This window comes from Dendropsophus ebraccatus, chromosome 1 (genome assembly GCF_027789765.1).
Source record: "Dendropsophus ebraccatus isolate aDenEbr1 chromosome 1, aDenEbr1.pat, whole genome shotgun sequence".
Taxonomy (NCBI): Eukaryota; Metazoa; Chordata; class Amphibia; order Anura; family Hylidae; genus Dendropsophus; species Dendropsophus ebraccatus.
Window position 1 is genome coordinate 224,029,596 of NC_091454.1, and position 144,179 is coordinate 224,173,774.

Consider the following 144,179-nt stretch of genomic DNA (forward strand, 5'->3'; position numbering starts at 1 on the left):
TGCGAGTACATGTAGCTGACAGAAAGTGCCCCTCCCGGCGGTGGCTGCCAGAGTCTGGGTAGGTTTAGCTATGTGCTGCCAATGCCGGTGATTGTTCTTCGTATTAGATGAGTATGTAATTTACATTCCCTCTCTCCACCTGAGCGGCCTTGGGACCTTGTGATTGCTGGATGACACGGAGGAGATTTATGTGCATTCATAACCTGTGAATCACATTGGCTCAAGGTTTCACTTATTATCAGTAACGGGAAAAGAAGTTACTTAAAAAAAAAGAGAAAAAAAAAACAACAAAAAACTAATACGAGAAGATCAGTCAGCTGCCGGGAAATGATCCTCCATGACTCTGAATATAAGTGAAATGATATAACGGGAACCGCCGAGCTTTGGCTACCAGCCCGGGTGACTCTGATACCTTTGTCCTCTTGCTCCTGTTGAAATAGCAATTTTTAGATCAGGAAAAAATTGCTATAAACCACCGATCCCCGATAATCCTCTGGGCGGTGCAGAAACCAGTCCACCCATAACTCCACTACCTGTGGAATTCAATAGAGGCAGGGTGACTGCGCTACCGACGACATAACCAGTCCTCACCAAAGGACACATGACTACTGGTGGGCAGGATTCGGTGGTTTTGGGCTTGGTTCACATCATGTTTTGTGGCTCCGAGACGCGGATAAGTCAGAGAAATCTGAAAATCAGTTGCAGATGTGTTTGTGCTCATACTGATCCCCAAACTGGGTTCATATCGCATTTCATTCCATGGAGAGAAAAAGAAGGCAAGGTAGCACATCCATGAACTTATGACTGACCACTATATGATACTATAGCACAGGGTAAGGTGTCTTTTCTCTATCTGCTCCACCTTGTGTGGTGTTGGTTCCATGCGGCGGCCATTGTTGTGGCGGCACGGTGTCTGTAGGTGGTCTGGCCTGGAGCCCAGGGGGGGCTGTCTGGCAGCGCTGGGGTTGCTGGACACCTGGGCTGCTCCCCCTTCTGGCACTGTTGTTGTGGTGATGGCCCCCACATGATGCTGCTTCATTTTTAAGTTAGGGACACAAACCAATCAGGAGTGTGGGCTTATGCACTTTGATCAAATTGTAACTAACTCCTCATGTTAGTAGTACATAGTGCTGAGAAGCAGATGGTCAGTCAAAAGTTTATGGATGTGCTACCATGTCTTTTTTTTCCTACCTCTAAGGCATGGATAAGTCAGTAAAAGCTGAAAATAGACTGCTGACATATCTGTACTAAGATCCTGTTTAATGACCCCAAGGTAGCCAGCTAGTCACTGCATTCGGGTCATATCCTAAGCAAATTTAGATTTGGTTCGGACTGAAATGCATGCTTTGCATCACTTTTCTATAATTTTCCAAACTCAGCACCTGATCTTAGAAACCTGAGATAGGGAATAACAATCTGATCATTGGGGGTCAATCAATCAACACCTCCATGACTCTAAAGACAGGGTAGCACTCACCCAACAATAAATGGGGTGATCAGCGCACCACCCCAGCCTATACTCCTCTCTATGGGGCAGCTAGACGCTTCTATGATGGGGCAATTCTCCGGATGGATGGGAGTCCTGGCTATTGGTCCTCCAGCGATCAGCTAACTATCCTCTCTGTTATGGACCAGGTATAACATGCTCAGATAGGAATAACCCTTTAAATGGGCCTCTGCCAATCCGAGCATGGACGCATGAGCACCCAGTTTCCAGAGTTGGCTGACGTATCCACGCCTCGGAGGCATAAAACGTGATGTAAATCCAGCCTTAGATGTTTTTGTTTTCATGCTTCCTTTAGAAGAACTTGCAATGGAATCTTTTCTTATAAGTTAATGAATCCCATCGAGCCAAGGCAGCGCCAAATCTTTGGTCAGTATTTTTCCTTCTTCCTCCGCTATTTTCTACGAACCCCTTCTAAATTTGGGAGCATCCCGGACATCTGACCTATGTCCAGCAATCTTCTCTCCAGGACCCAATGTACCCCTAATATAGGGGCGATACACCTAAAGCCCAGAGGCCTCAAAGATGAGAGTCCCCATCCTGTATCTTCTCAGTTTTCCTTACGGTATCACACGCGGCGCCGTCCTCCATGTTTTCTTGTCTTTTCCCTCTTGAAGTCAAAAGGCCACAAGGAATTCTGACCTGGGATCAAAACCAATGTCAAGAATTTCAGCAGATTAGTAGGAAAGTTAATTTCCCTTTGTACTTTGTACCTTATCTTGATGCGTCATCCAAGGTCTCTTCAGCTTCTCTGCCCAACGTTTGCAAGGCGTCCAGATCCGGAGGCAGTAAAGCAGGCCCAAAGCAGGATACCCCCCAACAAAATTAACATTTGGGTAGAAGTTTTGGTAACCCCCGTTTTTCCACTTCCACTTCTGTCCATGAAACATTGTAGCACATCCAGGCGGCGTTACGTCCTTCCATGAACACTGTCATTGTCCAGGGCTTATATGAGGATTATGCGGTTTGTAGCGTCTATTGTAGAGCCTTTAGCTGTTCCTTTTTGCTTTTTAGTTTACACTATTGTGACTTTTGTGCCTTTCAGTCTCATCCCTTTAACCATTTGCCATCTGTATCTTGGAGAAGTTATGAGCACAGAAATTCGCTCACCTTTTCTCCTTGTACTGTGGATGTTTACTCAATGTCCTCAATGAAAGACATGAAGAGCACAATTGTCTGTGTCTTATTAGCTTAGTTACATTGTGTTTCTCTATAATAATCACTGAGAGAACAATCAGATCACATATTCTGAGTAATCTAGGATTCTTTAGGGTTATTTACTTTTCCTGGTAATTTTACATGAACCTCTAAACCTCCATCTAGAAGTGCACAACCCCTTCCATTACAGTGTATGGAGTAACGGGACCCCACCTCACACACACTGATGGGGAAACCAAGGGTCCTATCTTAAAGGGACTGAATAGGCTCTGTGTCATCTTCAGATACCCACAGAGAAGTCACTAGAAGATTAGACCATAGCTGACAGATTCCCTCTAAGTCTATATATATATTAGTGATGAGCGAGTGCTAAAATTCTCGGGTGCTCGTTACTCGAGACGAATATTTCCTGATACTCGGGTGCTCGTTTCGAATAACGAACCACATTAAAGTCAATGGGAAACTCAAGCATTTTTGCAAGGGACCCAAGTTCGGTAGAGGGAAGGTCGTGTGAAAACCTGTCAACCTCAGAAAATGATGGAAACACCACGGAAATGGACAGGAAACAGCAGGGGCAGCATGTGTGCATGCCTCTGAGGCTGCCTAATGGCACCATCATGCCTAATTCTGTGCAACAGCCTGGTTAAAACAGAGGTAGGCATAGGGACCACCCAAAAGTGAGTGAGGATGCAAGTGAGCCTCCCAAAAATTATGCCAGACACAACATGGCAGTGAGGACACAGAGAACCAATAAAAGTGAGTGAGGCAGCAAGTGAGCCTTCCAAAAATTAGGCCTGACACAGCATGGCGATGATGACAGAGTGACTAAGGTAGAAGCGGTACCAGGTGAGCCTCCCAAAAAATTATGGCAGACAGAGCACGGCGGTGATGACAGAGTGACAAAGGTAGAAGCGGTAGCAGGTGAGTCTCCCAAAAATTATGCCAGACACAGCATGGCGGAAAAAGAATTGGCTGTTGGCTGAGAATTGAAGGAGGAGGAGGAAGAGGGGGAGGAGATACCAAGAATCTTCATGTTGAGCAGCTTTCCCCGGGTGGACAGTTGAATTCAGGTGAAATCCAGGCTTTGGTTATTTTAAGAAACGTCAGCCTGTTAGTTGACAGGCGGGTGCGCTTATCAGTGATGATAGCACCAGCTGTGCTGAAGACCCGCTCTGACAACATGCTAGCGGCAGCACAGCACCTCCAAGGCGTAAAGTGCCAGTTCAGGCCACGTATCCAGCTTTGCAACCCAGTAGTTGTATGTAGCAGAGTGCTCGGGAATGGTCAGCAAGGTACTCCCTCACCATCTTTCTGAAGGTCTCCCACCTACTCTGTCTAGACTAGGGACGGGTGACATAGTCTTGCAAACTTTCAAGGGCCTTGGAGAGTGTTCCCCTGCCCCTTGACAAGCTGCCTGCTCCACCGCTCCTCTCCCCCGCTCTTTGGACAACAGAACTACGTCCTCTGGCGCTAGTGGTGTCAGATGGGAAGTACATTTTCAGCTTCTGCACCAGGGCCTGTTGATATTGATTCACTCTCATACTGCGTTCCTCGGCAGGAATGAGAATGGAAAAGTTCTGTTTGTACCGAGGGTCCAGGAGGGTGAACACCCAGTAATCTGTGTTGTCCAAACATTTTTTAACCTGAGGGTCACGGGAAAGACAGCATAACATAAAGTCAGCCATCTGGAAGGTGGAATTCCACCATGTGGGCACGTCGCACAGCAGTCTGTGAGGCGGCAGATGCAAGCGCCTTTGCACTGCCCTAAGGGTGGCAGCATCTGTGGTTGACTTGCGGAAATGTGCACAGATGCGCCGCACCTTGGTGAGCAAGTCAGCCAAATTGGGGTAGGTCTAAAGGAACCGCTGCACCACTAGGTTGAACACATGGGCCAGACATGGTACATGTGTGAGGCTGCCGAGTTGCAGAGCCGCCACCAGGTTCCGTCCGTTGTCACACACAACCATGCATGGTTTGAAGCTCCGTGGCGCGAGCCAAAGATCTGTCTGCGCCATGATGTCCTGCAGCCCCTCCTGGGCCGTGTGCCTCTTGTCGCCAAAGCTCAGCAGTTTCAACACTGCCTATTGGCACTTACTCACCGCACTGCTGATGCTACGAAATGGAGGCAACATGCTCGTGGAGGGTAATAGAAAGGAGGAGTAAGAAGAGGAGGAGAAAGAGGTATACAAATCATGAGAGACCGCGACCGAGGTAGGTCCCCCAATCCTTGGTGTGGGCAGCACATGAGCGGAACCAGGGTCAGACTCTGTCCCAGCTTCCATCAAGTTGACCCAATGTGCCGTCAGGGAGATATAGTGTCCCTGCCCGCCAGCACTTGTCCACATGTCCGTGGTTAGGTGGACCTTGTCGCTGACCGCGTTGGTCAGGGCACGGATGATGTTATCTGACACGTGCTGGTGTAGAGCTGGGACGGCACACCGTGAAATGTAGTGGCGGCTGGGGACAGAGTACCGAGGGACAGCAACCGCCATGAGGTTCCTAAAAGCCTCTGTCTCTACCAGCCGATAGGGCAGCATCTCCAAGCTCAGCAGTTTGCCTATGTGAACATTTAAGGCTTGTGCATACGGGTGAGTGGCAGTGTATTTGTGCTTCCATTCAAAGGTCTGTTGTAGGGACAGTTGAACACTGCGCTTGGACACCTTTCTGGAGGGTGTGGAGCATAGTGGAGGTGAAAGGGTGCGTGAAGGGTGGGAGGCGCTCGTGCCTGGGGCATGGGCAGGGGAACTGACAGAGCCAGCACGTGACATAGGAGAAGCAGCAGGGGTGTGAGTTGCAGTAACTGAACGGCCTTGGTTCCACTGAGTGGGGTGTTTAGCACTCATTTGCCTGCGCATGCTGGTAGTAGTTAGGCTGGTAGTGGTGGCTCCCCTGCTGATCCTGGCGTGGCAAATGTTGCACACTACAGTCCGTCGGTCATCCACACTTTCTTTAAAGAACCTCCAGACTTGCGAACATCTAGGCCTGACCACGGGAGTTTGACTCCGTGAAACAGTTGCTGATCTACTCGCTCTGCCCCTGCCTCTCCCTCTGCCCACCCCTCTTCCTCTTACAACCAGTCCTGCGGGTGAACTTGCCTCCCCCTCAGAAGCACGGTCTTCACTAGGCTTATCCACCCAGCTCGAGTCAGTCACCTCGTCCTCATCCACCAGCTCCTCACTCTCCTCCTCACTTTTAGTTAAATCCATGACAACAACCTCACTGTCTGACAACCGGGTCTCATCGTCATCATCAGACACCTCTTCCAACCCCGCTTGCAAGTCCCCACTCTCATCACCCACTGACTGCGTGAGCTGCATAGTTTGGGCATCAGGACAGATCGACTGCCCCGGTTGCTCCTACTTAGGGAAGGGTCCAGAAAAGAGTTCCTGGGAGCATGGTGGTGGATCTGAATCCCTTCTTTCCCTGGAGGGGCCAGGCTGTGGGGAAGGAGGCTGAGCTAATGGAGCAAGGGTTCCACTCCCTTGGCTAGCGTAGGTGAATTGCGTGGAAGACTGGGTGGTGGATAAGTTACTGGACACATTATCCCCTATCCACGTGATCACCTGTTCACACTGCTGCGGTTTCTTTATCGGTGTATCCCGAGATCCCGTAAGTTGCGCAAAGAAGTCAGGGAGTGAATGTCTGCGGTGTGCCACTGCTACCTCCTCAATGGGTGCTGCTGTGTCACCCTGTCCTGAAACATGGCCTCTGCCCACTGCACCGCTTGGAACCCCATGCCCACGCCCTCTTCCTCGTCTTCAACCCTTACCCCTCGGGTTCACCATTTTATGGACACTGCACAGTCAAGACTGAGATAGCTGCACTAAAGATCACAGCAAGCCAAGAAAATATATTACTCAGACTACTATTGGAGGTAGTCGTATAGAGTCTGGGTGTGCAAGTGCAGCTATATACTGTCTGCCACCCTCTCACACAGGGCAATCAGTAGTGAGCTTGGATATGCCATGAGTAAGAAAGACAGAAATCAGAAAGTATACTGGTGGTCCCACTAGTTCTTTGGAGGCTGTGGTATACAATCTGGTGGTGGCTGCAGCTATACACTGTATGATACCCCCCTTACACAGGGCAATTAGCAGTGAGCGTGGGTATGGCTTCAGTAAGAAAGACAGAAATAAGTAAATATACTGGTGGTCAGTGTCACACTAGTATTTGGAGGCTGTCGTATAGAGTCTGTGTGTAAGTGGTGGTCTATGGTCTATGGCACCTGTTACACAATACAATGAGCAGTGAAGTTCTATGCAGGTGTACTACAAATGACAGCAATACAATCTACGACAGCAGCACCACCAGCCACAAAATCATAAAAGAGTACTGAGCACTTCTTAGGGGTGTGTATGCAACACCTAATGCCCCCTTTCTGCCAGCAGCCGGTCACCACAGTGTGCTGCTGAAATCATGGTAGCTGCACTGCAAGTCCCAGCCAGCAGTCTGGAGTAATACTATTAAAATTGATTAGAAGCCCTTACAAGGGCTGTTTGGTTGTTTCGCTAGTATTCCCTGCCTTCTGGAATGCTAAGAAAAAACGATCGCAATTACGATCATAAGTAACGATTATCGTTCCGTGGAAATGAGTGAACGTTTTCAGGTCTTTCGCAATAGCGGTCGTTTGAGATCGTTAACGATTATGCAAACGATAACCAACCGGTGGAATAGGGCCCTTACACCAGACTACCTACATGTTAATGGAATGTCCCTTTAAGCCTGGATGTTGGTGATCTGGAATCGTTCCCAAACAGGTGAAGCGGACGTCTATGTTATTAGGAAGATAAAGTCATTAGATGTGAAGCTACTTCCTCTATCCGTGTTATACAGGAAGTGAAGTGTGCCAGCAGATCCTTGTGTGCGATAAAGAGAATACTTGTGTAGATAGTGTTACCCAGACAATGGGGCAGTGTGATCCTAATCCACAGATTATACCTGAAAACCGAGCCGCCAGCAGCCCCCGCCCGTCCCAGTATCACTCACACCCCTGCCACATCTCGCTATATTACAGCCGCACTGTATAACGCTGCAGCTCTCCGGGCATCATGGGAAGTGGAGTTTCACAACAGTTTTATTTATGTTTTGCATCATGATCTGTAGTTTTTACTGTTACCTTTTTGGTGTAGATGGGATTTTTTTTTTTTTTTGACAATTTTTTTCAGGTGTATGATGTGAGGAATATATATATATATATATATATAGGTTTTTTTTTTTTTACTATTCTGGCGTTTTTTTAAATATTCTGGACAATTTCATATATTAAAATATTAAGTGTTTTTTAACCTCTTATGTCAGCCATACGCCTCTGTATCTGTTCCTACTGCCGATGCCCCATGCGATAGGAATATATATATAAATGTTCCTGCCGTGAAGGGGATATAATGTATGTGGGGCTGCTTCAGTGGGATCAGCCGAGCACACATCAACATGCCAGGAGCCGAGCACAATTACAGACAGCTGCGACCACACAGCCGCCCGCCATTAACCCATCTGTAGTGATCGCAGAGTTTAGGTATGTAGGTGACAGGAGGAGGACTGTGAGGGTCCCAATGACTTTCCCTGACAAGGTGTAATACTTACCTCCGTCCTGTCAGATCATCAATCTTCTCATACAGTCTGTCTCAGACAGACTCTATGTGCAGAACACCAATAATACTAATCAATGTAATGCAATGGCACAGTATTGATCAGTGTATGCAATCACCCCCTTTTCCCTTTATACAAATATAAAATGTAAAAGGGGTACTCCAGCGGAAAACGTTTTCTTTTAAACCAATTGATTTTAGATAAAAATCTCCAGCCTTCAAGTACTTCTCAGCTACTGTACGTCCTGCAGGAAGTGGTGTATTCTTTCCAGTGTTACACAGTGCTTTCTACTACTACCTCTGTCCATGTCAGGAACTATCCAGAGCAGCAGCAAATCCCCATTTCTGACTTGTTTTGTATATGATATAGCTCAAATATCTTTGATGCAACTTTAAAATGATGTTGTAATTCTGACATTTATTTTATGAAAAATTTAATAAAAAGATTGAAACAGAAAATCTCTCCTGCTCCTGTGCAGAGAGCACTGTGTCAGACTGGAAAGAATACACCACTTCCTGCAGGACATAGAGCAGCTGATAAGTACTGGAGATTTTTACATAGAAGTCATTTACAAATCTATATAACTTTCTGAAACCAGTTGATTTGAAGGAAAAAGATTTTTTTGCCACAGTACCCCTTAAAAAAAAAAAAAAACAAAAACACACACACGCAATCTGGTGTGTAGTTCGCAGAATTGTTCGATCTATTAAAATATAAGAGTTTTGTTCCCATGCGGTGAACAGCATAAACCAAAAAAAAAAAACCACCAGGATTGCAATTTTTTTTTATTATATATCAGAAAAAAATATATAGAAGGATTCCTGAAGAAAAGTGTTCTGGACTAGAGATGAGCGAACCGGGTTTGGGTTCGAGTCCATCCGAACCCGAACGATCGGTATTTGACAGGGATACCCCTCTGAGGTCAGCCCTGGGGAACTAGACCGGATCGGATGGTTGTCTGTTGACTAAGAGGCATCTGCATCATTGCCGCCAAAAAAGTTAGTGCCAACGCATTTTTCGTGTGCTGCGCAAAAATCTATGAACCATGAGCAAAAAAAGAAAAGTAGTAAAAAAGTCAATTGTGTGCAAAAAAAAAAAAAATACAATATACAAGTGATGGGAATACATTTTGTAAACAGTTGAGCTAACAGGTTATTATGTATGAATCATAAATAGTACGAACAATAACACTTTTTTTTTTTTTAAATGTTCAAAAGCTCACTGACAGGTGGCGCTGTAGCTATGTAAAGCACTCTAAAAATGTTGAATATGCCCCCCTTGGTTTTCAACAACCCTTCCCATTTGTAAGATGAGGTATTCCACCAGTGAACGCGGCAAGTCAGCTTTCATCTCTAGAACATGCAGAAGAGTGCCTCCATGGACCTGACGAAGAAAGCCACAAACCACAAAATGCGTCTGGATGGACACTCACTTCCAATACAGAAGACCTCGATTAGAGAGCACCTTTTTCCTACGGGCAGTGCCTGACCTCTGCGTACTCTGTAGACACAGTTCCCCTTTGGGTTCTCCGTGGTTAGGTGCAAATGACAACCCCCTCATGTATGAATACAAAGCACATCATCATCAGGTATTCTGTGAATTACTGGGTTACCATATTGCACCTTGTCTTCTTGTTCTCCTTGCCTCTGGCTAATACAGGCTGTCATGGTTGATCCGATCCATCAAAAAACCCAATAACCAGAAATCACACAGGATGGAATCAGGTGAATGAGGACTCCATGCTGTTGGCTGAGCTCCCTTCCATCTGTGAAAGCCTCAGTGTACTGATACAGCGCCACCTATTGGCAGCATACCAATTTTTCTATGAATTTATGTATGATACAGGAATTTATCGGTACCCTAAAAACTGTGTTTTCTTCTTAAAACGAGGCCTCATACATCTACATTACGGTTATCGCTGATATAATATGAAAAGTATAGAACTGAGGAGTTGTTTTTTAACCAGGATTGAGTGGAGGAGGGGCAGGAGGTGTGGGCCGTAACAGCCTTGCACTACCTGACATGCATTCGGTGACATTTCCAACCCTTTGATCTACAACTGTGGTTTGGCCTCCGTCCAGCCATAACATTACCAGATCCTGTTGAGGTGGAAAGCTGGGTATCGAATGACACCAGGAAGAATGTGAAACAGGCAGGTCAGATCCGTGGTCGTAAATCGTATGGTTGTGATCTGTGTTTTCCATTTACATAGAGATCTGTCCGGAAACCCAATTGTGCGGCATTTGATTACTGGTGGTGGAAGTGGTTGGATGCAGCCCTAAGGGTTCCTGGAAAACATGGATACTGCCATAGGCCATAGCCACGTTTCCAAGGACTCCCTAGAGATGCATCCAACTTCTTCAGCCAGCGGTAATCAAATGCTGTTCGTTTGGGTTCAGACAGAGAAGAGCATGCTCAAGGTTGGTTCATCTCTAGAGAGGAACTCAATGTTATTATTCTACTCGGTCGGCGCTGGACGGTACTAAGTGCAAACTCGTATATTAAGAAATAATTTATTGTCTCAAAAACAACGCGTTTCGAGGTGTAGTTCCTCTTTATCAAGTTAAAAGAGACATATTGGAACATACAGAGTAGTCTCAGATAAATAGGCAAATTATTACAGCTTGGCCGGAGGTCGGCACACCAGTACCGCCCCTGACCCGATGACGCTATTGGGTTAAAAGGAAATATTCTTATACATATTACACAATCAATTAATACAATAAAATGACTAATAGAAAATATTGTTAATACTGTTAAATACATCATAAAAAAACAGGATTATAGTTATCCAGAATTTCACTGTGAGTCCGATCATGTGATCGGCTTTTTTTCACAATAAGAGAAAACTTTATTAGGCAATCAGACCATCGGCAGCAGGGAGACGTTCTGCTGACGTGAAATGAGTGTCTATGGGGAATAAGTAGAAACATTTCGCTACTACTGAAGACCGGGCCGCTGTGACATAGCTCATGCATCACGGGTTTTGTTTGCACAGAAGAGAAGGACTGGGGGTACGCCGTAGTGTATTTATGATCGTGCAGCAGCGGGATTATGAACTAATGTATAGCAATTAGGAAAGAAGTAATAATAAATCAATAGAAAATCTATAAAAAATAATAAATAATAATGAATAAATAATTAAATAAAGGTTATATGATACTAAACTGTAGAAATATAATCAATTCGATTATTACTCAAGGAATGAAGAAGTAGGTCCGTTTGCGGAGTACATAGTGATACTTTTAGAGTGTAAATTCATGGGTTGGCTCCAAGTGGTTGTGGTAAAGGATACTAAATATATATATAAATTTATAGTCATAATGAAATAGATCAGTGGGAAATAACCAATAAGTAAATAGAATAGAATAAAATGAATAACAATTATAATAGATCAATTGTGAATAATCAGCACGTTGGATGGGTATGTCCTAGTTTCTTATCTTTAGTAGTTGTTACATAGTGATCTCAAATGCCTCATTCAGACCACCAGGGGACAGTGTATGAAGTTTATAGATCCAAAACATTTCACGTCGTTTAAGTGTTTGGAAGCGATTTTGGGTATTAAGAGGTATATGATTAGAGATGAGCGAACCTGGAGCAGCTGGAGTCGATCCGAACCTGAACGTTCAGCATTTGATTAGCAGTGGCTGCTGAAGTTGGATAAAGCCCTAAGGCTATGTGGAAATCATGGATATAGTCATTGGCTGTATCCATGTTTTCCAGACAACCTTGGAGCTTTATCCACGTTCAGCAGCCGCCACTAATCAAATACGTTCGGGTTCGGATCGACTCGAACCCGGTTCGCTCACCTCTACATATGATCAATGGGACAAACCGAGAATCCTTTAAAACTGTTCTGATGATGTAGTGTGGAACGTCTAGATACACTGTGTTTCATGAAGCCAGTAGTGACATTATGTCTGTGCTTATTCATTCTCAGGGTCATGGTGGTTCTCCCTATATACTGTAATCCGCATGGGCAAGTAAGTAGATATATGACGTATTCACTCCCACGGGTCATTTGTTGTTTGATGCAGAATTTTTCTTTTGTTGTTCTGCTATTGAAGCTGTTGTTACAGATAAGTTCTCACAACATTTACATTTGTTACTCTCACATCTGGAAGATCCACCTGCGGTCTTGTTTCTTGGGGCAATGCTGTTTGTTTCTTTTTCTTCAGGTCTTAACCTGCTGGGGGCTAGGCGGCTTTTCAGAGTTCTCGCTCTTCTGTAGATGCACTTGGAATAGTCGGAATAGCGTTAGGGTCTGAGTTTATGGAGTGGAGCATTGGGGTCTAGGTTTGAGGAACAAGATGGAGAAGCTGGTGGAGACGGAATAGATGAATTGGGAATAGGTGAATGGGAGATACATGAAGTGGGGATACATAGAGTTTGGAACAGATTGCGTATGATTGGACAAAAGAGTCACTGTGAGTTCTGGAGGTACTGAAAGTGGTGTAGTCGACACTGGAGGGTCGATTGTGGAACCTAAATCAATATTGATGGAAGCCGCATGTGGAGTTACCAGACGATCTAGGGGGGAATATACAGTGGGAGGTTTGGGGTGTCTCCTGGTTTGTTCTCTATGCGTAGTGATTCTTCTGTTTGTGTTGACAAACACATTTCTATTATGATTGTTTGCCATATATTTAGTCGTAACTCTTTGTTGTTGTGTTTTGGTAGGTTTTGTAATAGCATTTTTCGGTGCAAGTGATTTTGTAATAGCATTTTTTGGTAGTCGGACCTCTTTGTTGTTGTACTCTTCAGTACTACGGAAATGTTTCTACTTATTCCCCATAGACACTCATCGTGAATCTCGTGGCTTAAAGATCCCCGACAGCATACCCTGGGACTGGCTGCTGCGGACATCCTTACTATCTTCACTGATAGCGCTACAAGGTGTTGTACTCTTCGTGAGCATAACCATATGTGCTCCCCTTTTCTCATCTATTTTTGATGTTATTACCCTATGGCGCCTCTCTCTTCTTTTTAGCCTATTACCCTACTCGGTGTCATTAACCAGTGGAGCTCCCATCTCTAGAGTAAGAAGCAGCATCTGGTAAGATACCAAGCCATGGCCCCACGGCTGTACAGAACCAATGACAGCTTCTGACAGTATCTAGTGTGACCTCCTTGTGTGCCAGGAACTTCATCTAAACGTTTCTGGTAATTGTTGCACATCAATTTTGAGGATTTTTAGCCCGTTCCTCCATACAAAACAACTTCATGTCCATGTTGGTTGTTTCCCCGCCGATGAGCGTCTCCCTTCAGGTCCTTCCCCAACATTTCTACTGGATTAAGGTCAGGACTGTGACTCAGCTATTCCAAAACTTTATTCTTCTTTAACTGTTCTCTGGTAGAAGGACTTGTACGCTCGGGGTTGTTGTTGTCTCACCGTATGTTTTCCTGTCATTTTCCTTTAGAATTAGTTGGTATAATTTCTAATGATGCAGCAAGTCAGGCCCAAGCCAAAATGGTAAGACCTTCTAGAATTCAGGGGCTGTGAAACATAATTACGCCTTAGACCTTATGTTAAAGAGGCCTTCATAATCTGAAATGACTGGTACAGAACTTCAGCTCCAGGATCGACCACACTGGCCAAGTACCGCCATGCTTCTGTTCTGAGAATTATTGAAGGTCCTGGTTTGTGAGCTAGCCCCCCAAGGTTATGCTCTCTCCTTTTCTTGTTATTCCTCTATTTATGGACAGCATCACTACGGTGCTTTCAGTTCGGGTATCCCCCCAAAATCCAGGCTTGCTCTCATGTGAACTGGAAAATTAAAAATATGTATGGAAACCTCCAACTCCACAGTTTAGGTTGAATGTTATTTATTCACATTATAGACAACTGCTTAAAGGGGGTTGTTCAGTTAGGTAAAATATATGTTGAATCATTCCCCCTCCTGGCGACTAACAAGTCTTGTCATTACCTTTTCAGTCTCCTTCCCCCAGTGCCGAGTTGCTGATTTTGCGGAGGACACAAAAAAATGGTGTGTGAGCTGTTCTTTCCATCTCCCCCTCCTCCCTTGCAAGAGGGCCTGTGTAAACAGTGTCCCTGGCCGGCTGTGTCTGCACTCTGTAATTATGGAAGGATTGATCTGAGGTCAAGTCACTGATGACCTCACTGGGATTATCCCTCCTGGCATTATAGAAAGCAGAGACAGCCAGCCAGGGAAGAAAGAGAGAACGGCGCATACACAGTTTTCAGTGTCTTCAGCAAGAGCAGAAGGATCAGAACTGGGGGAATGAGACTGAAAAGGTAATAAGTATGGAATGGATTCTTAGTCTCCAGGAGGGGGAATGATTCCATATGTATTCTACCTAACCGGATAAGCCCTTTAAAAGGTCACAAAACCTGCAAAAAAATAAAACCCTCATTGCCCTTCAATCTCCCCAAAAAGAAACGATGCTCTTTTATTTATTTTTTTTAAATATAATTTTATTTACACGAGCTGTGAATCCAATCTCCTAGAAATACAATCTAAGCATTAGAACAGGCCTGCAGCCGGAAAACCGGTTATTCCACCAGGTGAAAAAGTTGCAGTTACATAAAAGTCCCTTTATTGAAGATTTAAAAAAAAACAAAAAAAAAAACACACACAAAATCTGGTATCTCATCCGTGGCCTGTAGAGGGCTGCTACATCTATATCAAATAATTGCCCTATATCCATTGACTCATCATACTACCGCTGCAGTGTACGGCTTATATAGGACTTTAGCGCTAACATTTATAGTCTTCACACTGAACACATCACTGAGACGGGGGAGAAGGGGGTCAGGTCTCTGGGACTGGACAGCACAGGAACATCTGCTGGATCATGAATGCCCAGTAATATAGAAGACGCTATCTACGGCAGAACGGTGCCCCCATCCATGGATGGGACGTGGGACTATACTAAGTTTCCCTAGCACAGTGTACGGCTATGAAGGACACAGGCGTATAAGTCATATGACCGTCCATGGGAAGCCATCTATGAAAGCCTCCAGTTCCTCCACACACAAGGGCAGGACACGGATAGGGGAACAGAGTGGCATAACGCAGCGTTTCTAGGCAGAATAGTTGCTGTGTAGAGTATAAACAGTTACTGATACAGTGTTTTTCTGAAAGAAACTGAAAGGCGGCCAAACCCTTTAAAGCGATAACATCTGAACATGCCTTCATGGCAGTCGGCCATATACTCATTTCATCGACACCTATTCCTCCTGTTCCCTCCCTTTCCATTCGGTCTGGCAATGTGCACGTGTTCCCAATAGGGAGAGAGACGACTAAGATGCTGTCAGACCCTTCTGGCGGTTTATCACCCTTAATCGTATTAATTCAACACCCGCAATCCTTCTGTCCCCTGACAACATGCCAGGGTACCTCCCTACACGTAACATAGGTAGCGGATTCTCGTCAACTTTGCTTATGTATATGGCCACCACTGGTCACATCATGGGGCACAATTGACTATTAACAAGCTTTAGGAAATAAGCTTCGCTTATTGGACATGTTCTGTAAAAAATTTTAATAGGGTTTTATAGGAAAGACTCAATAAGTGCCATGGTATAATACAGAACATACGACTGGCAGAAATATCAAAGGGCGGGGTTGCCATGTTTTGGGTACAACCTGCTAATCCGCAAGACGTAGGTAGCATCATATCTTTGTGGGAGCCCCTTTAAGATCACAGTTAGTCAGCACTGATGACACAAAAAGTTGCTGCCAGTCTCAAACGTTGATGTGGCTCATCGAACAAAACAGTCTTTGATCATGACAGGTTTACGATCTTCATCAACAGACGCTCATCGATTTCTCAGCCAAAATGATCTCACTGAACAAACAAAATACCTCGGTTGTGCTCGTCATTGTCTTCCAACACAATACCACCGGGTCCCTTAACAACAAGTCTCAAAATATTTATCCGGGGTCTGGTGACTCGATAAATATTTGGGACGAAACCAATTGTCTAGAACATCATAAGGGATTAATGGCGGGGACAACTGATAAAAAGGACTGCGCAATCACCTCCCGAACACAAAGAGATACAAAAATTCTTACAAAATTGTTGCGAAAAGAGTGGCACACTTCTCACGAGGGTTGTGCGGCGAAGGTGTAAACACGAGAGGAACGCAAAACATGGCAGCGTAGGAAAACAGGTCATGTCATGAAAGGTGTTAAGGACTGTGAGACGACAAAAACCAAAACGTGAATAAAAAAAAAAAAATTATTGGCAAATAGATTTTGGTAGCTTAAGCTAGTCACACGCGGCTGGATCGGTCATCCTCCAACACTGAAGAAAAAATAAATGTAAATCCTATTTATTCAGCAAGTGCAATGTAAACGGTGGAGAGCGGCGCTAGTAGCCATTAATGGGGTTAGATACCAGTCGGGTTGGATATCGATGCAGCTTCAGAGTCATTGATGTTAGATAATAAATTAACTTCTGCCAGTCCGATCACCGGACCTGGACTTGGGAGGCCATAAACTCCAGTATAACTATATGTATGATTAGTGACCAAGGTACTTGTGCCAAACGTAATAAAAACAAGCCTGGGTCCGCCATTTTTTCCCTTTATTTGGACTTGGAAATAGCCAAACCGATGAGGCCTGCAAGGCCGGCAACTCCCACAGCCAGTCCGCCAACAATCGCCATGCCGACTAGGCCCTCTAGGAAAAAAGAGAAAGAAAAGAGATGAGACAGTTCCTTAACTTTCCTCGTAGAGATGAGTTTTGTTTACCTGAACTTACGGTATTTTCGCTCATCTCTGCTTGCATCCTCTCTCTACACTAATACACAAACTTCTCTTACTCCTCCATGTCCCAGACATATTACTATCAACCCCCTGCTTGGAAAGGGCAACAGAGGCGGAGGCGGCCAGTGAGGGAACGACAGAGGCGGAGGCGGCCAGCGAGGGAGCGACAGAGGCGGAGGCGGCCAGCGAGGGAGCGACAGAGGCGGAGGCGGCCAGCGAGGGAGCGACAGAGGCGGAGGTGGCCAGCGAGGGAGCGACAGAGGCGGAGGCGGCCAGCGAGGGAGCGACAGAGGCGGAGGCGGCCAGCGAGGGAGCGACAGAGGCGGAGGCGGCCAGCGAGGGAGCGACAGAGGCGGAGGCGGCCAGCGAGGGAGCGACAGAGGCGGAGGCAGCCAGCGAGGGAGCGACAGAGGCGGAGGCGGCCAGTGAGGGAGCGACAGAGGCGGACACAGCTGGAAAGTAGGACAGAGAAAGCTGAATAGGGGCAAGGAGAGGCAATTAGAAGGGGGGACAGCAGAGGAGGTAGCCAAAAAGGGGGACAGAGGAGGAGGCAACAGAAAAGGGAGACAGGGGAGGAGGCAGCATGAAAGGCGACAGGAAGAGGAATCAGCCAGAACAGGAGAAGGCAAAGAAGGAGGCAGCAGGAAAGGGGGATTGAGGAGGAGGTTGCAGGGAAGTAGAACAGAGGAGAAGTAAATGAAAGGAAACAGGAGGAGAACAGAAAGGGAGGCAGAGGAGCAGGAGGGATAAATATAGAGACTGAGGAGTAGTTTGAAAAGGAGGACATACAGCAAGTATCTAGCAGAGGCTTATTCCTCTCTCCACATAGAAAACACATAAAAACATTTGTTCATGACTATGAGGGGAATTTAATAGCACAGGCAGCGAGAAGTACACAAGGAAGAATTGAGCGCTGGACTAAGAAGTCTGTGCTCGCTTCCCCCGGGATTATGGTGCCATGTACGACAGCCTTAAAGTGTCACTGTCGTGAATTTTTTTTTTGCAGAAATCAATAGTCCAGGCGATTTTAAGAAACTTTGTAATTGGGTTTATTATCCGAAAAATTCATTTTTATCATGAAAAAGCAGTTTGAAGCTCTCCCCCTGTCTTCATTGTTCTCCTATGGAGAGAGCTAAAGAAAAGACCAAAACAGGACAACAAAGAGTTAATCTACAAATCCCTCACGGGATATCTCCTGTGACAGTCACCAGTGACCTGTCTGAGCTCAGATTACAGCTGTCACCCAGCTCCGTGCCTGTAATCCTCTGTTATCTGCTTTCTGCTGCCGGCTAACTCCCTCCTTCCTCCTCCCCCCTCCCCTCTCCCTAGAACAGACAGGGGAAGTCTCCTGCAACAAGTCACAATTTTCAGATTTTTCAGAGTGGATGAAAAAGAGGAAGGAGGGGGGGACCTGGGAAAAGGCTTTTTACATGCAGATAATGGCAGATTTGGCTAATAAACCCAATTACAAAGTTTCTTAAAATCGCCTGGACTATTGATTTCTGCAAAAAAAAAAAAAATACGACAGTGACTCTTTAACTCCGATTTACCTTTTTGCATCTTTTTCTCTATAACTTTCTCCAGCTCCAGAGCTTGTGTGTTCTTTGGTTCTTTATTGAGGAGAGTCCTCACGTACTTCAGAGCTTTCTCATATTCCTGAGAATAGAACCACAATCATCATGTATCGGACATTGCTCCACCAATCGCTGATGGTAACACCTCAGAATAGCCCCCAGACTCCTAAGCTGAGGAAGAGGCTGACACTCACCTTTAATCTGTGGTGGGCTACGGCCAAATAAAACAGATAGTCCCGCTGCTCGTCTTTACTGCCTTTTGGTAAAAGATCTATAAAAACAAAAATAAAGGTAAATTCCCCAATTACTGACCTATTATATGACGGCACAAAGCAAATTTGGGAATGTTTGTAAATAACGGGGGGAAACAATGTTCCCCATCATTCTGCACTTGGCTATGAGGCCACAAGGGTTACACCTGGATTTGGGGATGTTCGGCCGTTCTTCTCTGCAGGTTCGGCTCTGTCAGGTTGGATGGAGGCCGGTGGTGGACGCCATTGTCAGGTCTCCCTACATGTTTCATTGGGGTCATGTCAGGGCTCTCACTCACAGAGTTGTCCCTAATCCGCTCCTGTGTTGTCCTGGCTGTGTGCTTGGGGTCATTGACTTTTTGGAAGATGAACCTTCACCTATCTCTCACTTTTACTCTATTCAGCGTTCACTGTATCCTGACCAGTCGCCCTGTTTTGCTGTAATATACATTGTCAGCTGCCAAACTTCATACACAAAGGGGCGGAGTCTCTCCAGATCCCGTCCAATAAGCTGAATTTACCACCGATCACTCTAATCCAGGTGCAGAAACATTTCAAAGACGATCAACAACGAGAGGAGCCGGAGCTGAATTTCCAGGGTTGGCGCGAAGCAGCTGAATCCTTCTATTCATGTGAAATGTCGGTTTTTGCTTTTTAATACATTTGCAAAAAATTCTGAAATTCTCGTTTCCCATTCCATTCACATTACGAAGTCATTGAGCGCAGAATGATAGGAGGCGGACAAAATGCAGAAACCGTAAAGGGTTAACAAATGTACCACACAAAACCCAGATGTTCTGGAGTATTTGTTGCTTAAAGGGGTACTCCGGGAGGGATTGGTGAAAGCAACGGCGTCCACTTACCTCCCCGGTTGGGTCCCGCAGTGTGCTGCTCCGGTCTCAGACTGCTTCTTGGTCTATGACGTGGCTTGAGATGTGACGCTTCAAGCCCACCCAGTCATTCAGCGGCTATAGTGGGGTCCCGCCTCTGCCGCTGAACGGCTGAGTGGGCTTGAAATGTCACGTCACGACCAGGAAGTGGGGGAAGCGCAATGCGGGACCCAGCCCAGGAAACGGGGAGGTAAGTGGACATTGCTTAAATCCACCCCTTCCATAATGAAAAAAGCCCTCCCTTTCCCCCAGAGTTCCCCTTTAAAATAAACCGAAAGCATCAGCTATAGCGCTCACCTTCCAGGAGTACTGCCCCCTTCTGGATGTCGGCAGTGTACTTGCTGCGGATCAGGCACCAGGCGTACTCAAACTGGGTGCTCTTGCTTAGTGATCCGGCGGACAGCTCGGCCAGATACTTCTTCTCAAATCTCTGTAAATGCAAAGACAATGGAGAACGTCAGGAGGGAATCTTCTAGCTGACCAGATTCAAGAAATCGGCACTTATCCTGTAGAATGGCCGTGAACAGATCAGAGGTCGAAGTTCGTCTTACTGGAGGCACCACCAACATGGACGTGCCTGGAGTGGTGGCGTCTACCTAAGGTCTGGATTCTTACTTCTTGGTTACAGGTTTCTCAGTCTATTGATCTTATTGCTGTATAAATCTTACAAACTAGGAACGAGAAGAGAATTTCCAGAGAAGGTGACTCAGGGGCCACGACCGGACGGCCGGTCACACACATACTCAGTGCCAGTGTGTGAACAGCATCTCTGTCACATGGCGTCACCTCTCCGAGTGTCGTTCTGCAAACACAGTGACTCAATGGATAAACACCAAGAGAGAAAACCGTGTCGTGTGTCTCCTTCCTGGTGGGCTGACTCCAGAAGCGGGGGTGGACGGCAGCCAAGGGGGGCAAGGCAGGATTTTTGGAAGGAAGTGCCAGGAGAGGGTCACGGGGTCATCCGCAGAGTAAGCCAGGCGTTTTACCTATTCGGGAAGGGCTGAGGAACAACTGTTCTGCTGAACTCTGATTAAACATTACGTATACCCCATCCCTGACTGGGCAAAATTCAGTTTTACACACCGGCAATAGCAAATCCTTTGTTTGTTTTTTTTAATAAAAAAAAACAAAACAAAAAAAAAACAGTGATTATTTCTAGAAACAACTCCTCTTAGGAGGAACCAGATCTAAGCAGCCACAGTGGAGTTCACAAGGCCTCTGACTGGCATAACAATTGATGAAAATGACGTGAAATAACCGTAGTTCCCTACTTGACCCATTAAAGGGGTACTCCAGGCCAGCTGTTTAATCCGTATCTGGCCGGGGAGGGGGTAAAATAGAAGGCTCTGGTGACTTAGCTGCCTGGTTCCAGCGCCGGCTCCCGGATTGTGCCGCCCCGTACTCCTGTCCCGCGGCCGCTAAGACCGCTGAATGGCTGAGCTGCCTTGAGACGTCACGTCTCAAGCCGCAGCTCAGTCCAGGAAACGGCCACGGGACGGGAGTACGTGGCGGCGCGATGCGGGAGCCAATGCTGGAACCAGTCAGGTAAGACATTGGAGCCTTCTATTTCCACCCCCTCCCCTGCCAGATACGGATTATACAGCGGGCCCGGATAACCCCTTTAATCAGGAACAGGTAAAAGTTGTTGTGCTGAAATGGCAACTTGCTACCAGGTCAGAGCATTGGCAATACTACAGCTTAAAGGGAATCTGTCACCAGGTTTATTTCATCTTAAATGAGGCCAGTATAAACTAGTGACAGAAATGCTGAACAGATCGGTGTATTACTTACATCATTTTGTTCAGCCGTTCTCCTAATATGCAGGAGAATAGGATTCTTGCCGCACTGCTCACTCCAGATACTGATTGACAGGTGACTGCCTATACACAGCATGGATAGATAACTGCCAATCAGCAGCTAGTGGGCGGAGTTTTCTGCTTCTCATGAATATCCAGGACTACTGGGCTCATGCACATAATGGAGAGGACTACTCATTGTCCATGTTATTCAGGAGGAGATCTCTGGATCAGCTGCACAGAACAATGTCAGTGATCCATCATTCTGTTCAGCTTCTCTGTCACTATTTTATGCCACCCTGAGATAGGACAGCAGAAACCTGCTGACAGGGTCCCTTTAAAAGGAATGGCAGTGCACAAGAGGACTGCAGATAGGAGATAAGGGGGTGCCGGTGTACCAGGAGCCAGCCACATTCTGTACCCACTTCCTTTGGCACCAAGAAGCCTTTGCCCACCACGTGCTATTAGGGATGCACGATGCACCGAAAAAGCGATACTACTATCGATATTTCGGGGAAAAAAACGGTTCGGTACCAGGATTTCCTGGTATCGATACTTTATGTTAAGCTGCCTAATAACGCAGGTTAACATAAGGTATAGCGCAGAGAACACGGCTGGCGGCCAGCTGAGCGCCGGCCATGTTCTCTGAGTGCTGCCCCCTGCCCCCTGGCGTCACCTCCTTGACCCGGCCCTCCTCCCTCCGCTCACTGCAGGGATAAGTTATAGCCGGCACACAGCCATCGCTTGTGCCGGCTAGCTTTGTAGATGCCGCTGTCACACCTGACAGCGGCATCTGACCTCTCCTGATCCGTTCCAGAAGCAGTGGGGCCGGCTACTATTAAAGGGAGATTTCTCATTGCAAGTAAGTCCCTTGAAGTTTAAATAGAAAAATAATAAATAAACTAATATTCTCACTAATGGAAATTTACTGTTTACTGCTGGTTATGTTGGCACATTGTCACCATAATGATGCCATGTGACTGTGGCACAACACTATATCCTTTATATAGCACCAACATATTTTTTGTTACTGTACAGGGATTGATTATCACTCACAGCGATCCTCCTGGAGTTTACAATACTGTGTGTGAACATGCACCTAAACACGCGCACACATCCTGGCTGTAAATCTATCAGATGCAATTTAGGTGCATAGAAAGATGCTTTAATGGGCCGAACGCAGTCAGATAATGATTGGCTAATTTCCCATATGTGCACGTTTGAGTCCAAGTCAAAACAACCTGAATATAGTCACTACCCCCAGCATAGCCTGATGAATTATTACTAGACTACAGCCCCAGCATAGCCTGATGAATTATTACTACACTACAGCCCCAGCATAGCTTGATAGCTGAAATATTACTAGACTACAGCCCCAGCATAGCCTGATAGCTGAAATATTACTAGACTACAGCCCCAGCATAGCCTGATAGCTGAAATATTACTAGACTACAGCCCCAGCATAGCCTGATAGCTGAAATATTACTAGACTACAGCCCCAGCATAGCCTGATAGCTGAATTATTACAAGACTACAGCCCTAGCATAGCCTGATAGCTGAATTATTACAAGACTACAGCCCCCAGCATAGCCTGATAGCTAAAATATAACTAGACTACAGCCCCAGCATAGCCTGATAGCTGAAATATAACTAGACTACAGCCCCAGCATAGCCTGATAGCTGAAATATAACTAGACTACAGCCCCAGCATAGCCTGATAGCTGAAATATTACTAGACTACAGCCCCAGCATAGCCTGATAGCTGAAACATAACTAGACTACAGCCCCCAGCATAGCCTGATAGCTGAATTACTAGACTACAACCCCCAGCATAGCCTGATAGCTGAAATATAACTAGACTACAGCCCCCAGCATAGCCTGATAGCTGAATTACTAGACTACAACCCCCAGCATAGCCTGATAGCTGAAATATAACTAGACTACAGCCCCCAGCATAGCCTGATAGCTGAAACATAACTAGACTACAGCCCCCAGCATAGCCTGATAGCTGAATTACTAGACTACAACCCCCAGCATAGCCTGATAGCTGAAATATAACTAGACTACAGCCCCCAGCATAGCCTGATAGCTGAATTACTAGACTACAACCCCCAGCATAGCCTGATAGCTGAAATATAACTAGACTACAGCCCCCAGCATAGCCTGATAGCTGAATTACTAGACTACAACCCCCAGCATAGCCTGATAGCTGAAATATAACTAGACTACAGCCCCCAGCATAGCCTGATAGCTGAAATATTACTAGACTACAGCCCCAGCATAGCCTGATAGCTGAAATATTACTAGACTACAGCCCCAGCATAGCCTGATAGCTGAAATGTTACTAGACTACAGCCCCAGCATAGCCTGATAGCTGAAATATTACTAGACTACAACCCCCAGCATAGCCTGATAGCTGAAATATTACTAGACTACAGCCCCAGCATAGCCTGATAGCTGAAATATTACTAGACTACAGCCCCAGCATAGCCTGATAGCTGAAATATTACTAGACTACAGCCCCAGCATAGCCTGATAGCTGAAATATTACTAGACTACAGCCCCAGCATAGCCTGATAGCTGAAATATTACTAGACTACAGCCCCAGCATAGCCTGATAGCTGAAATATTACTAGACTACAGCCCCAGCATAGCCTGATAGCTGAAATATTACTAGACTACAGCCCCAGCATAGCCTGAGAGTTGAAGTGTTATTGCCCAAACTATAAAATGATCACAGTCCTGGTCTCGCACATTAAACAATGTAAGCACAATTAGCTGATTTTTAATCACATCACATCCCCCCAAAAAAATTCATTAAAAAGTGATCAAAAGGGTCACATATATACAAACGTGATACCAAATAAAACTGCAGTAAAAAATGAAATAAAAAAATAAACCGGTATCACCGTAATAGTGCAGACCTGAAGACCTTAACAGCGTCAAAACAGTTGGAGGGTGGGGTTATTATATTCGCTGTCTAGGGGGCATTATATTTCTATCATTGTAGCTTTTTCTCATACTTTATTAAGTATCGAATTGGTATCGAGTATCGAAATAAAAAAATCTAGTATTGGTATTGAAGTCAAAATTCTGGTATCGTGACATCACTACGTGCTATACAAGGCCTAAACACTACATCCCCCACAATGCATGACAACAGGCGGCAGCAGTAAGATGTCACTAGAACTTAGGATAACCGAAGATGCTGAAGCGTCTGACACTAATAACCACGGTGTTCACTGCTTACACAACCTTGTGACGTGCGTGAGCGCCCCGATCCGGCAGGAGATGCCTCCGCGTACACTCCGGGCCGGAGCGCTCAGCCACTGGGCACAAAGTGACACCCCGTACAGGATAACAGGAGCCACAGCAGACAAGCAGTGAGGACCGCCACAGCCCCCGGTCACAACACCCATAACAGAGGGTCCACGCTGTAACACACAAACCGAACACACCCTAATAGGGCGTAGGGACAAGTGACAAGAGTCAGTCCTGTGTGATACTTCCTATACGGCTGATGGTTTGTTACAGTGTATCAGTGCAGCACATGGTGATCTAAACACTTGGCAATGCAAATCTCCCCCATGCTTGATAGCTCCACTAAAACACCAGTAAGGAGTGACGTCTTCCATTCACTGACAGCAAGTGAAGTTCTGAAGAGCAGCTGTACTGTACTGTGAGAGTGGCCGGGGTTACATTGCCACAAGAAGGCGCCAAGCTAAAGTTTTGTGTAAACTCTTTCTCACTATAAGGGTGTGTGCACACTATGGAATCCCGGCAGATCACCAGCCAGATTCCGCCATCTGCCCCAAGAATGAGCCGGTTCATTCTTCGGGCGGACGGTGTAATCTGGCCAACCATAGAATGAAGCCTATGGGACCAGCGGAGATGTGCACGTTCGCTAGCGGGGACGAGCTGTATAATCAGCTCTGATCAGGTTACGTATCATCATCTTCCTCTGTCCTCTGATCCAGTGCCGGCTCTGGGGGTCTACGAACAATATAATAAATGATAACCACAGTATAATCGCACATAAAGATATCACAACTACTTCTAGCAGAAAAAAAAAAAAGAGAAGGTTTTACACAGAGCTTTGGCGCCCCCTGTTGTCACCAGAGAGACAGTGCACTTGCACTGATTTACATGGAGAGCAGCAGCTGTCGCTCTTTGCTCTCTTTCTAAAGGGTTTTTTTTTTTTTTAAGTATTTGAATAGAAGGGATTGTAAATCACACGTCATTTATGTAGGTTGTGTTTTTTTCTTATATTATTATACGTTTTATTAGTCTTGCCACTGGGACACAACAGAAAAGTTTCCCCCCCCCTGCGTCCACATAGAGAGTCACTGTCATAAGTGATAACTTCTGAGGTGTCATCGGGCATCATCATCATAGGGGGTTTTGTGTTTACACCATTCGCCCTATGGTAATACTGACATTCTCTATGTTGCTCCTGTCAGTACGGCTACACTGCTCGGCAACTTGTGTAACTTTTATCAGATTTCACTGCTTTTAAAAATTAAAATGTGTTTATAATGTCTCTATTCCCAGGCTCATAGCGCTGTTATCCTTCGCTCCATGGGGCTTTCTACCGCTACCTAGATAACGTATTCGAGACTTTTTGCCAATTTTTTTATTACAATTTTACTGTATTTGATGTGACAAAAAAAAATCAGCAATTTAGCACTTTGGCGGTGTTTGCACTTACACCATTTACTGTGCAGAATCAGAATATGATCATTTATACCAAATATGTGATCTATAAAACAGGAAAATGTGTGTGTGTGTGTGGGGGGAGGAGGATTTAAATACGGGATGGGATTTTATTTATTTAATCTTTTTAACAGTAATTAGTAGCCCCGCGGAATGGACCCCGGACGTTTATGCCTCTGGGGCGCGGACCCCGGACGTTTATGCCTCTGGGGCGCGGACCCCGGACGTTTATGCCTCTGGGGCGCGGACCCCGGACGTTTATGCCTCTGGGGCGCGGACCCCGGACGTTTATGCCTCTGGGGCGCGGACCCCGGACGTTTATGTCTCTGGGGCGCGGACCCCGGACGTTTATGCCTCTGGGGCGCGGACACCGGACGTTTATGCCTCTGGGGCGCGGACACCGGACGTTTATGTCTCTGGGGCGCGGACACCGGACGTTTATGTCTCTGGGGCGCGGACACCGGACGTTTATGTCTCTGGGGCGCGGACACCGGACGTTTATGTCTCTGGGGCGCGGACACCGGACGTTTATGTCTCTGGGGCGCGGACACCGGACGTTTATGTCTCTGGGGCGCGGACCGGACATTTATGCCTCTGGGATATCAGAGACCTCAATATGCTGTCATGGCAGAGGAGGGTGAAGGGGGCTGTGTCGGCCATCTCGCTCCTCCTAGTATACAGAGACATGCCGCCATATATACACACTATGTCACACAGAGGACGTCATATATACACACTATGTCACACAGAGGACGTCATATATACACACTATGTCACACAGAGGAGGCCATATATACACACTATGTCACACAGAGGAGGCCATATATACACACTATGTCACACAGAGGAGGCCATATATACACACACTATGTCACACAGAGGAGGCCATACACACTATGTCACACAGAGGAGGCCATATATATACACACACTATGTCACACAGAGGAGGCCATATATATACACACACTATGTCACACAGAGGACAGCATATATACACACTATGTCACACAGAGGAGGCCATATATACACACACACTATGTCACACAGAGGAGGTCATATATACACACTATGTCACACAGAGGAGGCCATATATACACACTCCTATGTCACACAGAGGAGGCCATATATACACACTATGTCACACAGAGGACGCCATATATACACACTATGTCACACAGAGGAGGCCATATATACACACACACTATGTCACACAGAGGAGGTCATATATACACACTATGTCACACAGAGGACGTCATATATACAAACTATGTCACACAGAGGAGGCCATATATACACACTATGTCACACAGAGGACGCCATATATACACTATGTCACACAGAGGAGGCCATATATATACACTATGTCACACAGAGGAGGCCATATATATACACACTATGTCACACAGAGGACAGCATATATACACACTATGTCACACAGAGGACAGCATATATACACACTATGTCACACAGAGGAGGCCATATATATATACTATGTCACACAGAGGAGGCCATATATACACACTATGTCACACAGAGGACAGCATATATATACACTATGTCACACAGAGGAGGCCATATATACACACACACTATGTCACACAGAGGAGGCCATATATACACTATGTCACACAGAGGAGGCCATATATACACTATGTCACACAGTGGAGGCCATATATACACACTATGTCACACAGAGGAGGCCATATATATACACACACTATGTCACACAGAGGAGGCCATATATACACACTATGTCACACAGAGGAGGCCATATATACACACTATGTCACACAGAGGAGGCCATATATATACACACACTATGTCACACAGAGGAGGCCATATATACACACTATGTCACACAGAGGAGGCCATATATACACACTATGTCACACAGAGGAGGCCATATATATACACACTATGTCACACAGAGGACGCCATATATACACTATGTCACACAGAGGAGGCCATATATATACACACACACTATGTCACACAGAGGAGGTCATATATACACACTATGTCACACAGAGGACGCCATATATACACTATGTCACACAGAGGAGGCCATATATACACACTATGTCACACAGAAGAGGCCATATATACACACTATGTCACACAGAAGAGGTCATATATACACACTCCTATGTCACACAGAGGAGGCCATATATACACACTATGTCACACAGAGGAGGCCATATATACACACTATGTCACACAGAAGAGGCCATATATACACACTATGTCACACAGAAGAGGCCATATATACACACTATGTCACACAGAGGACAGCATATATACACACTGTCACACAGAGGAGGCCATATATACACACTATGTCACACAGAGGAGGCCATATATATATACACACACACACTATGTCACACAGAGGAGGCCATATATACACACTATGTCACACAGAGGACAGCATATATACACACACTATGTCACACAGAGGAGGCCATATATACACACTCACTATGTCACACAGAGGACAGCATATATACACACTGTCACACAGAGGAGGCCATATATACACACTATGTCACACAGAGGAGGCCATATATACACACTATGTCACACAGAGGAGGCCATATATACACTATGTCACACAGAGGAGGCCATATATATACACACTATGTCACACAGAGGACGCCATATATACACACTATGTCACACAGAGGAGGCCATATATATATACTATGTCACACAAGGGAGGCCATATATACACTATGTCACACAGAGGAGGCCATATATACACACACACACACTATGTCACACAGAGGAGGTCATATATACACACTATGTCACACAGAGGAGGCCATACACACTATGTCACACAGAGGAGGCCATACACACTATGTCACACAGAGGAGGCCATATATACACACTATGTCACACAGAGGAGGCCATATATACACACTATGTCACACAGAGGAGGCCATATATACACACTATGTCACACAGAGGAGGCCATACACACTATGTCACACAGAGGAGGCCATATATACACACTATGTCACACAGAGGAGGCCATATATATACACACACACTATGTCACACAGAGGAGGCCATGTATATACACACACCCTATGTCACACAGAGGAGGCCATATATACACACTATGTCACACAGAGGAGGCCATACACACTATGTCACACAGAGGAGGCCATATATACACACTATGTCACACAGAGGAGGCCATATATACACACTATGTCACACAGAGGAGGCCATATATACACACTATGTCACACAGAGGAGGCCATATATATACACACACACTATGTCACACAGAGGAGGCCATATATATACACACACACACTATGTCACACAGAGGGGGCCATGTATATACACACACTATGTCACACAGAGGAGGCCATATATACACACTATGTCACACAGAGGAGGCCATATATATATACACACACTATGTCACACAGAGGAGGCCATATATACACTATGTCACACAGAGGAGGCCATATATATACACACACACTATGTCACACAGAGGAGGTCATATATACACACTATGTCACACAGAGGACGCCATATATACACTATGTCACACAGAGGAGGCCATATATACACACTATGTCACACAGAGGAGGCCATATACACACTATGTCACACAGAGGACGTCATATATACACACTATGTCACACAGAGGAGGCCATATATATACACTATGTCACACAGAGGAGGCCATATATACACTATGTCACACAGAGGACGTCATATATACACTATGTCACACAGAGGAGGCCATATATATACACACAGAGGAGGCCATATATATACACTATGTCACACAGAGGAGGCCATATATATACACTATGTCACACAGAGGAGGCCATATACACACTATGTCACACAGAGGAGGCCATATATACACTATGTCACACAGAGGAGGCCACATATATATACACACAGAGGAGGCCATATATACACACTATGTCACACAGAGGAGGCCATATATACACACTATGTCACACAGAGGAGGCCATATATATATATATACACACTATGTCACACAGAGGAGGCCATATATACACACTATGTCACACAGAGGAGGCCATATATATACACACACACTATATCACACAGAGGAGGCCATATATACACTATGTCACACAGAGGAGGCCATTTATATACACACAGAGGAGGCCATATATACACACTATGTCACACAGAGGAGGCCATATATACACACTGTCACACAGAGGAGGCCATATATATACACACTATGTCACACAGAGGAGGCCATATATACACACTATGTCACACAGAGGAGGCCATATATACACACTATGTCACACAGAGGAGGCCATATATACACACTATGTCACACAGAGGAGGCCATATATATACACACACACTATGTCACACAGAGGAGGCCATATATACACTATGTCACACAGAGGAGGCCATATATACACTATGTCACACAGAGGAGGCCATATATACACTATGTCACACAGAGGAGGCCATATATACACTATGTCACACAGAGGAGGCCATATATACACTATGTCACACAGAGGAGGCCATATATATATACACACACACTATGTCACACAGAGGAGGCCATATATACACACTATGTCACACAGAGGAGGCCATATATATATACACACAGAGGAGGCCATATATACACACTATGTCACACAGAGGAGGCCATATATACACACTATGTCACACAGAGGAGGCCATATATACACACTATGTCACACAGAGGAGGCCATATATATACACACACACTATATCACACAGAGGAGGCCATATATACACTATGTCACACAGAGGAGGCCATATATATACACTATGTCACACAGAGGAGGCCATTTATATACACACAGAGGAGGCCATATATACACACTATGTCACACAGAGGAGGCCATATATACACACTGTCACACAGAGGAGGCCATATATATACACACTATGTCACACAGAGGACGCCATATATACACACTATGTCACACAGAGGACGCCATATATACACACTATGTCACACAGAGGACGCCATATATATATACTATGTCACACAAGGGAGGCCATATATACACTATGTCACACAGAGGAGGCCATATATACACACACTATGTCACACAGAGGAGGCCATATATATATATACACTATGTCACACAGAGGAGGCCATATATATATACACACACACTATGTCACACAGAGGAGGCCATATATACACACTATGTCACACAGAGGAGGCCATATATATACACACACACTATGTCACACAGAGGAGGCCATATATACACACTATGTCACACAGAGGAGGCCATATATATACACACACACACTATGTCACACAGAGGAGGCCATATATACACACTATGTCACACAGAGGAGGCCATATATACACTATGTCACACAGAGGAGGCCATATATACACTATGTCACACAGAGGAGGCCATATATACACACTATGTCACACAGAGGAGGCCATATATACACTATGTCACACAGAGGAGGCCATATATATACACACACACTATGTCACACAGAGGAGGCCATATATACACACTCCTATGTCACACAGAGGAGGCCATATATACACACTATGTCACACAGAGGAGGCCATATATACACACTATGTCACACAGAGAAGGCCATATATACACACTATGTCACACAGAGGAGGCCATATATATACACACACACTATGTCACACAGAGGAGGCCATATATACACACTCCTATGTCACACAGAGGAGGCCATATATATATATATACACACTATGTCACACAGAGAAGGCCATATATACACACTATGTCACACAGAGGAGGCCATATATACACACTATGTCACACAGAGGACGCCATATATACACACTATGTCACACAGAGGAGGCCATATATACACTATGTCACACAGAGGAGGCCATATATACACACTATGTCACACAGAGGAGGCCATATATACACACTGTCACACAGAGGAGGCCATATATACACTATGTCACACAGAGGAGGCCACATATATATACACACACTATGTCACACAGAGGAGGCCATATATACACACTATGTCACACAGAGGAGGCCATATATACACACTATGTCACACAGAGGAGGCCATATATACACTATGTCACACAGAGGACGTCATATATACACTATGTCACACAGAGGAGGCCATATATACACACTATGTCACACAGAGGACGTCATATATACACACACACTATGTCACACAGAGGAGGCCATATATACACTATGTCACACAGAGGAGGCCATATATACACTATGTCACACAGAGGATGCCATATATACACTATGTCACACAGAGGAGGCCATATATACACTATGTCACACAGAGGCCATATATATATACACACACTATGTCACACAGAGGAGGCCATATATACACTATGTCACACAGAGGCCATATATACACACACTATGTCACACAGAGGAGGCCATATATACACTATGTCACACAGAGGAGGCCATATATACACACTATGTCACACAGAGGAGGCCATATATACACACTATGTCACACAGAGGAGGCCATATATATACACACACACTATGTCACACAGAGGAGGCCATATATATACACACACACTATGTCACACAGAGGGGGCCATGTATATACACACACACTATGTCACACAGAGGAGGCCATATATATACACTATGTCACACAGAGGATGCCATATATACACACCATGTCACACAGAGGAGGCCATATATACACTATGTCACACAGAGGAGGCCATATATATACACACACTATGTCACACAGAGGACGCCATATATACACACTATGTCACACAGAGGAGGCCATATATATATACACACACTATGTCACACAGAGGAGGCCACATATATATACACACACTATGTCACACAGAGGAGGCCATATATACACACTATGTCACACAGAGGAGGCCATATATATACACACACACTATGTCACACAGAGGAGGCCATATATACACACTATGTCACACAGAGGAGGCCATATATATACACACACTATGTCACACAGAGGAGGCCATATATACACACTATGTCACACAGAGGAGGCCATATATACACACTATGTCACACAGAGGAGGCCATATATATACACACACACTATGTCACACAGAGGAGGCCATATATACACACTATGTCACACAGAGGAGGCCATATATACACACTATGTCACACAGAGGAGGCCATATATACACACTATGTCACACAGAGGAGGCCATATATACACACTATGTCACACAGAGGAGGCCATATATATACACACTATGTCACACAGAGGAGGCCATATATACACACTATGTCACACAGAGGAGGCCATATATACACACTATGTCACACAGAGGACGCCATATATACACTATGTCACACAGAGGAGGCCATATATATATACACACTATGTCACACAGAGGAGGCCATATATATATACACACTATGTCACACAGAGGCCATATATATATACACACTATGTCACACAGAGGAGGCCATATATATATATATATATATATATATATATATATATACACACTATGTCACACAGAGGAGGCCATATATATATATATATACACACACTATGTCACACAGAGGAGGCCATATATACACACTATGTCACACAGAGGAGGCCATACACACTATGTCACACAGAGGACGCCATATATACACACTATGTCACACAGAGGACGTCATATATACACACACTGTCACACAGAGAAGGCCATATATATACACACACTATGTCACACAGAGGACATCATATATACACTATGTCACACAGAGGAGGCCATATATATATATACACTATGTCACACAGAGGAGGCCATATATATATATACACACACTATGTCACACAGAGGAGGCCATATATACACTATGTCACACAGAGGAGGCCATATATATATACACACACTATGTCACACAGAGGAGGCCATATATATATATATATACACACTATGTCACACAGAGGCCATATATATATATACACACTATGTCACACAGAGGAGGCCATATATATACACACTATGTCACACAGAGGAGGCCATATATACACACTATGTCACACAGAGGAGGCCATATATATACACACTATGTCACACAGAGGAGACCATATATATATATACACAATATGTCACACAGAGGAGGCCATATATACACACTATGTCACACAGAGGAGGCCATATATATATATACACACTATGTCACACAGAGGCCATATATACACTATGTCACACAGAGGCCATATATATATATATATATACACTATGTCACACAGAGGAGGCCATATATACACTATGTCACACAGAGGAGGCCATATATATACAGGGAATGTTAGGAGAGGAGGGATATCCTCATATATATCACAGGTGACGTCACCCTGCTGCCCCTGACGTCACTACAAATCACCTAACACCCACTAAGGCCTCACATCTGCTCATAACGTCACCTCCCCGCCATGACGTCATAACCCTCCTCCTCCTCACCATAAGATCCTCCACGGCCACCAGGTCATTGAGCACGGCTTCCATCCTGAGCGGAGTGACGCCTCACTGCCCTTACTTCCTGTCACGAGTGTCTTACGTCACAGCTCAGAGGGCGCCGCCATGTTAACTGTGGGCGTCGTCAGGGGAAACGCGATAAAACCTCTCATTATACGGGATAGCGGGATGCCGTGCCGGACGTCTTTCCTGCTGGCAGAACCGGCGCTGCGTCATGACGTCACACAACCACGCCCACTATTCAGAATAGTCACGAGGTGACTAGTCGTGAAGACCTCTCTGCCCACCCCATATATAAAGGAAGCTCATACAGTATGATGAGAATGGGCGGCCATTGTGGTGCCAGGCTGGAGGGCTGCCCCTTCTCTGTCAGACAGCTCCTTACTCCATCTTTGCCACAAAGAGGAATTCTCTGTATGATTTTCCCACTTACCAGCAAAGATGATGAGACTGACCGGGGTCGGGGGGCTTGGATGACCTTTCCCATAGTTTTCGGTACTTTATGGCTTTTTCGTACAGTATGCGTATAGTATGAGAAGCCGGGGCAGAATAACTTTACTATAGGATCACTGACTCCATGCCAGCACCTCTGAGGTGGGCTCACTGACTCCATGCCAGCACCTCTGAGGCGGGCTCACTGACTCCATGCCAGCACTTCTGAGGCGGGCTCACTGACTCCATGCCAGCACCTCTGAGGTGGGCTCACTGACTCCATGCCAGCACCTCTGAGGTGGGCTCACTGACTCCATGCCAGCACCTCTGAGGTGGGCTCACTGACTCCATGCCAGCACCTCTGAGGCGAACTCACTGACTCCATGCCAGTACCTCTGTGGCGGGCTCACTGACTCCATGCCAGCACCTCTGAGGCGGGCTCACTCTATGCCAGCACCTCTGAGGCGGGCTCACTAACTCCATGCCAGCACCTCTGGGGCGAGCGCACTGACTCCATGCCAGCACCTCTGAGGCGGGATCACTGACTCCATGCCAGCACCTCTGAGGTGAGCGCACTGACTCCATGCCAGCACCTCTGAGGTGGGCTCACTGACTCCATGCCAGCACCTCTGAGGCGGGCTCACTGACTCCATGCCAGCACCTCTGAAGCGGGCTCACTGACTCCATGCCAGCACCTCTGAGGTGGGCTCACTGACTCCATGCCAGCACCTCTGAGGCGAACTCACTGACTCCATGCCAGTACCTCTGTGGCGGGCTCACTGACTCCATGCCAGCACCTCTGAGGCGGGCTCACTCTATGCCAGCACCTCTGAGGCGGGCTCACTAACTCCATGCCAGCACCTCTGGGGCGAGCGCACTGACTCCATGCCAGCACCTCTGAGGCGGGATCACTGACTCCATGCCAGCACCTCTGAGGTGAGCGCACTGACTCCATGCCAGCACCTCTGAGGTGGGCTCACTGACTCCATGCCAGCACCTCTGACTCCATGCCAGCACCTCTGAGGCGGGCTCACTTACTCCCTGCCAGCACCTCTGAGGCGGGCTCACTTACTCCCTGCCAGCACCTCTGAGGCGGGCTCACTGACTCCATGCCAGCAGGGTGGGGGGGATGCTCTTTAAGAAAAGGAATATAAAATCTTCCTTAACTTTGTACCAATAAAACATACCAATCTCCTAGCGTCGGTTATGATGAGGACATCGCAGGGAGTCCAAACATGGCCGTTTACCTGTCCTCATCATTACATAAGGGGGATCTCACCTTCTGAGTGCCCAGGGCATATGATGTTTGGTATGCCAGGAATCAGAACGGTGAGATATGAAATATGAATAACGGCCGGGCCTGTACCGTACCTGAGGCGTCGATATGGCGCCTGGGGAAGTATCTTTTTTGATATTTCCAAGTGTGCTCCCTTGATGGCTGAGGGGGGTGGCTGAAGCTCTGCCCAGACAATATATATCACCTTTGGGTTATGTTCTGTAGCATCTATCACTTATAGTAGTATCGGGATATGTGTACGGGATATGGTCATAGCCGTACACTGACACCAAAAAGTTTGTTCTCAACATATAAATATCCCATCATATGTCTTACCAGGAAGTAATAGAATGTAATATTCATAAGGTATGTATCATTAGGATGGGAACACCCGAACAACACGTACATAGAGCTTAGTATTCAGTAAGGTGAATGTCACATGGGGAATCCATTCTATGTCACGTCGGGAGCATTCATAACATGTACGTCTGTCATATGGAAAAAACCATACGTAATGGATCTCACACTGAGAAGAAGAAGAAGAAGAAAGAAACAGCGCCCGGCGCACATAGCGTAATGCTGCAGCAGATTGTGTTATACCGCCTGGAGCTTGATTTCTACAATTCTTTGCCCGCTGCCCGTCCGGGGTCCAAACAATTCGATGGTGAAAATGGAGCAAAATCTCATCGCACGATGTGTGATGTCTCCGGAGTTCAGGCGCAGAGCAGCTTTGCCACGGGTAGTAGTCCGATGAATGGAAGGAGTCGTAGTATAAAAATTATATACACCTTTATTGGAATGACGTAAAAAAACAATATGTTCCGAGGCTGAACCTCTTCATCAGATCCTTACAAACATGTATGCATGTCAGATATTTATGGCAGAGGGTGTAGGAACACCCAGATTTGAATGTCCCAGGAACAGCTGCCATTGAGCACATAATCAGCAGGGCTTGGTATCTCTATTTTTCATTAAAGGGAACCTGTCACTGCGGGCACAGAGCACGCCCGACCCCCCGGTGCAGCACCCAGATACCCCTTCCGGTGAGTCCTGCTCCTGGAGCCGGTCCTGGGACGAAGATATCAGTGCCCGAAGCTGCTGCAGAGATAAGTCCGACGCCCATAGAGAATGACGGCTCTAGTCATTCTCTATGGGCATCGGACTCATCTCAGGTAATTTGCATACAGCGCGCACACGGCTTCGGGCGCTGATATCTTTGTCCCGGGAACGGCTCCAGGAGCGGGACTCGCCGGAAAGGGTAAGTATCTGGGGGCAGCAACGGGGGTCGGGCGGGCTCTGTGCCCGCGTCCCCGGTGACAGGTTCCCTTTAAACTATCAGAACCAATTGCTCTATATCTGTCCATTACAACATTAATGGAGTATCACTAAGATCTTGTTGAACTAAAACGATAAAATGATACGAAATATGTACATAGTTAAAAAAAAATTATATTTATGTTTTTTCTTTACAGAAGCTATATCAAGGTCAATTTCCAGCCTGTTTACATAGAAGGTGCCTATGGCTCAACCAGTAGGTGCTGGGTTTGCAAGGATTGCAGGCTGGGGTTCATATCCCCCTCCAGGTGATATAAGAACTTTTTTTAAATACAATTATACTTATGATTGTTCAAATTAAAATTTTTATAAATACATTCTTGTGACACTCTCCATTGGGAGGGGAAAAGTAGTAAAAGTGTAATAAAATAGCAATAGTATTATGGTATTACTCCTAAAAAATAAGATGGGACATTAAAATTGGAATTAAAATTTACACTCATTGTAATTGTAAAAATAAAAAAGGTTTAAGATTCACTATTACAAACTGCACGTGATATCGCTCCCTTAGGAGCTACTTAAAAGGGTGGTATTACACGGGCCGATGAAGTCCTGATAATAAATGTAAACGAGCACCAATCTGCTAGATCGGCGCTCGTTTACTGGGCCTATTACATGGCCCAATTGTTTAACAAGGGCTGCAGGGACATCGTTACCGATGTCCTTGCAGCCCTTGTTTAAACTTTATACATTACCTGTCCAGCCTGCAGGGCTCCTCTTGCGCTCTGCTTCTCCCCGGGTCCCGCGCGCTCCAGCTTCAGAGCGACCTGTCTCAGCTGACAGACTGCTCAGCCAATCACTGGCCGCTGCAGTTCTGAAGCTGGAGCGCACGGGACCCGGGGAGAAGCAGAGCTCAATAGGAGCCCTGCAGCCTGGACAGGTAATGTACTCTTCTTTGCTAATCGTCAGCGCCGGCCGCGCACCGCTATTACTCGTAGCGGTGCGCGGTCGGCACCCGACAATTATAGGTCAGAACCTATATCAACCATCATCGGCTTATCGTTGTCTTTATTACACGGAACGATAATTGGCCGGATAGGGCCGTTTTGGCCGATTATCGTTCCGTGTAATAGTAGTAGTCAATTTCCTCTTTTTAAAACAAAGCAAATCTGTAGTGCAAAGGTAAGTATACAGCCCATACAGCCTCGAAACGTTTTGTTTTTTTTTACGTCATTTCAATAAAGGTGTATATAATTTTTAATTTACGACTCCTTCCATCCATCGAACTACTACCCGTGGCAAAGCTGCTCTGCACCTGAACTCCGGAGACATCACACATCGTGCCTCAGATGAGAGAGATTTTGCTCTATGAGAGAAGTCATTGCATTACAGTATCTAAATATATCCAAACCTAATGACGACACTCATCGGAGGGAGACAAGGTGGAATTATGTCATCCATTCAGCAAGTTCGCTCATCACTATCGATATACCTTTAGTTGCCCGACGATTCATCGTTACATAAAACTTTCTAGTTTTTGGGGATTGTTCATCAAAAATCTTTTTCTTTCAAATCAGCTGGTGCCAGAGACTTGTAATTTACTTCTATTAAAAAATCTCCAGTCTTCCAGTACTTGTCGGCTGCTGTATGTTCTGCATGAAGTGGTGTATTTTTTCCAATCTGGAGAGCAGGAGAGGTTTTCTATGGGGTTTTGCTATGGCTCTGGGCAGTTCCTTACATGGACAGAGGTGGCAGCAGAGAGCACTGTGTTAGGGTTTATGCACACAGAGTATTTCTGGCGGAAAGCTCAGTTCGGAGTCCGCTGCTCGCTGCCCCGCACTCCCACTTGAAGTTCCACCGATCACTTAGGCTCTATTATAGGCTCGGGCGGATTCCAATGTCTGCCCAAAGAAGCAACATGTCAGTTCTTTGGGCGAACAGCAGAATCCGCCCAACCATAGAATGGAGACAGTGGAGAGGGAAGTGGGAGCGCGTGTGGATGAGCGGTGGATTCGGCACAGAGTTTTCCGAGAGAATTACTCAGTGTACATACACCCTCAGACTGGAAAGAATCCAATCTGTCAGTGCTGCCTTAGGACTTAAACTTGTACCGTACAGGACATGGACAAGATTACAGACACCTTCCCGAATACTTGGTTGCACAACCTGTGGCAACAAAGAGGAGATCCGAATGGTTCAAATATGATAAAATCCAAATGGTCAACAAGGTCTCCAAGGTCTCCAGTCCACAACCCGACCCAACAGAGTCTCCAGGTGTGTTGCATGGTTCGCCAACATCAGAGAAGACAAAATACTGGACCTTCACAAGGCGGATATATATAGCGATATCCTTGCATGGTTGTATGTGCTTGAGGTTTACTTCATTAAGTGTCCTGGTCCAGCTATTGATTTAGTAACCTTCATTATTCCCCCAGATACTCAGTGTAAATGGATTGTGTCCTGTGGCCAATATAACCAAGAAGGGAAATAGATCTTCGGAAGTTGTCTTCCAGTTTCCTATGGACATGGAGGCTACACTGAAAGCTCTTATCCTGGCTGCCTTCCTGTACATGGTGGGGGAGATTTATCAAAGGGTGTAAAATTTAGACTGGTGCAAACTACCCACAGCAACCAATCACAGCTCAGCTTCAGGCAGTGCTGAAAGGAAAGAGGAGCTGTGATTGGTTGCTGTGGGTAGTTTGCACCAGTCTAAATTTTACACCCTTTGATAAATCTCCCCTGGTGAGTTGTAGGAATGGTTCTAGGAAAGAGAAGCTCCAGTATCTGGCAAACATTTGGAGGCATCTTTCATTTCATGATTTATCCTTTCTGCAGATTGCAGTCATATTTCAGATTCTTCTTTTAGCTTTGCACACCCTTGGCATTCTCTCATCGGCTTCAGAAGGTAATCGCCTGGAATGGTTTTCCAACAGACTTGGAGTTTTCAAAGGTGCTGAGCACTTGTTGCTGCCTTTCCTCTCCGTTCCCTGTAGTCCCTGAGACAATCCAGGTTACACAATCCTCAAATTTCCTCCCCGAGCAGGAAATAATAATGAAGACAAATGACTAGGAGGGGAGTGGTGAGAGAAGAACGTAACGCAACATCATCTCTGTGTCTCTTATTCCTGACATAGACCGGGATCCCGGAGCAGCATCTCCATATGGATCCAGGTATGTAGCTGTATCCCTTACATTATCACCACCTGGTTCTTACACTACAGGGGTCATAACTCTCCCTATATGAAGACTTGTCTCTGCATTGCAAACCATAATCTTACTTCAGTTGCTTGATTATATTATAATCCTGCCCTTACTCTTAAAGTGTCACTGTCGTGAATTTTTTTTTGCAGAAATCAATAGTCCAGGCGATTTTAAGAAACTTTGTAATTGGGTTTATTATCCGAAAAATGCATTTTTATCATGAAAAAGCAGTTTGAAGCTCTCCCCCCTGTCTTCATTGTTCTCCTATGGAGAGAGCTAAAGAAAAGACCAAAACAGGACAACAAAGAGTTAATCTACAAATCCCTCACCCGTTATCTGTTCTGACCATCACCAGTGACCTGTCTGAGCTCTGATTACAGCTGTCACCCAGCTCCGTGCCTGTAATCCTCTGTTATCTGCTTTCTGCTGCCGGCTAACTCCCTCCTTCCTCCTCCCCCCTCCCCTCTCCATAGAACAGACAGGGTACGACTCCTGCAACAAGTCACAATTTTCAGATTTTTCAGAGTGGATGAAAAAGAGGAAGGAGGGGGGGACCTGGGAAAAGGCTTTTTACATGCAGATAATGGCAGATTTGACTAATAAACCCAATTACAAAGTTTCTTAAAATCGCCTGGACTATTGATTTCTGCAAAAAAAAAAAATACGACAGTGACTCTTTAAGGAAATGATTTACCAACAGCCGCCCTGCAGCCATTATGGTTGCATGTAACTTTGTAGAATAGAGAGGGGTAATGTTTATCAACCTATTTGTATGGTAACACAGGACCACTTTGGAAAAGAGTAATCTGTCCTAAAACATGAACCCCGGTCTAGCTCCTTAGGAAAGGTGCCAACATTCCAGGAACTTCAGAGAATTTGTTGTACAAGGGCTCCATAGCCAGAATTGTAGTATTCTAGGAGCCATATGGGGGCTTCAGGCCAGGCTTAGAGACCAATGGCTGCCCAGCTACATCCTCGTAATCTGTATGGATCACATTACTTTTACTTTCTAAAAGGCAAATCCTTGTAAGTATCTCTCTAAACCTGGGTACACCACCACTATTGGGAGTTTCAGAGACTTGTATCATTTTAGAAAGATTATAGGACTTCCAGTAAAGTACCACCTACACTCCTTCTACTCTTGTCCCTTAGTCTGGAATCATCTGCACCCACACCATGTTGGTTCTCCACATTCCACTAGTTGGCCAGAGTATCGGGGTGTGCCCCAAGGGACTTGTATTACCACTGGGGTGACCTTCCTTGACAACACTGTAATTGCTCTGGAGATACCTCTGGGGTCCCTGTGTCCACTATTCCTTTGTTGAGCTAACCACGATCACAGGTGACCCTGAAGACCTCCGTGCCCACACTGATATATATAAAGGAAGCTCAGGCAGTATGAATCAGGATCAGAATGGGCGGCCATCATGTAGCCAGGCAGATGGGGTGCTGTTTGCTTCCCCTTGTACACCTTCTCCATGGGCCAGTTCCTCGCTCCATGTTTGCCAAAAGGAGTAATCCTATGAATGATCTTCCCACTTACTAACCGAAAGGATGAGACCAACCAAGGCCGGGTGCCCCTTGGGGTTGGGCAACCTTTTTCAAAGTTCTCGGTAGCTTATGGGTCTTTTATTGGCGTACTGTAACGCACATACACAAAAACACAAAAAATTCAAGATATTAACCAAATACAGGTATGAAAATCACTAAAATCAATCCAAACTGCTAGAGAAAATCTCATTTGTCCCATTATGGTAAGGTTGCCTCATGCCCGGTACGGACCCTACACTGTACTTTGGCCTCTCCTGGGCTAATAATAAGCCTATTCTCTGGGCATGCGGGATCCAACTAATACAGGCAAAAATAATGCCCAAATAATGCCTATGGTGGGATGACTGGAGTGCACGACCAAGTAGAGGCAGCCACTCCTCCCAACTGAAACATGAAGACAAATTTGGTCAGCTCTCCTACGACACCACCCTAGGCAGGAGCACGTTGCTATGGATATTAAGTCTAGAGTATATGCTTATTATATGCCAAGCAGAGGCCAGAACAGAGTGTAGGGTCTATCCCGGCATGAGGCCACCTTATTGTGCTGGGATGGTACACACTACTTACAGATGGTATAGTGTGAGCCTCATTATGTTTGTGGAGATTTTCTTTAGCAGTTGGGGGAGCTTTTTTAGTGCTTTTCATATCTGTATTGGGTCGTGCCATTAGCGGTGAGCGGTTGTGTTGTGTTTTTGTGTGTCTACAATTTCAGCCATAACAACGTGCTCCTGCCTGGTGTGAATGGGGTTGAAGGAGAGCTGACCACATTTGTCTATAGTAATGTCCCGCATACAGTACGAGGAGACATGTAAACATGATGGGTGCCTGGGTTTATTACACAATACAGATATCACTGTAGGGTCATTTTCTGTACCCAGACACACGTAGCATCTTACACAATCCAACAGGGAAATCCACAGCGGCCCCAGAGGCAAATACACACACACATTGTATTGTTGTACAGTCATGTCAGGCTGGTCAGACTGTAGGACATAATGTTCACTGTCATCAATGTGGCTGTGGAAAGGATGAGTGTGGTCTATTGCTCCCTGGTGTCAGTCAGGTCCCCGTTTATGTCTAATGTCAGGATGGGGAGAAGCTGACTGTAGGACATACAAGGTATTGTTCTCTGTTATCATCCAGTCCAGGATGAAGAGGGGCCAGGGCTATGGTGCACAGAATCAGTTCTCTGCCTTTTCCCTACTTATAAATACCTTGACCACATAAAGTGACTCATTGTGACCCATCTAGGGCACATACCTGCCCCCCTACCCCCCCCCCCCATAGTTACCGACCCCCTCCCATAAAATTATTACTTGGTAAACATCAAAGGGAGGAGGCCGCCAGTCTCTTGCCTACAAGACAAGATCAGCTCCGGTATTCTGTATTTTCTGAATAGACCTCTGCTCCCTGTATACCCCATACTCCAGAGACTCTATAAATCATGTTTATCCCAAATAACGTATATGGGGTATTACTCTATGTATTGCTTTACACAGAACATCCCTGGAACAAAATGTCTGCACCTGTCCAAAGCCAACCCCAATGGCAGAACACATACGCAACGCAACGTGACCAACTCTACAACCCCAAGACGGTGGTGCCCCGGGGCTTGAGTGTCTGGTAAAGGTAAGAGATTATAGAATGTGTAAGGATAAAACATAATATATTCACGGCCCATGACAGTGTTTTTCCTTTATCTGTAGGTGGAAGAAGTCAGACTGCAGGAAAGTGGTGAGAACCTATAATCCTAATATCACCACCTCTTATAGGAATCTCCTCCTTTAGGCTATGTTCACACGGCGTATCAGACCGGCCGTTCCGTGACCCCGGACTTAAGTACATCAGCGTGCGCCCGCATCAGAGCTTACCATAGCCCACAGTGAAGCAAGCGGCTGGAGCCGCTCGCTTCACTGTGTGAACTGACAGGTCTTTCTGCGGCCGGAATTCACTGAATTCCGACCGCAGAAAACTGACATGTCAGTTTTTTCCGGCGCCGCATGGGATCCCGGCCGGAGAGTATACAATGTGTGTACGCTCCGGCCAGGATCCCATTGCACATAAGGCTATGGCACACACCGCAAAACTACGGCCGTAGTTCTGCGGCGAGAACTACGGCCATAGTTTTACGTAGTGTGAACATAGCCTTATACACCAAACCTTTCTCACATTGACCCTCTTAAGGTCCTATTACACAAAGCAATTATCGGCCATATTCAGCCAATATCGGCCATTACGGACGATAATCTTCTTGTGTATAATAGAAGACAATGATCAGTCGACATGTTCAATGTCGGCTAATCTTTGTCTTTCAACATGTTGAAAGAGCAACGATGAGGATAGCAGCGATATGTTTAGGCTTTAGTCTTTATTTAGTTTTTCTCACATTTTTTCTTTGTACCATATTGTGCTCATCGTCCATCATTTCCAGTCATGGAAAAAAAGATTTAAAAAAATAATAATAATAATAATATTATTAATAATAATAATAAAAAAAAATGGTGGTGCTTAGAAACCAGACTTTTTGTTTACTCCAGATCTATGGCAGTACCTTTATCCTGACACAGGGATCAGCAGTGCGCAAGGGTGGGGGGATATGTAATAGGCAGCTACTCTCTGGTCACTTTATTGACCCCTTGTATGCCACAATGAAAACGAATTACATTATAATGGCAGAAGGATCCTGGTGACATGATTGGTGCCCATACCCTGTATATAGGACCCCAGGGCTGTGTGGTTATATCACCTGTTATTTAGGGTGGTTGTTTTTCTTTTTTATGTTATGTATAAGTACAAAAGTGTGACTTAACGCCTCCCATCCCAATGGTACTTTGTGATTTATTTATTTTTATATATATATATATATATATATATATATATATATATATGTATTTTTTTCACATCTCTATCACTAACTCATTTTACTGTTTAGCTTTTCTCAACAGATCTGGGCAGACGCTCTTCCACACATGTTGGGAGTGTGAGTGCTGCGGACCGTCCTTTAATATGAAGTTTCAGGATCCTGGAAGGAGAGATGTGGTCTCACTACGTGCAGACTCGGGAGGTTGCTGTGGCGGAGATACCTGCGTAAGCTCCTTACTGCTCTACATACACCAAATGGAGGGGTCCTATTCTTCACCTTTATCTTCTGGTCAAAATGGAGAATAGTTACAAAGAGTGTCTCCTACTCTGACCTGTAATACCCACAGGTGGTTACAGCTGATCGATGGGGATCCCACCAGGGAAGTGATGACCTTACTGCTTGTCCAAAGTGGAAAATCTTTTAGCAGAGAACTCCAGGATCCCCAGAAGCTCCAAAATGATTTATGGAAACAGATGAAATGAGATACTAAAATCTGAACAGATTCTTCTTGTCTTTCAGCTAAAGATCACCGCTCTTCCAGACGACACCATTGGATTCATCACATTTTTTAAGTTTTCTCATAAACCGATGATCACAATCCTGATGACACTCGGAGAGCCGGCATTCACTGCCCGCTGCCCTTATCCAGCTCACAGAACCCCATTGAGGTGAGGTATAGACTTTGAAGCCATCATGGCCCTTAGGCCGTCCCTTTATAGTGATCAGCAGTGTCGCCCATTGGTTATAGTTCTCTTTGGGTGTTGGTTACATACAGTTGTGGTCAACATAAGCACTCTTATTGGATAAATATAAAACAAATGCCTTTAGAAATAAGTGGATATGGGTGTTGATTGAACAGTAAAAATGAGTTCGAGTCGAACCTCGAACAGTAGTGTTGTTTGTTTGGAGGTTTGACTCGATTTTAAACTCCATTAAAGTCAACGGGAGATGTTTGGGTTAATTTTTATTTCAATACAGGTGAGGAGAAGCTGTAATTACCATCCAGAAGAATAAACTGGGTACATGGAACAACTTAGTAAAGAAAATTTAACTCTAAGAATGACAAGAAAAAAAAATTGAAAAAAGTAAAATACTCCATTCCTTTAAATGGATAACTGAGGCAGCAGAGTTAAGATAGTGACATAGCAGAGCTGAGGTAGTAAAGTAGTGATGTAGCAGAGTTGAGCTAGTAAGGTAATTAGGTAGCAGAGTTGAGGTTGTAAGGTAGTGACGTAGCAGAATTGAGGTGGCAGTGATGTAGCAGAGTTGAGGTAGTAAGGTAGTGACAGCAGAATTGAGGTAGTAAGGTAGCGACATAGCAGAGTTGAGGTAGTAAGGTAGTGATGTAGCATAGTGGAGATAGTGTTATAGCAGAGCTGAGGTAATAAAGTAGTGATGTAGCAGAGTTAAGGTAGTAAGGTAGTGACGTAGCAGAATTGAGGTAGTAAGGTAGAGATGTAGCAGAGTTGAGGCGGCATTGATGTAGCAGAGTTGAGGGAGCTGTGACCTTGCACTACTTTTTGCACAACCTTTAGCAACTATGATGAGATTCAAGTGTTTTTGAGCTTCCTTTGAGATCTTATTGCTCTAATAATCCTCTGATGGTCAACGTCTCCAGTCCTCGAGGCAGCAAAGCATGGTGTGGTCCTCCAACATTGAGTGTCCTGGTCCAACCAGATACTCAGTGTGAATGGATCGTGTCCTGTGGCCAGTATAACCAATGAGGGAGAAAAGGAATCTTCTGAAGTCGTCTTCCAGTTTCCTATGGACATGAAGGCTACACTGAAAGCTCTTATCCTGGCTGCCTTCCTGTACATGATGAGTTGTAGGAATGGTTCTAGAAAAGAAAACGAGGAGCTAGAGTATCTGTCAAAACTTTGAGTACCCCTTTTCATTCCTTTGTTGCTATAACCAGACGCATCGGGTTAAACAAACCAGGATATATTTTATATTCTTCTAAGTATCTTCCTTTTGCTTTGCACACTCTGTATTCTTTCAATCACCTTCAGAAGGTAGTCTCCCGGTCCTGAAGGAGTTTCCCGAGGTGCCGAGTACTTGCTGGCTGCTTTTCACTCTGCTGATTATGTTGTGATTGCTGAGGCCATGTCATCTGACGGAGCACTAAATTACTTTCTTTTTTGGCCAATAAGCCTTTAAGTAACCCAGAAGTCTTTTGTGGGTCATTGTCCTGCTGAAAAATATATATAATGGTATGCAGGGCTGTATATATATATATATATATATATATATATAATGGTATGCTGGGCTGTATATATATATATATTATATATAATGGTATGCTGAGCTGTATAGCTAGATGTATAACCAGTAGGAAGAGGAGATTGTGAGCCCGCAGTATAGAGCTCTAGTGACATCACATTTGGAATACTGTGTCCAGGTCTGGAGACCTCACCCACACAAGGACAGGATTTAAGTTTAGATGTGGTAAAGAACATATGACACTGAATTATTAACATTTTTTTCTTATTATGTTGTTTTTCTTTCCTGTTTTTTCCCCCTAGAGATACCAGCTAAATAAACTGTCCAGCAGCAGGAGCTCCTCCTCTTATGACAGTGGGTGGATTACAGCAGGAGGAGGAGACTTTGGTGGTGGTGGGGACGGTGGTGGAGGAGGGGACGGTGGCTGTGGAGGAGGGGATGGTGGTTGTGGAGGAGGGGATGGTGGAGGGTAGTAAGGAGGTGGAGGAGTGAGTGATGGTTGTGAATAGAGGAACAAGAAGGTGGAGGGATCTTACTGTGGCAGTGTAGGAGGGGGCTATATTGGAGGTGGTTGATTGGAGCTCTTGGTGGTTAGGAGACTATATTGGAGATGGCTGATTGGAGCTCTTGGTGGTGAGGAGACTATATTGGAGGTGGTTGCTTATTGCTCTTGGTGGTGAGGAGACTATACTGGAGGTGGCTGCTTGGAGCTCTTGGTGGTGAGGAGACTATACTGGAGGTGTCTGATTGGAGCTCTTGGTGGTGAGGAGACTATATTGGAGGTGGTTGATTGGAGCTCTTGGTGGTGAGGAGACTATATTGGAGGTGGTTGATTATTGCTCTTGGTGGTGAGGAGACTATACTGGAGGGGGTTGATTATTGCTCTTGGTGGTGAGGAGACTATATTGGAGGTGGCTGCTTGGAGCTCTTGGTGGTGAGGAGACTATACTGGAGGTGGCTGATTGGAGCTCTTGGTGGTGAGGAGACTATATTGGAGGTGGCTGCTTGGAGCTCTTGGTGGTGAGGAGACTATATTGGAGGTGGCTGATTGGAGCTCTTGGTGGTGAGGAGACTATACTGGAGGTGTCTGATTGGAGCTCTTGGTGGTGAGGAGACTATATTGGAGGTGGTTGCTTATTGCTCTTGGTGGTGAGGAGACTATATTGGAGGTGGCTGCTTGGAGCTCTTGGTGGTGAGGAGACTATACTGGAGGTGGTTGATTATTGCTCTTGGTGGTGAGGAGACTATATTGGAGGTGGCTGCTTGGAGCTCTTGGTGGTGAGGAGACTATACTGGAGGTGGCTGCTTGGAGCTCTTGGTGGTGAGGAGACTATATTGGAGGTGGCTGATTGGAGCTCTTGGTGGTGAGGAGACTATAGTGGAGGTGGTTGATTATTGCTCTTGGTGATGAGGAGACTATATTGGAGGTGGCTGCTTGGAGCTCTTGGTGGTGAGGAGACTATATTGGAGGTGGTTGCTTATTGCTCTTGGTGGTGAGAAGACTATATTGGAGGTGGCTGCTTGGAGCTCTTGGTGGTGAGGAGACTATACTGGAGGTTGCTGATTGGAGCTCTTGGTGGTGAGGAGACTATATTGGAGGTGGTTGCTTATTGCTCTTGGTGGTGAGGAGACTATATTGGAGGTGGCTGCTTGGAGCTCTTGGTGGTGAGGAGACTATATTGGAGGTGGCTGATTGTAGCTCTTGGTGGTGAGGAGACTATATTGGAGGTGGCTGATTGGAGCTCTTGGTGGTGAGGAGACTATATTGGAGGTGGTTGCTTATTGCTCTTGGTGGTGAGGAGACTATACTGGAGGTGGTTGATTATTTCTCTTAGTGGTGAGGAGACTATATTGGAGGTGGCTGCTTGGAGCTCTTGGTGGTGAGGAGACTATATTGGAGGTGGCTGATTGGAGCTCTTGGTGGTAAGGAGACTATATTGGAGGTGGCTGATTGGAGCTCTTGGTGGTTAGGAGACTATACTGGAGGTGGTTGATTATTTCTCTTGGTGGTGAGGAGACTATATTGGAGGTGGCTGCTTGGAGCTCTTGGTGGTGAGGAGACTATACTGGAGGTGGTTGATTATTGCTCTTGGTGGTGAGGAGACTATATTGGAGGTGGCTGATTGGAGCTCTTGGTGGTGAGAAGACTATATTGGAAGTGGTTGATTATTGCTCTTGATGGTGAGGAGACTATATTGGAGGTGGCTGATTGGAGCTCTTGGTGGTGAGGAGACTATATTGGAGGTGGCTGATTGGAGCTCTTGGTGGTGAGGAGACTATATTGGAGGTGGCTGCTTGGAGCTCTTGGTGGTGAGGAGACTATATTGGAGGTGGCTGATTGGAGCTCTTGGTGGTGAGGAGACTATATTGTAGATGGCTGATTGGAGCTCTTGGTGGTGAGGAGACTATACTGGAGGTGGCTGATTGGAGCTCTTGGTGGTGAGGAGACTATATTGGAAGTGGTTAATTATTGCTCTTGGTGATGAGGAGACTATATTGGAGGTGGCTGCTTGGAGCTCTTGGTGGTGAGGAGACTATATTGGAAGTGGTTGATTATTGCTCTTGGTGGTGAGGAGACTATATTGGAGATGGCTAATTGGAGCGACTGATGGCTAATTGGAGCTCCTGATGAAGTGAGCGAAACGTACGTCGGGCTTTTGTGCCAGGCGGGTGGTAGGATTTCAGTGTGGTGAGTTACTTGTATTATGGATGTAATGTATTGATTTTACTGCTTTGTTTTTCACCAATATTTCCATTGGGATTAGCCTGTGGAGGGGTTGCATTACAGCCCCCCTCTTCTTTAATGTGATTTTTTGTAGCCAATGATTTTTTCAGGCACCTCCCTGGGTTTGTGTATTCGGCTTAGAGCTTCCATACCATTAGGGACCACTAGATGGTGCTGCTGTGATAATAATTACCTCACCCACTAAATTTAATTGGGTTTTCACGGACACGTACCACGCTGATATCTTCCTCCCCGCCTGGTTTTGACCTCTGTGTTTTATCCCATACTATACTCTGTGTAATTTTATTAATTTATAATTTCCAATAAAGATTTTTGTTATATTTTTCTATTCGATTTGTGCAATCTCTTTTGTTGTTTCTAGAATCCAACCAAGACCAACATAATGTGTGATCATTCCTGGCCGTAATACAGAGCTTGTGACTCTTACAAGAGTAGCTGGACGTTCATCTGTGCGCCAATAAACCTTGTGATGTATGATTGTATATACTGTATTTTATTTAACTTTGTATCCATAGTAATTGTTAAAGGTTTTGTTTGTGAATATAGAATAAAGAAATTATTTCTTTCCATTATAAATGTAAATCTGTCAGTGAACGGAAACCCTCTTGTCCACTTCCAGGTCATGGGATTTGTATGAATTCATGGTGGGTGTGTATTAAAGAGGTTGTCCTGGCAAAATTAACTTGTGCCCTATCCACAGGACATATACTATATTTTCAATAGAGTTGCAGGTAAGGCACATGAACCACAGCTCTATTCATTCCTATGGAACTCCCCGACGTAGCCAAGAACCAGATACTTGTACTTGATACTTGATACTCTTACTTGTCCCTTATTCTGTGGATAGGGGACAAGTTAGCTTTGCCTGGACAATCTTTTGAATGTGAGTGTCTGTATGATGTTATACTGATAGTACATGATCAGCAGTGGCGTAGCGGCCCTCCCTTGCCACCACACTGCCCCCCTCCCATTCCCTCTTGTGACCGCAAGCAGTGTTTTGGGAGGGAGGCTGGAACTGGCCCCCGGCTGACCCGCGTCTCCCCGGCTCCTTCCCGTCCCAGCCCCGGCAGCACACCAACCACAAAACTCTGTGTATGTCGGGGAAGTACTCTCGGCACAGGCGCGTCACTAACACGAGCCTCCTGTGTCGGAAGTAACAGCCATGGCGCACACAGAGCTCTGTGGTGCGTGTGCTGCCGGGGCTGGGACGGGAAGGAGCTGGAGAGCCGCGGGTCAGCCTGGGACCAGTTCCAGCCTGCAGGAGAGAAGAGCCACGACGGGGGAGTGAGTTGTCAGGTGAGTTGTTTTTTTTTTGTTTTTTTTATCTGCGTTGCACAGACTAGGGGGCATCTAAAAGGGGGATAACTAAGGGGGGGGCATGTATAAGGGGGATAACCAGGGGGCATCTATAAGGGAGATACAGGGGGGACCATCTATAAGGGGTATAACCAGGGGGCATCTATAAGGGGGATACAGGGGGGACCATCTATAAGGGGGATAACCAGGGGGAAACTATAAGGGGGATACAGGGGGGACCATCTATAAGGGGGATAACCAGGGGGCATCTATAAGGGGGATACAGGGGGGACCATCTATAAGGGGGATAACCAGGGGGGCATCTATAAGGGGGATACAGGGGGGACCATCGATAAGGGGGATAACCAGGGGCCATCTATAAGGGGGATAACCAGGGGGCATCTATAAAGGGGATAACAGTGGGGGGGCATCTATAAGGGGGATAACCAGGGGGCATCTATAAGGGGGATAACTAGGGGGCATCTATAAGGGGGATACAGGGGGGACCATCTATAAATGGGATAACCAGGGGGCATCTATAAGGGGGGTAACCAGGGGGCATCTATAAGGGGGATAACCAGGGGGCATCTATAAGGGGGATAACTAGGGGGCATCTATAAGGGGGATACAGGGGGGACCATCTATAAGGGGGATAACCAGGGGGCATCTATAAAGGGGATAACGGTGGGGGGGCATCTATAAGGGGGATAACTAAGGGGCATGTATAAGGGGGATAACCAGGGGGCATCTATAAGGGGGATACAGGGGGGACCATCTATAAAGGGGATAACCAGGGGGCATCTATAAGGGGGGTAACCAGGGGGCATCTATAAGGGGGATAACCAGGGGTCATCTATAAGGGGGATAACCAGGGGGCATCTATAAGGGGATAACCAGGGGGCATCTATAAGGGGGATAACTAGGGGGCATCTATAAGAGGGATACAGGGGGGCCATCTATAAAGGGGATAACATAGGGGGACCATCTATAAGGGGGATAACATAGGGGGAGCATCTATAAGGGAAATAACATGGGGGGCATCTATAAGGGAGATAACATGGGGGGCATCTATAAGGGGGTCTACATGGAGGGTGTATGCAATAGGGCATGTACTATAGTGCATAAACTATAAGGGTGATCACATAGCGCCAGCCTACCCACCTAATGAGGACACAAAGGGGACAGTACAGATGTACAGTGTGTATAGTGAAGAGGATGGTGACAGAATGAGGAGCCTAATATATCTGTCTGGCAGATTCTGTGGATTTGTGGTTCAGAGAAGTTCTCATAATGGCCCAGGGCAGATGGAGAAGATGAAAAGGGAAGAACTCCGATCAGAGAAGACGTCCCCTGTGAGTCATAACTGCAATGTAATGTATATGGAGTAAAGAACCTGTGTAGATCTGAGGCTACCTCTATATGACTGGATGAGGTGATATTGGTCTTTGTACAGTGGATGTTATTCAGTAGCAGCGGTGGTGTTAGTCAGTATGTGGTGATGTTAGTCAGTAGTAGCGGTGGTATTAGTAGCAGTGGTGGTGTTAGTTAGTATATGGTGGTATAAGTCAGTAGCAGCAGTGGTGTTAGTCAGTATGTGGTGGTATTTGTTACTTGTAATCTGGTACTTTGTTTTATTGGATTTAGTGTACTGGATTTGGTCAGTCACAATATGGTGGTCATAGTGTGGCGGTAATATTTGCCCCGTGTATACTGTTATTATTGGTAATATTGGTCTCAGTATACAGGATTTGGTTAAAAACAGTATGGCGGTAATATGTATGGTGATTATATTTCCTATATACTGGTATTATTGGTAATATCAGTCTTGAGATATATATATATATATATACCAATAGCATAGCTTGGTCGAGGAAGGGGGGGGTGCAAAAAAACCTCTTGCACCATGGCCCAAGAGACATTAGCTACGCCCCTGATGATGAGGATAATATAACGGAGACAGTTCACATCCAGACGTCAGAGGAAGTGCTGTAATTAGCACGAAACAGCTGTCATGATCAGTGGAAGGGGCTGGCGTGCTATGCCATTGTCTGCTATGAAGATATAGAAAACGATTTTAACGGACTCAATAAAGAAAGATTATATGGCGAGTGCGCTCTTGCTCCTTTTTCTACTTCTTTTCTAACCTTAGGTTACTTTAACAAAGCCGACTCCTGGACACTTAAAGGCATTATGGTCTCAGACATATTTAAAATACGCTATGGTCATGGGACTCTCATCACACCGCAGCAGTGAATTGCTGGCCTAAGCCGTATACGACACAAAAAGGCTACAGCCGGGGATTTGCCTGTGTTTTAAGAACTCCTCAAGATTGTCACTCTGTTCCACCTAACTCTTCTAGTAAAGACCTGCATCCAGATGCCACATGGATGGCCGATGACTACTACTCAACAGACGCCAAACGATTGTCTCTTCTTGTCCATCCCTGTCCATATGCTCTATAATAAGGACATAACAGAACGGAGATCGGCTATCCAACCTTCTTGTGGAGAACCTCTACTCTTGCCCCAACCAACCAAGATTCTTGGCAAACCATTCAGTTCTTAGCTCATACTCTGTTCTGGCCAAGTTGTGTTGACTCCTTTTCTTGTCACCCCGTGAAGCATCTTTCATCTTCAGTATTGCTGATTCTACTGTGTTCTACCAAGATGGGGAGGAACCTTGTTTTAAATAAATCTGTCAGCTGCAATTCACATTCCAAACTGCTGACATTATTAGATAGCTGTTTGGGCCAGGAGACACATGGTACCTTTCATATATCTGTCTGTGCTTCTATAACATAGTAAAATGCTTTTATTGTATAGTAGTAAAAGTCAAAGAGGCTTTCCTTAGCTCCTGAAGTGCAGCAAGCTGTAACACCTTCTAACTACCCCCCTCCCATACCTGACCCTGCTTGGGCTTCCATGTGTCAATCAAGCACAGAGGGGTAAAATAAATAGTAAAGCAAAAGTAATGGAAACCTATGAAGCTTCTCTATCCCTCCAATACTCCAATCCCTCCAATTCCACCAATACTCTTCAAGAACTTAGCATTGATCAGTGTCACATCAGTGTCTCTGTTTCTACACGTACACAGACCTCACTAACACCAGTGGAGTGACACATGATGAAAGGAGGATTCCAGTAGAGGCAGAAGAGCCCCTGATGAACCTCTCTCTCAGAGTAGGAAAACAGGTTTCATGTAGATCGCCCTCTGTGTAGACTAGAAGCACTTGAGGTTTTATATTTACTCCACATGGCTCCGTGGTACACCATGAACGACAGGCAGAGTCAGGGTTAACAGCTTTCTGCACAGCAGACTATGCTGATAGGGAGAAACTCAGAAGACGTTCTTCACTGGTCAAGACCAGGACTAAACTGCAACACACTGGCTATGTGGTGTCCCACTAGGGGTGTTACTGCTATTCACACCCTTCGTAAAAGTCTGTAATTTTTGTGGTCCTATTGCAGCCAAAGTATTACTAAAAGATGACCACTAGATGCTGCTGTATTGCATATTGAAGTATAGAAGCTGCACGGCTGAAGTATCTTGAAGGGTTATCGTGTTTGTTTGTACCAGATTCTGTGAACCAGTAGGATCTTTACTTTCTTTTGACCTATCACCTCTTCCATTTTTACTCTTCTGTTGCACTCTTACCACCCAACCACAGCGCACCTTACACGCTGGATAGGAAGTGAGTCCTTTGAGTGAAGGACGAGTCTTAGTTGTGCTTCGGTGGAGAAAGGACGCAGCTCAGATAGCTCTCCACAGTGGTTCTACCCTCTGCCAGGTCCCCTCTACAGAAAAGTCTTAGTCTTAGTCAGTACCCCGCATGGGTAGGACACAGGACAGTCACCTCTTACAAGCTTCTTTCTTGAAGCACCCGCACATTGAGTGATGCAGTGCCAAACCCTTCAGATTGTGGGTACAGAGTCGCTTTAACTTTTCAATAAGATTTTTATTGAGATTTTTTATTTTTTTTAACATGTTTTAAAAGTCAATTCAACATATACATCTTATTAAATGCCGATGTCGGTATTAGTGTGAATAACATGAGATAATATGTTTATATATAGAAAACACTTTAGGAACAATAACAACAAAACTAGAGTGGGAAAACAAACCCACTATCCAAATAAACAATGAATGTACAGGCAATAACCAAGTTTATTATCTTAGCTTGATCAGTTAGTCAGGCATGGTCAGAATCAGTGTGAGTGTGCGGTACATGGAAGTTGTAAAGTCCGGATGTCGGGGTATCTAAGAGATGTTTGGAGGTCAGTATGTGTGACAGAGGAAGTGTGGCCAACATTATGTAACATTTGGAGGAATACGGCTCAGGGGTAGGATAGAACAGATCACCTTAACACATGCCGAGCACAAGGAGTAACCCCAGTGCAGGACAGTATCCACTAAAGAGCCAAAGAGCATAGAACTGATCTGTGTGGAGCAAAGTTACTGGAAAGTCTATGAACTCCATCTCGCAGCACGAGTGTCAGCAGGAAACCCTTAGCACTCTGCTCATCCCAGGTAACAAGGTCTGGGGCCTGTCTCACCCATTAGTACGGTTCAGCCACAGCTAGTGGGAATAAGGTGGTGTGGAGACTATAAGGAAAGTGAAAACACAGGCACAGGTTTACTCATTCTTCTTCTTCTACAAGTATTCTTCTCTACACTCCAACATCCCGGCAGAGCACATTACTACTTGGATTGAGACTCTCACGGGACCCTCCTCTATGCTACACTACCTCAGTACAACTCTACCAACTCTACTACATCCTACTCAGCACTTATCACACTGATCTGGTGGTTCTATGTTCGAGTTTTTATTGGAACTGTATCACGTCTATTTCAAGATTCGTTGTATTACCTGTTGTACATTTGCCAATAGTAAATTAAGTCAACGTTATCCATAGAGTCTGTGATTATTTGCTACCACCTACACAGCACTACACCGCAACCTTGGGACATTTCCCCTTTCTGTGGGTGGCGGGTCCTACTATTAGGGCCCTATTACACGGGATGATTATCGTGCGAAAAATTGTTAAATCGTTCCAATGTAAACAATAATCATTCTGTGTAATTGCAGGCAACGATTGAAAAATCGTTCGTATGTCGTTGATCGTTGATTTAGATCTGAACCTAAAATTATCGTTAATCGTTTGCTAATCGTTCGCTGTAATTCCACATTCGTTCGCTCAAGTTCCGCATTTGTTCACTAATCGTTCAGTGTAATAGCACATTGCCCATTATTTTTCTGGGAGCAGAAGGAATAAACGATCACAGTAACGATCGCAATAACGATCATAGTAACGGTCGTAACTAACGATTATCGTTCTGTGTAATATGGTGAATGATTTCAGGTTAACAATAAATAATCTCGTTTGCGATTGTTAATTGTTAGTCGTTAATCGCTAAAAATCGCTCAGTGTAATAGGACCCTTACTCGGGAGGGTTACTACACCGCTCTGACCACCTGTGACTTCACTATCCCAAGGGACTCTGCAGCAACCCCACAGGACACCGACCACAGGAGAAAAGGGTACAACGGCCTTACACCTTAAAAGCAGGCGTGCCATCACACCTGTGTGCCCACCAGGCACTGGTGTCACGTGACAAACCCTTAAGGTCCGGCTGTATCTCGGCCATCCACCACAGTAGTGGCCTCACACTTCCATCTAGCAAGGGACCGGCCATCCCACCACTACAACATCATCCGGGGGCATACCACAGCCCTTTTTCTTGCCCCTTGATTACAGGGGTCTGGAGAGCAGAATAGAGACATTTTACGGGAGGAGTCTGGAAGAAACAGAGAGGTCTGAAAGGGACAGAGGGGTCTGGAGGGGGTAGAGGAGTCTGGAGGTGAGCAGAGGGGTCTGGAAGGGACAGAGGGGTCTGGAGGGGGTAGAGGAGTCTGGAAGGGACAGAGGGGTCTGGAGGTGAGCAGAGGGGTCTGGAAGGGATAGAGGGGTCTGGAGGTGAGCAGAGGGGTCTGGAGGTGAACAGAGGGGTCTGGAAGGGACAGAGAGGTCTGGAGGTGAGCAGAGGGGTCTGGAAGGGACAGAGGGGTCTGGAGGGGGTAGAGGAGTCTGGAAGAAACAGAGGGGTCTGTAAGGGACAGAGGGGTCTGGAGGGGGTAGAGGAGTCTGGAAGGGACAGAGGGGTCTGGAGGTGAGCAGAGGGGTCTGGAGGTGAGCAGAGGGGTCTGGAGGTGAGCAGAGGGGTCTGGAAGGGACAGAGAGGTCTGGAGGTGAGCAGAGGGGTCTGGAAGGGATAGAGGGGTCTGAAGGTGAGCGGAGGGGTCTGGAAGGGACAGAGGGGTCTGGAGGTGAGCAGAGGGGTCTGGAAGGGACAGAGGGGTCTGGAGGTGAGCAGAGGGGTCTGGAAGGGACAGAGGGGTCTGGAGGTGAGCGGAGGGGTCTGTAAGGGACAGAGGGGTCTGGAGGTGAGCAGAGGGGTCTGGAAGGGATAGAGGGGTCAGCAGGGGGAAGAGCAGTGTGGAAGGGACAGCGAGGTCTGGAGGAAGCAGAGGAGTCTAGAATGGACAGAGGAAAGTAAAGAGGATAGAACGGTCTGGAGAGAGGCAGCACATTGTCCCCCTTCTGAATTAACATTCACAGGATACGGCCAAAGGTGGATATTTATGGTAATGTAAATTACCGTTGTAAAAAAAAGAAAACTTTTCAGAGAGACATATCAAAGGTTTTTATTGGTCAGGATCTGAGTGTTCAGGAGAATAAACTCTTAGAGCATTCTCTCCTGACTCCATGTGACATGATGAGACATCTACATAATGTAAGTCTATGGTGCCGTCTCACTCACCTAGATACAGAGCAAGGAGAGAGGGCTGTGGTTTTCTAAACTCATAACAAACTACCCCAGTCATTAAAGGGTTAGTTCTGGTTATGTAGTCAGGGGGCGGTCTGGTCACCCTGGCTGGAGTCACAAGATAGCTGTAAGGTGCTGACAGGGCAATAATCTGGGTTACAGAGTCCTCTAATTTCCTCTGTGAGCTGGAAATAATCATGAAAAAAAATTACAAGGAGGGGAGTGGTGAAAGAATAACGTAACACAGCAGCAGCAGCATCTCTGTCTCTGCTATTCCTGACATAGACCGGGATCCCGCAGCAACATCTCCATATGGATCCAGGTATGTAGCTGTATTTTTGACATTACTGTGGTGTGAGCCCCTGGTGATGATGTTATATCGGAGCATGAGGTGTTACTTTGTGACGCCAGTGCCGGGTAGACACACAGGTGTGATGGCACGCCTGCTTTTATTTTACAAGGCCGGTTGTACCTTTTTCCCAGTGGTCACTGTCCTGCTGGGCTGCAATGGGGTCCCTTGGGTTAGTGTGATCAGGGATGGCCAGAGTGGTGTAATGACCCTCCGGGACTATTAGAACTGCCACCCACAGAAAGGGGAAGTGTCCCAAGGTTGTGTGGTATACTGTGTCGGTGTAAGGCGAAAGATCACAGAGTCTCTTTATCATAAGTAAGTGTTATGGTCAGTATGGCAAAGGCAGTCTGACAAGACACGGACAGTGAGCCCTGAGCTGACCCCACCCACTGACCCTGCCTAATTGCCACGGACGGCCCTAAACGGCCCGGACAACCACGGAGTCGGTCCCTACACTGAATAGGTGCGACACACAGAGCACGGACAGACAAACAAAACACAATAAGAGGTGTCAGACAAACCAGGTCAGCAACAGTCGAGCGGCGAAGTACAAAAACAGCAAACAGGAGAATAGTCGAGGTCAAAGGCAGAAGGTCCAGAATACAGAGATCAGTGTAACTAAACAGGGAGCTGAGCAGGCGAGTGAACTCTAATAGTCAGCAGGGAAGAGAGAAACTTGCTGCTTTTTATCTGGGATCAGAGACTAAGTCCAGCAGATGATTGGACCAGCCCTGATCCCAGCAGCAAGTTCAGCTGAGAAGATCAAGCAGAGCAGTAACCCCTGCACTGCCAGGAGTCTGCCAGGAAAAGCGGGTGTGGCTGGCAAATACAACACAATTCAGACAGAGTAAAAAGAAAAACACAGACAAACTCAGCGCTTCCTCGACCGCCCGGCACGGACCGAGGAGCGCAAAGTCATATTCCTAACAGTACCCCCCCTCTTAGGAGGGGCCACTGGACCCTCACTCAAAGGACCAGGCTTAGAGGGGTTACGGGCATGAAACTGCCGGATAAGGCGTGAGGCATGTATGTCCTTACTGGCAACCCAAGTATTTTCCTCGGGACCAAATCCTTTCCACTGGACAAGATATTGGATGGAATTTTGAACTTGGCAAGAGTCCAAAATCTTGTCCACCTCAAACTCCAGCTCACCTTGGATGACCAGAGGAGCAGGGAGGACTGCTGGAAGCACAGGAACTACATATTTTTTTAACAATGATTTATGAAAGACATTGTGAATCCTCATATTATTGGGTAACTGTAGGCGGAAGGACACAGGATTAATGATTTCTGTAATTAGATAAGGGCCAATGTATTTAGGTGCTAATTTCCCAGAAGGGACTCTGAGCTTAAGATTTCTCGTGGAGAGCCACACCTTGTCCCCTACCTGATATTCATGGCCAGATATACGTCTTTTATTAGCTTGTATGCTAGACAACCTCTGGGCCTTAGTCAGGCTCACAAGAGCCTGGGCCCAGACTGTGCACAGTCTTTGATAGATAACTTCAGCTGAAGGATTTACAGACTCTGGAGAGTGAGCCGACGAATACCTGGGATTATACCCATAATTGCAAAAGAAAGGCGACATTTTGGTAGACTGACTCTCTCTATTATTAAGCGCGAACTCTGCTAGAGGCAAATAGTTTTTCCATTTATCCTGAGAACATGATACAAAACATCTAAGAAATTGTTCTAAGGATTGGTTTACCCTCTCCGTTTGCCCATTAGACTGGGGGTGAAAGGTAGATGAAAAAGACAACGAAATCCCCAAACGACCACATAGTTCTCTCCAGAATTTGGAGACAAATTGCACTCCCCTATCAGAGACAATGTTTTCAGGAACCCCATGTAACCTTAGGATATGGTTTATGAACAGAGTGGCCAAAGTACAAGCATTGGGGAGTTTTTTCAACGGAATAAGGTGGCACATTTTGGAGAATCTGTCCACCACCACCCAGATCACTGTTTTCCCTTTGGACAATGGCAAATCTGTGATGAAGTCCATAGCGAGGTGGGTCCATGGTCTCCTAGGTATAGGAAGAGGGTGGAGGAGGCCCTCTGGTAACCTACGAGGGACCTTGGACCTAGCACAGACTTCACAAGCTTCAACAAAAAATTTTACATCTTGGGACCAAGAAGGCCACCAATATTGCCTTGAGAGGAGATACTTGGTACCAGCAATTCCCGGGTGACCAGCCAGAACAGAACAATGGGTTTCCTCCAAGACTCTAAGCCGGAGATTGGGGGGTACAAAGAGTTTTCCCTCCGGAGTATTTTCAGGGGCAAGGGACTGAGACTCTACCACCTGAGCGACAAGATCAGGTTGGAGGATGGCAAGGACCACCCCGGGCGCAAGTATATTTTCTGGTTCACCTTTGGGGACATTACTTGCATCAAAACTCCGCGATAGGGCATCAGCTTTGACATTTTTAGAACCTGGACGATAGGTTATCTCAAAATCAAAACGAGTAAAGAACAACGCCCACCTCGCCTGTCGAGGGGTTAGGCGTTTGGCCTTGTCTAGGTACAATAAGTTTTTGTGGTCAGTTAGTACCCTGACCTTGTGTTTAGCTCCTTCAAGGAAATGCCTCCATTCATCGAATGCCCACTTGATGGCAAGCAGTTCCCTGTTACCAATATCATAATTTCCTTCTGCTGGGGAAAATTTCCTGGAGAAGTAAGCTATAGGTCGGAGGTTGGTGAGACTCTCAGGGCCCTGAGAAAGAACCGCACCAACCCCCACCTCTGAAGCATCAACTTCAATAACAAAAGGTTGCTCCAGATCAGGCTGGATGAGTGCCTTGGAGAAACATCTTTTTAACTGTCCAAATGCCTCTATAGCCTTGGGAGTCCAGTTATCTAGGTCAGCCCCTTTTCTGGTCAGGTCAGTAAGGGGTTTAGCAATTATGGAAAATCCCTTAATAAATTTTCTGTAATAGTTGGCAAATCCCAAGAATCTTTGCAATGCCTTAAGGTTAGTGGGACGTTCCCATTTCTCAATGGCTGCCACTTTGACAGGATCCATACTAAAAGAGTTGGGAGAAATTATGTACCCCAGAAAAGAGACCTTCTGGATTCCGAATTGGCATTTGGACAGTTTGGCAAACAAGTTATTATTTCTAAGCAAATGCATAACAGTGCGAACATGGTTTACGTGGGAAGACCAATCCGGCGAAAAAATTAGGATATCATCCAAATACACCACCATGAATTTCCCCAGATGTTCCCTGAATATGTCATTCACAAAATGCTGGAATACTGCAGGGGCATTACTCAGACCAAATGGCATCACCCGATACTCAAAATGTCCCTCAGGGGTATTGAAGGCGGTCTTCCACTCATCCCCCTCCCTTATTCTGATCAGATTGTAGGCCCCACGAAGATCTATCTTGGAGAACCACTGAGCACCCACAATCTGATTAAAGAGATCTGGAATAAGAGGAAGGGGGTGCTGGTTTTTGATAGTGATCTTATTTAGTTCTCGGTAATCAATACACGGTCTAAGACCACCATCCTTTTTACCAACAAAAAAGAACCCTGCACCCATGGGAGAGCTGGAGGGACAAATGTGACCCTTGCGGAGGCTTTCCTGAATGTACTCTCGCATAGCCTCCCTCTCAGGCCTAGACAAATTAAAAATTCTACCTTTAGGGTATTTAGTACCAGGGATCAAATCAATGGAGCAATCATATGGTCTATGAGGTGGCAACACATCAACAGCCTTCTCGTCAAACACATCTGAGAAATCGGAAATAAACTCCGGGATCTCCCCCTCCTTGGGGAAGACATCTGCGGCATTCAGCGAAATACAATGAGGAGAGCACTCAGATCCCCATTTTACCAATTCACGAGTGGACCAATCAAAAACAGGATTATGTTTACTCAACCAAGGTAAACCCAGAATAACATCAGTAGATAAATTGCCCATGATTAAAAAGTCAAGCATTTCTTGGTGAATTGACCCAACCTGCACCTTCATAGTCGGAGTGATATAGCAGATTCTACCCCTGGCCAAAGGGGTAGAATCCGCACCAGTGATGGTCAGCGGATTATTGAGCAAAAGCGGACACGCCTCTAAACGTGACCAAAAACCGGAGCTAATGAAATTGGCGGAGGCCCCAGAATCCACATGAGCAAAACCCGAGACCAATTTGTGCCCCAAACAAAGTGAGATAGGTACCAATAATTTATTTTTATGTTCAAGGGATACCTGTGCACCTGAATGACCCCCTCGATGGTCACTCAGGCGCTGGAGTCTTTCAGCCGGCTGGTCAGGTCTAGCAGGACAGGACCTCACACGATGACCGAGTTTACCACAGTATAGGCAGATGGTTGTGTTGCAGGCGGAAGGCTCGTCGGGTCTTGGTATCTGAGGCTCCAAGCTGCATGGGCTCTTCTTGTGACAGAGGAACAGAAGGAGGAGGCTGAGAAACACAGTCAATAACAGGAAGAGAACTAGAAGACTCAGAAGTTCCTTTCTCCCTATGTCTGTCTCTGAGTCGCCTGTCAACCCTAATCGCCAAAGTCATTGTTTCTTCTAAGGTGTCGGGGGTAGGGTATACCACTAATAGGTCTTTAAGCTGGTCCGACAACCCCATCCGGAACTGGCACCGCAGTGCGGGGTCATTCCAGCCAGATGACACACACCACTGTCTGAATTCCGCACAGTACTCCTCCACAGGTCTCTTTCCCTGTTTCATGGAAGTCAGTTGGCGTTCTGCTTCCGCTGCTAGGTCTGGATCGTCATACAGGAGTCCTAGGGCAGAAAAAAAATTGATCCACGGAGGTCAACTCCATGGATCCAGGGGGTAATGAAAAAGCCCACTCCTGAGGAGGACCCTGCAAGAGGGACATAATAATGCCCACCCTTTGGTCCTCATCTCCAGAGGAGTGGGGGCACAAACGAAAAAAACAACTTGCACCCCTCTCTAAATGTTCGGAAATGCTTCCTGTCTCCCTTAAACTTTTCAGGGAGCTGCACCGGAAGTTCCGGAGGTAGAGGGGTGGTCATGGTCACCTGTCGGGGTGCAGTCTCCTGTTCCTGGACGCGCTCAGCAAGGTTCTGAACCAGCGTGTTCAGACCTTGCATCTGGTTCACCAGAGTCTTCATGGCGTCCATAATGCTAGGTTACCCCAACAAATTATTAGGCTGACTATTCTGTTATGGTCAGTATGGCAAAGGCAGTCTGACAAGACACGGACAGTGAGCCCTGAGCTGACCCCACCCACTGACCCTGCCTAATTGCCACGGACGGCCCTAAACGGCCCGGACAACCACGGAGTCGGTCCCTACACTGAATAGGTGCGACACACAGAGCACGGACAGACAAACAAAACACAATAAGAGGTGTCAGACAAACCAGGTCAGCAACAGTCGAGCGGCGAAGTACAAAAACAGCAAACAGGAGAATAGTCGAGGTCAAAGGCAGAAGGTCCAGAATACAGAGATCAGTGTAACTAAACAGGGAGCTGAGCAGGCGAGTGAACTCTAATAGTCAGCAGGGAAGAGAGAAACTTGCTGCTTTTTATCTGGGATCAGAGACTAAGTCCAGCAGATGATTGGACCAGCCCTGATCCCAGCAGCAAGTTCAGCTGAGAAGATCAAGCAGAGCAGTAACCCCTGCACTGCCAGGAGTCTGCCAGGAAAAGCGGGTGTGGCTGGCAAATACAACACAATTCAGACAGAGTAAAAAGAAAAACACAGACAAACTCAGCGCTTCCTCGACCGCCCGGCACAGACCGAGGAGCGCAAAGTCATATTCCTAACAGTAAGCTTGTTTTACTAAGAAAGTATGTGCTTGAGTCAAGGTTACAGGATTATGAGGTTTCTCTTGATAAAGCACTTGATAATACAGCAACCGAATCTGCAGTAGGAATACAGTGTAGGATACAGTCGTGCCAACTGAGTAGTTTACTGAGTGATGCAGAGTAGCAGAGAGGAGGATGTCGTAAGAGTCTCAAGCCAAGTATTACTGTGCTCGGCCGGGATGTTGGAGTTAGAAGAATACTTAGAAGAAGAAGAATATTTGTTCCTGTGTATTGACCTTTTGTTAGTCTTCACACCACCTAATGCCCACTAGATTTGGATGAACCGTCCTTGAGGGTGACACAAGCCCCAGACCTTGTTACCTGAGATGAGCGGAATGCTGAGGATTTCCTGTTGACAACCGCACTGTGAGACAGAGTTCCTAGGCTTAACACCATCACCACTAAAGTACAATAAGTACAGACTTTTACGAAGGGTGTATATAACAGTAACACCCATGGTAGGACACCACATTACCATCACCTGCTGCTTACCCTACAGGGGTCACCATAGCTCTCCTTTCTTATAAAGACTTGTCACTGCTCTCCAAACCATAATCTTACTTATCATCCTTCCATTACTCGTACAGAAATGATTCACTGACACTGATCATAGCTGTTTCTTAATAAGGAGTGGAGTGAGAAGCATGGAAGGCACGATGGCAGCATGAGAGAGAGTCCATTGAGATAGTGTCTCAGGAACCACCAACAGGTCATGATTTGAGGATATCCCATATGCTTTTTATAGTTGTTTCTGAACTTTGCAGAATGGACCACCTGAGGTCAAAGACTTCTCCAAAAGAGTAAAACTGTCCTAAAACTTTAGGAAAGTCGTCAACAAATGACAGAACTGAAGAGAATTCGTTGTACAAGGTCTCTGTAGCCAGTATTCTAGGACCCATACGGGGACTTCAGGCCAGGCCTAGAGACCAGTAGCCTCTCATTTTTTTTACTTTCCAGAAGGCAAATCCCTGCAAGTTTATTACACAATAACATATATGACTGTTCTGTGTATGCCCAATACTCCTGGGAATCAAGGACTCTATAAATCATGTATATACCATATAATGTATATGGAGGATTTATGCATATATGTATTGCTTTACACAGAACATCCCTGGAACAATAACTCTGAACCTGTTCGAAGCCAACCCCAATGGCAGAACACATCTGCAACCCATCCTGACCAAATCTACAACGCCAAGGCAGTGGTTCCCCCAATGCTTACATGTCTTGTAGAAGTAAGAGTTCTTATGTGTCTTAGAATGTGTAAGGAGGTGAGGGTTGGGGGATTACATGACAACCCATGACAGTGTTTTTCCTTTATCTTTAGGTGGAAGAGGTCAGACTACAGAAAAAAGGTGAGAACCTATAATCCCAATACCCCTTAAAATTCCATTGTATAATAGATTGTTGTGAATATATATATATATATATATATATATATATATATATATATATATATATATATATATATTCTCCACATCTCTATCACTAACTCATTCTACGGTTTAGCTTTCTACAGTAGATCTGGGCGGACGCTCTTCAACATACATCGGGAGTCAGAATGCTGCGGACCGTCCTTTAATGTGAGGTTTCAGGATCCTGGAAGGAAAGATGTGGTCTCACTACGTGCAGACTCGGGAGGTTGCTGTGGCGGAGATACCTGCGTAAGCTCCTTACTGCTCTACATACTCCACATATTGGGAAATTCTGATTTAAGGGAGGGGTCCTCTTCCTTATCTTTATCTATTGGTCAGAATGGAGAATGGTTACAAGCAGCGCCATTCTTGACCTGTAATCCCCACGTTTTCCGGACCGAGGCTCGGTTCCCGTGCACGGCGCCATTCTATGCACCGGAACCGGCCGGTGCTCAAGCACTGGAGGCTGGCCGGCCCGCCCCCAGTGAGAGGGAATTCCCTCCCCTGTATGACGCGGCTCCCTTAGAATGAATGGAGCCGGCCGGTTCCGGTGCATAGAACGGCGCCGTGCACGGGAACAGGGCCTCGGTCCGGAAAACGGACCGCAGCACCAGCTTCCCCGTGCTGGCGCCGTTCGATCCGTGGCTTCAGGTTAAAGAGGATGTACCTGGTGGTACATCCTCTTTTAAGACTGGCCTCCATGACTTTTGAATGGAAGGCTGTTTGGATTGTTGAAGGGATGGAAAAAACAAACCTCCTCTCCCCCCTCCCCCTTTCTTTTTTTTTTCTCTTCTTCTACTGGTTCTTGTTTTCAGTTTATATGGGACTATTTTGTGTGAGAGTTATGTTTGGTAGATATGAATATCGATATTGGTGTGGGAATGGATGGGGGACGCCTACAAGTAAGTTATAAGTTATAGCTGTGTTGTGCTGGTGTCTTGTGATATGCCATGGGTATATAAACATGTTATCCTGTTTCATTTGTGCGAGTATCTAAAGCCTAAATGTTTGTCCTAACCTTCCAGTTTTCATGATCTACGATAACGATGGTTATGTCTGATGCAAAAAATAAAAATAATGTAACCCAAAATTATCTATGAATTCAACAAAGATGTGATGAGAAACTAAAGCTGATCAGAATTTCTTCTTGACTTTCAGCTAAAGATCATCGTTCCTCCGGCCCTCACCATTGGATTCATCACATTTTCGAACATTTCTCATAAAACGATGATCTCAATCCAGATGACGTTCGGAGAGCCTGCGTTCACTGCCGAGCTGCCCTTATCCAGCTCACACAACCCCATTGAGGTGAGATATAAACTCTGGACCTTAGGTGGGCTATCCACAGTCATCAGCAATGTCGGCCATTAGTCATGGTTCTCATTGTGTGTTGGACATCAGGGAGTGCGGAGAGGTATGTATACATTTATTACTTTACTCCTTTACACATTCATCAACCATTGCCTGGACATTGGCAGAAGAACAACATAATTTCTTGTCATTTCTTGTAATCGAATCTTGTTATTAGGACCAATAGCACTAACTAGCGCTCAATAGTGAATTCATGGTTGTTTGTTCTTCTGTAGGGACAACTATAAGGAACTCTGTTGTAATATTATGCACATCATGTCCACTCACATCAGATATATGTTGGCCTTCCGTGTGGTACCCAGTGATGGAGTCTTCTTGGGGTGCTGCCCTCCTCATTGGGGGTGGCCCCCAACTTCAGCTGCCCAGTACAGATTTTTGCTTTACCCTTCACCTTATAATTATCTATGTTTTCTCCAATGTAACCCCCATTGACCTGTGGTCTGGCAGTGTCTCAGAGCTATATCTGTTCCAATGCCCATAGGCCTCTGGTTGTGGGATAGGGAAGCAGCATGTTTTTTCTCCTTCCGATGCTACCGCATGGTTGTCTTCTAGCTTCCAAGATGATGCACCAGATACCGCCTGTAACTCTTCCCTTCCGGGGGAAACTAACTTCCTTTAGTACAATAATTGTCAGGTTCTATTCACATCTGGCCGATACATTAAATGATGTAAAAGTCCATCACAGCAACAAAGGAGCAACAACAACCAGTCGTGATTCCCCATCTTTTCCATAAGGTCCTTATCTGAAGCTGAAGGTTTAGAACCTCCTGACTCGGGTTACAGAAGATATCTTCCTTTTCCACAAAGAAAAAGCAGTGAAGGAGATGGTGGTGGATGAAACCTCATCAGCCGACTTGTCAAAGAGGCAAAGGTTATTCTACTTTCTTAGGACCCTGAGCCATCTGCTTCCAGGTCATCCCCTCTTGGAGGAGTTTATGCAATATGATTGGGACAAATGGTTTGATGCAAGCTGTAGATTCAAAACCATCTATTAACTTAATTCCAACATATCCAGTTTTTGTCAGGTTAGCGATCGCTTACATCGTTCATGTTGGCTGATCGTTGCCTTCTATTAGACGAAAAGATTATCGGCCGTAATGGCAGCAGGAGCAGGTGCTTGTGTCTTGTGTCCTATCCAGAGAAACTAAACTACATCTGCCCACCTAACAGGAAATCCTTCACTTATAAGTGAAGTGTGTGTGTGTGTATCCAGCTAAGAACACTTGGTGTGACTCCTAAACAAACTCGTTTTACCCGGGTGTGCAAACACATTACACATCTCTGAAGGCTTTCCTAGAGAAGAGTGCTGCAGAACATACGTTAGATGAAGTCAGATTCAGATTTTCTAGCAGATTTTCCTTTGGACACTAAATTTTAAGACAATGGCTACATGAGGTAGAGGGGCTATTTGGCTCCAGGAGATGTCAGGATCAGTTCTATTTAAGAAACATTTTCACTCCTTCTCTATTGAGGCAGGAAGTCCCTTTGGTCCACAGTTTCCTAGTGATTCCAAAAGAGTAGCGTTTCCTCAAGCCTCAAGGAAGCCGAGGTTTAGTCCCTTTTCCAAACAATCTAGGAGATTTCAGATTCCTGGAAAGCTGCATCATTTCAAGCCAAGGGAACATCATTCCACCACAAATAACTTCATTGAGTGTCCTGGTCCAACCATTGGTTTAATAACTATCATTATTCCCCCAGATACTCAGTGTAAATGGATCGTGTCCTGTGGCCAGTATAACCAAGGATGGAGAAAAGGAATCTTCTGAAGTCATCTTCAAGTTTCCTATGGACATGAAGGCTACACTGAAAGTTCTCATCCTGGCTGCCTTCCTGTACATGGTGAGTTGTAGGAATTGTTCTAGGAAAGGAAAACGAGGAGCTAGAGTATCTGTCAAAAATGTGGACACTTCTTTTCATTCTATGGTTACTATAACCTGACGCATAGGGTTAAACAAACCAGGATATATTTTATATTCTTCCAAGTAGCTTCCTTTTGCTTTGTACACTTTGCATTCTCTGAATAAGCTTCAGAAGGTAGTCTCCCGGTCCTGGAGGAGTTTCCCGAGGTGCCGAGTACTTGCTGGCTGCTTTTCCTTCACTCTGCTGATTGCTGAGGCCATGTCATCGGACGTAGCACTAAATTACCGTCCTTTTTGGCCAATAATCCCTTACATAACCCATAAGTGTTTTTGGGGTCATTGTCCTGCTGAAAAAATACTGATGGGATGGCAAATTGTTGCAAAATGCTGTGGTAGCCATTATCGTGAAAGGAGGAGTCTGACCAATTTTAAAAGAGGGAGGAAGGCAGGGGGTGCGGGAAAATAATAAACAACCAAAACTCACCCATACCTGTGCCTCTGTAGACCGCGGAAGTAATCCTTGGCTGGAAATCAGGTGCATCATGTACCCAGCTCTTCCAAGTGCAATGTCACATAGCCGTGCCCACACTGCATAGATGAGTCTAATGCCCATAGAGAATGACGGCTCCATTCATTCTCTATGGGCATCAGACTCATCTCAGGTAATTTGCATACAGCGAGCGTACGGCTGATATCTTCGTCCCGGGACCGGCTCCAGGAGCGGGACTCGCTGGAAAGGGTAAGTATCCGGGCGCTGAACCGGGGGGTCGGGCGGGCTCTGTGCCCGCGTCCGGTGACAGGTTCCCTTTAACCGTGCTGTGACGTTGCACCTGGAAGAGCCTGTTACATGATTAACCCGGTTTCCAGCCAAAAATTACTTCCGACGGTGGTCACCAGAGGCCCAGGGATGCTGGGCTGTATAACGGGCTGTATTACTAGAGGTATAACCAGTAGTAAGAGGAGATTGTGATTCCGCTGTATAGAGCTCTAGTGACATCACATCTGGAATACTGTGTCCAGTTCTGGAGACCTCACCTACAGAAAAATACTGATAAAGTAGACCAGGCACAATACATGTGGGGTGCAGGATTTCAGTGTAGATGTGGTAAAGAACATATGGCACTGAGTTATTTTATTTTTTTCTTCCCTGTTTTTTTCCCTAAACAGAGATACCAGCTAAATGAACTGTACCGCACAAGAAGCTTTTCCTCTTATGACGTAGATTACAGTGCGTGGGTGACAGCAGGTGGAGCTTTTATCCCTGGTGTTGATACCGATGGTGGATATTGCCATCATGATGGAGATTGTGGCGGTGGGGACTGTGGTGATGAAGGGGACTGTGGCTGTGGAGACTGGGGTGATGGAGGGGACTGTGTGTGTGCCGACTGCTGTGATGTAGGGGTGTAAGGAAGTGGAGGAGATGGTGGTTGTGGACGAGGGGACAATGGTTCAAAATGGAGGACCAAGAAGGTGGAGAGAGTGGATTGTGGCGGTATGGGAGAAGACTATATTGAAGTTTGTGATTTGTTAGAACTTTTTAACTTTTGACCATGGTTATTACTTCAATACAAAAAAAACCAACAGTCTTTCTTTTTACTTTAGCCAAGACATTACTCTAATTTTTTGGTTCTTTTTCCATGGTGGGGCTGTTGGGCAGTGACTATCATCCAAAAATCCATAAAACATAGGTTTTATCTCATACTATAGTAACATGTAGACATTAAGGCTAAAAGTTATAACATGTCACCTAGTGCGGCTGAGAATAAGCCATGTGGTATAACCTGACAACCAGCACCAATCCAGAAGATAAGAACAAACCCAGCCGACAGTTCTCTTCTATTTCAGGTAATACCTTGTGTATGAGAGTGGCACAACCCAGAGGTGGCACCATTCATTTGCCATAATATATATATTTTTTTTACTTTGGGTCACCACTCTTGAATGCAATATGTTATATGTTATACCATCACAATGTGTGGACCAAGTGGTCTTTGCCATAGTGCCTCCTATGAATACCTTTAATATTAGTGGCTTCCACCATCTTAGTCACTCGTCATTCTTCTCTTCTCACTGAATAGTCTCTAGAGTCCACATGTTCAAAAGAAAGAGCACGGTAGGCACAGCTAACCAACAAAGAAGTGGTGCACCCCAACACATACTATATGAAGTAGTAGGAAAAAGATGTGCGGATGCACGCACAAAATGAGCTATCGAAGTATAAATCTTTATTAGTATACAAAAACCAACACAAAGAAAAATTAAAACCACTTAAAAATGACCACAAAGGGTCAAGTACACAATCTGATGACCCCCCAATGATTGGGGTTAGGGATGAGCGAACTTTTGAAAAGTTTGTTTCGATTCGATCCAGCGAATTTTCGTGAAGTTCGGATTCAACCAAACTTAAAACGAACCTTGCAATAACGGCTGAATAATTGCAGCTACAATAGTGGGAGTGTGATAGGCAAAGTAGGTCAGCACTTCCAATAAAACTTTGTTCTTTATTTCTTTACTCCATTAAAAAATGAACAAAAAGGCAGATACAAAATAAGAAAATACACATCTGACGCGTTTCTGGCTATACGTCCTTAATCATAGATGACGTGTACAAAGGTATGCTGGGATAAATATAGGGGAAATAAACACATACTCCCTCCCACATCACACCTGAATCACATTATTTTCTCATAGACATTTAAAGTGAAAAGACATGAAAAAACGCACATAAAGTGCACAGTGCCATATGACAAAAATACTAAATTACAAAACACACCATACATATTAATAATTCATGATTAAATCCAGTCTATGATTCAGTCCTTTCGGAGATGAAGAATCCAAATGAGGATCCAATATCCTTCACGATTTAAAAGTTTCTGTTTTCTATCACCTCCACGGTCCGGGCGAAATACTCTCTCTATACCCATAATGGAAAGTGACGAAGTGTCCTGCATGGACTAGAGAAAAATGCTTAGCCACATTTGATGGATTTTTAACATTCATATGTGTAGCACCGTAAATATGTTCACGTAAACGGTCTTTTAACCTACGGCTAGTGCAACCTACATAACCCATTTCACATGTAGTACAGAATACATAATAAATTAACCAAGTGGTGTTACAATTCATGTAACTTTTAATTTTATGTTCTGTATTGTCTACTTTGTTTACAACTGTGTTTGTTTGTTTGATGTATTTGCAACAATTGCATCTTGCCCCTCCACATTTAAAATTGCCCCTGGCATTCAACCATGTAGGATTCACAGAATGCTTTGTAACATTAGAAGGTGCCAAAAGGCTACCCAAAGTGGGGGGACGTCTAGTGGAAAAATTGCAACCACCTTGTACTATTTGTTTGAGCCTACAATCCTGATACAGTATTGGTAAAAACCTCTCAACAATATCACGTATCTCAGAGAACTGTCGTGAATAAGTAGTAACAAACGTGGGTTTTTTTGAGAAATTTGTAGACGGCTGTCTTTTATTGTGTAAAAGATCCCTACGATTTCTGGTTTGTGCATTATTATACGCTTTAACAACACTATAATCCCTATAGCCTCGTTTTTTTAACCGTGCACTGAGGCTAGCAGATTCAGCTTCGTAGCTCTGCAGGGAGGAGCAGTTCCTCTCCCACCGGCAGGCTACGGATAGTGTGAGCAGGATGGCAGGAATCTGCCCTAAGTACAGTATTTCCAGCGGTGGGTTTCCTGTAATTGAATGTCTCTATTTTATCCAGATTGGCTGTTAATCTGACATCCAAAAAGGACACACTATTCCGGTCCCACTCATAAGTGAATTTTAGGGATACCGGATTCTTGTTAGAGTAATCCATAAAGTCTGGTATGGCCGCTACATCACCAGCCCAAATGATGATGACGTCATCTATATAGCGGCCATACCAGACAATGGACTCACGGAAGGGATTGGAGGTATCAAAAATGTACATTTCTTCCCACCAGGCTACAAATAAATTTGCCAGCACTGGTGAGAATTTAGCCCCCATTGAGGCACCTCTACATTGGAGGTAGTACACTTGATTAAACATAAAGTAATTATGTCCCAAAAGATACTCAACTGCCATAACAATAAAAGAAATCAAATCTATGTGGTATGTTGAATATTTGTGTAGATGATATAGAAGGGCATCTGGAACAATCCATTGACCATTCTGGTTTTTGCAATGTAAAACATGTTCCGATGACTGTAAAAAATTCCCAGTTCTATCCTATTCATGCTAGATCAGAACCATTAGATCTTTTCCAACAACTAGTACAAGAAGAACTGGTTAAACTACATAAGAAAGTAACTAAACAAAAGAAGCAATATGGTAATCTTACCAAGTCTGAACGGGATGCCATACACAGCATTAGGTGCAATGATGATCTTTTAGTCCGCTCAGCGGACAAGGGAGGAGCTGTGGTACTTATAAATAAAAGTCTCTATATACAGCTTAATGAAACCATGTTGCAAGATACTGATACCTATAGTGTCCTCTCCTCCAATGCTACTGCTGAGTATGGTCTAATCCTTAAAAAAATTGTAGAGGAGGGCTTTGCCCTTGGTGTCCTTACACAAAGGGAGATGGAATATTTGGTTCCGGAAAATCCTGTAGTACCAATATTCCATTCACTCCCAAAAATTCATAAGGGCCGATTCCCCCCACCCATGAGACCCATTGTGGCAGGAATCGGTTCCTTAAATGAAAAATTAAGTGAATGGGTTGACATGACTTTACAACCTTTGGTCACTAGATGCTTTGGATATCTATAGGACACTAAACATGTACTCAAAAGTGTGGATGATTGTCACGGCCGCGGCGGCTTCCCGCGTTCCGGGTCGCCGCCGCGACTGCCTCCTGTCCCATGCAGCCGCCGGGATCCTTGTGTAGGGACCCGGCGCTGCTGCTAGTTCGGCCCCTGGGGCGCCTCACCTCTCCTCCGTTCCTGTCTCGGTCTGTGCCGGCCGGCGCGCGCGTCCCCGCCTCCTAGGGCGCGCGCGCGCCGGCTGTCTCAGATTTAAAGGGCCAGTCCGTCCCTAATTGGTAGTTGCACCCAATCACTCCCTATAAATCCCAGCATGCCCTGTCCCTCGGGTTGGAGTCTCTACATGCTTCCCATAGCGTTTGGCCCAGCCCCCTGTTGTTCCTGTTTCCTATCCGCTACCTGGTCCCAAGTCCCTGTTCCTGATTCCTATCCGCTACCTGGTCCCTAGTCCTTGTTCCTGGTTCCTGTTCCCCTGTGACACCATTGCTCCTGTGTTCAGCCTGTCACGTACGGCCTCGCCTACAGACCACTGCCAGTACCATCTCCTGCCTACTGCTCCTGCCACCCCTCGCCTGCCGTCACCAGCAACCAAGCCAGGGGTAGCGACCTGGGGGTCGCCTGCCGCAGCAAGTCCATCCCGCCTTGCGGCTGGCTCTGGTGAAAACCAGCGGCCCCTTAGACTCCGCTCCCTGGTGAGGTTAGTGCCATCGTTGGTGACGGTCCAGTGGATCCACTACTCCAGGCATTACAGTAGGCTCCAACCATGGATCCCGGCGAGGAGCCTGATCTCCGTGACGTAGCCCGTGTGGTCGCCCAACAGGTGCAGCAGATCCAGCAACTCACGGCCGCCTTACAGCAGCATACTACAGCCCAGCGCACACTACCTCCTGCCGCTTTTCCTACACTTCGACTGTCTCTCCCAAGCAAATACTCTGGTGACTCCAAGTTGTGCAGAGGATTCCTGACCCAATGCACTATGTATATCGAACTTCTAAGCAGTCAGTTTCCCACTGAGCGCTCTAAAGTGGCTTTCATCACCAGCTGGCGCCGGTTTTCCAGAATCCTGACTTTCCGGTGTCCCAGCCCTCTCCTGAGATTCCTATGCAGGTGGAACGGGCTCACCTGACGCCTGATGAAAGAATTCGTCGTCTGGAGCTGAATCTCTGCCTCTACTGCGGTGGTTCGGATCACTTTCGGCTGAGATGTCCCCTACGTCCCCAAACGTCCGGGAAATGCTCGCACCTAGGTCCGGTGGGACAGGTGTCCCTAGGTGTGAATGCTACCTTTCCAAGTTTGTCTATGCCGGTTTCCATCCAGACACCCTCAGGACAAAATCACCAGACTACTGCCTTTCTCGATTCTGCGTCAGCAGGCAGTTTTATTGCGGCAACATTGGTCCAAAGATGGCGGCTACCCGTGATCCAACTAGCCAGGCCCCTGACTATCTCCTCGGTCACGGGCGAGATTGTTACCGACCAGGTATATTATCAAACCGCACCTCTAGCCCTCCAGGTGGGTCCTTTACATCAGGAAAAGATATCCTTCTACGTCCTGCCCCATTCTTCCCCCGCCATCCTCCTGGGACTCCCTTGGCTGCAATTACATGCTCCTAAGCTGGACTGGAGAACCGGGGAGATTATCAGTTGGGGTCAGGACTGTTCCAACCAGTGTCTCAAGTCACCTCAGACCAAGTACTCTATGTCGTCACCTGACCCCGCCAAGCCTCTATCCGGCCTACCGGCAGAAGACCAAGACTTGGCGGATGCCTTCTCTGCCGAGGAGGACTCTGTATCGTCTCGCCGGGCGTACGATTTTCCCACAGACCTCCTTCCTGGTACTCCTTCTCCTCGTGGTCGGGTGTACCCTCTCTCCGTACCCGAGACTGGGGTCACGTCCTCTTACAACCGGGAGAACTTACAGAAGGATCTCATCCACAAACCCACATCCCCTCGCCACAGTATACCTCCTAATCGCCTAGTACCAGTCGTCACCTCTACTCTTCAGAGAATACCCCCCGGAAAGACCCATGTTCACCCTGCGCTTCTAAGAGGGATTTTGAAGTGGGGACATTCCTCATTGGAGGCCGGGCACCCTGGAGTCCGAAAGACCGGGCATTGGATCTCCCGCCACTACTGGTGGCCCAGTTTGTTCCAAGATGTCAAAGACTTTGTGGCTTCCTGTGCCATTTGCAGGCAAGAAAGAGGGGGAGGCCAAAGGGGGGGGGTACTGTCACGGCCGCGGCGGCTTCCCGCGTTCCGGGTCGCCGCCGCGACCACCTCCTGTCCCATGCAGCCGCCAGGATCCTTGTGTAGGGACCCGGCGCTGCTGCTAGTTCGGCCCCTGGGGCGCCTCACCTCTCCTCCGTTCCTGTCTCGGTCTGTGCCGGCCGGCGCGCGCGTCCCCGCCTCCGAGGGCGCGCGCGCGCCGGCTGTCTCAGATTTAAGGGGCCAGTCTGTCCCTAATTGGTAGTTGCACCCAATCACTCCCTATAAATCCCAGCATGCCCTGTCCCTCGGGTTGGAGCCTCTACATGCTTCCCATAGCGTTTGGCCCAGCCCCCTGTTGTTCCTGTTTCCTATCCGCTACCTGGTCCCAAGTCCCTGTTCCTGATTCCTATCCGCTACCTGGTCCCTAGTCCTTGTTCCTGGTTCCTGTTCCCCTGTGACACCATTGCTCCTGTGTTCAGCCTGTCACGTACGGTCTCGCCTACAGACCACTGCCAGTACCATCTCCTGCCTACTGCTCCTGCCACGCCTCGCCTGCCGTCACCAGCAACCAAGCCAGGGGTAGCGACCTGGGGGTCGCCTGCCGCAGCAAGTCCATCCTGCCTTGCGGCTGGCTCTGGTGAAAACCAGCGGCCCCTTAGACTCCGCTCCCTGGTGAGGTTAGTGCCATCGTTGGTGACGGTCCAGTGGATCCACTACTCCAGGCGTTACAATGATATTAGATGGCAGGACAATTATACATGGATTACGAGTGATATCGAGTCCTTGTATACTTGTATACCACATTCGCTGGCCATTGATGCCCTTCTATATCATCTACACAAATATTCAACATACCACATAGATTTGATTTCTTTTATTGTTATGGCAGTTGAATATCTTTTGGGACATAATTACTTTATGTTTAATCAAGTGTACTACCTCCAATGTAGAGGTGCCTCAATGGGGGCTAAATTCTCACCAGTGCTGGCAAATTTATTTGTAGCCTGGTGGGAAGAAATGTACATTTTTGATACCTCCAATCCCTTCCGTGAGTCCATTGTCTGGTATGGCCGCTATATAGATGACGTCATCATCATTTGGGCTGGTGATGTAGGGGCCATACCAGACTTTATGGATTACTGTAACAAGAATCCGGTATCCCTAAAATTCACTTATGAGTGGGACCGGAATAGTGTGTCCTTTTTGGATGTCAGATTAACAGCCAATCTGGATAAAATAGAGACATTCAATTACAGGAAACCCACCGCTGGAAATACTGTACTTAGGGCAGATTCCTGCCATCCTGCTCACACTATCCGTAGCCTGCCGGTGGGAGAGGAACTGCTCCTCCCTGCAGAGCTACGAAGCTGAATCTGCTAGCCTCAGTGCACGGTTAAAAAAACGAGGCTATAGGGATCATAGTGTTGTTAAAGCGTATAATAACGCACAAACCAGAAATCGTAGGGATCTTTTACACAATAAAAGACAGCCGTCTACAAATTTCTCAAAAAAACCCACGTTTGTTACTACTTATTCACGACAGTTCTCTTAGATACGTGATATTGTTGAGAGGTTTTTACCAATACTGTATCAGGATTGTAGGCTCAAACAAATAGTACAGGGTGGTTGCAATTTTTCCACTAGTCGTCCCCCCACTTTGGGTAGCCTTTTGGCACCTTCCCATGTTACAAAACATTCTGTGAATCCTACATGGTTGAATGCCAAGGGCAATTTTAAATGTGGAGGGGCAAGATGCAATTGTTGCAAATACATCAAACAAGCAAACACAGTTGTAAACAAAGTAGACAATACAGAACATAAAATTAAAAGTTACATGAATTGGTTGGTTAATTTATTATGTATTCTGTACTACATGTGAAATAGGTTATGTAGGTTGCACTAGCCGTAGGTTAAAAGACCGTTTACGTGAACATATTTACGGTGCTACACATATGAATGTTAAAAAATCCATCAAATGTGGCTAAGCATTTTTCTCTAGTCCATGCAGGAGATATTTCGTCACTTTCCATTATGGGTATAGAGAGAGTATTTCGCCCGGACCGTGGAGGTGATAGAAAACAGAAACCTTTAAATCGTGAAGGATATTGGATTCTCATGTTGGATTCTTCATCTCCGAAAGGACTGAATCATAGACTGGATTTAATCATGAATTATTAATATGTATGGTGTGTTTTGTAATTTTGTATTTTTGTCATATGGCACTGTGCACTTTATGTGCGTTTTTTCATGTCTTTTCACTTTAAATGTCTATGAGAAAATAATGTGATTCAGGTGTGATGTGGGAGGGAGTATGTGTTTATTTCCCCTATATTTATCCCAGCATACCTTTGTACACGTCATCTATGATTAAGGGCGTATAGCCAGAAACGCGTCAGATGTGTATTTTCTTATTTTGTATCTGCCTTTTTGTTCATTTTTTAATGGAGTAAAGAAATAAAGAACAAAGTTTTATTGGAAGTGCTGACCTACTTTGCCTTTCTCCATATACTTTGATATTTTTGGTCGTGCACTGGCTGGGTGAGCTGAGTCTACTAATTACTTTGATTCTCTACATATAGTTTTGTTTAGTTGCAGTTGCTATTACAATGAAAAAAGTGGGAAAAATCTAAGTGCAAAAATAGTGAAAAAAAATTAGCCAAGGTGTAAGTGATTACATCGGACATAGGACACAAAGTTCCTTGGACCCAGTAGGGTGGAAAACAGACATTTGATAGTGGAACCAGCAGCAGTAATAGTAGTAATAGTACTGTATTGGACCCAGAATCCAGAATACGGACGAGTGGGATGATGTCCTTGATGCCTGCTCACAGAGTCGCGTCCTCAAAAGGAATCAACAATTGGCACGACATGTTCGAAGAAAGCTGAGCACTATGAGGTTTATCACATGTGCCAAACAAAGTGTATGACGCAGCCCTCCCTGCTGCACTGCAGAGACAATGTTCCTCCCTTTGTGGGCTACAACACTTCCCACCGTTAGTTGACCTTGGGTCAGCCATTCATATATCTCCTTCTCCTCCCTGATGGTCCGGAGGAGCTCCTGCCCACTGTGGCTTCGTTCACCCAGGCTCACAAAATGGAGGACAGCCTGAGAGTGCCGGGCCTGACATCGTTGGTAAGACACAGGGGCAGGTTGGACTGCAGTCAAAGCGGTGGATAGTTGCAAGCTGGTGGAGGCAGAACTTGTACAGAACTGGCCCCCTACAGCATCGGGGAGGTGACAGTGGCAAGAATGGGCTAACTTTCTGGTGGTCTTCTGAGGGAATATTGACCCAATGGGCAGTAACAGACATGTACTGCCCTTGCCCATAATTAAAGGACCAGACATCAGCACTGGGGTGCATGGTCTTGGACACCAAGATACCCAATGAGTCGCCAAAATTTTTCTATACAACTGTGCAGTGATGGGACAGCTGGTGGGACTTTTTTTGGACTTTTTTTTGTTTCTGGGACTGTGATGGGACTTTTTTTTGGACTTTTTTTTTTAAACCTTTTTGTTGTTGCGGCTAAACGGGGTTCTTCTATTTTTTGAACCTGATTGTAAAGATATGAACTGATTTTCCCTTAATAAATTCGATAAGCTTGAACACTGAAGTTGCTTTCATGTTTCTTGGTTAATATTCACAGACAGCTGTCACATTACATTTTTGATTAGGCAGCACCCAGGTATATCTGAGGAAACTAATTTAAGGTCTCACCCTAACAGGGGTGATGTCACACATCTTGATATTCACAGAAAACTAGGATACAAGTGTTTCTAGGAGTAATAATCCCTTGTATCCTGGTCTATTCTGTGACAAAAGTACAATTTTGCGTCGACTTTATTTTTACCAGATTCGTAACGAACTTTCTCAAAGTTCGGTTCGGTCCCGAACCAAACTTTTCCCAAAGTTTGTAACGAAACTGGTTTGTAACGGTTCGGTTCGCTCATCCCTAATTAGGGTAACACCATAGTACACCAGAGTGTGAAGATGCGGCCTGTACAAGAGCTGAGGATGGAGACCCTGAGACCCTTCCTCTATGTATACGGCTAAACCTTCTACATCGTCAGCTTGAAGTTCATCTTTGTGGCCATAAATACAATGAAACCTGATTTACTGTAAGGATTGTATATGGGGCAGCGCGTTGGCTCGGTGGTTAGCATTGTTATCTTGTAGCATCGGGATGGTGAGTTGAAATCCAACCAAGAACACCATGATCTGTGATGGTTCCTGGCCATAATACAGAGCTCATGAAGGGTAGAATGACATTCGTATAAACCTTGTGATGTATAATTGTATATACTGTACTGTGAAATTTTTACTTCTTATACATAGTAATATTTAAAGGTTTTGTTTGTGAATAATGAATAAAAAAATAATTTCTCTTCATTTTAAATGTAAATCTCTCAGTGAATGGAAACCCTCTTGTCCACGTCCAGGTCATTCCAGGTTATGGGACATAATAAACAAGAACTACTTAACTCTCCATGTTCCCCCAAAGGGGGAAAATACCTAGCCCGACTGATGCCCCATCGCGTACTTGTTATATGTTCATACCGACAGGTCTGGGGCTGTTTTTGGTAGATGTTTTTCTAATCTTAGGCTACGTTAACAAAGTTGACTCCTGGACACTTAAAGGGAATATGTCCTCCTACATATCCCAAATCCGCTATGGTCATATGGTCATTGGACCCTCATCACACCACAGCAGTGAATTACTGGCCTAAGCCAAACACAACACAAGACTGCGGAAGCCAGGGATTTGCCTGGAAACTGTGTTTCAAGAACTCTTGAAGATTGTTACTCTGTTCCACCTAACCCTTCTAGTCAAAGCCTAGATCCAGATGCCACATGGATTGCCTATGTTTTCTACTCAACAGATGCCAAAAAATTGTCTCTTGTTTTCCATCCATGTCCATATGCTTTATAATAAGGACAAATGGTTGTTACAGAGATGTGTTTCCCCCCTCAGGAACAGAACGGAGATCGGCTATCCAACCTTCTTGTGGAGAACCTCTACTCCGGCCCCATCCTGCCAAGATTCTCCTCAAACCATTCAGTTCTTAGCTCATTCTGTGTTCTGGCCAAGTTGTGTTGACTTTTTTTCTTGCTGCCACGTGAAGCACCTTTCATCTTTGCACAGCAATGTGATCGGAGCGGATCACCGGACCAAAAATCCCCACAGAAAGAATCAGCGCAGGGGTACTGGGTAACTAACATATGTTTGCGGCCAAGGATCATATGGGATGGGATATGGGATGATGCGTATACTGCAATGTGTTTCAGCCTGATGCGTATAATACTGTCCTTTCTCAAGAAACGCGTTGCAATAAAGAGAACATATCCCATTTCCATGGTCCGATGATCCTTGGCCGCAAACATATGTTAGTTGCCCAGTGCCTCTGCGCTGATCCTTTCTGTGGGTATTTTTGGTCCGGTGATCTGCTCCGATCACATTGCTGTGCATTATCTTCCTACAATTGGTGGTGTAACCCCTAGGAGTACACCTATATATGCCTTCAATAGATTTGTGCCTATACATTGCACAACTTACCCAGTTGCATTCCTGTCGCGCCTTGCTAAGACACTCCCTGACTCTTCATACTGCACAAGGAAGCGCCCCTCCTTTTTCTTCTTTACCTTTCTTCTTCAGTATTGCTGATTGTACTGTGTTCTACCAAGAAGAGGAGGAATCTGGTGGGGAAAATTCATGTTAAATTAAATCTGTCATCTGCAATACACATTCCAAACTGCTGACATTATTAGATAGCTGTTTGGTCCAGGAGACTCATGGTACCTTTCATATATCTGTCTGTGCTTCTATAACATAGAAAAATTCTATTATCCTATAGTAGAAAGAGTCATAGAGGCTTTCCAAGCTCCTGAAGTGCATCAAGCTGTAACACCTCCTTAGTACCACCCCTCCCCAACCCCCCATACCTGATCCTACTTGGGACTCAGCTTTCAGGTGTTAATCAAGCACAGAGAGGTAAAATAAATAGTAAAGTAAAAGTAATGGAAACCTATGAAGACCTTTGAAGCTTCTCTACCCCTCTGATACCAGAAAAAGCCACACCTGCCTCCTCAAGAATGAAGCATTGAATGGTGTCACATTAATTTCTCTGGTTCTACACGTACATGGATCTAGATTGATATGTATGATGAAAGGAGGAGTCCAGTAGAGGCAGAAGAGCCCATGATGAACTTCTCTCCTCTGAGTGAAGACAGATCTCTCTCTCAGAGTAGGAATCCAGGTTTCGTGTAGATCGCCCTCTTTGTGGACTGGAGACACTTGTGGGTTTATATTACCTTCGCGAGGCTCTGTGGTTGACCATGAATGACCCAGAGCTGGCTTGAGTAGTAGTGCAACTGGAATGAGATTATCTGGCAAAGATAGGGTTAAACAGCTTTCTGCACAGCAGAAGCAGGTAGAAACTCAGAAGACATTTTTCACTGTCCAAGACCAAACTGCGACACACTGGCTAGACCACACCTAGACCTCTTTGTAGTCCCCTGGACTAGAGGGGTCTGGAGAGCAGAATAGAGACATTTAAATGGAGCAGAGGAGTCTGGAAGGGACAGAGGGGTCTGGGGGTGGACAGAAAGGTCTGGAGGGACAGAGGGGTCTGGGGGTGGACAGAAAGGTCTGGAGGGACAGAGGGGACTGGAAGGGACAGAGGGGACTGGAAGGGACAGAGGGGACTGGAAGGGACAGAGGGGTCTGGAGGGACAGAGGGGACTGGAAGGGACAGAGGGGTCTGGAGGGGGCAGAGGGGACTGGAAGGGACAGAGGAGTGTGAAGAAGAGGTTTGGAGAGGGGCAGCAGCTTGTCTCCTTTCTGAATTAACATTCACAGGATACAGCCAAGCATGGATGTTTATGGCAATGTTAAGTGACCACTATCATGAAAAAAAATGAGTTTGTATTGGTTGGATTCTGAGTGTTTACGAAAATAAAATGGAAAAAGTTTGCATCTAGCACTTTAGCTGTCCAGGCATGATGGGAATTGTAGTTTTGGAGGGCCTGAGTTTAACACCTGTGGCTTAGAGCATTCTCTCCCGACTTCCTGTGACATCTATATAATGTAAGTGTATGGTGCCGTCTCACTCACGTAGACACAGAGCAGGGAGAGAGGTATGTGGTTTTTCTAAGCTCATGACAAACTACTCCAGTTATTAAAGGGTTAATTCCGGGCATGTACTCATGGCTGGAGTCTCAGCATAGTTGTTTACAGACATTGTACTGTAGATCTCAGGTTTTCTGGCAAGCATACAATCCAGGTGGAACAATCCTCTAATTTCCTCCCCGAGCGGGAAATAATCATCAAGGTAAAATGACTAGGAGGGGTGTGGTGAGAGAAGAACGTAACGCAGCAGCATCTCTGTGTCTCTTATTCCTGACATAGACCGGGATCCCACAGTAGCATCTCCATATGGATCCAGGTATGTAGCTGTATCCCTTACATTACCACCACCTGCTGCTTACCCTACAGGGGTCACCATAACTCTACCTTCTTATGAAGACATCTCCGCACTGCAAACCATAATCTCACTTTAGTTGCTTGAAGTTTATTATCATCCTGCCGTTACTCTTACGGAAATGATTCTCTGACACTGATCATAGCTATTTCTTAATGAAGAGGAGTGAAGCATGGAGGGCACAATGGCAGCATGAGAGAGAAGGATTTTGGGCAGAGTCAATTGGGACAGTGTCCCCCAAATCCAGTCCTCAAGAACCACCAACAGGTCATGATTTGAGGATATCCCATATGCTTTTTATAGTTGTTTCAGGGACTTAGTAGAATGGACCAGCTGAGGTCGAAGACTTCTCCAAAATAGTAAAACTGTCCTACAACTTGAACCCTGGTCCAGGAAAGACATCAACATTCGAGAGAACATAAGAGAATTTGTTGTATAAGGACTCCATAGCCAGTATTCTAGGACCCATACAGGGACTTTAGGTCAGGCCTAGAGACCAGTAGCCACCCAGCTATATCCCTGTAATCTGTAAGGGCTAGACCATGTTACTGTGGATGAGGAACTCTTTTACTTTCCAGAAGGAAAATCCCTGTGAGCCTCTCTCACCAGCAGTATCTTTCTAGGTACATCACCAGAATCAGGAGTGTTTGAGATTGTATGGTATCATTTGGGAAGTATTACTCTCAGTAAAGTACCAGTTGCACCTTCTTCTCTTCTCCTTTTGTCTAGGATCATAAGAACCTACGCCATGTTGGGTGCTCTACGTTTCCCCAGTTGGTCATAGTATCGGGATGTGCCCCAAGGGATTTGTATCATCACGGTGTGGCAACACTATAATTGCTCTGGAGATACCTCTAGGGTCCCTGTGCCCACTCTTCCCCATGTGACCTAATTAAGAACCACAACCATGGGTGACCATGAAATTCTTCCTGCCCACCCTTATATATATAAGGGAAGCTTAGACAGTATGAAACAGGATCAGAAAGGGCGACCATCGTGGTGCCAGGCAGCTGTGTTGCTGTTTTCTTCCTCCTCCGCACCTTCTCCATGGGACAATTCCTTACTCCATGCTTGAAAAAAACAGGAATCCTGTGAATGATCTTCCCACTTACTGGCAGAAATGATGAGACCAACCAAAGCCGGGTGCCCCCTGGGGTTGGACAACCTTTCCCATAGTTCTCTGAAGTTTATGGGTCTTTTTATTGGTGTACTGCTCCACATATAGTACGAGGAGACTTGTAAACATGATGGGTGCCTGGGTTTATTACACAATAACAGATATCACTGTAGGGTCATTTTCTTTTTTTTTTTTTAAACGATATTTTATTAGTGGCTTATGTAATATTTGAACATACATATTGAAAATTCATTACATATTCAAAAAGAAAGTCGCTCACAGGCAACAAAGGATTGTATGTTTACAATATCATACAGATACAATGAGCCTTTGTAATAACCTTAAAAGATATATTATCATATACAATACAACGTAGTCTTACCAAAAACATAGGTAGAAAAACAGTAACCTATAATATCACCTTAAAACATGGTATAGATATCAGATATTCAAATATGCTACCAACAGAATGGAGAGAATTGTCTTTAACAGAGAAAGGGAAAAGCTTAAGATATTTGGAGTGCTCCCAGAGTTCCCTTTGGGCGGCCATGCAATACCAATCAGTGTCCTTAAATTGATTAATGACAGAGTCTCTCTCTTCTATAGTAAAATCATGAATTAGAAATTGTGTCCATTTGGACATAAATGTTTTTGTTGATTTTTCTTTGGTGCGCAATACATCCAAAAGTTCCCAATGAAAGATCTCCTTCAGAGCGGAGATTACCTCAGAAATGTCTGGTAGAGTATCCAGTATCCAGTGTCTTAATAAACATTTCAGGGAAACTAATAGAGTTAAATGAATTTCTTTAGAAGTAAGTAATTTAGGAGAGGGAGTGGTAGAGTCTATATCAATAAAATGAAAAAGATAACTAAGAGGGAGAAGTGGTATGGCATGGCCCCAAGTGGATAAAAGATAGAGCCGCACAGCGTCCCAAAATTCCTGCACTCGCGTGCAGGCCCAGGCACAATGGAACAAGTCTGCTTTAGGAAGTGAACATTTCGGGCAACTGTTTATGTGAGAAGTGTGGGAGTTGGAAAAAGGAATATTAAAGGCATGTATAGCCTTGTGTATAAAGCGGAAATGTATTTCACGTAGAACCACATTGGGAGTGGCAGAATGCACTAGTTGAGATCCTCTCAATATTTGTTGGGTCAGATCCTCTGAAAAAATTACGGAGGACCATTTTAAAAAAAAAATTTGTCTAGATAAATTCTTTTGAGAGCGTGATCTAAGTTCTCCATATGTATGTGATAAAGAATTATGTACCGGTGGTGTTGGGAATAGATTATCAAATTCCATATCACTTTCTGCTTCTTCTATGTCCCGTACTCTGGAAGTAAGAAATTCAATTATAGAATCGTATTGAGGTAAATGAAATGAAGACAATTTAAATCGTGTTCTGACGATATCCCATGATAAGAAAGTGTTGGAATTAGTATCCAGCAGATCCCCAACAGAAGAAACATGTGCACTCTGCCACTCCGAGTAGTCCAATTTGTCTGAGTCAGGTGGGTAAAGTGGTGAATGCCACAGAGGAAATCTTTTCGATAGGCAAAAGGGTAAACCGTATAATTTTCGTATCGCCTTCCATGTGGCAATGGTGTCTTTAAAGATAACACTTCTCTTAATTTCTGGGGGGAGTTCTGGTAATTTAGCATGTAGCAGGGTGGGTAAAGGCCAAGGTGCTGCTAAAGCTTTCTCAATTAAAATATTGGAGAAATATGACGTGTCCATAATCCAATCTTTAGCATGGCGAAAGAGAGCGGCTAAATTATATAATCTAATATCTGGGCATTGAGCGCCACCTTTAGAAGTAGGGAGACAGAGAGTGGAATGGGCAATACGAGGTCTCTTTGATTGCCAAATAAATTTAGTGAAATATGATTGGAGTAGGGAAACGTCAGAATGTTTGAGTAAAAGGGGTATTGTTTGCATTGGATATAACAGTTTTCCAAAACACATCATTTAGTGGGTACCCATTAAGTGGGTACGGCCTAGGATTGACAATGGTAGAGATTCGCATCTCTGGAGATCTTGTTTTATTCTCTTAATTATAGGGCGATAGTTCAGGGAATATAGTGAGGAGGGAGTTCTGCCAATCTGGATTCCAAGATAAGTAATATAGGATTTAGCGATGGAGACCCCCGCAGGACCCGAAGTAGACCTCTTATGTGGAGTTAGATAAAGAAGTTGACTTTTATGTATATTGATTCTATACCCAGAGAAGGAACCAAAAAATTTTAAGGCATCTAATACTGCCGGAACATGTAGATCTGGGTTATCTAAATATATTAAAGTATCATCAGCAAAGCATGTAACTTTGATGACTTGGGAACCAACCCGTATGCCTGAGAAAAAGTCAGAAGAAATAAGATATCTAGCCAGAGGCTCCATCGCCAAATTGAACAATAGAGGGGATAGGGGGCAACCCTGTCTGGTACCTTTTTGTAAGGGAAAGCTATCTGAAAGGAAACCCGGGGTATGAATTCTAGCTTTCGGAGATGTGTATATTGTGGAAATAAAATCTTTGAATTGACCTGTAATACCAAATTTTGTTAAGGTCATGTCCAGCCACTCCCAGCTGATATTATCAAAAGCCTTTTCGGTGTCAATTGCCAACATACCTGGAGAGTGGCTGGAACGACCCCCAGATTGGACACCAGACTGGGCCGCTAGTACCGTTCTTATATTAGTGACACCAGAACGTCCTTTTATAAAGCCAACTTGATGGCTGCCTATTAGTGATGGTAGGATGTCTGCCAATCTATTGGTCATAATCTTTGCCAACAATTTTAGGTCCACATTTATTAAAGAGATTGGCCTGTACGAATTAGGAGATGTCGGATCCTTCCCCTGTTTATGTAGTATTTTGATATATGCAGTATCTCCCGAGGGGAGCATGTGATGGTCAGTCAGAATAGTTTGGAAAGTAGAAAGAAGAGTGGGGGAGATGACAGAAGACATAGATTTATAAAATTCCGCACTATAGCCGTCAGGGCCTGGAGCTTTGTTAGTTTTAAGTGTAGAGATAGTGGCAGTAATTTCCTCCAATGTGACTGGGGCGTTGAGAGAATCAAGAGAAGGTGTATCAAGAGAAGGTAGAGTTAATGACTCTAGAAAGTTCTTACCAGCAGCTAGATCAAGCCTATCTTTGGAATATAGTGAGCGGTAAAATTGTTGTAAAAGTTGTGATATGACTTTAGGATCTTTTTGTACATTACCCGCTGTATCTTTGAGAGCAGGGATATGTGTAGTAGGTCTACGTCCTTTAGCAAGGTTAGCTAACATTTTCCCTGATTTATTACCATAGCGGAATAAACGGGATATGTATTGATCTCTATATATAGCATTGAGTTTTTCCTGTGCAATTTCGAAAGCTTGTCTAGCTGCTGTCCATTTAGATTTATTGTCATCTGTAGGGGAAGACAGGAAAAGAGTGTATGTAGAGCGCAGATCTTGGGAAAGTTGGAGATAGTTTGTACGTGCTTCACGTTTCTGGGCAGCCACATAAGAAATGATTTGGCCCCTTAGAACTGCTTTTGCAGTCTCCCAGAAAAGTATTGGGGATTGTGTATGTTCAGCATTGCTAGAATAGAAGTCTGACCACCATTTTTTTAATAGTTTGATAAATGATTCATTATTAGCTAAATGAGAAGGAAATCTCCAAATAATATCGGATCCCTTCTGAAAAATATCTCTTAATTGTAAACTAACAGGGGAGTGATCCGAAATTACTACATCATGAATTTCAGAGTCTTCTACTCTGCCAAGAGAGTCCGGTGACACTAAACAGTAGTCTATTCTTGACCAGGCCGCTTGGGAGTAAGAGTAAAAAGAGTATTCTCTACCATCTGGGTGTAGATGACGCCAAGAATCAGATAGGGAGGTAGAATTAAGGAAGTTGGATAAAATATTATCTGATGAAGTATATACAGTAGGGGTCTTAGTTCTTTTTCTATCTTCAGTTGTATTAAGAACAGTATTTAGGTCTCCACCAACTATTTTAAGATTATTGTCATCTTGCAGAATGAGGTTTTCCAATTTTTTTAAAAAATCAGGTCTCTGAGTGTTGGGACCATAAACGTTATATATGCTATATTTGCCCTCTGGAGTGTCAATAAGAAGATGACATATCCTGCCTTCATCATCTTGATATTGAGATAATACCGTACAGGCTAAATTTTATGTGTAAGAATAACTACCCCGCCTTTACGGTTAATAGCTGGTGAACCATAAACAGCACCCACCCAAAAACGTTTGAGTCTGAAATAATCCGATTCAGTTAAATGTGTTTCTTGCAATAATACTATATCGGCCCTAAGTCTCTTAAGGTGTTTCAGTATAGAAGTCCTCTTAGATGGGGAACGTAGTCCCTTAACATTCCAAGTGATTAATTTCATACAATATTAATAGAAGAGGAGGTGTTAAGAAGAGACCCTGAAAGCACAATAACATAGTGGGTAACCCTTTCAGGCAGAAAAAGAGGATAGCATGTAGCATTTTCAGACAAACTAAAGGTGATATACCTAAGAATAAAACAGTTAACAATATAAACTAAGCGAATAAAGTGAGATGTGGACTTCACTTTTTTCGTATTGTCCAATGTTCGGAGCATTCGCAAACTCCGCATTATCGAGAAGAAATAAAGAGAAAGAAATAACTGGTGGAGAGGTCACATCAACCTCAGCTCCACTAAATGTAGTATATATTAAAATTAAAGACATACACATCCCTACCCTCCTGAGAAATGTGTGAGTTGTCACAGGGAAGCAAATAAATAAAATAAAATAAAAGGAAGAGCCAGTATATAATGATTAGTACTTAAAGAAGTTGTACTTAAACCTAAAACCATACAAGGTGGAATTATATATATACATACATATACATGCACACACACACATATACATATATACATACATAAATGCATACTTACACACAGACACACACACCACCAAATGCATTACTACCTAGACTAAAGAAAATAATAATGTAGCAACAAGGTGTCCCTAATATAGTATTTAGTCAACATATATAGGGCTAAATAGAGAAAAAATACTCAGTTTTAATGAGCAGCATAGCGTCCAACAGAATAGAGATGGAGTTCATAATCATTCTATTTTTTCTACCGTGTCAGTAGGACTATCCAAACGTCGTCTCTTGTGCTTGTCTTGAATAGGTGGAGTGAGACCCTTTACATCTTTAAGGGAAGAAATGGCTTCCTCAGGAGAACTGTAAAGAGAGGCTGAACCATCCGATTTGAAAACTTTCAGTATGGCAGGATAAAGAAGAGCAAATCGTATTTGATTTTTCACCAATGTTGAGCAAATGTGTGCGAAAGCTTTACGTTTTTGAACCACTGCTGCGGAGTAGTCATTAAACATGAGGATTTTGTGGCCACGAATTGCAACATCAACTGTAGATTTTTTAAAGCTTTGTAAAATGTTGTTTTTATCATTATAATTCAGATACTTGACAATCACTTGTCTGGGTTTCTGTCCTTTTTTATTTGCATCTTGCTTTTGTTTCGCTGGTTGGGGTCCCACACGGTGCGCTCTTTCCACAGTAATGTGACCGGGGATACCCAAGGCTTGGGGAATTTCTAGAGAACATATAGCATGTAATTGCATGGGTGGAATGGATTCAGGTAAACCTATAATACGTAAATTGTTGCGCCTAGAGCGGTTCTCTAGATCATCAGTCTTTGTTTGCAATGAAGCTGTGACATTCATATTCTGTTGTAGTTTTATTTTTGTAGAATGTATTTCATCTTCTAACATGCTGACTCTCTCCTGAAGTTCAGTAATCTGTGAGGTGTGCGTTGCTATATCTCCCTGTATGGTTGCTAGGGAGGAAACTATGGCGGCCTCAAGAGAGTATTTTATGTCATTTAATATCATCTTGGACACTTGAATTGCCAGTGCCCTACAGGACATATTTAGTCCTGGTATTATGGTGTCACAGAGGTCCGGCACTGGGGTTTGTGAGGTATGTGTTTCCTCTGTGTGTGCCTCAGCAGCAGCACCTCGTGTCGGCGCCATCTTAGGTGTCCCTGTGACAGAGCTGTGAGGTAAATGAAGGAGGGCTTATTGGGAGGTATATAACTGGTTCCCCGCTTAATGAAGTGGTGCCTCCGACTCCTTGGCACTTAGAGAAGTCAGAGATGTGGTCCGGCAGGGCCGGTAATGTCAGGAGTCAGAGCGGGGAGCGATATTATGAGCGGAGGGTGGAGGAGCTCACTCACACTGCTGCCATCCCATACGCGCCGGAACCGGAAGTCCTAGGGTCATTTTCTGTACCCAGACACACGTAGCATCTTACACAATCCAATAAGGAAAACCATAGCGGCCCCACAGTCTATTGCTCCCTGGTATCAGCCTGGTAAATAAAATCTATTGTCCCCGGTAACATCTTATTTTAGGATGGGGAGAAGCTGACTGTAGGACAGGGTCATATAAGGTATTGTTCTTTATTATCAAACAATCCAAGATGGAGAGGGGCCAGGGCTATGGTGCACAGATTCAGCTCACTACCTTATCCCTGCTTATAAATACCCTGGCCGCTCATCTAGAGGCTGGAGGCTGCCAATCTCTCGCCTAGAAGACTAGATCAGCTCCAGTATTCTTAATTCTCGCTGAAAGCGTCTCTGTTCCATGCAGGGATAGGACTACTGGCTGCTATGGGGCATGCTACATCATGGGGTCCAGTGGCCCCCTTCTGCAATAGACTGGACTCACTGCGCCTGCATCATTTGCAGCACCAGGAGGCTGAGCGGGTCTCCTGGGTACTGTAAATGTACTCGTAACTGCAAGCCCTCCTGACAAGTGCTTGCAATTAAATGCGGCAATGTGATGACAGAGCTAAGAACCAATCAACCCACCAATCACTCTTGTGGCTACAGGCAGCTCTGGACCTCTGGCCACAAATAGACGCTCTCTCTCCCTTAGTTCTTTGGTGTACGAGTGATGTAATTCATGCACTTGCACAGGAGGAAGAGAAAATGCTGAACACTATCTTATGGGGGGAGGGGGGTTTACCGGGGGAGGTGGTTACCATGCGGGACACTATTTACTAAGAAATGGGTACTAAGGGAAATGTCTACCATGGGGGGAAGGGGATACAAGGGGAGATGCCTTGCATGGGTGACACTTTCCCCTCGGGGGATGAGGCGGCTGGGTGTCTATCAGGGAGGGAACTATCTATTCTGAGGGATATGGGAGGGGGTGCCTACCTTGGCGGATACTATCTACTGGTGGGGATAATAGTGGAGATGCCCACTATGGGGTACGCTGTCTACTGGGAGGGGGGATGTCTATCAAAGGGGACACTATCTATTCAAGGGTATACCAGAGGAGATGCCTACCATTGGGGACACTACTGGGAGGGGGGATGTCTACCAGGGGGGACACTAGCTATTAAATGGTATACTAGGAGAGATTACTGGGGGGATACTAGAGAAGATGTTTACCATGGGTGGCACTGGGCCTAAATTAGGTGAGATACCTAACAAATGCTATCTACTGCTAAATATCAGAGGGATGCCTACATTGGGAATACTACGTTCCTGGTGGGGGGATTACCTAAAGCTACTGTAGCTACCAAGGAGGCTACCCTGCAAAGGGGGAGGGGTTTTCTACATGAAGGATACTACCTACTGGGGGCCTACCCATACAGAGAGGTATAACTATAATATAGATGCACAGATATAGGCCTAACTACTATATGGGGGTACTAAATATGTGGAGGAAGACAATAGAGCATGAGTGAGGAGACAATAACTTTTGTCTGGAAGAGTCTGTGGAGATCTTGCTGAAAGAAGCCCTCATGATGGCCCAGGTGGGTGATGAAGAAGAGGAAAAGTGAGCGATGTCTTCTATAATTCATTCAGAGAAGATGCAGCCTGTGAGTTACTGAATGTAACTGCTCTGTTATCACTTATATGGTAACTGTATGGGGTAATATTGGTCTTTGTACGGTGGATTTTATTCAGTAGCAGTGGTAGCAAGGACTCTATAAATCATGTACATACCATATAATGTGTATGAGGTATTTATGTATATATTGCTTTACACAGGACATCCCTGGAACAAAAGCTCTGAACCTGTTCGAAGCCAACCCCAATGGCAGAACACATCTGCAACCCATCCTGACCAAATCTACAACGCCAAGGCGGTGGTGCCCCCGGTGCTTAAGTGTCTTGTAGAAGTAAGAGATCTTATGTGTCATAGAACGTGTAAGGAATAAGGATATAACATAATATGGTTGGGGTTGGGGGATTTAAATTATTGACGGACCATGACAGTGTTTTTCCTTTATCTGTAGGTGGAAGAGGTCAGACTACAGAAAAGAGGTGAGAACATATAATCCTAATATCACCACCTCTTATAGGAATCTCCTCCTTCATATACTAAGCCTCCCCCACATTCTTTTTCTTAGTCTTTATTTAGTTTTTATTAAAATAACTACCAAAGTGGCGATGCTTACAAACTAGACTTGTTCCTGGATGTGATTTACTCCTGGTCTATGACAGTACCTTTATCCTGGTGGGGGTGATGTACGTAATACGCAGCTACTCTCTGGCTGCTTTTATTAACCATGATGAAAGTGAATTACACCATATAATGGCAGAAGTATCGGAGGATCCTAGTGACATGATTGGTGCCCATACCCTGTACATAGGACCTCAGGGATGTTTGGCTATTCATGGTGTTTGTCACTGTTTTTTGTGTTAGGTATAAATACAAAAATAAGGCTCCTTATCCCCCCTCCATCCCATTATATAATAGGATTTCGTGTTTTTTATATATACAGTGGGGAAAAAAGTATTTAGTCAGTCACCAATAGTGCAAGTTCCACCACTTAAAAAGATGAGAGAGGCCTGTAATTGACACCATATGTAGACCTCAACTGTGAGAGACAAAATGAGTAAACAAATCCAGAAAATCACATTGTCTGATTTTGAAAGAATTTATTTGCAAATTATGGTGGAAAATAAGTATTTGGTCACCTACAAACAATCAAGATTTCTGGCTCTCACAGACCTGTAACTTCTTCTTTAAGAGTCTCCTCTTTCTTCCCCTCACTACCTGTAGTAATGGCACCTGTTTAAACTTTTTATCAGTATAAAAAGACTCATGTGCACACCCTCAAACAGTCAGACTCCAAACTCCACTATGGTGAAGACCAAAGAGCTGTCAAAGGACACCAGAAACAAAATTGTAGCACTGCACCAGGCTGGGAAGACTGAATCTGCAATAGGCAACCAGCTTGGAGTGAAGAAATCAACTGTGGGAGCAATAATTAGAAAATGGAAGACATACAAGACCACTGATAATCTCCCTCGATCTGGGGCTCCACGCAAAATCTCACCCCGTGAGGTCAAAATGATCACAAGAACGGTGAGCAAAAATCCCAGAACCACGCGGGGGGACCTAGTGACTGAACTGCAGAGAGCTGGGACCAATGTAACAAAGCCTACCATCAGTAACACACTACGCCTACGGACTCAAATCCTGCAGTGCCAGACGTGTCCCACTGCTTAAGCCAGTACATGTCCGGGCCGTCTGAAGTTTGCTAGAGAGCATTTGGATGATCCAGAAGAGTATTGGGAGAATGTCCTATGGTCTGATGAAACCAAAGTGGAACTGTTTGGTAGAAACACAACTAGTCGTGTTTGGAGGGAAAAGAATACTGAGTTGCATCCATCAAACACCATACCTACTGTAAAGCATGGGGGTGGAAACATCATGCTTTGGGGCTGTTTTTCTGCAAAGGGGCCAGGACGACTGATCCGGGTACATGAAAGAATTAATGGGGTCATGTATCGTGAGATTTTGATTGCAAACCTCCTTCCATCAGCAAGGGCATTGAAGATGAAACGTGGCTGGGTCTTTCAACATGACAATGATCCAAAGTACACCGCCAGGGCAATGAAGGAGCGGCTTGGTAAGAAGCATTTCAAGGTCCTGGAGTGGCCTAGCCAGTCTACAAATCTCAACCCTATAGAAAACCTTTGGAGGGAGTTGAAAGTCCGTGTTGCCAAGCGACAGCTTCAAAACATCACTGTTCTAGAGGAGATCTGCATGGAGGAATGGGCCAACAGACCAACAACAGTGTGTGCCAACCTTGTGAAAACTTACAGAAAAAGTTTGACCTCTGTCATTGCCAACAAAAGATTGAGATGAAATTTTGTTACTGACCAAATACTTATTTTCCACCATAATTTGCAAATAAATTCTTACACAATCAAACAATGTGATTTTCCGAATTTGTTTTCTCATTTTGTCTCCCATAGTTGAGGTCTACATATGGTGTCAATTACAGACGCCTCTCATCTTTTTAAGTGGTGGAACTTGCACTATTGGTGACTGACTAAATACTTTTTTTCCCCATTGTATATTCTTCACATCTCTATCACTAATCCATTCTACTGTTTAGCTTTCTACAGTAGATCTGGGCAGACGTTCTTCAACATACATCGGGAGTCAGAGTGCTGCGGACCGTCCTTGAATTTGAAGTTCCAGGATCCTGAAAGGAGAGATGTGGTCTCTCTGCGTGCAGACCCAGGAGGTTGCTGTGGCGGAGATACTTGCGTAAGCTCCTTACTGCTCTAAATACACCAAACACATATTAAGAAATTCTGATTTAAGGGAGGGGTCTTCTTCTTTTTCTTAATCAACTATTGGTCAGAATGGAGAATGGTTACAGCGTCTTCCAGCTTCCAGCGTCTACTACTCTCGAGGACCAATCCTGACCTGTAATTACCACAGGTTACAGCCGATCGATCGGGATCCCACCAGGAATGTGATGACCTTACTGATTGTCCAAACTGGACAATCTTTTAGAAAAGTACTCCATGATCCCCAGAAGCTCCAAAGCAATCTATGAATTTAATTTGCCTGTCCTGGTGTCCTTCCCATAAAAAAATGCCCAACAATATGGTTCCCACTCCTCTCTTCTTTGCCAGCTATTTGGGATACGGTTTGGTCTTGTTTCAGCTGTAACTTCTGCTGCACCTTTTTTCTCTAACCATGACGTTCCCCCTGGCTCTAGTACTTCTGTATTTAAGTGGTTGACTGATAAGGGATTGTATAGGATCAGAACTAGGGATGGTCCGAACCCGAACGCTCGGCAGCAGATTCCCGCTGTCTGCCCGCTCCGTGGAGCGGGAGGACCGCCTGGAAAACTGGGATACAGCCTATGGCTATGGCTGTATCCCAGTTTTCCAGGCGGTCCTCCCACTGGATCCGCCTGCTCTACGGACCATCCCTAATCAGAACTTCTTCTATAGGTTGGGAATCCGGCTCCAGGAATTTTTATGTACAGTCCATAAGTTGCCGGAAGCAATTTTTTCATTTTTTAAACTCTTCGAAAAGTAAATCTAAGGATGTTACTTTTGAAAATAGGTGTATACAGTTTCCTCTTGGAGCTCATGCATTCTCATTGCTATATACTCACCTGATCTCCCCTACTAGGAAATTAAGTTATATGACACAATGGGAGAAGCATCTATGTAAATGTGTGATGTCACGACTCAACTCCCAGAGCTGTGCGGGCTGTGGCTGCTGAAGAGGATGATGGCAGAAGGACATTGAGGGACACAGGGCACTGGAGGGACACTGAGCATCCCCCTGCCATCATCCTCTTCAGCAGCCACAGCCCGCACAGCTCTGGGAGTCAGGTCGTTTGTTAGATATGAATATCTATATTAGTGTGGGAATGCATGGGGGAAGCCTACACGTAAGTTTAAGTACGTATAGGGTTTTTGTCTAATGCTAAATTAAAAAAAACAATAAAAATAATGTAACCCAAAATGATCCATGAATTCAATAAAGATGTGATGAGAAACTAAAGCTGATCAGAATTTTTTCTTGATTTTCAGGTAAAGATCACCGTTCCTCCGTCCCTCACCATTGGATTCATCACATTTTCAAACATTTCCCGTAAAATGACGATCTCAATTCAGATGACGTTCGGAGAGCCTGCGTTCACTGCCGAGCTGCCCTTATCCAGCTCACACAACCCCATTGAGGTGAGATATAGACTCTGGACCTTAGGTGGCCTTAGCTTTGTTCTAATATTATGCACATCATGCCCACTGACTCCAGATATCCACTTGCTTTACCCTTTACCTTATAATCAACTGTGTTTCCTCCCTTGTGCCCACCATTTACCTGTGGTCTGCCAGTGTCCCTGAGGCCTATCTGTTCCTGTGCCCATAGCCCTCTGGTTGTGGGATAGGGAATCATGGTTGCCTTCTAGCCTCCAAGATGATGCACCAGATACCGCCTGTAACATCTCCGCTCTGTCTCCAGGTGAAACTAACTTTCTATAGTACAAGAATTGTCAGGTTCTATTCACATCAGGCATATACATTCAATGATATGAAAGGAACAAAAACAACCAGACATGATTCTTCTTCTTTACCATAAGACTCTGACGTTGTGTCCCGATGTGAAGGAGAAGATTCAGAACCCAGGTCGTCCCCTCTTCGAGGAGTTAATGCAATATGATTTGGACAAAAGGTCTGATGCAAGCTGTAGATTCCAAGCCACCTAAAAACTTAATCCCAAAATGTCCAGTGTTTGTGAAAATCTTCCCAAGGTTGTTCTGCTGGTGGCCCATCTTTAAAGTCTCACTATCCGGCAGCGGTTTTTGCTTTGCTTAAAGACTCCATGGATAGAAGAGGAGACCCGGCATCTTTCTCTGTAAGGCAGCTATGATGTCAGGGCCGGTTGCCTGTGCCCTTCAAATGTGTCTGAGAGAACTGGCAAAAGACATCTCTGAAGGCTTTCCTGGAGAGTTGCTGCAGAACATACGTAAGATGAAGCTGTGGTATTTAAGAACTATTTTTGCTCCTTCTCCATCCAGGCAGGAAGTCTCTTTGGTCCAAGGAAGCCGAGGTTTGGCCTCATTCCCAAACAATCTAGGAGATTTCAGATTCCTGGAAAGCAGCATCATTTCCAGCCAAGGGAACATCATTCAGCCACAAATAACTTCATTGAGTGTCCTGGTCCAACCATTGGTTTAATAACTATCATTATTCCCCCAGATACTCAGTGTAAATGGATCGTGTCCTGTGGCCAGTATAACCAAGGATGGAGAAAAGGAATCTTCTGAAGTCGTCTTCCAGTTTCCTATGGACATGAAGGCTACACTGAAAGCTCTTATCCTGGCTGCCTTCCTGTACATGGTGAGTTGTAGGAATGGTTCTAGGAAGGGAAAACGAGGAGCTAGAGTATCTCTCAAAAGTTTGGGCACCCCTTTATATTCCATAGTTACTATGACCATATATTTTATATTCTTCCAAGTAGTTTCCTTTTGCTTTGCACACTCTGCATTCTCTCAATCGGCTTCAGAAGGTAGTCTCCCGGTCCTGGAGGAGTTTCCCGAGGTGCCGAGTACTTGCTGGCTGCTTTTTTTCACTCTGCTTTTTATGTTGTGATTGCTGAAACCATGTCATCTGAGGTAGCACTAAATTTCTGTCCTTCTTGGGAAATAAGTCCTTACATTACATAAGTGTTTTTCGGATCATTGTCCTGCTGAAAAAACTGAAGGGGTGTAAAATTGTTGCAAAATGCTATGGTAGCTATTATGGATATGGAGAAGTCCCACCTAATTTAAAAAAGGGAGGAAGGCAGGAGGGTGCGTGAAAATAATAAGCAACCCAAACGCACCCGTACCTGTGCCTCTGTAGAGCGCATAGAGTAAGTCATTTTTGGCAGGAAACTAGGTGCATCATGTACCCAGCTCTTCCAAGTGCAATATCACGTACCTGGCTGTGACGTTGGCTGTGACCTGATCTGCTAATCTGTGACGGAGGCAGGACACCGCCCCAGTCACTTACTGACTGAGTGGGCAATCGCTTAACCATGCTGTGATATTGCATCTGCAAGAGCCGCGTACATGACAAACCCGATTTCCAGCCAAAAATTTGTTCCCGCAGCGGTCAATAGAGGCACAGGTACAGGCTGTTTGCTGGGTTGTATATATAATGGTATGCTGGGCTTTATATATAATGGTATGCCGTGCTGTACATACATAATGGTATGCTGGGCTGTATATATATATATATATATATATATATAAGTATGCTGGGCTGTATATATATATATAATGGTATGCCGGGCTGTATATATATATATATAATGGTATGCTGGACTGTATATATAATGGTATGCTGGGGTGTATCGCTAGAGGTATAACCAGTAGGAAGAGGAGATTGTGATGACGCTGTATAGAGATCTAGTGACATCACACCTGGAATATTGAGTCCTGTTCTGGAGACCTCGCCTACAGAAAGATACTGATAAAATAGACCAGGTACAATACATGTGGGGTGCAGGATTTCAGTATAGATGTGATAAAAAAACATATGACACTGAGTTCTTTTATTTTTTTCTTCCCTGTTTTTTTCCCTAAACAGAGATACCAGCTAAATAAACTCTCGAGCAGCAGCGGCAGCTCCTCCTCTTATGACAGTGCGTGGATGACAGCAGGTGGAGCTTTTTTCCCTGGTGTTGATACCGATGGTGGATATTGGCATCAGGATGGAGATTGTGGCTGTGGGGACTGGGGTGGTGGAGGGGACTGTGGCGGTGGTGACTGGGGGGGTGGAGGGGACTGTGGTGGTGGAGGTGAATAAGGAAGTGGAGGAGATGGTGGTTGTGAGGGAGGGGGCGATGGTTGTAAATAGAAGACCAAGAAGGTGCAGAGAGTAGATTGTAGCAGTGTAGGAGGAGACTATATCAGAGGTTGTGATTGGTTGGAACTCTTGACCATGTAAGTTTTGACCATGGTTATACCTTCAATACAAAAACCCCATCTCTGAAACCCCTGAGTCTTTCATTGTACTTTAACCTATACCTTACTCAGATTTTTTAGTTCTCTTTCCATGGTGGGGCTGTTGGGCAGCGACTATCATCCACGTTATCAATAAGTCCATAATATAAAGGTTTTGTCTCATACTACAATAACAAGTAGACATTCAGGCTGAAAGCTATACAATAGCAACATGTCACCTAGTGCGGCTGAGAATAAGCCATGTGGTATAACCTGACAACCAGCACCGATCCAGAAGATAAGAACAAACCCAGCCGACAGTTCTCTTCTAGTTCCGGTAATACCTTGTGTATGAGAGTGGCACAACCCTGAGGAGGCACCATTCATTCATAGTAATATTTCTTTTCATTTGGGTAACCACTTGTGGCAGCAATATGTAGTATGTTGTACCATCACAATGGGTGGACCAAGTGGTCTTTGCCATAGTGCCTCCTCTCCTCTGACAATGTAGAGTCCTTCCATACTGCAGCCATGTGGACAATGAAGTACAGAACACCTTGAGTATTAGTGGCTTCCACCATCTCAGTCACTCGTCAACCTTCTCTTCTGACTGAAGAGTCTCTAGAGTCCAAATGTTGACTAAAGTTGATCTCCTATCCTCTACAAGAGCTAAGGATGGAGACCCTGAGACCCTTCCTCTACATATACGGATAAACCTTCTACAATGTCAGCTTGAAGTTCATCTTTTTGCCCAGAAATACAATAAAACCTGATTTACTGTAAGGATTGTATATGGGGCGGCGCGTTGGCTCGGTGGTAAGTATTGTTGCCTTGTAGCGTCGGGGTTCTGAGTTAAAATCCAACCAAGAACACTATGATCTGTGATGGTTCCTGGCCATAATAATGTAAGGGTCTGTATGACGTTATACTGAGAGCACATGATGAGTGTAATATAATGGAGACAGTTCACTCCATCATCGCCATTGTTCCTCTCTCTATACTCTTGGTCTCTGTAGTTTAGGTCATCGTCAGTCATAGATACGACCAGCAGGATTCTTACACACTGGGGCAGATTAGTTATACCCAACCCCCATATTTCGGAAGCTCTTGTATCTCATCACGTGGATTGCCATTAAGGAGCGAAGACCTGTAGTCATACTGATTTCCATTCACAGCAGTCAGTCAAATAGAGAAAACCTGCGAAGACCTTCAGAGACGTGACCTCCGATGATGGGAACCATCTTATAATCTCCTAGTTGTACAAGTACATGGATCTCAATCAGACCCTGGTGGGTCTGCAGAGTCTAGTAACACGCACATCACTAGTGCGTAACACGCCCTTACACAGTCCTTAAGCCACTTAAAAGGAAAGGTCCTGCATTTTTAAAAATTTGTCAGCAACCAGAGGCAAAAGGGGAACATAATAGACACTACTTACCTCTCCATGTCCCCTCGGTATAGATCTACACTCTGAATCTGACCGCAGCTCCTGTCATTAACGGTGAGGACCCGTCTGCTGGGGGCTTGAGCACCTGAGCTCCCTTCATAGAGCCCCTGCACATTATGACGTCCTGGGATGTCATTTTGCAGCAAGGTGTTAAAGGGGTATTCCCATCTCAACTAAAATAGTTTTACTTGTAGGACTTGTCACATTAAATATTTTTGCAGATACATTCATTTATCAAACTTACCTCCTTCTCCCACTGTTTTCTTCTTGTTGTTGACACCTCGTTGTCAACAACAGGACACCACTCTGCTCTAAAAGCAGTGGTCTGGCTGGTGTGTGTGTGTGTGGTATCCAGGGGTTGCCAGGTGGTATTGTAGTATGGTTGGGCAAGATGGTGTTGTACCCCCGAGGCACTTGTCACAGTGGCCAGGAGTGGTATGTGCCCACTCCTGGATGTACCAACACACACTTTTTAGTTAGAAGGGGTGCAGGTGTAGTGTGAGGAAAACACAATGTGTTACTTTAGCTTGGCTTAGTTGGATAGGCTGGCTTTAGGAGGAAAGGAATGGGCGGAGGTCTACTTCAGGGTTATTAAGGGCTCTACCTAGACCTTTGGGTACCCTGTGGGGGCTTTTAAATAAAGAGTTCCTATGCCCACGGGTATGAACTTCCGCCTATTGGTGTCTTTGGGCACAGAGTGACATATAAACAGGAACATAGGCCCCACCTTATGTCAGGGGGTACCCCTAAGGAAACCTAGCAATAGCAGTGGAGTATTTACGCTTTTAGCACTTACCTAGCTACTGACTGGAAATCCTGTCTTAGTTATCAGGATGATGAAAGGGAGTAGACAGTTAACCCTGTATAAACAATCTCCTTCAGCTGTGCATACAGTACTTAAAACAGAGTGACATCTGGTGGTGGGAGTGCAGAAGACACCTTCAGTCTCAGGCATACATAAAGTTACCGAGCGACACACACTTGTAGCAGTGGAAGACCCACTCTGGGACACTATATAATGGATTAGGCTTGCACCCCCTGCCCCCCCATCAGGCAAGTGGGGCTTATGTCTGGCATACGTCACTGAAATATGAATCTGGGGTACGCAGATCTGAGGCGCACATTGATAACTTGGCCCATATATCTCTATACATCAAATATTCACCCAGTTTTAGAAAAATTAATCAAAAACAATTACACAAGACAGGGATGTAATCAAATACTTTATATTCCTTATTAGTACATAATTATCAATACCAATCTGTTAAACCATGAAATGACCACACAGATGTGCAGAGAAAAGAAGAAGAAGAACTGGTGAGGTGTACAGTCCTATACAGTCATATCGTATCAATCCAAACAAACCTGGGCACACAAAAAGATATATAGCGCAACAAGTGTGGTTACAGCACCACCTAGTGACCACTGTGTGTATGGCAGTTGGTTAAAACATTAACAGTCTATGGCCGGGTTCACAAAACATGAGATACCTGCCGTTCTAGGACACGGCCATGTCACAGAATGGCTGGTGTCAGTGAAGTTCATCCTGGCCGGAAATTAATTTCTTTTGAATTGGGATACATTTGTGTGTGCCCGTATCCCAATTCACTATTGAACACAATGGAGAGTGCAGCCGAAGCTGCACTTTACATTGTCTGAACTGTCAGTTCTGTGCGGCCGCTAGTCAATGAAGAGCACAAAACTGACGCAAGGAATCCCGGCCGGAGTGTATACTATGGGGGACATTTATTAAGTCCGACGTTTTTTACGCCGGACTTAAAAATGTCCCCGCATCTCCAGCTCCAGCTGAGGACTGGAGTAGGTTTTCGGCGTATCTTTTGCCGGAAAGGATGGTGAATCGCGCGGAGTCTGAGTCCGCACCCTCCGTTCCGCTCCCTTCACACCCCCTCCCCGCCCCCCGGCGTACCCAGCGGAAAGTGCCGATTTGCAAATATTTTATTTGCAAATCGGCCATTTGCGATTAAAATAATGCACAAATTGGCACTTTCTGCTGAAAAACCCCTGTACGCCCGTTGATACATGTCCCCCTATGTGTATACATTCCGGCTGGGATTCCATTGACTTCAATCAATCACGTCCGGTGTCGCAATGGCTGTGATTAATTGAAAATATACGTTGTGCGAACTTAGTCTATAAGTAAAGGTATATATTATTGCAAGATCCAGATATTTTTGACACTTGCACTTTCCCCACAGAGAATCCAGCTATAACAGGTAGGTCACAAAAACCATACATACATAAACAGTAAGTGCTCACCCTGACCTCCACGACCACTTACCCTCCTCTGGAACAAAAAATAGCCCAATGTATGTTTTGCACACTTCATCAGGAGCTCCTGACACATCAAGTTTTTTTCTCTGCATCCATTTAAAGAGTCACTGTCACCCCAGAGTCACTTGAGGTGGACAGCGAGGTCTGAAGGGGGCAGAGGGGTCTGAAGGAGATAGAGAGGTCTGGATGGGGTCAGCAGCTTGTCCCCTATTTAAATACACTTGCACAGGAAAAAGCCAAGTGTGCCCAATGTTTATGGAATGTAAATGATTACACTCACAGTTTTACGAGAGGCATATGTAAAGTTTTTATTGGTTAGGATCTTAGTGTGTGCTTAAAGCAGGGGTGTTCAACCCAGGCCCTCCAGCTGTTGCAAAACCACTACTGTGGTGTCCCACCACGGGTGTTGTGTAGTACACCCCAGTAAGTCGTGCACTCAGATAAAAGTGGTGGATGAAGTACTGTTTTCCCCACTAGGTGTCTCTATTATATATATATATATATATATATATATATATATATATATATTTATATTTATTTCTTGTGTGCACAGCTGTAGTTGATGGGTTAATTGTTTATGTCATGTGCTTATGTGCTGACCACAAGTAGGTGCTCTTTCTCTCTACCCTATCCTGTCTATCTTCTCTTACACACACACACACAGCCCTCTAAGAGGAATGAGCTCTGTGTGGGAGGAAGTACAGGGAGTTAGTTGTTTGAGGTCCCAGGGGACAGATGTGTGAGAAACAACCTCGAGATAGATTTCCTATATCCAAGCTATTATTTCCACGATGCAGTGCTAAGCTACCTTAAGGGGAGAGAAGCCATTTAGAATAGCCTAGCCAACGTCAGAAACGTGTCTAAAGAGTGCAGAACAATCTCCTGAACCAAGAGGAATTGACTCCACTAAGACAAAGCTACCGACACAGGTCTACGTATCTCATTGCGCAGTGAAGGGAAACTGGTAAGTCTTGGGAACTTGCTAAACCCAGATAACTAATGACTGGGGTTCATGCTACCCACCAAGGATGGGTTCAACAACACTAGGGGGCAGAGGGTGGTCAGACTAGGTCTAAATGTGAGTATGAGTATCACTTATCACCTACTACTTATCTACTTCAGTTTCGTCAGAGTACAGAAGTTACACTGGGCAGGGCTCTTCTGGCAGCTTTTCTCCTCTTTTCTCTACCTGTACAAAGCACTTTCTTCTACAAGCACCTACTTCCACAAAACTTACTCTCATCATCGCGACAACAAGGCGGCCCAACAGGTATCACCATCACACCTGTATTGTACCACACAACTCAACTGGCAATACAAGTACCACACTATTCCCATCATGCCTGGACTTCATCATGCTGTCCAGGCATCATGGGAATTGTAGCTTAGAGCATTCTCTCCCGACTCCCTGTGACATGACGAGACATCTACGTAATGTAAGTCTATGGTGCCGTCTCTACAGAGCGGAGAGAGAGGTTTGTGGTTTTTCTAAACACATAACAAGTTACTCCAGGTCTTAAAGGGTTAGTTCAGGGTATGTAGTCAGAGGCGGTCTGATCACCCTGGCTGGAGCATCCAGATAGCTGTAAGGTGCTGGCAGGCAGATAATCTGGGTTGAACAGTCCTCTTATTTTCTCCGCGAGCAGGAGATAATCGTGAAAACAAATGACTAGGAGGGGAGTGGTGAGAGAGGAACGTAACGCTGCAGCATCTCTGTCTCTTATTCCTGACATAGACCGGGATCCTGCAGCAGCATCTCCATATGGATCCAGGTATGTAGCTGTATCCCTTACATTACCATCACCTGCTGCTTATCCTTCAGGGGTCACCATAATTCAACCTTCTTATTAAGACTAGGGCTATGTTCACACACAGTATTTTGGTCAGTATTTTGCAGTCAAAACCAGGAGTGGATTGAAAACACACGAAAGGCTATGTTCACACACCAAATTGATGGCCGTCATGTAATGGCAAATAACAATCGCTATTTGAAAACAATGGCAGTTGTTTTAACCCCTTAGGGACAGAGCCCAAAATGACCCAAAAAGGACCGCCACAATTTTCAGTTTTGTGTTAATTTTTTCCTCCTCGTCTTTTAGGAGCTATAACTCTTTTATTTTTCCACCTACAGGGCCATGTAAGGGCTTGTTTTTCCAAGGAACTGGTGTACTTTGTAATGGCATCTTTTAATCTACCATAACATGTATGATGGAACCCCCAAAATATCATTTATAGGGGGAAATTGGGGAAAAAAAAAACAAAATTCCACCTAGAGACCCACATGAGTCCTTATTTTTTTGCGCCACTAACTGTACTTTGTAATGGCAGGCGTAATTTTTGCCTAAAATAAGCAGAGAAACCAGAAAAAAATTATATGTGTGGTGAAATTGGAGAAAAAATTTAATTTTTTTTTTATTGGGGGGGGGGGGGGCTTTGTTCTTACGATGTTTGCTGTAGGGTAAAACTGACTTGTTATATGTGTTCCTCCAGTCAATACAATTACGACGATATGTAACTTGCGTAACTTTTATTTTATTTGACGGCTTTTAAAAAAATTCAAACCTTTTTTTAAAAATTGTTCCTTAAAATCGCTCCCTTCCCAGGCTTATAGCGCTTTTATCCTTTGGTCTATGGGACTGTGTCAGGTGTCATTTTTTGCGCCATGATGTGTTCTTTCTATCGATACGTAATTGCTTATATGTGACTTTTTGATCGCTTTTTATTACAATTTTTCTAGATTTGATGCAACCAAAAATGTGCAATTTTGGTTGAAATGTGATAGTTTAATAGTTCAGGCGATTACGCACACGGCGATACCGAACATATTTATTTTATTTTTTTTATAAAATGGAAAAAGGGGAGTGATTCAAACTTTTATTAGGGGAGGGTTTTTTGCTTTTTTTTTTACACACTAACTAAAAGCCCCCCTGGGGTTAGGGTTATTCCCCCCTGGGGTTAGGGTTATTCCCCCTGGGGTTAGGGTTATTCCCCCTGGGGTTAGGGTTATTCCCCCCTGTGGTTAGGGCTACTCCCCCTGTGGTTAGGGTTATTCCCCCCTGTGGTTAGGGTTATTGCCCCCTGGGGTTAGGGTTATTCCCCCTGGGGTTAGGGTTATTCCCCCCTGTGGTCAGGGTTACTCCCCCCTGTGGTTAGGGTTACTCCCCCTGAGGTTAGGGTTATTTCCTTCTGGGGTTAGGGTTATTTCCTTCTGGGGTTAGGGTTATTCCGACTGGGGTTAGGGTTATTCCCCCTGGGGTTAGGGTTATTCCGACTGGGGTTAGGGTTATTCCCCCCTGGGGTTAGGGTTATTACCCCCTGGGGTTAGGGTTATTCCGACTGGGGTTAGGGTTACTCCCCCTGTGGTTAGGGTTATTCCTACTGGGGTTAGGGTTATTCCCCCTATGGTTAGGGTTATTCCCCCTGGGGTTAGGGTTATTCCCTTCCTGGGGTTAGGGTTATTCCCCCTGGGGTTAGGGTTATTCCCCCTAGGGTTAGGGTTATTCCCCCCTGGGATTAGGGTTATCCCCCCTGGGGTTAGGGTTATTCCGACTGGGGTTAGGGTTATTCCTACTGGGGTAAGGGTTATTCCCCCTATGGTTAGGGTTATTCCCCCCCTGTGGTTAGGGTTACTCCCCCTGTGTTTAGGGTTATTCCCCCCTGTTGTTAGGGTTATTGCCCCTGGGGTTAGGGTTATTCCCCCCTGGGGTTAGGGTTATTCCCCGATGGGGTTAGGGTTATTCCCCCTGGGGTTAGGGTTATTCCCCCTGGGGTTAGGGTTATTCCCCCCGGGGTTAGGGTTATTCCCCCCTGGGGTTAGGGTTATTCCTCCCAGGGTTAGGGTTATTCCCCCCGGGGTTAGGGTTATTCCCCCCTGGGGTTAGGGTTATTCCCTCTGGGGTTAGGGTTATTCCCCCTGGGGTTAGGGTTATTCCCCCTGGGTTTAGGGTTTTTCCCCCTGGGGTTAGGGTTACTCCCCCTGGGGTTAGGGTTATTCCCCCTGAGGTTAGGGTTATTTCCCCCTGTGGTTAGGGTTATTCTCCCCTGGGGTTAGGGTTATTCCCCCTGGGGTTAGGGTTATTCCTACTGGGGTTAGGGTTATTCCTACTGGGGTTAGGGTTACTCCCCCTGTTGTTAGGGTTATTCCCCCTGGGGTTAGGGTTATTCCCCCTGGGATTAGGGTTATTCCTACTGGGGTTAGGGTTATTCCCCCCGGGATTAGGGTTAATCCCCCCGGGGTTAGGGTTACTCCCCCTGTGGTTAGGGTTATTCCCCCTGGGGTTAGGGTTATTCCTACTGGGGTTAGGGTTATTCCTACTGGGGTTAGGGTTACTCCCCCTGTTGTTAGGGTTATTCCCCCTGGGGTTAGGGTTATTCCCCCTGGGGTTAGGGTTATTCCCCCTGGGGTTAGGGTTGTTCCCCCTGGGGTTAGGGTTTTTCCCCCTGGGGTTAGAGTTATTCCCCCCGGGGTTAGGGTTACTCCCCCTGTGGTTAGGGTTATTCCCCCCTGGGGTTAGGGTTATTCCCCCTGGGGTTAGGGTTATTCCTACTGGGGTTAGGGTTACTCCCCCCGTGGTTAGGGTTATCCCCCCCTGAGGTTAGGGTTATTCCCCCCTGGGGTTAGGGTTATTCACCCCTGTGGTTAAGGTTATTCCCCCCTGGGGTTAGGGTTATTTCCCCGGGGGTTAGGTTTATTCCCCCCTAGGGTTAGGGTTATTCCCCCCTGGGGTTTGGGTTATTCCCCCTGGGGTTAGGGTTATTCCCCCTGGGGTTAGGGTTATTCTCCCCCTGGGGTTAGGGTTATTCCCCCTGGGGTTAGGGTTATTCCCCCCTGTGGTTAGGGTTATTCCCCCCTGGGGTTAGGGTTATTTCCCCCTGGGGTTAGGGTTATTTCCCCCTGGGGTTAGGGTTATTCCCCCCTGGGGTTAGGGTTATTCCCTTCCTGGGGTTAGGGTTATTCCCCCCTGTGGTTAGGGTTATTCCCCCTGGGGTTAGGGTTATTTCCCCCTGGGGTTAGGGTTATTCCCCCTGGGGTTAGGGTTATTCCCCCCTGGGGTTAGGGTTATTTCCCCCTGGGGTTAGCGTTACTCCCCCTGTGGTTAGGGTTATCCCCCCCTGAGGTTAGGGTTATTCCCCCCTGGGATTAGGGTTATTCCCCCCTGCGGTTAAGGTTATTCCCCCCTGGGGTTAGGTTTATTCCCCCCTAGGGTTAGGGTTATTCCCCCCTGGGGTTTGGGTTATTCCCCCTGGGGTTAGGGTTATTCCCCCTGGGGTTAGGGTTATTCTCCCCCTGGGGTTAGGGTTATTCCCCCTGGGGTTAGGGTTATTCCCCCCTGTGGTTAGGGTTATTCCCCCCTGGGGTTAGGGTTATTTCCCCCTGGGGTTAGGGTTATTCCCCCCTGGGGTTAGGGTTATTCCCTTCCTTGGGTTAGGGTTATTCCCCCCTGTGGTTAGGGTTATTCCCTCTGGGGTTAGGGTTATTTCCCCCTGGGGTTAGGGTTATTCCCCCTGGGGTTAGGGTTATTCCCCCCTGGGGTTAGGGTTATTCCCCCCTGGGGTTAGGGTTATTCCCTTCCTGGGGTTAGGGTTATTCCCCCTGGGGAACCTCCATCCCCTCTGAATTCCCCTCACTCCAGGCTACTACATCACTCCTGGATTTGGTTGCAAAAATACTGTGTGTGAACATAGCCTTAGCCTTTAAGTGAATGTATCACCCGCTCCAGTCCACTACTTTCCGGAATCATACACTTCCACGTCAGTGACGGTCACTACTCTGATCTCTCATTGTTACCGGCCTCATGAGAGTATCAGGCAGCCGCTGCACCAATGAGGAAGGGGAACTACTCCAGAAGAGGGGGAAGGAGGAAAGAGAGGAGCGGCCGCCGGGAGAGGAGCACCGAGGGCGCATAGACTGGTATCAGTAAAATGGGGATAACTGAGGCTGAGCAGATGGCAGCTCTCAAGGAAGGGGTTAAGAAACCCTTTTGGAGTCAGACTGCCCCCCACCTATCTTCTGTGCTGAGTGCACAGGAGTGTGTGTGTGTGAGTGTGTGTGTGTGTGTGTATGAGTGTATGTGTGTGTGTGTGTGTGTGAGTGTGTGTGTGTGCGCGTGTGAGTGTGTGTGTATGTGTGAGTGTGTGCGTGAGTGTGTGTGTTTGTATGAGTGTGTGTGAGTGTATGTATGTGTGAGTGTGTATATGAGTGTGTGTGAGTGTGTGTGTGTGTATGAGTGTGTGTGTGTGTGTGCGCGTGTGTGAGTGTGTGTATGAGTGTGTGTGAGTGTATGTGTGTGTGTGTATGAGTGTGTGTGAGTGTATGTGTGTGTGTGTGCGTGTGTGAGTGTGTGTGAGTGTATGTGTGAGTGTGTGCGCGTGTGAGTGTGTGTGTATGTGTGTGTGTGTATCAGTGTGTGTGAGTGTATGTGTGTGTGTATGAGTGTGTGTGTGTGCGCGTGTGTGTGAGTGTGTGTGAGTGTATGTGTGTGAGTGTGTATGAGTGTGTGTGTATGTGTGAGTGTGTGTGAGTGTGTATATGTGAGTGTGTGTATGTGTGAGTGTGTATGTGTGAGTGTGTATGAGTGTGTGAGTGTGTATGTGTGAGTGTGTGTGTGTGTATGTGTGAGTGTGTGAGTGTGTGTGTGTGTGTGAGTGTGTGTATGTGTGAGTGTGTATGAGTGTGTGAGTGTATGTGTGTGTGTGTGTGAGTGTGTATGAGTGTGTGTGTGTATGTGTGAGTGTGTGTGCGCACGTGTGTGAGTGTGTGTATGAGTGTATGTGTGTGTGTGTGTGAGTGTATGTGTGAGTGTGTGTGCGCGTGTGTGAGTGTATGTGTGTGTGTGTGAGTGTGTATGAGTGTGTGAGTGTATGTGTGTGTGTGTGTGTGAGTGTGTATGTGTGTGTGTGTGTGAGTGTGTGTGCGCACGTGTGTCATAAAGGAAAGACTGAGATTTCTCCTGGCTTTGGCTTAAAAAAATCTGTCAGATAAATCTCTCTGTGTAAACGCACTATAAGCTGGGTTCACACTATGTATATTTCAGTCAGTATTGTGGTCCTCATATTGCAACCAAAACCAGGAGTGGATTAAAAACACAGAAAGGATCTGTTCACACAATGTTAAAATTGAGTGGATGGCCGCCATTTAATGGCAAATATTTGCTGTTATTTTAAAACAACGGCTGTTATATTGAAATAATGGCCGTTATTTACCGTTATATGGCGGCCATCCACTCAATTTCACCATTGTGTGGACAGATCCTTTCTTGGTTTTTAATCCACTCCTGGTTTTGGTTGCAATATGAGGACCACAATACTGACTGAAATATACGTAGTGTGAACCCAGCGCAGGTGTGATCAATGAACGCTCCCCTACCTGACAGTGACCGGAGGAACAGTCTAAGTGCCAAGTACCCCTTGTATCTGGCAGTCAGTGTGAACAAAACCCATTCTCTAGGGGAATACTACTACTCCCAGCAGGCTGCCGCATTAGGCTGAGTAGGCCGAGCCAGAACTCAACTTATCAGAATACACACACACATATATTTTACCTTTCAGGGATCCCTGGCCTGTAGTTTGTATGGAAGCCATACAAGTATGTAAGGAGACCGCCCCGTTAACCCCCCGCGAACAGAGCATATACTGTACCTGCTCCAGGGGTTCCCGGCTCAGCCAATCAGTGTGCTGCCCCAACACAGCAAAAACGCCCATTGTTTTTAAATATCGGCAATTAGTTGTTAAATGGCGTCCATCCACTCAATTTCTATAGCCTTTCTGTGCTTTCAATTCACTCCAGGTTTTGGTTGCCAAATACTGAGCAAAAATACTGTGTGTGAACATAGCCTTAAAAATCCTGCCACCACGCTCCCCTGGGCGTGCCCAAGCCAAAGGCCGTATTCTTCTGACAATGGCGTCAGCTGCACCGTATACATTGGCGCTGGCAGAAGTATTCCATCTCTGGCGCACGCGTGCACAACGAGCCTCCAGAGAAAGATGATAGTCACACTTTAAGTTTCAGAAAGATTTTAAAAATAGGCCTCGGTCCTTAAGACCCGAAGTGGGGAGGTAACGGGTAAAGGAGCGCTACGGAAAATGTTGTTCTTGCTTCTATAATGCATACAAACAAAAGGGAAGCGTTTATAGGGAAAATAGGAATATCCTTTATTTATTGTTTTAAAAAATATAAAAAACACACTCACACAGGAACCAACACCGGGGTCTGTGTGATGTCACATGAAAAGAAATATATACTGTATATATATATATATATATATATATATATATATATATATATATACACACACACACACATATATATTTATTTATTTATTTTTTGTTTGTTACAAAAAGGACACTTATGACCACAAAAATGCAAAAAATGGGATCCCAGGACACCCCCAAATGAATATATCTAGTATAGTGATGTTGCCATCATACAATGTTCCCCCCTACACATGGAATAACAATCATTAGGTATATATACAGTTAAAGTGCAAGTGCTTAAACCATGTAACAGGGCTCAAATGGTTAATACAACCAAAAGTCAAAAATACGAGGGGGAAAGAATACACATAAAGTATGCAGCATCACAAGGACAAGGGGAGGGGGGTCTGACAGTAAGGCACCAGTACGCCTATCACACATCCCCTGCCACAAACCTGTGAACCAGCAATGGAGGGCCACCTGCTTTTATTGTACAGCTGCGAGCTACACGCTTTCCCCTGTGGTCGGTGACCTCCCGGGCTCTCAGGGGGTCCCTTGGGTACTTATCACGGTGGTCCGGAGTGGAGTTGAGACCCACCCGGACTATGGGTACTGCCACCCACAGAAAGGGGAGATGACCCAAGGAGGTAGTGTCTGCTATGTAGGTGCATGTGTAATAACCACTGAGTCCTGTTAGCATAAATAGATCTTCTTTACTAGGGAAATACTTTGTACATTAGCTGATAGCAGACTGTAGACCTGACAAGAAGGAGCTGTACTGAGGACCTTTAAAGTAGAAGAGCTGTGAGTGGGTGAGAGCAGTTTGTGCTGAGAGTTCAGAACAGCGGTGGAGAGTTTGTACAGGTTCAGAGTAGTAGAGAGGAGTGTGTGGTGAGAGTCCCAACCCAGGGTAGAAATGTGCTCTGCCAGAACTTTAGAAGAAGAAGTAGAATACTGAAGATTTGAGAGTAGACTTTCACTTGTGCCTGTGGTTCAACCTTTGTCGCAATACCACGTTTTGCCCACCAGTGTTGGGTGACTCGTCCTAGAGGGTGACACAAGCCCCAGACCTTGTTAACTGGGTTGAGCAGAGTGGTCAGAGTTTTCTGGTTACACCTGTGCTGCGAGATAGAGTACTTAGGCTTCTAGCAACTTTGCTCTATCCGGATCAGTTCCTCTTGTTATCAGGATACTGGCCTGCACCTTTAGACTTGTTCTCGGCGTGGGTTGGGGCTTCTCTGACTTGTCCTCTCCCTTTACTAGCTTATAACTGCATAGTGTGTGGAAGTGCTGCTTTCAAGAAAAGGGTGTCTAAGTCTCCTATGTGCATCTGCTCTGCTCAACAACTAGACTAAGACTTCACTAAGGTGGTCGTATGCTTCCTCTCCCCATGTGACAACTACCTACAGGTGATGCAATGTCCCCTGTGAGTGGTGGAGAAGAAAAACATAGAAGAAAGGAGCTCAGAGATAGGTAGAGAGAAAGAGAAGGTCCTTATTGGTGAACAGATCACAATAAACAATAACCATTTGGTTACCTGCACCTGTGCAAAAATAAGTACAATTACATACAATAGTGACATTTTGTGGTAAAACTTAGGTACTGCTTCATTACCACAGTTTATTTAGAGTACAGACTTTTGCGAAGGGTGTAACCATAAGAAACACCCGTGGTGGGACACAACACCTACTGGGGGCCTACCTATACAGAGAGGCATAACTATAATATAGGTGCACAGAGAGAGGCCTAACTACTATATTGGGATACTACATATGTGGAGGAAGACGATGGAGCATGAGTGAGGAACCGATAATTTGTATCTGGAAGAGTCTGTGGAGATTTGGCTGAAAGAAGCCCTCATGACCCAGGTGGATGGAGATAAAATGGAAAAGTGAGCGATGTCGTCTTTAGTTCACTCAGGACAAGACGCAGCCTGTGAGTCACTGGTTGTAACTGCCCTGTTATCACTTATAGGGTCTGCAGAGCCTGTGTACTTCTGGTATCTATCCCTATATGGTGACTGTATGAGGTGATATGTACAGTGGATTAAATTCAGCAGCAGTGGTGGCATTAGTCAGCGTGGTGGTCAATTTCTATAATAATGTATATAGGGTATTTATGTATGTATGTATTGCTTTACACAGGACATCCCTGGAGCAAAAGCTCTGAACCTGTTCGAAGCCAACCCCAATGGCAGAACACATCCGCATATAATCCTGACCAAATCTACAACGCCAAGGCGATAGTCCCCCCGGTGCTTAAGTGTCTTTTAGAAGTAAGAGGTCTTATATGTCATAGAATGTGTAAGGATATAACATAATACAGTGGGGGTTGGGGGTCTTAATTTATTGACGGCCCATGACAGTGTTTTTCCTTTATCTGTAGGTGGAAGAGGTCAGATTGCAGAAAAATGGTGAGAACATATGTGGCGTAGAGGAGCTCGTTGTTTGTTGTGTTAGTGGCAGCTTGGAGAGTTTAGGGTCACTTGGGCAATTCTCACGGTAGTCTTGAGTGGTGATAGTTCCCACCCCCGGCCAAGTATAGCCTGGTGTGTAGGTGCAGAAAAGTCCAGCACCTTAACCACTTTAAATCTTCAGTGCAATACAAAATGATGATAAGATTTAGAATACAGGTGCAGGCAGGAGGTGGTTACAAAAGACTTTGTGAAGTGAGAGTAGAGTGGAGTAGAGGAGCATCTTGAGGGCCCTGTCCAATGTAGTACTGTACTCTTCCGGAATGGCGTAGTGGAAAAGAAGAGAAGTAGAAGATACTCATACTCACGTATAGATCCCATTTTGGTCTGACCATCTTATGCCCTATAGTGTCGGGGTATCTGTCCTATAAAGGATAGTACGAGGTCCCAGGTCCCTGTGCTGGGTTGAGAGGACTTCCCAAGTGGTCCCGGGAAAGCTGTGCATTACGCAGTAAAATACGTAGGCTTAGTTGCAGCTTTGTTCTACTGTGGTCAGTGCCTAACTGGATACGAGTCACTGCCCTGTACTGTGTTGAGAGTATCCCTGGCATGGACAAGGTGATCCTCAGAGGATGTCCTTTCCTCCTGAGAGGTTTAGCACTGCATAGTGATAGTAGCTGGAAGTATACAGGAACCTCTCCTTCTCCCTCTCTCTGTAGCTGTGGTTGTCTCAGTCCCTCCCCACCTCAACTGACAAAAGACCACCCACCAGGAACTAGCTTCTTTGTAACATTTTGTGCTCATCGTTCCATCATTTCCTGTCAAGGATAAAAGATAAAAATAACAAAAAAAATAACACAATAAAATAACGACAAAAATGGCGATGCCTAGAAACCATACCAGAAACCAGACCAGAAACCAGACCAGACAGGATGTGATTTACTCCAGGCCTATGACAGTACCTTTATCCTGGCACTGTGCACAGGGGACCAGCAGTGGGCGAAGGTGGGGTGGGGGGTATGAAACATGCAGCGACTCTCTGGTTGCTTTTATTAACCCCTTGTATGCCACGATGAAAGTGAATTACAGCATATAATGGCAGCAGTATCAGAGGATCCTGGTGACATGATTGGTGCCCATACCCTGTATATAGGACCCCAGGGCTGTTTGGCTATTATTTATGGTGGTTGTTATTGTTTTTTATGTTAGTTATAAGTACAAAATAGGGCTCCTTACCCCCTCCCATCCCACTGTATAATAGGACGTTGTGTTATGTATTCTTCACATCTCAATCACTAACTCATTCTACTGTTTAGCTTTCTACATTAGACCTGAGCAGATGCTCTTCTACACAAGTCCGGAGTTTGAGTGCTGCGGACCGTCCGTTAATATGAAGTTTCAGGATCCTGGAAGGAGAGATGTGGTCTCACTGCGTTCATACCCGGGAGGTTGCTGCGACTTGGACACTTGTGTAAGCTCCTTACTGCTCCAAATACACCAAACACATATTGGGAAATCCTCTGATATAGGGAGGGCTCCTTCTCCTCCTCCTCATTTTCTTTTTGTAACGGCTGAATTAGCCATTGCAACTTTTTGGGAAAAAAACAACAGTTTCCATAGAATTAGTAAGATGTACATTAACCCCTTCACGTCAGCCATATGTATATCTACGTTTCTGACTTCAGGGGCTTTTGATGTGTGCAGGACCGCTGCAGTGAGAACGGTCCCGCACACATCAGTGTGTCCGGGGCTGGAGATAAAGACAGGCAGCTGCGATCCCAATCTATGCGATGGCATAGCATAGATCAGTATATGCAATCTAATGATTGCATGTTTTACAGTTAATAAAAGTGTAATAAAAAAAAAGTTTTTAAAAGCATAAAAAAAAAACTTCTAACCCCCAATAAAAGTTTTAAATACCTTAGTGCTCATTATAAAAATATGTAAAATAAATAAATAAACATATTACATATCATAGCGTGCGGAATTGTCCGATCTATTAAAACATTATTGTTCCCGTACGGTGAACGGCGTAAACAGAAAAACCAAAAAACAAAACAGGATTGCTGATTTTTTTAAATTATATATCAGAAATTTTTTTACAAAAAGCGAATCCAATAAATTCAATAAAGATGTGATGAGAAACTAAAGCTGATCAGAATTTCTTCTTGACTTTCAGGTGAAGGTCAGCGCTCTTCCGGCCCTCACCATTGGATTCATCACATTTTCAAACTTTTCTCATAAAACGATGATCACAATTGAGATGACGTACGGAGAGCCTGCGTTCACTGCCGAGCTGCCATTACCCAGATCACACAACCCCATTGAGGTGAGATATAGACTGGCGCCAGAGATTTGTAATTTACTAATATAAAATTTTTTTAAGTATTCCTGTATTTATCAGCTGCTGTATGTCCTGCAGGAAGTGGTGTATACTCTCCAGTCTGACACAGTGCTCTCTGCTGCCACCTCTGTCCATGTCAGGAGAGGTTTTCTATGGGGATTTGCTGCTGCTCTGGACAGTTCCTGACATGGACAGAGGTGGCAGCAGAGAGCACTGTGTCAGACTGAAGAGAATATTAGAGAGAGAGAGAAAATATAGGAATTGCAGAACGGCACTGTGTGGCTCCAGGCTCAATATGGGGTGCACAGCCTCGTGCTCAGACCCCAGTCCCAGCTTCAACAAACAATAGGATGAGGCGGCACTCCGGAATGAAGTGAATAAAAGTGTTTGTTTTTTGTTTATTCACTCAATGTGCAACGTTTCAATCTTCTCAGTAAGATCTCATTGCTGGTGGCCCATCTTTCCAAGAATGATGCAGACCTCCACTCCTAGAATGGGCAGGTTAGCAGGTGCAGCCAGTGTAAAGTATAAAACAATATATTAAAACAATAAAAGAAACCTGTGTACGGCACAACATGTTTCCAGGTCGATGTGGCTTCTTCATCAGGGAGCATTAAATGGCTAGCTCTCACTTACATATCAGCATAGATACTACTGCCTTTTTAGATTATGTACTTAGTGGTGTCTGTTCTGTATACTGTTTCATTCTCTAAATTTTTACTGCTTGTGTAAGCTGTTGTTTTTTTACATGTCTTATGTTTTTTTTGTAATATGTATTTTGTATTATATGATGTCTGTCTCTTTAAGGTGATGTAACCTTTTCAGATTGGATGTCCCTTCCATTTTGGACATTTAAGTGTTGCCAAATCCTGTTTGTAATTAAGCACCTGATGAAGAGGCTGGTTCAGCCTGGAAACATGTTGTGCTGTACACTATTTATCTTTTATTGTTTTAACCCCTACACGACCCTGGATGTAAATGTACGTCCTGGAAGTCTGTCACCAGACGACCCTTGATGTACATTTAAAGGACAACTCCGGCGGGACCCACCCCCCCCCCCAGAAAAAAACACAGACACACACAGACACCATACTCACCATCCCTCCGGTGACGATCGCCACTCCATTCGCCCGCCGTACGCCTCGCCGTCACCTGCGTCCGCCGTCCAGCGATGCCTCTTACTTGCGCACCGGCAGCCTTTTCATTGGCTGGAGCGCATCACATGGCTTCCAGAAAGCTCAGCCAATCAGGGCTGAGCAAGCTGGAAGCCATGTGATGCACTCCAGCCAATGAAAAGGCTGTTGGTGCGCATGTGCACCAGCAGCCTTTTCTGTCCCATTCACTTTCAATGAAGACGCCGAGGAGGAAGAAGACCCGGACCGCCCCCCGGCTCTGACGTCGTCGTCACCAGATGCCGCCCAGGAGAAGAGGACCGTGACGATTGTAATAGGTAATGTATACATTCTTTAACTTCCGGCGAAAGTGGGGGAAGGGGGCCAGAACGGGCATTTAACCACATTACAAAGTTATATAACTTTGTAATGTGTGTTAAATAAGCCAAAAAAAAATTTCGTGGGAGTTGTCCTTTAAGTCCTTGGTCTCTAGGGAGCTATGAAGTGCGCTTCGGAGTGGGGGGGGGGGGCCCTTCATAGCAGGTGGGGCCAGCTGAAGTGAGCGGCGTTTAAGTGTAAGTGACAGGAGCGGTGTGACTGCGGGGGTCCCGATTGCTTTCACAAGCCGCTGTATGTAATAGTCCCCCAAGGGGACTTAAAAGTGTAAAAAAATAAAAAGTAAAAATGTTTTTTACAATACCCCAAAGACCCTCCCCCAATAAAAGTTAAAATCACCCCCATTCCCATTATATAAACAGAACATATAAAAATAAATAAATAAACATATAATATACCGTAGCGTGCTTAATTTTCCAATCTATTAAAATATAACAATCGCCATCCCGCACGGCGAACGGCGTAGACGAAAAGAGGGAAAAAAGCGCCAGGATTACCGATTTTTTTTTTGTTACATTATGTATAAAAAAAAATTTTTTTAAACTGATCAAAACGTCCGATCTACACAAATATGGTATTAATAAAAACTAGAGATCATGGCGCAAAAAATGACACCCCATACAGCCCCGTAGGTGAAAAAATAAAACCGTTATAAGCGTCACAATAGGCCCATTATATTAATAATTAATTGCAAAAACAAAAGGATTTCAATGATAAAAAAAAAATCATCAGAGAATCTGTGTAACCTGCATATGGTTGTGTTCAGACTGACCTATAGAGTAATAGTATCATGTCACTTTTACCATATAGTTTATTACGTAGACACAGGAACCCCCCAAAAGTTACCATATTGCATTTTTTTTCCAATTTTACCAATTTATATCTTCATAAATAATATTTTGGGGGTTCCATCATACATGTTATGGTAGAATGAAAGACGCCATTACACAGTACAGCAAGCAAAGAGGAATCTTCTGCTGGATAGAGAGACTTCTTGGAAAGACAAAAGACAGACACAGCGCTCCATAGTAGGGATGGTCCAAACCTGCCGAGGTTCGGGTTCGTACGAACCTGATCTCTCGGCAATGATTTCCGCTGTCTGCCCGCCTATGGCTACGGCTGTATCCCAGTTTTCCAGGCGGTCCTCCTGCTGTATCCACCCTCTCCACAGAGCGGGCAGACAACGGGAATCATTGCCGAGAGATCAGGTTCGTACGAACCCGAACCTCGGCAGGTTTGGACCATCCCTACTATGGAGCGCTGTGTCTGTCTTTTGTCTTTCCAAGAAGTCTCTCTATCCAGCAGAAGATTCCTCTTTGCTTAAAGACTCCATGGATAGAAGAGCAGACCCGCCATCTTTCAGCTTTGAGGCAGCTATGATGTCAGTGCCTGTTGCTCGAGCCCTCCAAATTAGGCTGAGAGAACGGGCAAGAGACATCTCTGAAGGCTTTTCTGGAGGGTTGCTACAGAACATAAGATGGAGTCAGATTTTCTATCAGATATTCCCTTAGACACTCTGTCTAAATTCTAAGACAATGGTTCTCACTACATGGCTCTTTGGCTCAAGGAAGCCGAGGTTTGGTCCCATTCCCAAACAATCTAGGAGATTTCAGATTCTTAGAAAGCAGCATCATTTCAAGCCAAGGGAAAATCAATCTGCCACAAATAACTTCATTGGTTCTGGTCCAACCATTGGTTTAATAATAGTGATGAGCGAATACTGTTTGATCGAATAGATATTCAATCGAATAGTGAAATATTCGAGTATCCGATATTCGTACGAATATCCAGCGAATATTCAATAAATATTCGATAAGAGTTCAAATCCCCCAGCTTCCGGTTTCACCCTCCAAATGGTCAAATAGATGTTTTTCACTAATCGAATACCTGTTCCCATAGACTTTAATCGGATTGAATATTCGATCGAATATTCGTGGGATATTAGTACGAATATCGAATATTCGAATATCTCACTATTCGCTCATCACTATTTAATAACTATCATTATTCCCCCAGATACTCAGTGTAAATGGATCGTGTCCTGTGGCCAGTATAACCCAGGAGGGAGAAAAGGAATCTTCTGAAGTCGTCTTCCAGTTTCCTATGGACATGAAGGCTACACTGAAAGTTCTCATCCTGGCTGCCTTCCTGTACATGGTGAGTTGTAGGAATGGTTCTAGGAATGGAAAACGAGGAGCTAGAGTATCTGTCAAAAATGTGGATACAACTTTTCATTCCATGGTTACTATGACCCACGGTGGGGAACCTCCGGACCTCCAGCTGTTGCAAAACTACAATTCCCATCATGCCAAAGCTTCACTTTGGCTGTCCAGGCATGATGGGTATTGTAGTGCAACAGCTGGAGGGCCAAAGGTTCCCCATGGCTGATCCCTTACATAACCCATAAGTATTTTGGGGTCATTACCCAGCTCAAAGAAAAAACTGGTAGGATGGCAATTAGTTGCAAAATGCTGTGGTAGCCATTGTGGTTAAAGGAGAAGGACTGCCCGCTCAGCCAATCAGGGACTGGGACGGGACACGCTCAGCCGGGCTGTGACGGTGCACCTGAAAGAGCTGGGTACATGACGTGACAATCTCAGAACAATGTGGCTACATAGTAGGAGAGCTAATAGTATGCTGGGCTGTATATATATAATGGTATGTCGGGCTGTATATATATATAATGGTATGTCGGGCTGTATATATATATATAATGGTATGCTGGGCTGTATATATATAATGGTATGCCGGGCTGTATATATATAATGGTACGCTGGGCTGTATGTATATATATATATATATATATATATATATATATATATATATTTATATTAGTATGCTGGGCTGTATAGCTAGGTATAACCAGTAGGAAGAGGAGATTGTGATCCCGCTGTATACAGCTCTAGTGACATCACATCTGGAATACTGTGTCCACCTCTGGAGACCTCATCTACAGAAAGATACTGATAAAGTAGACCAGGTCCAATACATGTGGGGTGCAGGATTTCAATGTAGATGTGGTCAAGAACATATGACACCTTTATTTTATCTTTTATTTTTTCCTCCCTGTTTTCTTCCCTAAACAGAGACACAAGCTAAATCAACTGTACCGCTCAGGAAGATTTTCCTCTTGTGACAGTGGGTGGTTAACGGCAGGAGGATTTATTACTGGTGTTGATGCCGTACATTGGAATCATGGTGGAACCTTTGGCGTTGGGGACTGGGGTGGTGTTGGGGACTGGGGTGGTTTTGGGGACTGAAGGTGGAGAGAGTGGATTGTAGTGGTGTAGGAGGAGACTATATTGGTGGTCGTTATTGATTGGAACTCTTTAACTTTTGACCATGGTTATACCTTCAATACAAAACCTCATCTCTGAACCCCATCAGTCTTTCATTGTACTTTAGCCTAGACATTATTCTCATTTTTTCCATGGTGGGGCTGTTGGGCAGTGACTATTAAAAAATCCATAATATATAGGTTTTATCTCATACTATAGTAACGTGTAGACATTCAGCCGCCAGTTCTCTTCTAGTTCAGGTAATTGTGTATGAGAGTGGCACAACCCAGAGGTGGCATTTTATTTTGTTTTGGGTCACCACTTGTTTATGCAATATGTTGTATTGTGTACGATCACAACAGGTGGACCAAGTGGTCTTTGCCATAGTGCCTCCTCTCCTCTGACAATGTAGAGTCCTTCCATACTGCAGCCATGTGGACAATGAAGTAAACAACACCTTGAATATTAGTGGCTCCCACAATCTCAGTCACTCGTCAACCTTCTCTTCTCACTGAAGAATCTCTGGTGGCCACATGTTGACCTATCAGTATGAAGATGCAGCCTCCACATGAGCCGAGGATGGAGGCACTGAGACCCTTCCTTTATGTATACAGCTAAACAGAGCCGTCTTTCTCATTGGGCGGGGTAGGCGGCTGCCTGGAGGCCCATGACTCATAGTGGGGCTGTTTCCCTCGGCCTGTGGCTACACCTCCCTCTGTGTTACTCCACTTGTGTTCCAAGCCAGAGCTGTCACCCCTCTTGGTGAGTGTGTGCACTTCCCTCATTGAGCAGTCATGTGAAGATGGGAGGGCACACTTCACAGTTGTGAGTTGAGCACACATTCTTGGAGCAGCCACAGTCCGGAGCTTGGCAATGGCTAGTGAGGAGCTCGGCTATGGCTAGAGAGGAGCTCGGCTATGGCTGGTGAGGAGATTGGCTATGGCTGGTGAGGAGCTCGGCTATGGCTGGTGAGGAGCTCGGCTATGGCTGGTGAGGAGCTCGGCTATGGCTGGTGAGAAGCTCGGCTATGACTGGTGAGGAGCTCGGCTATGGCTGGTGAGGAGCTCGGCTATGGCTGGTGAGGAGCTCGGCTATGGCTGGTGAGGAGCTCGGCTATGGCTGGTGAGGAGCTCGGCTATGGCTGGTGAGGAGCTCGACTATGACTGGTGAGGAACTCTGCTATGGCTGGTGAGGAGCTCGGCTATGGCTGGTGAGGAGCTCGGCTATGGCTGGTGAGGAGCTCGGCTATGACTGGTGAGGAGCTCGGCTATGACTGGTGAGGAGCTCGGCTATGGCTGGTGAGGAGCTCGGCTATGGCTGCTGAGGAGCTCGGCTATGACTGCTGAGGAGCTCGGCTATAACTGGTGAGGAGCTCGGCTATGGCTGGTGAGGAGCTCGCTGACTGCCGACACCTTGAGGTGCACAGACTCTACTACCTCATATACTTTGCCTCTCTTTGCTGAACCTCTGTGGACTCATCCAGGCATCAGGAGCAGCAGTGTGCCTACAGAGTAGTTCCGGCAGTCACACAGGGACATACTATGATGGGCACTGGGGCGCACACTGAAAGGTGCCAGCTAAGAAGGGTTACTAGTGAGAAGCACCATAGAGGAGGAACAGGCACGCCACGTTACCGGACTGAGGGTCCTTGTCCTGAGTCTGTACTCTGTCTGATCATACTGGGTCTATAGGACTGTAAACAGATACCATGTGCTGTGGTAGGGATGTACTGACTAAGTTACTTATACCTGTAATATCCTTGTATACAGGATATACTAATAGACAGCATATACATATATAAAGGATATATTAATATACAGGATATACTAATATACACAGTATTGTCATATCAGTATGGGGTTATATTGGTGCAGCGCTCACATTAGCTTTGTTTTCATATATTTTGTCCATTTGCTCATGGCTGTTAACCAGCCTGGAAAGGGGTCAATGTGATGGGATTGGGGGGACACCTGCTAAGTGAGGTATACTTTATGGACGTATGTTGAGGGACAGTGTGTTCCTGACACCTGCTAAGCAGCCTGTATGTGGGTTAAGGTGGTTTGTTGGGGAGGGAAGGGAAGGGGGGCCCAGTTCACAGCTCTGCCCAGGGGCCCATAATGCCAAAAAGTGTCTGGCTCATAGAAAAGGGCTGCTGTGTTACTTGTGATGAGATCAGGCGGCCCGGGTGTATGCGGGGGGCACAATAGCTGAATTTTGTCAGTAAAGCACAGGAAAGGGACCAGCTTTTTTTTTTCCCCATGAAATATCTATATATACTGCACCCCCTACTGGACACTTCAGGTACATACACCCGAGTCGTGACATCACCTTTTTTTTTTTAAGAGGAATTGAAGCCTGCCTGATCTACTAAAATGAGGGAAGTAGCAGTATATGTGCATTTCCCATAATTAGTGTATATTAGGAATTTGTCTAACTTTGCTTTGTAATAACATATTAAAAAATTAATTTTGGCCAAGTTCTTCTTTAATTGTTAAAGGTTTTGTTTGTGAATAAAGAAATGACTTCTTTCCATTTTTGCCAGACCTAGCCCCCTTGGCTCTGGGTCACTGCAGACACCGTATTGCTGCAACAATGGCCGCCGCACAGCACAGCACCACACCCAGACCTCAGATGACTGTGTAGTTACGCTGACTTATATGTTATATGTTCATACGGACAGGTCCCCAATCCGCTATGGTCATGGGACCCTCATCACACTGCAGCAGTGAATTACTGGTCCAAGCCATATACGACACAAGGACGCTGAAGCCAGGGATTAGCCTGGAAACTGTGCATCAACAACTCTTGAAGATCGTCACTCTGTTCCACCTAATTCTTCTAGTGAAGGCCTAGATCCTGATGCCACATGGATGGCCTATGATAACTACTCAACAGACGCCATCTTGACAACCATCCATATCTATATGCTCTATAATAAGGCCATATAGATGTTATAGAGATGGCTTTCCCCCCTCAGGAACAGAAAGGAGATCGGCTATCCAACCTTCTTGTGGAGAACCTCTACTCCTGCTCCAAACTACCAAGATTCTTTGCAGACCATTCAGTTCTTAGCTCATTCTCTGTTCTGGCCAAGTTGTGTTGACTCCTTTTCTTGCCGCTACGTGAAGCATCTTTCATCTTCAGTATTGCTGATTCTACTGTGTTCTACCAAGATGAGGAGAAACCTGGTGGGGAAAAATCATGTTAAAGTAAATCTGTCATCTGCAATTCACATTCCAAACTGCTGACATTATTAGATAGCTGTTTGGGCCAGGAGACACATGGTACCTTTCATATATCTGTCTGTGCTTCTATAACATAGAAAAATTCTATTATCCTATAGTAGAACGAGTCATAGAGGCTTTCCCGAGCTGTAACACCTCCTTACTACCCCCCTCCCATGCCTAACCCTGCTTGGGCTTCTAGGTGTCGGTCAAGCACAGAGGGTTGAAAAAAATAGTAATGCAAACCCATGAAGCTTCTCAATCCTTCCAATACCAGAGAAAGCCACATCTGCCTCCTCAAGACTGTAGCATTGATCGGTGTCACATTAGTGTCTCTGGTTCTACACGTACACAGATCTAGATTGATACGTATGATGAAAGGAGGAGTCCAGTAGAGGCAGAAGAGCCCATGATGAACTTCTCTCCACTGATTGAAGACAGATCTCTCTCTCAGAGTAGGAATCCAGGTTTTGTGGAGCTTCCCCACTGTGTGGACTGGAGATGCTTGTGGGTTTATATTTTCTCTAAGTGGCTCTGTGGTTCACCATGAATGACCCAGAGCTGACTTGTGTGGTCTTCTGGCAGAGAAAAGGCTAAATAGGTTTCTACACATCTTCACAGCAGACTACGCTGATAGGGAAAAGCTCAGAAGACGTTCTTCACTGGCCAAGGCCAGGACTAAACTTGGACACACTGGCTGGACCACTCCTAGACCTCTTTCTCATCCCCTGGACTAGAGGGGTCTGGAAGGCAGAATAGAGACATTTAGAAGAGGGGTCTGGAAGGGACAGAGGAGTGTGGAGAAGATAGAGAGGTCTGGAGAGGGGCAGCACATTGTCCCCTTTTTGAATTTACATTCACAGGATACAGCCAAGCATGGATGTTTATGGGAATGTTAAGTGACCACTTTTATGAAAAAAAAAAATGAAAAAAAAAGTTTTCAGAAAGACATATCAAAAGTTCTTATGGGACAGGATCTGAGTGTTCAGAAGAATAAAATGGAAGAAGTTTGCGTCTAGAGCAGGGGTGTCCAACTCAGGCCCTCCAGCTGTTGGAAAACTACGATTCCCAACATGCCTGGACAACCAACGCTTTAGCTTTGGCTGTCCAGGCATGATGGGAATTGTAGTTTTGGAGGGCCTGAGTTTGACACCTGTGGCTTAGAGCATTCTCTCCCGACTTCCTGTGACATCTATATAATGTAAGTCTATGGTGCTGTAGAGACAGAGCACATCCTTGCTGGAGCATCCAGATAGCTGTAAGGTGCTGGCAGGCAGACAATCTGGGTTGAACAATCCTCTAATTTCCTCCCCGAGCAGGAGATAATCGTGAAAACAAATGACTAGGAGGGGAGTGGTGAGAGAGGAACGTAACGCAGCAGCATCTCTGTGTCTCTTATTCCTGACATAGACCGGGATCCCGCAGCAGCATCTCCATATGGATCCAGGTACGTAGCTGTATCCCTTACATTACCACCACCTGCTGCTTACACAGAAAGGCTATGTTCACACACTGTTATAATTGAGTGGATGGCCGCCATTTAATGGGAAATAATTGCCGTTATTTTAAAACAACAGCTGTTGTTTTGAAATAACGGCTCTTATTTGCCATTAAATGGCGGCCATCCACTCAATTTCAGCAGTGAGTGAACATAGCCTTTCTGTGTTTTCAATACGCTCTTGGTTTTGGGTGAAAAATATTGACAAAAATACTGAGCAAATATACTGTGTGTGAACATAGCCTTAAAAATCCTGCCGCCACTCTTCCCTGTGCTTACTCGAGCCAAAGGACGAATTATTTGACAATGCCGTCAATTGCTCTGTATGCAACAGAACTAGCAGAAGTATTGCATTTTGACAGCGTATCCCGTCTCCAGCGAAAGATGATAGTTATACTTTTCTCTCCACAAAGAAAACTTGTTTTCTATTATAAGTACATTAAAAGTTATATAGATGTGTCTATACAATGTATTACTGTATCTGTGTGGTTCTGCCACACTGGGAGCTGATAGAAATCCAGGAACTGAAGAAAAATGGCCTCTGTGTCAAATCCTCATAGTTTCCTGCTCCCACTGCTCTCCCACCTTAGGAGACAAATATTCCATGCCTGTGTCTGACATTGTGTGTGTTTTCTGAGCACAAGCTGATGATGCAGACAGGTTGCAGGGTGTGATGTCACAGGAGGCGGGGCTGGAACCATCTCTGACCAGCCAGAAGCAGCTGCTGCAACTTTGGTGATTGTGCAAAAGTCTGCTGTAATATTAGGGCTGCGTTCACACATGCTGGAGTTTCATTGCAGTACTGCAGCATATTCACAAAAATGATGCAGTAACACCATTAAATGATGCTAAACAGCAGGCCGGCACTGATAATCCCACCTGGAGAAAAAACAAGACATGAACAGTATATCCCATATAAGATAATATGGGATAAAGTCCTTATTGTGCGCCTCAACTTCACAGATAAAAGATCACAATATGTGCGTGGAGATGAAAAGAATTTTTAAAGTTCTTTATTCTTATATCGGCGTTACAGGTAGAGAATACAGCGTGCTATGTGGTGTTACAGGTAGAGGATACAGCGTGCTGTGTGGTGTTACAGGTAGAGAATACAGTGTGCTGTGTGGTGTTACAGGTAGAGAATACAGCGTGCTGTGTGGTATTACAGGTAGAGAATACAGTGTGCTGTCAGTGTGCTGTGCGGTGTTACAGGTAGAGAATACAGTGTGCTGTGTGGTGTTACAGGTAGAGAATACAGTGTGCTGTGTGGTGTTACAGGTAGAGAAAACAGTCTGCTGTGTGGTGTTACAGGTAGAGAATACAGCATGCTGTGTGATGTTACAGGTAGAGAATACAGTGTGCTGTGTGGTGTTACAGGTAGACAATACAGTGTGGTGTGTGGTGTTACAGGTAGAGACTACAGTGTGCTGTGTGGTGTTACAGGTAGAGAATACAGCGCTGTGTGGTGTTACAGGTAGAGAATACAGCGTGCTGTGTGGTGTTACAGGTAGAGAATACAGTGCTGTGTGGTATTACAGGTAGAGAATACGGCGTGCTGTGTGGTATTACAGGTAGAGAATACAGTGTGCTGTGTGGTGTTACAGATAGAGAATACAGCGTGCTGTGTGGTGTTACAGGTAGAGAATACAGTGTGGTGTGTGGTATTACAGGTAGAGAATACAGCGCTGTGTGGTGTTACAGGTAGGGAATACAGTGTGCTGTGTGGTGTTACAGGTAGAGAATAGAGCGTGCTGTATGGTGTTACAGGTAGAGAATACAGCATGCTGTGTGGTGTTACAGGTAGAGAATAGAGCGTGCTGTATGGTGTTACAGGTAGAGAATACAGTGTGCTGTGTGGTGTTACAGGTAGAGAATACAGCGTGCTGTGTGGTGTTACAGGTAGAGAATACAGTGTGCTGTGTGGTGTTACAGGTAGAGAATACAGCGTGCTGTGTGGTGTTACAGGTAGAGAATACAGTGCTGTGCGGTGTTACAGGTAGAGAATACAGCGTGCTGTGCGGTGTTACAGGTAGAGAATACAGCGTGCTGTGTGGTGTTACAGGTAGAGAATACAGTGTGCTGTGTGGTGTTACAGGTAGAGAATACAGTGCTGTGTGGTGTTACAGGTAGAGAATATAGAGCACTGTGTGGTGTTACAGGTAGAGAATACAGTGTGCTGTGTGGTGTTACAGGTAGAGAATACAGTGTGCTGTGTGGTGTTACAGGTAGAGAATACAGTGCTGTGTGGTGTTACAGGTAGAGAATACAGTGTGCTGTGTGGTGTTACAGATAGAGAATACAGCGTTCTGTGTGGTGTTACAGGTAGAGAATACAGCGTGCTGTGTGATGTTACACGTAGAGAATATAGCGCTGTGTGGTGTTACAGGTAGAGAATACAGCGTGGTGTTACAGGTAGAGAATACAGTGTGGTGTGTGGTGTTACAGGTAGAGAATACAGCGCTGTGTGGTGTTACAGGTAGAGAATACAGGGTGCTGTGTGGTGTTACAGGTAGAGAATACAGTGTGCTGTGTGGTGTTACAGGTAGAGAATACAGTGCTGTGTGGTGTTACAGGTAGAGAATACAGTGTGCTGTGTGGTGTTACAGGTAGAGAATACAGCGTGCTGTGTGGTGTTACAGGTAGAGAATACAGTGCTGTGTGGTGTTACAGGTAGAGAATACAGTGTGCTGTGTGGTGTTACAGGTAGAGAATACAGTGTGCTGTGTGGTGTTACAGGTAGAGAATACAGTGCTGTGTGGTGTTACAGGTAGAGAATACAGTGCTGTGTGGTGTTACAGGTAGAGAATACAGCGAGCTGTGTGGTGTTACAGGTAGAGACTACAGTGTGCTGTGTGGTGTTACAGGTAGAGAATACAGTGCTGTGTGGTGTTACAGGTAGAGAATACAGCGAGCTGTGTGGTGTTACAGGTAGAGAATACAGTGCTGTGTGGTATTACAGGTAGAGAATACAGCGTGCTGTGTGGTGTTACAGGTAGAGAATACAGTGTGCTGTGTGGTGTTACAGGGAGAGGATACAGCGTGCTGTGTGGTGTTACAGGTAGAGAATACAGTGCTGTGTGGTATTACAGGTAGAGAATAGAGCGTGCTGTATGGTGTTACAGGTAGAGAATACAGTGTACTGTGTGGTGTTACAGGTAGAGAATACAGTGTGCTGTGTGGTGTTACAGGTAGAGAATACAGTGCTGCGTGGTGTTACAGGTAGAGAATACAGCGTGCTGTGTGGTGTTACAGGTAGAGAATACAGCACTGTGTGGTGTTACAGGTAGAGAATACAGCGTGCTGTGTGGTGTTACAGGTAGAGAATACAGTGTGCTGTCAGTGTGCTGTGCGGTGTTACTGGTAGAGAATACAGCGTGCTGTGTGGTGTTACAGGTAGAGAATACAGCGTGCTGTGCGGTGTTACAGGTAGAGAATACAGCGTGCTGTGTGGTGTTACAGGTAGAGAATACAGTGTGCTGTGCGGTGTTACAGGTAGAAAATACAGCGTGCTGTGTGGTGTTACAGGTAGAAAATACAGTGTGCTGTGTGGTGTTACAGGTAGAGACTACAGTGCTGTGTGGTGTTACAGGTAGAGAATACAGTGCTGTGTGGTGTTACAGGTAGAGAATACAGCGTGCTGTGTGGTGTTACAGGTAGAGAATACAGCGCTGTGTGGTGTTACAGGTAGAGAATACAGCGCTGTGTGGTGTTACAGGTAGAGAATACAGTGTACTGTGTGGTGTTACAGGTAGAGAATACAGTGTGCTATGTGGTGTTACAGGTAGAGAATACAGCGTGCTGTGTGGTGTTACAGATAGAGAATACAGCGTGCTGTGTGGTGTTACAGGTAGAGAATACAGCGTGCTGTGTGATGTTACAGGTAGAGAATACAGCGCTGTGTGGTGTTACAGGTAGAGAATACAGCGTGCTGTGTGGTGTTACAGGTAGAGAATACAGCGTGCTGTGTGGGTGTTACAGGTAGAGAATACAGCGTGCTGTGTGGTGTTACAGGTAGAGAATACAGCGTGCTGTGTGGGTGTTACAGGTAGAGAATACAGTGCTGTGTGGTGTTACAGGTAGAGAATACAGTGCTGTGTGGTGTTACAGGTAGAGAATACAGCGTGCTGTGTGGTGTTACAGGTAGAGAATACAGCACTGTGTGGTGTTACAGGTAGAGAATACAGCATGCTCTGTGGTGTTACAGGTAAAGAATACAGCGTGCTGTGTGGGTGTTACAGGTAGAGAATACAGTGTGCTGTGTGGTGTTACAGGTAGAGAATACAGCGTGCTGTGTGGGTGTTACAGGTAGAGAATACAATGTGCTGTGTGGTGTTACAGGTAGAGAATACAGTGCTCTGTGGTGTTACAGGTAGAGAATACAGTGCTGTGTGGTATTACAGGTAGAGAATACAGCGCTGTGTGGTGTTACAGGTAGAGAATACAGCGTGCTGTGTGGTGTTACAGGTAGAGAATACAGCGCTGTGTGGTGTTACAGGTAGAGAATACAGCGCTGTGTGGTGTTACAGGTAGAGAATACAGCGTGCTGTGTGGTGTTACAGGTAGAGAATACAGTGCTGTGTGGTGTTACAGGTAGAGAATACAGCATGCTGTGTGGTGTTACAGGTAGAGAATACAGTGTGCTGTGTGGTGTTACAGATAGAGAATACAGCGTACTGTGTGATGTTACAGGTAGAGAATACAGCGTGCTGTGTGGTGTTACAGGTAGAGAATACAGTGTGCTATGTGGTGTTACAGGTAGAGAATACAGCGTGCTGTGTGGTGTTACAGATAGAGAATACAGCGTACTGTGTGATGTTACAGGTAGAGAATACAGCGTGCTGTGTGGTGTTACAGGTAGAGAATACAGCGTGCTGTGTGGTGTTACAGGTAGAGAATACAGCGCTGTGTGGTGTTACAGGTAGAGAATACAGCGTGCTGTGTGGTGTTACAGGTAGAGAATACAGCGCTGTGTGGTGTTACAGGTAGAGAATACAGCATGCTGTGTGGTGTTACAGGTAGAGAATACAGCGTGCTGTGTGGTGTTACAGATAGAGAATACAGCGTACTGTGTGATGTTACAGGTAGAGAATACAGCATGCTGTGTGGTGTTACAGGTAGAGAATACAGTGTGCTGTGTGGTGTTACAGGTAGAGAATACAGCGTGCTCCGTGGTGTTACAGGTAGAGAATACAGCGTGCTCCGTGGTGTTACAGGTAGAGAATACAGCGCTGTGTGGTGTTACAGGTAGAGAATACAGCGTGCTGTGTGGTGTTACAGGTAGAGAATACAGTGTGCTGTGTGGTGTTACAGGTAGAGAATACAGCGCTGTGTGGTGTTACAGGTAGAGAATACAGTGTGCTGTGTGGTGTTACAGGTAGAGAATACAGTGCTGTGTGGTGTTACAGGTAGAGAATACAGTGTGCTGTGTGGTGTTACAGGTAGAGAATACAGTGTGCTGTGTGGTGTTACAGGTAGAGAATACAGGGTGCTGTGTGGTGTTACAGGTAGAGAATACAGTGTGCTGTGTGGTGTTACAGGTAGAGAATACAGCGCTGTGTGGTGTTACAGGTAGAGAATACAGGGTGCTGTGTGGTGTTACAGGTAGAGAATATAGAGTGCTGTGTGGTGTTACAGGTAGAGAATACAGGGTGCTGTGTGGTGTTACAGGTAGAGAATACAGCGTGCTCCGTGGTGTTACAGGTAGAGAATACAGCGTGCTCCGTGGTGTTACAGGTAGAGAATACAGCGCTGTGTGGTGTTACAGGTAGAGAATACAGCGTGCTGTGTGGTGTTACAGGTAGAGAATACAGGGTGCTGTGTGGTGTTACAGGTAGAGAATACAGCGCTGTGTGGTGTTACAGGTAGAGAATACAGTGTGCTGTGTGGTGTTACAGGTAGAGAATACAGTGCTGTGTGGTGTTACAGGTAGAGAATACAGGGTGCTGTGTGGTGTTACAGGTAGAGAATACAGTGTGCTGTGTGGTGTTACAGGTAGAGAATACAGCGCTGTGTGGTGTTACAGGTAGAGAATACAGGGTGCTGTGTGGTGTTACAGGTAGAGAATATAGAGTGCTGTGTGGTGTTACAGGTAGAGAATACAGGGTGCTGTGTGGTGTTACAGGTAGAGAATACAGCGTGCTCCGTGGTGTTACAGGTAGAGAATACAGCGTGCTCCGTGGTGTTACAGGTAGAGAATACAGCGCTGTGTGGTGTTACAGGTAGAGAATACAGCGTGCTGTGTGGTGTTACAGGTAGAGAATACAGGGTGCTGTGTGGTGTTACAGGTAGAGAATACAGCGCTGTGTGGTGTTACAGGTAGAGAATACAGTGTGCTGTGTGGTGTTACAGGTAGAGAATACAGTGCTGTGTGGTGTTACAGGTAGAGAATACAGTGTGCTGTGTGGTGTTACAGGTAGAGAATACAGGGTGCTGTGTGGTGTTACAGGTAGAGAATACAGTGTGCTGTGTGGTGTTACAGGTAGAGAATACAGCGCTGTGTGGTGTTACAGGTAGAGAATACAGGGTGCTGTGTGGTGTTACAGGTAGAGAATGCAGCGCTGTGTGGGTGGGACCACAGTGAAATGACAAAGCACAGCAAATAATTAAGTTTGAACGTGTGAACACAGCCTAGATGTTCTGCAACAGCTTGGGCTGGTTGGAGGACTGTGATGAACAGCTGACGGAAAGCAATGCATTCTGGTTGTACTGTGTACAACTGCTCAACCAAGAAGTACAGAAACACAATACAGAACAACCCCCCCCCCCCCCCCCCCCAAAAAAAAATAAAAAAAAATAAAAATGGATTTTTGTTAGTTTCAAAACAGGGATAGATAGGTAAGTAATGCTATATGCTTCTGCAGAAGTTTCATTCCCCCCCTCTACCTGGAGTTTCCCTTTAAGGCCAAAAGTGGGGTGTTAAAAGGTTAAACCAGCACTACAGAATTTTTTTTTATTGCTTCTATAATGCAGCATAGACAATGACTAGGCATTAATTGCTAGGAGCTTGTGTTATCCTGTATTGTACAGTTAGTCTACAGAGGTGGCATGTAGTTACTGTATTGTTCCATTATTTAGTGATATATATTGGTGATAGTCAGTTCCTCTGCTAATAATGATAATTGTTGTGTTCAAATGGGGCGTATTCAGGCTAGGGCAGCTCACGCTCCAAATACAGCCCTGACTACAGTCATTAAAGGGTTAGTTGTGGGCATGTAGTCAGGGGGCGGTCTGGTTATCCTGGCTGGAGAATCGAGATAGCTGTAAGGTGCTGGCAGGCAGGCAGGCAGGCAATCCGGGCTGAACACTCCTCTAATTTCCTCCCCGAGCAGGGTCGAGGGGGTACTAAGTCTCCTTAAGGAGTTTATCATAAAGATGTGTGGAGACTAAGAGGCCATTGCTTGCATTTCCTTTCCTCCCCGAGCAGGAGATAATCGTGAAAACAAAGAACTAGGAGGGGAGTGGTGAGAGAAGAACGTAACGCAGCAGCATCTCTGTCTCTGCTATTCCTGACATAGACCGGGATCCCGCAGCAGCATCTCCATATGGATCCAGGTATGTAGCTGTCTCCCTTACATTACCACCACCTGCTGCTTACCCTATGGGGGTCACTATCTGAGTGTCAATTAATCTTATAGATATAGTCCTCCTTCAAATTTATAGATTCACTGATTTCAATAGGAGTATAAAATTTAACCTTTATTACTGTGCGTTAGAAATATTTTATTACGTACACTGTATACTTACGCGGCCATCACCAGAACACCCTAGGAACCAACCACCAATAAGTACAAAAGTTCGTGTCAGTTCATAATGCCAATATTGCACATATTTTAGTGCATAGAATCCTCAGTAGTCCATTTACTGTAAACCTGGATATCATGAAGCTGTTCACATCACACTTTGTGGATATTTTGTAAACTGAGTTTAGGTGTCTATTCACATTAACACATGTGTTTTTTCTCTTGTCCCATGCGTTTTTTTATTTATTCCATTTGTTAAGATACATAATGGATTTTATATTAGTCTTTACTTGCACATGTCCCATAAAAGTGTATTACTGCACTTGGTATAGCAGCACGTTTGTTATTGCACTTTATGCTTTTCACAATAATACTGGTAATTCCAATGTAAACAATGAGGTACTCAACCGTCTCTCAACCGTGATAGAACAACGGCCCTACGCGTTTCACATGCAGTAATCTTCAGGGGCCACTCCGCATTCTTTATCCTCCTGGGACTTGTTTGGCATGAGACTTTGTACAGCTTCCTGGTGTCTGGCTCGGATGATGGCCGCACGCCCTAGAGACCAGTAGCCGCCCAGCTACATATTGGTAAAGGGCTGGACCACTGTGGATGAGGAACTCTCTTTTACTTTCTAGAAGGCAAATCTCCTCTAACCTCTCTCACCAGCAGTATCTTTTTGGGTACATCACCAGATTCAGGAGTTTCAGAGATTGTATTGTATCATTCTGGAAGTATTATAAGACTCACAGTAAAGTACCAGTTGCACTCCCCTCCCCCCCCCCCCCCCTCTTCTTCTCCCTTTGTCTAGAATCATCTGCACCTATCTACTGGGGAGGGGGTACTAAGGAAAATGCCTACCATGGGTGACACTATCTACTGGGGGGATAGAAGGGGAGATGTCTAGTATGTTTGACCCCTCCCCCATCTAATGGGGGGGAGGGGTCTACCAGGGAGGGGACTATTTATTCAGGGGATACTAGGGGAGTTGCCTACCATGCGAGACACTACTGAGAGGGAGTATGTCTACTGGGGGGACACTATCTATTTATGGGTATACAGGAGGAGATGCCTACCATGGGGGGCGCTATATACTGGGGGATAATAGGGGATATACCTAACAAATGCTATCTACTGCGAAATATCAGGGGGATGCCTACATGTGAAATACTACATATCTGGCAGGGGGATTACCTAAAGCTACTGTAGCTACCAAGGAGGCTACATTGCAGGGGACAGGGGTTTTCTACATGAAGGATACTACCTACTGGGGGCCTACCCATACAGAGAGGCATAACTATAATATAGATGCACAAAGAGAGGCCTAACTACTATATGGGGATACTACATATGTGGAGGCAGACAATGGTGCATAAGTGAGGAGCCAATATATATATTTTTAATTCTTTATTTATAAGATTTTATAATAACAAAATAAAACATACAGGCTACAAACAGTGTAGTGAGTAATTCAAGAACCCGAAGCGGGTTACAGCAATAGGCAGGTAGAGGAGCCAATAATTTTTATCTGGAAGAGTCTGTGGAGATCAGGCTTAAAAAAAAAAAGCACTTAAAGCCCAGGCAGATATGTTATTATTTTATTCATTCAGAGAAGATTCAGCCTGTGAGTCACTGGATGTAACTGCCCTGTAATCACTTACATGGTCTGCAGAGCCTGTGGTGGTTATACTAGTGGTCATGGTTTAACAGTGGAAGGGGGGGCACCCAAAAGTTTGCTATGGGGCCAAGTCATTATTGGTTACACCCCTGGTATAAATCATGTATAAACCAAATAATTTATATGGGGTATTTATGTATGTATGTATTGCTTTACACAGGACATCCCCTGAACAAAAGCTCGGAACCTGTTCAAAGCCAACCCCAATGGCAGAACACATCCGCATATAATCCTGACCAAATCTACAACGCCAAGGCGATAGTCCCCCCGGTGCTTAAGTGTCTTTTAGAAGTAAGAGATCTTATGTGTCATAGAATGTGTAAGGATATAAAATAATATGGTGGGGGTTGGGGCGGATTTTTTAAAAGCCAACAGCCTGCTGGGGTACTAACTTACCTCTCCCCGTGCCCGTGGTGAGGGGCGGGAGCAGCCTAGGAACCCCTGTCAGGCTCTGGGATCTTCGGGTGTCCACGTCACAATGCGGCTGATGAACTGGCTGCTCACCCAGTCAGTGACTGAGACGAGGCGCCACTCCAGTCACTGTTTGGCTTAACGGCCAGCCTATCAGCCGGGACAGGCATCTGATGAAGTCAAAACTCGGAGGGGGGGGGGGGGGGAGAGGACTTCCAGTGGGGATCCTGTAGCCGTTCTCGCCGTTCACCGTGGGCACGGGGAGAGGTAAGTGCCTACTTGTAATAAATTCCCCCCCTGCCCCAGCAGGCTGCTGCCTTTTAGAAAATTCCAGAATTATCCTTTAAATTGACAGTGTCCCATGACAGTGTTTTTTCTGTATCTTTAGGTGGAAGAGGTCAGACTAAAGGAAAAAGGTGAGAAATCTTACTATCACCACTTCTTATAGGAATCTCCTCCTTTTTACACCAAGCCACCCCCCCCCCCCCCCCCACACACACACACACATTCACTTTTTTAGTCTTTATTTATTTTTTTCTCACATTTTTTTTCTCTGTAACATATTGTGCTCATCGTCCATCATTTCCAGTCATGGATAAAAGGCAAAAAAAATAAAAAATTATAAAATTATAAATGGCGACGCTTAGAAACCTGGAAGTGGTTTTCTCCAGGTCTATGACAGTACCTTTGTCCTGGCACTGTGACCAGGGTATCAGCAGCGGGCAAGGGGGGGGGGGTGTATGTAATACGCAGCTACTCTCTGGGCTCTTTTATTAACCCCTTGTATGCCATGATGAAAGTGAAATACACCATGTGATGGCAGAAGTATATATATATGGCCCATACCCTGTATATAGGACCCCGGGGCTGTTTAGTTATTATTTAGGGTGGTTGTTATTTTTTTTACATTAGGTATAAGTACAAAAATAGGGCTCCTTACCCCCTCCCATCCCATTGTATAATAGGAGGTTATATATATTTTCTTCACATCCCCATCACTAACTCATTCTCCTGTTTAGCTTTCTACACTGGACCTGGGCAGGCGCTCTTCTACTTAAGTCCGGAGTTTGAGTGTTGCGGACCGTCCTATAATATGAAGTTGCAGGATTCTGGATGGAGAGATGTGGTCTCAATGCGTTTAGAACCGGCAGGTTGCTGCAAAACAGATAATTGCGTAAGCTCCTTACTGCTCTAAATACTCCACATATTGGGAAATTCTGATTAAGGGAAGGGTCCTCTTCTTCATCTTTATCTCATCGTCAGAATGGAGAATGGTTTCATAGAGGGTCTCCTACTCTGGAGGACCAGTCCTGACCTGTAATCCCCACAGGTGGTTAGAGCGGATTGGGATCCCACCAGGGAAGTGATGGCCCTACTGATTGTCTAAACTGGAAAATAAAAGTACTTTATGGTCCCCAATAGCTCCAAAATGATCTATGAATGCCCAATATCGACTTATTGCCTTGGATACCCATGAAAAAATGCCCAACAAATTGTGCCCACCCCTCTCTCCTTCTCATTTGGGATGTTTAAAATTCTGTTTGGTCTTGTTTCAGATCATACTTGTTACGTGGATCTGCCGTACCGCCGCTTCCAATGACAAAGCCATACCAGGGAGCGGAGTCTAAGTGCCCTATTCCACCGGACGATTATCGTTCAGATTATCGTTAACTCGTTCGAATCTAAACGATAATCGTTCGGTTGAAATGCAGTTAACGATTAACGACCGAACGAGAAATCGTTGATCGCTTTATAAGACCTGGACCTATTTTTATCGTTGTTCCTTCGCAAAACGTTCGCAAATCGTTCCCATTGAATAAGACGTCGTTCGCAGTAGATACGAACGCAATAGCGAAGAAATAGCGAACAAAAATGATCGCGAATACGATCATAAGTAACGATTATCGTTCCATGGAAATGAGTGAACGTTTTTGGGTTTTTCGCAATAGCAGTCGTTTGAGATTGGTAATCGTTAATGATTATGCAAACGATAATCATCCGGTGGAATAGGGCCCTAAGGGGCCACTGGTCTTTAGCAGCACCCACCGCAAGGTTAAATGGACTTGCTGCGGCAGGTGACCCCCCAGGTCACTACCCCTTGGCTTTGATTGCTAGTGGCGGTGAGATGCAGCTGGAGACACCTAGGCAGGCAGGCTGGGACACAGCAAGGCTCACGGCAGGAACTAGGGCAGCAGTTGCAGCCGGGAACCATGGGCAGCAGGAACCACGAGCATATGTGTGGCGGTATTTTATATACAGTATGTTGTACTCTCTTACGCACTGTAATGTGCATCTACCTCCTTCCTATGCTCTGTTGAATATGAAAGTTCCAGGGATGTTCAGGACTAACCATCAATTTGCTTATTTAGTTTTTTTTAAGCAGTCATTGCAACTTCTTGGGAAATAAAACAACAGTTTCTACAGAATTAGGGAGATGTAAATTAATCTGGATAATGGTAAATTATTAACTTCATTCTAGAATGAATGATAAGGGAGAAAGGTTTCTGAAGAGATCCCAGGATTCCATATTTAACGCCTGCCTCTTAGGACCCTATTACATAAGATAAGATAATAGGCCCGATTGGGGTGATTATCACTCCGTGTAATAGAGACAATGATCAGCCAATGACAACGAACATCAGCTGATCGTTTCTTTAGGCCCAGACCTAAAATCATCAGCCCGCATATTGCTACATGTAATAGTGATGCGCGGCCAGCGGTTGACCATTGTCCAAACAGTTAATACATTACCTGTCTACGTTCCCAGTGTTCTCCTGCAATCTGAATGCATCCCGGCACCGCATGCTGCAGCTTTAGGGCGGAACGGCGCTCGTTTTCAATATTGATTGGGCCTTCATCGGCCCATGGAATAGGACTTTGAACTGTTGAATGGAAGGCTGTTTGGGTAGTCGAAGGGATGGACAAAACAAAACCCCTCTCCCCCTCGCCCTTTTTTCCCCTTCTTTATTCGCTGTTTTTTGCTTTCAGTTTATATGGGACTTTTTGTATCTAAGGCCTAAACGTTTAACCTAACTTTCCTGTTTTCATGATCTACGACAACTGATTTTGTCTGATGCTAAATTCAAAAACCAATAAAAATAATGTAACCCAAATTGATCTATAAATTCAATAAAGATGTGATGAGATACTAAAGCTGATCAGAATTTCTTCTTGACTTTCAGCTGAAGGTCAGCGCTCTTCCGGGCCTCACCATTGGATTCATCACATTTTCGGACTTTTCTCATAACATGACGCTCTCAATTGAGATGACGTACGGAGAGCCTGCGTTCACTGCCGAGCTTCCCTCATACAAATCACAGAACTCCATTGAGGTGAGGTATAGACTCTAGACCTTAGGTGGACTACTCACAGTCATCAGCAATGTCGCCCGTTGGTCATGGTTCTCATGGTGTGTTTGTTACGTACAGTTGTCGTCAAAATTATCAGCAACCTTATTGGTTTATTGGGGTTGTTCACCAAAAATGTTTCCTTTCAAATGAACTGGTGCCAGAAATTGCCAGAGATTTGGTATTTACTTCTTCCTGTACTTATCAGCTGCTGTATGTCCTACAGGAAATGGTGTATTCTTTCCAGTCTGAAAAGCAGGAGAGGTTATCTATGGGGATTTTTTGTTGCTCTGGACAATTCCTGACATGGACAGAGGTGGCAGCAGAGAGCACTGTGTCAGACTGGAAAGAATACACCACTTCCTGCAGGACATACAGAAGCTGATAAGTACTGGAAGACTGGATAGAAGTATTTTAAAAACCTCTGGCACTTTCTGGCACCAGTCGATTTGAAAGATATTTTTGGTTAACTACCCTTTCAATATAAACCAAATTATTTATTCAGAAATAAGTGGATATGAACCAGTCTTGTATCCTTAGAATATTTAATGGCATGACGGAAAATATTTAACAAAAAAGGGTAAACGTATCGACATCTTGACAGTCATTACTACAAAGAAGCAGAGAATAACCATAGTGCATTTTATCCTCAGGCAGCACAGACCTGTCCTTGTCCCTGGCCTTGTCAAGTGTCCTTGCTCCCCAAAGTATTCCATAAATGTAATCAATCAGTACATCACAGTAAGCCCACCAGCCCACCCGCCACTACCGAATGCCCGCCGCCGCTCTGGACTACACAACTACTACTCTCATCACCTGGCTCATAGCATGAGCAGGTGATGGGAGGTGTAGTAGCTGGGTTATATGGCTGAGATCGCCGCCACTGCTGATGCTGCCGCGCAGGGGAGCCGCTCATCACTGTGCAGCAGCTATCATCCCCCTCCGCCCCCCCCCCTGCTTCTTCTGGGATCCGGGCAAACTTTACACTATCTGATTGCTGACTCCCCGCCCGGCCGCCAGCACGTGTGATCAGAGAGCGGGGATAGTACACTGTCCCTGCCTTTCAGGTTGATCCACTTCCTTAACAGGGTGGCCCCAACCACGGTGCCATTCCCTTTCCTAATATAAGTGCAAGAATTTTTTTTTTAAAGAAACACCAAGAGCCACATGTATCATCCTGCGAACGGATGATTTTTGGCGGAAAGTGACGATTTGCGTATTTTTTTATATGCAAATGGCCGATTTGCGAATAAAATATTCCCAAATCGGCACTTTCCGCCGAGTACGCCAGGGGGGCGGAAAGGGGGCGTGTAGTGGGCGGAAATATACGCCGAAAACCTACTCCAGTCCTCAGCTGGCGTAGGTTTTCGGCGGTGCGCACCGGCGCGCCGGACTTAATAAATGCCCCCCATGTGTCAAAAACAAAACCTCCCCCACCCCCCCAAAAACACACACACACACCGTGAGCTAAGGATGGTTTGATCAGAAAAATTTCCCAATATTCATCTTGTTTCTATGCGTTTCCCCCGGCCTATTTACACGGGTTCGTCAGGGAACCACAAGACTCTGATCATATCATAAAACAATAAGTAAAAAGTAAAGGGGTGGAGCTGTGTCCTATCCCAGCACAACATAATACAATAGAGATAAATAGCACTTCTATCTTGTATAACCGATCCAAGGTAGAACCAACACAACGGGTCCCTAACTTAGATAACAATAATCGGTGTATAATAGATGTAACAACACCAGTATAAGTGACATGTGGGGCCCATAACATGATAAGCATAACAAGCGGGGTACGCGATAAAGCTCAAAGATGGAGAAACCATATACTTATGCTTCATGCCGATGCTACATGATGGATAAACCCTGCAATAGGATGGAAACCGATGTCTAGAGGGAACGCCCGCATATGGCTTCCATCCGAGGCTGTACTTCGTTCTTCTTCTGCTTTACCCCTCACCTTATAATCAAATGTGTTTCCTCCCATGTGTCCACCATTTACCTGTGGTCTGGCAGTGTCCCAGAGGCCTATCCGTTCCTGTGCCCATAGCCCTCTGGTTGTGGGTTAGGGAAGCAGGGCGTTTTCTCTTTTTCATCTGGTTACCATCCAGCCTCCAGATGCCGCCTGTAACTCCTCCGCTCTGTCTCCGGGTAAAACTTCCCGTAGTACAACAACTGTCAGGTTCTATTCACACCTGGCTGATACATTCAATGAACAAAAAAAAAAAAAAACAGACGTGATTCCCTGTCTTGTCCATAAGACTCTGACATAGTGTCCCTATCTGAAGGAGAAGGTTCAGGACCCCCTGACTCGGGTTACGGAAGATATCTTCCTTTTGGCAAAGAAAAAGCAGTGAAGGAGATGGTGGCGGATGAAACCTCATCAGGTTGTTCTACTTTCTTAGGACTCTGAACCTTCTGCTTCCAGGTCATCCCCTCTTGGAGGAGTTTATGTAATATGATTGGGACAAATGGTTAGACGCAAGCTGTAGATTCAAAACCATCTATAAACCTAAAATGTCCAGTGTTCGTGAAAATCCGCCCAAGGTTGAATTGCTGGTGGCCCATCTTTCCAAGAACGATGCAGACCTCCACTCCTAGAACGGACCGGTTAGTAGGCACAACCACTCTAAGGCAGGTGCAGTATAAAAAAAACTGGGTATAGCACAACGCATTTCTAGGCCGAAGCGGCCTCTTCATCAGAGAGCTCTCACTTACATATCAGCACATATATTACGTACTTAGTGGTGTCTGTTCTGTATACTGTTTCATTCTGTTAATTTTTACTGCTTGTATGAGTTGTTGTTTTTTTTACATGTCTTTTGTTGTTTTGTAATATGTATTTTGTAATACAAGAGGATGCTGGGGCCTCACCATCTGAGGTGAAAGTCCATGCAAATATAAAAACTATTTCTCAGTCTACTCTCCATTTATCTAATAAACTCTGTATAATATTAAATAAGTACAAAATAAGTCAATAGTGTTCCTAAACCAGAGATTGTGCAGCTTATAGTCACTTTAGTAAAAACTGCCTCCCCAGCTGAGCCTCAACAACAGCCGCCTCGCAGTTTGAGAAGCACTGCTATATACTGCACCTACCTTAGAGTGACCACGCCTGTACACCTATCAGTTCTAGGAGTGGAGGTCTGCATTGTACATCGCATTTTACTGCCCCGGCCTGGGTGTACCGGGAAGGCTGCACACCCGAGTGAACCTTACACACGATTGTAGAGTTGTGACTCAGTCTTGCACAACTCCGCCAGGTGAGAGGAACCGCTGGTTTTACTCTATTACCTCCCATCTCTTTCTGTACACCACTGATCCTCCACTATGGAGCGCTGTGTCTGTCTTTTGTCTTTCCAAGAAGTCTCTCTATCCAGCAGAAGATTCCTCTTTGCTTAAAGACTCCATGGATAGAAGAGCAGACCCGCCATCTTTCAGCTATAAGTCAGCTATGATATCAGGGCCTGTTGCTCGGGCCCTCCAAATTAGGCTGAGAGAACTGGCAAGAGACATCTCTGAGGGCTTTCCTGGAGGGTTGCTACAGAACATACGTAAGATGGAGTCAGATTCAGATTTTCTAGCAGATTTTCCCTTGGGCACTCTGTCTAAATTTTAAGACAATGGCTCTCACTACATGAGCTAGAAGGGCTCTTGGGCTCCCGGACTTATTGGAAGCTGTGCTATTTAAAGGAGAAGTCCGTCCGGGAATTGAAAACTCATTACGGGCAGAGGGTGGGGGGAAATTGAAAATGACAATATGTTAACTGGTCCCCAAATCGACACAGTGCCGTGTCCGGCTCCTGGACCCCAACCGCTTCTTTCTGAGTTTCTTCTGAGCGGGCTAAACACCACCAGTCTGTGACGTGGAACCCTGGTCGTAATGTACTGGGAACCGGGGAGGAGAACACAGCCGGCGGGGTCTGGGAGCCCTGTCATGTGGCGCAGTGTGGGCTCAAGGACAGGTAAGCATATTGGGTTTTTTGATTCCCCCCACTCCCTGCCCGTAGTGGTTTTTTACCCCCCTCCACACCAGACTTCTACTTTTAAGAACCATATTCGCTCCTTCTCCATCCAGGCAGGAAGTCTCCTTACTACGCAATCTCTCAGTGATGCCAAAAGAGTAGCGTTTCCTCAAGCCTCAAGGAAGCCGAGGTTTTGTCCCTTTCCCAAATAATCTAGAAGATTTCAGATTCCTGGAAAGCTGCATCATTCCAAGCCAAGGGAAAATCGCTCTGTCACAAAACTTCATTGAGTGTCCTGGTCCAACCATTGGTTTAATAACTATCATTATTCCCCCAGATACTCAGTGTAAATGGATCGTGTCCTGTGGCCAGTATAACCAAGGAGGGAGAAAAGGAATCTTCCGAAGTCCTCATCAAGTTTCCTTTGGACATGAAGGCTACACTGAAAGTTCTCATCCTGGCTGCCTTCCTGTACATGGTGAGTTGTAGGAATGGTTCTGGGAAGGGAAAACGAGGAACTAGAGTATCTTTTAAAAATGTGGATACCCCTTTTCATTCCTTGGTTACTATAACCAGACGCATCGGGTTAAACAAACCAGGATATATTTTATATTCTTCCAAGTAGCTTCCTTTTGCTTCGTAGACTTTGCATTCTCTGAATAAGCTTCAGAAGGTAGTCTCCCGATCCTGGAGGAGTTTCCTGAGGTGCCGAGTACTTGCTGGCTGCTTTTCCTTCACTCTGCTGATTATGTTGTGATTGCTGAGGCCATGTCATCTGACGGAGCACTAAATTACTTTCTTTCTCGGCCAATAATGGTGGTTTTACACAGGACGATATATCGTTCGAATTTTCACGATAACGATCAAATTCGACCTATAATTGTATGTGTAAACGCAGCGAGCGCTGAGCGAGAAATTGTTCATTTTTATCTTTCGTTCCGTGTAAACAGTCTTTCAACGATTTAACCAATGTGTGAGATAGGCTGAAGCGATCGCAAAACGAATTTTCCGTACGATATATCGTTCCGACTAAACACTGATCGTTATTAAAAAACATTCTTCATTCGAAATCGTTAATCGTGCAATCGGGCGAATTATCGCTCTGTGTAAAAGTACCATAAGACCTTGAATAACCCATAAGTATTTTTGGCGTCATTACCCAGCTCAATAAAAAAAACTGATAAGATGGCAAATTGTTGTGAAATGCTGTGGTAGCCATTATGGTTAAAGGAGAAGTCCCACCAAATAAAAGTCAGGGGGTGCAGGAAAATAATAAACAAACTAAACTTACCT

The 144,179-nt window shown here is 45.2% G+C and overlaps 4 protein-coding genes across 9 annotated transcripts in view; 3 read left to right on the plus strand and 1 right to left on the minus strand.

The window, feature by feature from the left end:
* Positions 1-14,674: 14,674 nt before the first annotated feature.
* Positions 14,675-34,844, minus strand: FIS1 (fission, mitochondrial 1). The gene is made up of 5 exons (XM_069945121.1): positions 34,692-34,844; positions 20,001-20,133; positions 18,757-18,833; positions 18,539-18,644; positions 14,675-16,902 (listed from the first exon to the last, which is right to left on the minus strand). Exons 1-5 carry the CDS (start codon positions 34,734-34,736, stop codon positions 16,808-16,810), a joined length of 456 nt encoding a protein of 151 aa, XP_069801222.1. The 5' UTR covers positions 34,737-34,844; the 3' UTR covers positions 14,675-16,807.
* A 6,000-nt stretch (positions 34,845-40,844) lies between these two features.
* LOC138767598 (uncharacterized) lies at positions 40,845-71,669 on the plus strand. Of its 3 annotated transcripts, none has more exons than XM_069945320.1 (7): positions 40,845-40,860; positions 65,659-65,789; positions 65,882-65,909; positions 66,064-66,218; positions 67,128-67,277; positions 69,039-69,179; positions 70,367-71,669. In XM_069945320.1, the coding sequence occupies exons 1-7, from the start codon at positions 40,851-40,853 to the stop codon at positions 70,604-70,606; spliced, it is 855 nt and encodes a 284-aa protein (XP_069801421.1). In that variant the 5' UTR covers positions 40,845-40,850; the 3' UTR covers positions 70,607-71,669. The 3 variants fall into 3 exon arrangements, with proteins under 3 accessions (XP_069801421.1, XP_069801349.1, XP_069801507.1); XM_069945248.1 differs by lacking the exon at positions 40,845-40,860 and adding an exon at positions 58,629-58,713; XM_069945406.1 differs by lacking the exons at positions 40,845-40,860; positions 67,128-67,277 and adding an exon at positions 58,629-58,713.
* Positions 71,670-83,511: 11,842 nt separating this feature from the next.
* LOC138770513 (uncharacterized) lies at positions 83,512-121,117 on the plus strand. 3 transcript variants are annotated; one of them, XM_069949626.1, is made up of 7 exons: positions 83,512-83,610; positions 92,836-92,966; positions 93,084-93,111; positions 95,199-95,353; positions 96,643-96,792; positions 97,813-97,953; positions 120,826-121,117. In XM_069949626.1, the coding sequence occupies exons 1-7, from the start codon at positions 83,601-83,603 to the stop codon at positions 120,997-120,999; spliced, it is 789 nt and encodes a 262-aa protein (XP_069805727.1). In that variant the 5' UTR covers positions 83,512-83,600; the 3' UTR covers positions 121,000-121,117. The 3 variants fall into 3 exon arrangements, with proteins under 3 accessions (XP_069805727.1, XP_069805721.1, XP_069805734.1); XM_069949620.1 differs by lacking the exon at positions 83,512-83,610 and adding an exon at positions 90,384-90,408; XM_069949633.1 differs by lacking the exons at positions 83,512-83,610; positions 92,836-92,966; positions 93,084-93,111; ... (1 more) ...; positions 96,643-96,792; positions 97,813-97,953 and adding exons at positions 104,967-105,053; positions 113,619-113,749; positions 113,860-113,887; ... (1 more) ...; positions 116,067-116,216; positions 119,756-119,896.
* Positions 121,118-125,595: 4,478 nt separating this feature from the next.
* LOC138770532 (uncharacterized) overlaps positions 125,596-144,179 on the plus strand; it is a 24,716-nt gene continuing 6,132 nt past the window's right edge. Inside the window, exons 1-7 of one of the 2 annotated variants that reach the window (XM_069949640.1) lie at positions 125,596-125,688; positions 133,163-133,290; positions 135,318-135,448; positions 135,957-135,984; positions 136,588-136,742; positions 138,751-138,900; positions 143,224-143,364. In XM_069949640.1, coding sequence (XP_069805741.1) covers positions 133,281-133,290; positions 135,318-135,448; positions 135,957-135,984; positions 136,588-136,742; positions 138,751-138,900; positions 143,224-143,364 — 615 coding nt within the window. In that variant the 5' untranslated portion in view covers positions 125,596-125,688; positions 133,163-133,280. Of the gene's footprint in view, positions 125,689-132,971; positions 133,291-135,317; positions 135,449-135,956; positions 135,985-136,587; positions 136,743-138,750; positions 138,901-143,223; positions 143,365-144,179 lie in introns of those variants that run through there. The other variant, XM_069949637.1, reaches the window with a different exon arrangement.

Bases quoted from the DNA above. Each gene is read 5' to 3' on its own strand.
- FIS1 (XM_069945121.1), bottom strand. From the start codon at position 34,736: ATGGAAGCCGTGCTCAATGACCTGGTGGCCGTGGAGGATCTTATG. The intron at 20,134-34,691 runs GTGAGGAGGAGG...TTGCATTTACAG, and splicing joins TGGCCGTGGAGGATCTTATG to AGATTTGAGAAGAAGTATCT. The intron at 18,645-18,756 runs GTGAGTGTCAGC...TTCTATTCTCAG, and splicing joins TAGCCCACCACAGATTAAAG to GAATATGAGAAAGCTCTGAA.
- LOC138767598 (XM_069945320.1), top strand. The intron at 65,790-65,881 runs GTAAGAGTTCTT...CTTTATCTTTAG, and splicing joins TGCTTACATGTCTTGTAGAA to GTGGAAGAGGTCAGACTACA. The intron at 65,910-66,063 runs GTGAGAACCTAT...TCTACGGTTTAG, and splicing joins GGTCAGACTACAGAAAAAAG to CTTTCTACAGTAGATCTGGG.
- LOC138770513 (XM_069949620.1), top strand. The intron at 96,793-97,812 runs GTGAGATATAGA...TTATTCCCCCAG, and splicing joins GCTCACACAACCCCATTGAG to ATACTCAGTGTAAATGGATC. The intron at 97,954-120,825 runs GTGAGTTGTAGG...TTCCCTAAACAG, and splicing joins TGGCTGCCTTCCTGTACATG to AGACACAAGCTAAATCAACT.